At 44.7% G+C, this 139,634-nt stretch overlaps 15 protein-coding genes across 15 annotated transcripts; all 15 read left to right on the forward strand.

Annotated features, from left to right (window-relative positions):
- The first annotated feature begins 537 nt into the window (after window positions 1–537).
- On the forward strand, window positions 538–5,669 carry LOC140488950 (ferritin, middle subunit-like). Its single transcript, XM_072588176.1, has 4 exons — window positions 538–639; window positions 3,842–3,988; window positions 4,657–4,782; window positions 5,442–5,669. Exons 1-4 carry the CDS (start codon window positions 538–540, stop codon window positions 5,595–5,597), a joined length of 531 nt encoding a protein of 176 aa, XP_072444277.1. The 3' UTR covers window positions 5,598–5,669.
- A 3,836-nt stretch (window positions 5,670–9,505) lies between these two features.
- On the forward strand, window positions 9,506–13,015 carry LOC140489043 (ferritin, middle subunit-like). The gene is made up of 4 exons (XM_072588282.1): window positions 9,506–9,607; window positions 11,257–11,403; window positions 12,082–12,207; window positions 12,860–13,015. The coding sequence occupies exons 1-4, from the start codon at window positions 9,506–9,508 to the stop codon at window positions 13,013–13,015; spliced, it is 531 nt and encodes a 176-aa protein (XP_072444383.1).
- A 4,208-nt stretch (window positions 13,016–17,223) lies between these two features.
- On the forward strand, window positions 17,224–24,074 carry LOC140489044 (ferritin, middle subunit-like). The gene is made up of 4 exons (XM_072588283.1): window positions 17,224–17,328; window positions 22,316–22,462; window positions 23,133–23,258; window positions 23,919–24,074. Exons 1-4 carry the CDS (start codon window positions 17,224–17,226, stop codon window positions 24,072–24,074), a joined length of 534 nt encoding a protein of 177 aa, XP_072444384.1.
- Window positions 24,075–27,901: 3,827 nt separating this feature from the next.
- Window positions 27,902–33,374, forward strand: LOC140488951 (ferritin, middle subunit-like). Its single transcript, XM_072588177.1, has 4 exons — window positions 27,902–28,003; window positions 31,630–31,776; window positions 32,437–32,562; window positions 33,213–33,374. Exons 1-4 carry the CDS (start codon window positions 27,902–27,904, stop codon window positions 33,366–33,368), a joined length of 531 nt encoding a protein of 176 aa, XP_072444278.1. The 3' UTR covers window positions 33,369–33,374.
- A 3,943-nt stretch (window positions 33,375–37,317) lies between these two features.
- Window positions 37,318–42,742, forward strand: LOC140489045 (ferritin, middle subunit-like). The gene is made up of 4 exons (XM_072588284.1): window positions 37,318–37,419; window positions 40,973–41,119; window positions 41,792–41,917; window positions 42,587–42,742. The coding sequence occupies exons 1-4, from the start codon at window positions 37,318–37,320 to the stop codon at window positions 42,740–42,742; spliced, it is 531 nt and encodes a 176-aa protein (XP_072444385.1).
- Window positions 42,743–46,656: 3,914 nt separating this feature from the next.
- LOC140488952 (ferritin, middle subunit-like) lies at window positions 46,657–51,588 on the forward strand. Its single transcript, XM_072588178.1, has 4 exons — window positions 46,657–46,758; window positions 49,807–49,953; window positions 50,590–50,715; window positions 51,375–51,588. The coding sequence occupies exons 1-4, from the start codon at window positions 46,657–46,659 to the stop codon at window positions 51,528–51,530; spliced, it is 531 nt and encodes a 176-aa protein (XP_072444279.1). The 3' UTR covers window positions 51,531–51,588.
- Window positions 51,589–55,447: 3,859 nt separating this feature from the next.
- On the forward strand, window positions 55,448–59,349 carry LOC140488953 (ferritin, middle subunit-like). The gene is made up of 4 exons (XM_072588179.1): window positions 55,448–55,549; window positions 57,513–57,659; window positions 58,336–58,461; window positions 59,130–59,349. The coding sequence occupies exons 1-4, from the start codon at window positions 55,448–55,450 to the stop codon at window positions 59,283–59,285; spliced, it is 531 nt and encodes a 176-aa protein (XP_072444280.1). The 3' UTR covers window positions 59,286–59,349.
- Window positions 59,350–63,182: 3,833 nt separating this feature from the next.
- Window positions 63,183–68,126, forward strand: LOC140488954 (ferritin, middle subunit-like). Its single transcript, XM_072588181.1, has 4 exons — window positions 63,183–63,284; window positions 66,317–66,463; window positions 67,115–67,240; window positions 67,913–68,126. Exons 1-4 carry the CDS (start codon window positions 63,183–63,185, stop codon window positions 68,066–68,068), a joined length of 531 nt encoding a protein of 176 aa, XP_072444282.1. The 3' UTR covers window positions 68,069–68,126.
- A 3,999-nt stretch (window positions 68,127–72,125) lies between these two features.
- LOC140488955 (ferritin, middle subunit-like) lies at window positions 72,126–77,514 on the forward strand. The gene is made up of 4 exons (XM_072588182.1): window positions 72,126–72,227; window positions 75,726–75,872; window positions 76,517–76,642; window positions 77,301–77,514. Exons 1-4 carry the CDS (start codon window positions 72,126–72,128, stop codon window positions 77,454–77,456), a joined length of 531 nt encoding a protein of 176 aa, XP_072444283.1. The 3' UTR covers window positions 77,457–77,514.
- A 3,873-nt stretch (window positions 77,515–81,387) lies between these two features.
- On the forward strand, window positions 81,388–86,348 carry LOC140488956 (ferritin, middle subunit-like). The gene is made up of 4 exons (XM_072588183.1): window positions 81,388–81,489; window positions 84,545–84,691; window positions 85,337–85,462; window positions 86,114–86,348. The coding sequence occupies exons 1-4, from the start codon at window positions 81,388–81,390 to the stop codon at window positions 86,267–86,269; spliced, it is 531 nt and encodes a 176-aa protein (XP_072444284.1). The 3' UTR covers window positions 86,270–86,348.
- Window positions 86,349–89,761: 3,413 nt separating this feature from the next.
- LOC140489046 (ferritin, middle subunit-like) lies at window positions 89,762–94,958 on the forward strand. Its single transcript, XM_072588285.1, has 4 exons — window positions 89,762–89,863; window positions 93,234–93,380; window positions 94,023–94,148; window positions 94,803–94,958. Exons 1-4 carry the CDS (start codon window positions 89,762–89,764, stop codon window positions 94,956–94,958), a joined length of 531 nt encoding a protein of 176 aa, XP_072444386.1.
- Window positions 94,959–98,889: 3,931 nt separating this feature from the next.
- LOC140489047 (ferritin, middle subunit-like) lies at window positions 98,890–103,807 on the forward strand. The gene is made up of 4 exons (XM_072588287.1): window positions 98,890–98,991; window positions 102,065–102,211; window positions 102,854–102,979; window positions 103,652–103,807. The coding sequence occupies exons 1-4, from the start codon at window positions 98,890–98,892 to the stop codon at window positions 103,805–103,807; spliced, it is 531 nt and encodes a 176-aa protein (XP_072444388.1).
- Window positions 103,808–113,943: 10,136 nt separating this feature from the next.
- Window positions 113,944–118,916, forward strand: LOC140488957 (ferritin, middle subunit-like). Its single transcript, XM_072588184.1, has 4 exons — window positions 113,944–114,045; window positions 117,113–117,259; window positions 117,905–118,030; window positions 118,682–118,916. The coding sequence occupies exons 1-4, from the start codon at window positions 113,944–113,946 to the stop codon at window positions 118,835–118,837; spliced, it is 531 nt and encodes a 176-aa protein (XP_072444285.1). The 3' UTR covers window positions 118,838–118,916.
- A 3,631-nt stretch (window positions 118,917–122,547) lies between these two features.
- On the forward strand, window positions 122,548–127,554 carry LOC140489048 (ferritin, middle subunit-like). The gene is made up of 4 exons (XM_072588288.1): window positions 122,548–122,649; window positions 125,804–125,950; window positions 126,618–126,743; window positions 127,399–127,554. The coding sequence occupies exons 1-4, from the start codon at window positions 122,548–122,550 to the stop codon at window positions 127,552–127,554; spliced, it is 531 nt and encodes a 176-aa protein (XP_072444389.1).
- A 3,611-nt stretch (window positions 127,555–131,165) lies between these two features.
- LOC140489049 (ferritin, middle subunit-like) lies at window positions 131,166–136,159 on the forward strand. Its single transcript, XM_072588289.1, has 4 exons — window positions 131,166–131,267; window positions 134,409–134,555; window positions 135,223–135,348; window positions 136,004–136,159. The coding sequence occupies exons 1-4, from the start codon at window positions 131,166–131,168 to the stop codon at window positions 136,157–136,159; spliced, it is 531 nt and encodes a 176-aa protein (XP_072444390.1).
- The last annotated feature ends 3,475 nt before the right edge of the window (window positions 136,160–139,634 follow it).

A 139,634-nucleotide genomic window follows, 5' to 3' on the forward strand; every position in this document is an offset into this window, starting at 1 on the left:
TTCATTTCTGTCACTGTCAATCAATAGGCAAATATTTAATGTCAACAAAATCTAGCCATTTTTCAATGGACTCCCAACACTGTCATTCAAAAGCTCGGAAGACAAATCCCTCAGAGTAACAAATTAATAAAATTCTGCAAATCTGTTTTCAGCATGTCTTAATACACAAGCTCAAATACGATAGTGAAATTTCTGAGTATGTTTTAATCTCATTTTCAGGTAGATATATTTACAGAATTTGCACTTCTGTAAGAGGTCAAAGGTCATTCACCAATTTCATCATCCACCAGTTGTCAATTCTAATTGGCTTCTGGATCCAATTCCCATTCTGCGCTGAATGGACATGGCAGCTGATCGATTGATTGCAAAAGTGATTGGCCATCACTGATTATGTCATTTCCTGCTTAATAAAGTGAGGTGTGCTCCTGGAATATAAATAAAAGTCCAAAGGTTGTGGTGATTTATGTAGATATTCTAAGTTTGTGGTTGACCTGTGACTTGTTGTGGGTTGCCAAGTAGTACAATATTTGTCACAAAATGGCTTCCCAGATTTGTCAAAACTATCACCAGGATTGTGAAGCTGCTGTCAACAAGCAGATTAACCTGGAGCTCACTGCCTCCTATCTCTATCAGTCTTTGGTGAGTGTTGTCTCTATTTATAATTGCTTCTATTATTTGAAGTGAGCTCTTTATTTCTAATTACCTTGATACTCTTTTTGACTGGCTCTTGCCTATTTCATAATTCAAGATAAATGTGGTGTTACAGCAACAATGGAGTATGATACTGATGTGCAATAATGTATGTTCCTGTTTATGTTTGGTGATGTTTCTGGGGTGCAGTGTCCTTGGTTAGTGTACAATTCCCTGATATGGCTCACAGACAGTAACTCTCATTTCCCTAGAGTTGTCACAACAGGATATTTTACAGGAATAGCTTAACCATTTTGTAGGTGGCATGATGGCACAGTGGTTAGCACTGCTGCCTCACAGTACCAGAGACCTGGGTTCAATTCCCACCTCTGGCAACTGTCTGTGTGGAGTTTGCACATTCTCCCTACTTCTGTATGGGTTTCCTCTGGGTGCTCTGGTTTCTCCCACAGTCCAAAGAGCTGCAGGTTAGGTGAATTGAGTGTGCTAAATTAACTGTCTTAGGTGAAGAGGTAAGGTGGGTCTGGGTGGGTTGCTCTTCGGAGGGTCAGTGTGGACAGGTTGGGCTGAAACACTGTGGAAACAAGCCTAAGTGAGCTAACTTAGGTCCACCATATGGTGGAAAGGTGTATCCATTGACTAGTTGCTGTTTTGTGACTTTAATGCATTCTGGTATGCTTGCATTTTCTTCTAATGCTAAATAAGCATCATACTAGGTTTGATACTGTAAAAGGGAGTTTATGGCAGTGTTTATGAATGATACTTGGCTTATCTGAGCAGAGGTATTTAATGCCAGCCTGTGACTGGCCTCCACTTAAGTAGGCTCCAGTTGAGGCCTATTTAGCTTTCTGTATTATCCACTTGTGTGGGTGGTCAGGTAGCCACTGGTTGTCTATCCCTTCACCTGGAGGAAGAATTGACTTGCTTTAGTGTTGGTGTACCCACAAGATGGCTGGTATGGTCTGAAACTTGACCCAATGACTGAAGAAATGGAGACCATCAAATCAGGATGGTATGAGAATTAAAATGGCCCACTTTGTTCCAGTAATGATTTGCCCATGCCCTTCTGAAGTGTTAGAATGACCTACTTGGAAGGTGTTTAGTGAGTGCTGCAGGGTACCTGGTAGATAATGGACACTGAAGGGAGGTGGAGAATACGGTACCAATGGAGTGGGCTGTTTTATCCTGGATGGTATCTCTCTCACTCGAATGTTGCAGGTACACTCCTCCAGACATGTGGTGAATATTCATCACCCTCTCCAGGGCTCCTCTGTTTTAAAGGTCCCCTCTCATGGGATGAGGATGAAATCCCTAGAGCTCTGATGGAGGTGGGAACAGCTTTCATTGGTGAACCAGTTAGCTTTTAAAAAGGATGGATCACTCCCTTCCAGTCTGACCTGAGTTGTGCCCCTTCATAATCCTCAACCAACTGTTGGGGCCCAATCTGGATCTGTCAAAACCACGAAGGTTGCCCAGACCCTAACCTTTCCTCATCAGAAAGGCAGTTGTATCGTGTATACTCCAGGAGGAGATGCAGCTGGTCAAACCATTCTGCTTAATAAAAATGACTATCTACATTCTCTGATAAAAGCCCCAACAAAAGGAAACAGGAATTTGAGACAATCCAACTATTTGGAGCCCAATGGACTCAATTGCAACATAACAATGGAGCTGTTCCAATCCCCACAACAGCCCAAAAACACCCCCTTTAGCAAATGATAAATACAAACTCTGTTTCTTGCTGGCAGGAGAGTTTTCAGAGCATTCATGTAAGCAACATCTGTTGAAACATGGAGCCTAGTTTCAGAGTAATAGCTTCTCTGCTACTAGCAGTTTCTGCCTGTTAAAACAAACCAAGATTGGAGAATAACTGAACTGGCCACTCCACTGTTGTGTGTGTTTGTTTTTTTTTATTTTTTTGAAGCTATTTCCAGACATAGCAGCACCTCTGCCTTTATGACCCTCCTTGAGGGGGGACACAAACCAAGGATGAAACATCTTGCTTAAATGAGTAGCATTCACACTTCATTGAACCATCATGCTCAATGTTTGAGTCAAATATGGGTGTAAACCTAATGGTTTAAACTGCTCCAGTCCAACCAAGCATAGTGCTTTTCAGTTTACCTGCGGATGGTGTCACAAGCTTGATGTAATGGTTAATCAGAGTCACATGAGGTTTTCCCTGTCTCGGACTCTTCCTTGATCAAGTTACACTTTTCTAATCACTCAGTTGCTTGCTCACAATTCAAAGGCTCCTTCCACAGGCTTTCCTCAGCAAACCCCAGGTCCCCGTTCTCTCATTCCATTCCACTCATTCCCTTCCATACTCTGATATGAACCCATTTGTACTGATCCAATCTATGGTACAGACAATCCCAATGATCAACAAGTTGAACAAAACTCTCTCCTGACTAAATTAGTGCCAGCAGTGTCTAACATCCACTTTAGCCCCAAAGGAACAATGTAGTTTCTTGCAGCAGCCTCATGGTTACTTTCTCATTGAATGGCAGGACAGGCTTGAGGGGCTGAATGGCCTACAGTCCCTGTGTTCTGATATCAGTTTTGTATCCCAATGTCCTGGTGACTGGGTATTCCCCTCTGGTTAATGGTGACTCAAGTAGACTGCACTTAGTACTCCAGTGGCTTCCCTTGTCACCCAACTGAACCTTCACCTTGTTAAAGGTTACAACTTCAGTTGGTTTCATGCAGAATATTTGAAATCTACCATCCCAGGCCTGGTCTTCACAGAAACAGACCCTCTAAGCCACTCTTCCATGCCAGCTAGATATCCCGCATTAATCTAGTCCCATCTGGCACATACCACTCTCAATACCTCCTTCCCTTTATTGAAGACTTTGAGTCAATATCTAATATCTTCCAATTCTAATGGTGTTAATGAGCAGAAACATGAATTTAGTGTTTCTCTCCTCTGATGCTGTACCAGACCTGCTGAGCAACACACCAGCTGTTTAATCCAAATTAAAACATGGATGTTGCATGTCCTCAGGAGGAAGCTGGGGTGAAGAGCTGCTGGCTCACTGGACAACACTGGGATATTAAAATGGCTGAGAATGCAGTGCATTAATAACTGTTTGAATAGGCAGGCAGTCTGAGGGCTAAATTAGTCTCTACTTCTCCCAACTAGAATTGGGCCCAGTGATGTGTTAATGGGATGTAAATGGTTCTCTTTCAGATGTCGTACTTTGACCGGGATGATGTTGCCCTGCACCATTTCTCCCAGTTCTTCAAAGCTCAGTCCCAGGAGAAGCAGGAACATGCAGAGAAGCTGCTGAAATTCCAGAATCAGCGTGGAGGCAGAGTCCTCCTCCAGGATGTGAAGGTGGGAATGTTGGGGAGGGGAATGGCTGCTCTTGATGTGGCTTCAATCCATCGGTAACAGGGTTTGCTCATCCTGAAGGGAATTGAGGAGCTGTTGCTTGTCTTTCCCATATGATCTCTTCCATCTCTCACTCACTGCCCAGAAACAGGCCCTTTGGTCTACCATATCTATGCTGACCAAACTACACTAATCCCACCTACCTGCACTTAGTCCTTAACCCACTATACCCTAGTATTTGAAGTATTTCTCCAGATGTTGGTGCAATGTTACTGGACTAGCTGCCTCCCCCACACTCAGGTGCTACATTCCATATTTCTCAACTTCCTGACCTCCCACGAAAACCCTTCCTCATCAAATCCTCCTCTGGACTTGAGGATGGTACTGGCACTGTCTCAGTGCCAGGGACCCAGGTCCAATTCCAGCCTCTAGGATCTGCTCTGTTTGAACAGGGCACAAAGATGTGCTGGTCAGTTTGGTCATGCTAGGTTGCCCAGTTTCCAGGGATACACAGGCTACATGGTTCTCTTAAACAGGATTACGGGGATGGGTTGGGTCAGTGTGGGACCCTCTGGAGGGTTGATGTGGACAAATGGGCTAAATGACCTGCTTCACCCCACTGTCAGGATTCTGATTCTGATCCTTAACTGTCCTTTGTTTCCATGTTTCAGAAGCCAGAGAGGGATGAGTGGGGTAACGGTCTGCAGGCAATGCAGGTTGCCCTGGATCTGGAGAAGAATGTGAACCAGAGTTTGCTGGATCTACACCAACTCGCCACTGCCCAGACTGACCCTCATGTAAGCTTCACCACCTCCTCATTCTCCTCACTGTCAGACCCTCAGGGCAACACCTCACTGGTTGGTCTCTGTGGGTTTGAAATTCAATAATGCAACACGTGCCAAGATGTGATTTGGAGATGCCAGTGTCAGACTGGGGTGTACAAAGTTAAAACTAACACCACCAGGTTATAGTCCAACAGGCTTATTCAGAAGCTCTATCTTCCAAACTAATACTCTTTGACCACCTGAAGAAGCAGCACTCTGAAAGCCAGTGCTTCTGAATAAACCTGTTGGACAAAACCTGATGTTGTGATTTTTAACTTTGTCCAGATATCACATTGTAACCACCAGTGTGGATCTGGAATGATCAATCTTACAACTCTTCAGCAAGGAGATCAAGGAGGAACTTTGGTTGTAATCTGGTGGGAGTGTTGAAGTGATATTAGCCACTGAATCCTCATTCAGGACCATTGCAGTGGAATGATCACCATCCACCACAATACAACTCAGCTCCACTTAAATGGCAAGATGTGGCAGCTGAGAGGCTAATATATTCACTAGTACAAAATCTCTAGTTTGGATTTGAGTTGTCTAGAGCTATTATTGCCAAGTATGTTTTGCAGCAGAATTCTCCAAACTGTCTTGGATTGTGCTCATGTAATATTCCTGTGTTCCAGCTGTGTGACTTCCTGGAGACTCACTATTTGGATGAGGAGGTTGAGATCATCAAGCGACTTGGGGACTACATCACCAACCTGAAGCGTCTGGGAGCCCCTGAGAATGGGCTGGGAGAGTACCTGTTTGACAGGCTCTCACTGGAGGACAGCAGTTAGTGGGGCATGGGGTACTGTCTGCTTTTGTCTGAATGCATTACTGACTTCACTTGGACAATCTGGCTCCTCCCTAGGGAGAAGGAATATGTTGGCAAGAATGTAATGGCTGTACCACCTGAATGGAAATGGATAAAATCTTGTGTTGATCTTGCATTTAGTCCTTCAATCACACCACTGATCCTTCTCTCAAATTTGTTTTGATATCTCTCGGGTGGGGGGCTTGATGTCCGTAATCATCCTGCAATTTGGCTCTCATCACTAGACTAAAACACCTCTCCCAAAATGTCTGCCCTTCACTCTTCCACCTCAGCCAACACTCCACACCTCAGTGGGCAGGAATAACTAGATGGGGGGGTTGTTGTAACTAAAATTCAAGCTATCGTGCCCCACATGTGAGGTTGGGTGTTTTACACTCTGGAGTAGAAAACATTTTTAATGATTCTTTTTTCTTTGAATTGTACTTTTTTGGACTAATGCCTACACGTTTAGGCAAACAGTGGGCAGGGAAGTTTCCTTAAATCTCGAGACCAAACATCCACTTCCATAGACACCCTAAATCTTTGATTGCAAGTTCATTTTCAGATTTGCCCATCAAGTATTCACCTCTACATCAATACCTTCCTTCACTCTAGAAGGACTCCATAATTTGGAATCAAAAACTGCATGATTTGGGCGACCAGATCTGGTCACCTCTCATGGACCTCCCCCAAAGCCCATGAGGTTCTAGTTTCTACCTAGATAGTGGAACCAGCTAATGATATGATCTCAATTTGTCTGGTGTAGCTTCCCTATGGAACTCTAACATGATCAGGATATTCTAAATACTACTGTTTTCTTTTACCTCTGAGCCCAGTCTCAGGAGCCTCTTGGTGTTCAGTTGGCACAAGGGCCTGTGATTGTCAACCCTTCCCTTGTTACAGCCCTTAGCAGTAGGGTACAAAGAATGGCTCATTTTGCTGTAATCTGAATAAAACATGCAGCTCCTGATGGTCACCTTCATTAAATCCCCATTCGAGCACAACTCAGAGTCAATCCACACCAGGGGGAGATCTTCCCAGCAGTAGCAATGTTATCCGCCTGTATCTTCGCTCACTTTTGTGTACCTCCCTATCTGAAGACTCACTCCGAACACAACTCCTGCACTTTCAATAAACCTCAAGCCTGCCCACCCAGAGCTGGGATAATTCCCTGCAGAAACACATTCCTGGGAGTCAGCTGAAGAAATTCTCCTGAGCTGCATTGAATTAATACACATGCTCTCATCGTCTCCTACAGCTGAAATGAGCAGGCTGACTGTGATCTGGGAATAACACAGCAATGCTTGAGGTTAGATGCTTCCATCTGGTTTACTCTTGCTGCTAAGGTCAGCAGTTTGCAGTCCAAGCTGATCCCTGCTTCCTCCCAGCTTCCCATGTGCTGAAGGATTCTCCTGATGCAGTTTGTTTTGACCCAGTGATGTTGAAGGAGCAGTGATTTCTCTCCAAGTTGGGGAGTGCTGTCATCCTGAAAGGAAAACCTGGAGATGCTGACTCTCCTGTACAGCTGCTCCTTCATCTTTGGGGTTTCAGGGATCGTGGGTTAGGGAGGAGGCTCTCCTGGTGATTGTTGGAGTGAATTTTGTAATGAGCATACACTGCAACCTTCAGGGAGGGTTTGTGTTCTTAACATATTTATTCCACAACGTAAAACCTTTTATTGTAAACAATCAAGTCATGCCGACATAGTCTCTACAGTGCAGGCTGAGGCCATTCAGCCCATTGAGTCTGCACCAAATATCTGAACAGCACCCTGTTCAGACCCACTCAATCCTCTTAACCCTGCAATTCCCATGGCCGATTTAATGATCCTGCACATCTTTGGACTGTGGGAGGAAACTGGAGCACTCGTATGAAACCCACACAGACACAGGGAGAGCATGCACACGCTATACACCCACACACTCACCCGAGGCTGGAATCAAACCCAGGTCCCTGGTGCTGTGAGGCAGCAGTGCTAACCACTGAGCCACCACACCATCGTAAAGAAACATGTTGTTGCACACCAGTAGAGTCATAGAGTCATACATCACAGAAGCAGACCCTTCGGTCCAACCTGTCCGTGCTGACCAGATTTCCAAAACTGTACCAGATGCTTTTGCCTGCATTTGGCCCATGTCTCTCTAAAACCTTCCCATTCATGTATCCATCCAAATGTCTTTTAAATGTTATAATTGTACCCAACTCCACCACTTCCTCTGGCAGCTCATTCCATGTACACAGCACCCTCTCTCTGATAAGGTTGACCCTCATGTCCGTACTTTAATCTTTCCCCTCCCACTTTAAGCCTATGTCCCTGTAGGTTTGCACTCCCCCATCCCAGGGTGGTTTTTATTGGTCAATCTTCAGTGTGCCAATCAGAAGGCTGCGTTTCGTGCCCAGCCACAGTTACCCTTCAGGTGGTGGTGATGAGCTGGTTATTACAGCCCACCTGGTGTGGGAGAGACCAGAATGATGCTGCTGCTGCTGCTGCTGAGGGGGGGGGGGGGCTTCCGGGACTTGGATTCAGAAACAGTGATATTGTTCCAACTCAGGATGGCGAGAGATTTCCCTGGGGCTTCGTCAGTGTTGGGGCTGGATTCAGACAGAAAATTGGAAAGTATTCCATCACTTTTACTTGTAGATGGTGGACAGTGTTTGGAAAGTCAGGAGTTGAGAAATTCACAACAGAATTCCCAGCCTCTGACCTGCTCTCATTGCCATGAATATTTATCAGGGTTAACTCGGACCATGGTTCCATGTACAATATTCAAAGTTGTAACTCAATCTGACAAGTAATGACTAGACTGTAACCTGGTATTTGAATCAGATACTGGGTCAAAGTAACTTGCTTCCACCAATCCATCCGTCAAGGCTGTGATCATACCCTAACATTGAGTAGGCACCTTCAATCCCCAAACTCTCACAGCCCACCACTCCACTGGAGGCTGCTCAGTTCAACACAATCAACTTTATGTTGAGATACTCTCATGTCCATAAAGATGTGCGTATGGACCACATCGAGTTGGGAGGTCAGTTTCTGAGCTGTACGTTCGACAGATTACAATGTAAACAGGATCAGAATCAGAATCTTTCCACGTGGAAACATCCTTGAGTTGAGGGACTGGTCCTTCTTGAAACAATTAATAACTAAACATGGAGACAGAAAAGTTGATCATACAGTATGTTTCTAACAGCAATTTAGGAATGGAAGCCTGAGGCCTACTACATGGCTGACGCACTCAGCGCATTTACCGTTTTGGTTTGTAAACTGGGTTTCCTGAGACCTAAGGTCAAAAAGATCACAGCAGATTCAGAAAGGATCCACAAAGTACATCAGTTGCCTGCACTAGATGACCCAAAATCACTTCATTTCTGTCACTGTCAATCAATAGGCAAATGTTTAATGTCAACAAAATCTAGCCATTTTTCAATGGACTCCCAACACTGTCATTCAAAAGCGAGGAACACAAATCCCTCAGAGTAACAAGCTAACAAATTTCAGCAAATCTGTTTTCAGCATGTCTTAATACACAAGCTCAAATACAATAGTGATGTTTCAGAGTATGTTTAATTGTCATTTTCAGGTATATATATTTACAGAATTTGCACTTCTGTAAGAGGTCAAAGGTCAATCACCAATTTCATCATCCACCAGTTGTCAATTCTAATTGGCTTCTGGATCCAATTCCTATTCTGTGCTGAATGGACATGGCAGCTGATCGATTGATTAAAAGAGTGATTGGCCATCACTGATGATGTCATTTCCTGCTTAATAAAATGAGGGCTGCTCCTGGAGTATAAATAATAGTCCAAATGCTGTGGTGATTTAGGTAGAGTTGATGGTAATTTTAAGTTTGTGGTTGGCTTAAGTAGTACAATATTTGTCACAAAATGGCTTCCCAGGTTTGTCAAAACTATCACCAGGATTGTGAAGCTGCTGTCAACAAGCAGATTAACCTCGAGCTCACTGCCTCCTATCTCTATCAGTCTTTGGTGAGTGTTGTCTCTATTTATAATTGCTTCTATTATGGGAATTTATTTATTTATTTCTAATTAACTTGATGCTCTTTTCAACTGGCTCTTGTAGCTCTTGCCTATTTCATAATTCAAGATAAATGTGGTGTTACAACAACAATGGGGTATGATACTGATGTGCAATAATGTATGCTCCTATTCATGTTCAGTGATGTTTCTGGGGTGTAGTGTCCTTGGTTAGTGTACAATTCCCTGATATGGCTGTCACAGGCAGTAACTGTCATTTCCCTAGGGTTGTCAAAACAGGATATTTTACAGGAATAGCTTAACCATTTTGTCGGTGGCATTTCCCTGTTTGTGTTTTTTTGAAGCCATTTCCAGACACAGCAGCACCTCTGCCTTTATGACCCTTCTTGAAGGGGCACAAACCAAGGATGAAACATCCTGCTGAAAGGAGTAGCACTAACATAACATTCACTTGTGAGCATGATGGTTCAATGTTTGAGTCAAATATGGGCATAAATCTCATGGTTTGAACTGCTCCAGTCCAACCAAGCATAGTGCTTTTCAGTTTACCTGCGGATGGTGTCACCAGCTTGATGGAATAGTTAATCTGAGTCACATGAGGTTTTTCCTGTCTCGGACTCTTCCTTGATCAAGTTACACTTTTCTAATCACTCAGTTGCTTGCTCACAATTCAAAGGCTCCTTGCACAGGCTTTCCTCAGCAAACCCCAGGTCCCCTTTCTCTCATTCCATTCCACTCATTCCCTTCCATACTCTGATATGAACACACTTGTACTGATCCAATCTATGGTCCAGACAATCCCAATGATCTACAACTTCCACAAAACTCTCTCCTGATTTAAATTAGTGCCAGCAGTGTCCAACATCCATTTTTCTAGTTTAGCCCCAAAGGAATAATGTCTTTTTTTGCAGCAGCCTCATGGTTACTTTCTCATTGAATGGCAGGACTGGCTTGAGGGGCTGAATGGCCTACAGTCCCTGTGTTCTGATATCAGTTTTGTATGTACTTTCATTCAGAAAAATGTCCTGGTGACTGGGTATTCCCCTCTGGTTAATTGGTGACTGGAGTAGACTGCACTTAGTACTCCAGTGGCTTTCTGTGTCATCCAACTGAACCTTCACCTTGTTAAAGGTTACAATTTCAGTTGGTTCCATGTAGAATATTTGAAATCTACCATCCCAGACCTGGTCTGCACAGAAACAGACCCTCTAAGCCACTCTTCCATGCCAGCCAGATATCTCACATTATTCTAGTCCCATTTGCCACATGTCACTCTAAATACATCCTTCCTTTTATTGAAGAGTTTCAGTCAATGTCTAATATCTTCCAATTCTAATGGTGTTAATGAGCAGAAACATGAATTTCGTGTTTCTCTCCTCTGATGCTGTACCAGACCTGCTGAGGAACTCACCAGCTGTTTAATCCAAATTAAAACATGGATGTTGCATGTCCTCAGGAGGAAGCTGGGGTGAAGAGCTGCTGGCTCACTGGACAACACTGGGATATTAAAATGGTTGAGAATGCAGAGGATTAATACCTGCGTGAATAGGCAGGCAGTCTGAGGGCTAAATTAGTCTCTACTTCTCCCAACTAGAATTGGGCCCAGTGATGTGTTAATGGGAAGTGAATTCTTCTTTCAGATGTCGTACTTTGACCGGGATGATGTTGCCCTGCACCATTTCTCCCAGTTCTTCAAAGCTCAGTCCCAGGAGAAGCAGGAACATGCAGAGAAGCTGCTGAAATTCCAGAATCAGCGTGGAGGCAGAGTCCTCCTCCAGGATGTGAAGGTGGGAATGTTGGGGAGGGGAATGGCAGCTCTCATGATGTGGCTTCAATCCATCGGTAACAGGATGGATTGCCCATCCTGAAGGGAATTGAGGAGCTGTTGCTTGTCTTTCCCATATGATCTCTTCCATCTCCCCACTCACTGCAAAGAAACAGGCCTTTTGGTCTACCATATCTATGCTGACCAAACTACACTAATCCCACCTACCTGCACTTAGTCCTTCACCCACTATACCCTGGCATTTGAAGTATTTCTCCAGATGTTGCTGCAATGTTACTGGACTAGCTGTCTCCCCCACATTCAGGTGCTGCATTCCATATTTCTCAATTTCCTGAGATCCCACTAAAACCCTTCCTCCTCAAATCTTCCTCTGGACTTGAGGATGGTACTGGCACTGCACTGTCTCAGTGCCAGGGACCCAGGTCCAATTCCAGCCTCTAGGATCTGCTCAGTTTGAACAGGGCACAAAGATGTGCTGGTCAGTTTGGTCATGCTAGGTTGCCCAGTTTCCAAGGATACACAGGCTACATGGTTCTCTAAACAGGATTACAGGGATGGGTTGGGTCAATGTGGGACCCTCTGGTGGGTTGATGTGGACAAATGGGTTAAATGACTTGCTTCACCCTATTGTCAGGATTCTGATTCTGTTCCTTAACTGTCCTTTGTTTCCATGTTTCAGAAACCAGAGCGGGATGAGTGGGGTAACGGTCTGCAGGCAATGCAGGTTGCCCTGGATCTGGAGAAGAATGTGAACCAGAGTTTGCTGGATCTACACCAACTCTCCACTGCCCAGACTGACCCTCATGTAAGCTTCACCACCTCCTCATTCTCATCACTGCCAGACCCTCAGGGCAACACCTCACTGGTTGGTCTCTGTGGGTTTGAAATTAATAATGCAACATTTAGGGAGATGTGATTTTGGAGATGCCAGTGTCAAACTGGGTGTACAAAATTAAAGCTAACACCAGGTTATAGTCCAACAGGCTTATTCAGAAGCTCTAGCTTCCAAACTAATACTCTTTGACCACCTGAAGAAGCAGCACTCTGAAAGCCAGTGCTTCTGAATAAACCTGTTGGACAAAACCTGGTGTTGTGATTTTTAACTTTGTCCAGATGTAACATTGTAACCACCAGTGTGGATCTGGAATGATCAATGTTACAACTCTTCAGCAAGCAGGTCAAGGAGGAACTTGGATTGTAATCTGGTGGGAGTGCTGAAGTGATATTGGCCACTGAATCCTCATTCAGGACCATTGCAGTGGAATGATCACCATCCACCGCAATACAACTCAGCTCCACTTAAATGGCAAGATGTGCCAGCTGAGAGGCTAATAATCCACCAGTACAAAATCTCTAGTTTGGATTTGAGTTGTCTCGAGCTATCACTGCCCAGTCTGTTTTGCAGTAGAATTCTTAAATGTGGTCATGTAATGAGTTGTAATATTCCTGTGTTCCAGCTGTGTGACTTCCTGGAGACTCACTATTTGGATGAGGAGGTTGAGATCATCAAGCGACTTGGGGACTACATCACCAACCTGAAGCGTCTGGGAGCCCCTGAGAATGGGCTGGGAGAGTACCTGTTTGACAGGCTCTCACTGGAGGACAGCAGTTAGTGGGGCATGGGGTACTGTCTGCTTTTGTCTGAATGTATTACTGACTTCACTTGGACAATCTGGCTTCTCCCTAGGAAGAAGGAATATGTTGGCAAGAATGTAATGGCTGTACTACCTGAATGGAAATGGATAAAATATTCTCTTGATCTTGCTTTTTGTCCATCATTCAGACCACTGATCCTTCTCCCATTTGTTTGCTATCTCTGGGGGGGAGCTTGATGTCAGTAATCATCCTGCAAGCGGCACGGTGGCACGGTGGTTAGCACTGCTGCCTCACAGCACCAGAGACCCGGGTTCAATTCCCGCCTCAGGTGACTGACTGTGTGGAGTTTGCACGTTCTCCCCGTGTCTGCGTGGGTTTCCTCCGGGTGCTCCGGTTTCCTCCCACAGTTCAAAGATGTGCAGGTCAGGTGAATTGGCCATGCTAAATTGCCCGTAGTGTTAGGTATGGGGTAGATGTAGGGGTATGGGTGGGTTGCGCTTCGGCAGGGCGGTGTGGACTTGTTGGGCCGAAGGGCCTGTTTCCACACTGTACGTAATCTAATCTAATTTGGCTCACATCACTGGACTAAAACACCTCACCAAATGTCTCCTCTTCACTCTTCCACCTCAGCTGACACTCCACACCCCAGTGGACAGGAATAACTAGATGGGGTTGTTGTAACTAAAATTCAAGCAATTGTGCCCCACATGTGAGGTTGGGTGTTTTACACTCGAGTATAAAAACTTTTTTAATGATTCATTTGTCCAAGATTTATCCTCTTTTGCCTAAAACTGTAGGCATTAGTCCAAACATGGGCAGGGAAGTTCCATACCTCAAGCGCTCAGCTCCAGACATCCATTCCCCTCGACACCCCACATCTTTGATTCCAAGTTCATTTCCACATTTGCCCATAAAGTGTTCACCTCAGCATCAATCCCTTCCTTTACTTTGAAAGGACTCTGCAATTTGGAATCAAAAACTGCATGAGCTGGGTGACCAGATCTCCTCACCTCTCAAAGGCCTTTGTGTGAGATCCATCAGGTTCTGGTTTCTACCCAGATGGTGGAATGATATGATCTCAAATAGTCTGGTATAGGTTCCCTATGGAACTCTAACATGATCAGGATATTCTAAATGCTACTGTTTTCTTTTTCCTCTGTGCCTAGCCTTAGGGGCCCATTGGTGTTCAGACCAGCACAGGGGCCTGTGATCATCACCCCTTGCCTTGTTACAGCCCTTAGGGGTGGGGTACACAGAGTGGCTCATTTTGCTGTAGTCTGAATGCAACATGCAGCTCTTGATGAGCACCTTGATTGAATACCCACTTTACCACAACTAGGAGTCAATCCACAGTAAGGGGAGTTTTTCCCAGTAGCACTGTGTCTCCCTAATTTTCATGTACCTCACTATCTGAAGACTCACTCCCAATACTGCTCCTGCACTTGTGATAACCCCTGCACTTTCAATAAACCTCAAGCCTGCCCACCCACAGCTGGGATAATTCCCTGCAGACACACATTACTGGGAGTCCGCTGAAGAAATTCTCCTGAGCTGCATTGAATTAATACACATGCTGTCATTGTCTCCTACAGCTGAAATGCGCAGGATGACTGTGATCTGGGAATAAAACAGCAATGCTTGAGGTTAGATGCTTCCATCTGGTTTACTCTTGCTGCGAAAGTCAGCAGTTTGCAGTCCAAGCTGATCCTTCCTTCCTCCCACCTTCCCATGTGCTGAAGGATTCTCCTGATGCAGTTTGATTTGACCCAGTGATGTTGAAGGAGCAGTGATTTCTCTCCAAGTTGGGGAGTGCTGTCAATCTGAAAGGAAAACCTGGAGATGCTGACTCTCTTCTACAGCTGTTCCTTCATCTTTGGGGTTTCAGGGATCAGGGGTTAGGGAGGGGGCTCTCCTGGTGATTGTTGGAGTGAATGTTGTAATGAGCATACACTGCAGCCTTCAAGGAGGGTTTCGGTCCTTAACATATTTATTCCACAACGTAAAACCTTTTATTGTAAACAATCAAGTCATGCTGACATACCTCTCTACAGTGCAGGCTGAGGCCATTCAGCCCATTGAGTCTGCACCAATTATCTGAACAGCATCCTGTTCAGACCCACCCAATCCTCTTAACCTGACATTTCCCATGGCTGATTCACCGATCCTGCACATCTTTGGACTGTGGGAGGAAACTGGAGCACTCATAGGAAACCCACACAGATACAGGGAGAGCATGCACACTCTATACACACACTCACCCGCGGCTGGAATCAAACCCAGGTCCCTGGCGCTGTGAGGCAGCAGTGCTAACCACTGAGCCCACACACCATCCTAAAGAAACACATCGCTGCACACCAGTAGAGTCAAACATCACAGAAGCAGACCCTTCCGCCCAACCTGTCCAAGCCGACCAGATTTCCAAAACTGTACCAGTTGCCCTCGCCTGCATTTGGCCCATGTCTCTCTAAAACCTTCCCATTCATGTATCCGTCCAAATGTCTTTTAAATGGTATAATTGTACCCGCCTCCACCACTTCCTCTGGCAGCTCATTCCATGTACACAGCACACGTTCTGAAAAGGTTGATTCTCATATCCCTATTGTTAATCTTTCCCCTCCCACTTTAAGCCGATGTCCCTCTAGTTTTGCACTCCCCCATCACAGGGTGGTTTTTATTGGTCAATCTTCAGTGTGCCAATCAGAAGGCTACGTTTCGTGCCCAGCCACAGTGACCCTTCAGGTGGTGGTGATGAGCTGGTGATTATAGCCCACCTGGTGTGGGAGAGACCAGAATGATGCTGCTGAGGGGGAGGGGGAGGGGGGGGGGGGGGGGGGGCTTCCGGGACTTGGATTCAGAAACAGTGATATTGTTCCAACTCAGGATGGCGAGAGATTTCCCTGGGGCTTCGTCAGTGTTAGGGCTGTATTCAGCCAGAAAATTGGAAAGTATTCCACCACTTTTACTTGTAGATGGTGGACAGTTTTTGGAAAGTCAGGAGTTGAGAAATTCACAACAGAATTCCCAGCCTCTGAACTGCTCTCATCGCCATGAATATTTATCAGGGTTGACCTCGGACCATGGTTCCATGTACAATATTCAAAGTTGTAACTCCATCTGACAAGTAATGACTAGACTGTAACCTGGGATTTGAATCAGATACTGGGTCAAAGTAACTTGCTTCCACCAATCCATCCGTCAAGGCTGTGATCATACCCTAACATTGAGTAGGCACCTTCAATCCCCAAACTCTCACAGCCCACCACTCCACTGGAGGCTGCTCAGTTCAACACAATCAACTTTAGGTTGAGACACCCTCATGTCCATATCGCTGTGGGGATGGACCATGTTGAGCTGGGAGGCCAGTTTCTGAGCTGCACATTTTACAGATTGCAATGTAAACAGAACCAGAATCTTCCCATTTGGAAACATCCTTGAGTTGAGGGACTGGTCCTTCTTGAAACAATTAATAACTAAACATGGAGACAGAAAAGTTGATCATGCAGTATGTTTCTAACAGCAATTTAGGAATGGAAGCCTGAGGCCTACTACATGGCTGACGCACTCAGCGCATTTACCGTTTTGGTTTGTAAACTGGGTTTCCTGAGACCTAAGGTCGAAAAAAATCACAGCAGATTCCGAAAGGATCCACAAAGTACATCAGTTGCCTGCACTAGATGATCCAAAACAACTTCATTTCTGTCACTGTCAATCAATAGGCAAATGTTTAAGGTCAACAAAATCTAGCCATTTTTCAATGGACTCCCAACACTTTCATTCAAAAGGTAGAAAGACAAATCCCTCAGAGTAACAAACTAACAAAATTCTGCAAATCTGTTTTCAGCATGTCTTAATACACAACCCCAGGAACAATAGTGAAGTTTTAGAGTATGTTTTATTTTCATTTTCAGGTAGATATATTCACAGAATTTGCACTTGTGTAAGAGGTCAAAGGTCAATCGCCACTTTCATTATCCACCAGTTGTCAATTCTAATTGGCTTCTGGATTCAATTCCCATTCTGCGCTGAATGGACATGGCAGCTGATCGATTGATTAACAAGAGTGATTGGCCATCACTGATGATGTCATTTCCTGCTTAATAAAATGAGGTCTGCTCCTGGAGTATAAATAAAAGTCCAAAGGCTGTGGTGGTTTCGCTTGAGTTGTTTGTAATTCTAAGTTTGTGACTTGTCTTTGGTAGGCAAGTAGTACAATATTTGTCACAAAATGGCTTCCCACGTTTGTCAAAACTATCACCCGGATTGTGAAGCTGCTGTCAACAAGCAGATTAACCTGGAGCTCACTGCCTCCTATCTCTATCAGTCTTTGAGTGTTGTCTCTATTTATAATTGCTTCTATTATGGGAGGTAAAATTTTCCTTATTTCAAATCAACTTGATGCTCCTGTAGATTGACCTCTTTTGTAGCTCTTACCTGTTTCACAATTCAAGATAAGACCATAAGACATAGGAGTGGAAGTAAGGCCATTTGGCCCATCGAGTCCTCTCTGCTATTCAATCATGGTTGATGGGCATTTCAATTCCACCTACCTGCATTCTCTCCGTAGCCCTTAATTCCTTGTGACCTCAAGAATTTATTGATTTCTGCCTTAAAGGCCCCAACAGTGAACCCTGTGGGACACCGCTTGTCACCGGCTGCCATTCCGAAAAAGAACCTCTTATTCCCAACTCTAGTCTGTCAGACAGCCAATCCCCAATCCATACCAGTAGCTCACCTCAAACACCATGGGCCCTCACCTTGCTCAGCAGCCTCCCGTGTGGCACCTTATCAAGACCTTTTGGAAGTCTAGATAGGCCGTGTCGACTGGGTTTCCCTGGTCTAACCTACTTGTCACCTCTTCAAAGAACTCCAACAGGTTTGTCAGGCACGACCTCCCCTTACTAAATCCATATTGACTTGTTCTAATTTGACCCTTCTCTTCCAAGAATTTGGAAACCTCATCCTTAATGATGGATTCTAGAAATATACCAACAACAGAGGTTAGGCTAATTGGCCTATAATTTTCCATCTCTTGTCTTGATCCTTTCTTGAACAAGGGGGTTACAACAGTGATCTTCCAATCATCTGGGATTTTCCCTGACACCAGTGATTTTTGAAAGATCTCAACCAATGCATCCGCTATTTCCTCAGCCACCTCCCTCGAACTCCAGAATGTATCCCATCGGGGCCTGGAGATTTGTCAATTTTTAGACCTTTTAGCTTTTCTAGCACTTTCTGTTTTGTAATGGCAACCATACTCAACTCAGCCCCCTGACTCCCTTTAATTGTTGGGATATTACTCATGTCTTCCACTGTGAAGACTGATGCAAAGTACTTAGGTTCTCCTGCTATTTCCTTATCTCCCATCACGAGGCTTCCAGCATCAGTTTGAAGTGGCCTAATGTCTACTTTTGTCTGTCGTTTGTTATGTATTGAAATAAACTTTTACTATCACTTCTAATATTACTGGCTAGCCTTCCTTCCTATTTCATCCTCTCCTTCCTTATTTCTTTCTTTGTTATCATCTTTGTTTTTGTAGCCTTCCCAATCTTCTGATTTCCCAGTGCTCTTGGCCACTTCATAGGATCTCTTTCTTTGATAGATTTCCTGACTTCCTTTGTCAGCCATGGCTGTCTAATCCCTCCCTGGATAATCTTTCTCTTCTTGCTGATGAACCTCTGTACATTATCATCAATTTTACCCACTAACTCCTGCCATTTTTGCTCTACTGTCTTCCCTGCTAGGCTCTGCTTCCAGTCTACTTTCATCAGTTCCCCTCTCATGCCCTCATAATTATCTATCTTCAACTGTAACACGATTACATCCAATTTTGCCTTCTCTTTCAAACTGCAGACTGAACTCTACCATATTTTGATTGCTGCTTCCTAAGGGTTCCCTTACTTTAAGATCTTTTATAAATTCTGGTTCATTGCAAAGCACTAGGTCCAGAATAGCCTGCTCCCTTGTGGGCTCCATGACAAGCTGTTCCAAAAAGCCATCCTGTAAGCATTCCACGAATTCCCTTTCTTTGGATCCACTGGCAACATTATTTACCCAGTCCACCTGCATATTGAAGTCTCCCATGATCACCATGACCATGCCTTCTCTATTTCCCGGTACATGTTGTGCCCCTGGTCCTGACCACTGTTAGGTCTGTACGTAACTCCAACTATGGTTTTTTTTTTGACTTTGTGGTTCCTCAATTCCACCCACAGACTCCACATCATCCAACGCTGTGTCATGTCAGTGCCATAGATTTAATTTTGTTCTTAACAAGGCAACCCTGCCCCCTCTGCCCACCTCCCTGTCTTTTCAATAAGTTGAAAACCCTTGGATAATTAACTGCCAGTCCTGACCCCTGTAACCATGTATCTGTGAAGCCAACCACATCGTAATGCTGTGTTACAGCAACAATGGGGTGTGATATTGATGTGCAATCATGTATGCAAGGTGAAGTGTTCTTGGTTAGTGTACGATTCGCTGATATGGCTGTCATAGGCAGTAACTGTCACTTCCCTAGGATTGTCAAAACAGGATATTTTACAGGAATAGCTTAAACCATTTAGGTCAACCATATGGAGGTATCCATTGACCAGCTGCCTTTCTGCTGCTTTAATGTATTCTGGTATCTTTGATTTTATTTTCTGCTAATGCTAAATAAGCATCATACTAGATTTGATACTGTAAAAGGGAGTTATGGCAGTGTTTGAATGATACTTGGCTTCTCTGAGCAGAGGTATTTAATGTCAGTCTGTGACTGGCCTCCACTTAAGTAGGCTCCAGTTGAGGCCTATTTAGCTCTCTGTATTATCCATTTGTGTGGGTGGTCAGGTAGCCACTTGTCCTCCATCCCTTCACCTGGAGGAAGAGTCTATTTGCTGTAGTGTTGGTGTACCCACAAGGTGGCTGGATTAGTCTGAAATTTCCCTTTGACTGGAGAAATGGAGGCCATCAAATCAGGATGGTATGAGAATTAAAATGGCCCACTTTCCCCAGTAATGATTTGCCCATGCCCTTCTGAACTGTTAGAATGACCTAATTGGAAGGTGTTTAGTGAGTGCTGCAGGGTACCTGGTAGATAATGGACACTGAAGGGAGGTGGAGAATACGGTACCAATGGAGTGGGCTGTTTTATCCTGGATGGTGTCTCACTCTTGAATATTGCAGGAACACTCCTCCAGACATGTGGTGAATATTCATCACACTCTCTAGGGCTCCTCTGTTTTACAGGTCCCCTCTCAGATGAGAATGAAATCCCGAGAGCTTTATTTGGTGAACCAGTTAGCTTTTAATAAGGATGGATCACTCCCTTCCAGTCTGACCTGAGTTGTGCCCCTTCATAATCCTCCCCCAACTGTTGGGGCCCAGTCTGGATCTGTCAAAACCACTAAGGTTGCCCAGACCCTAACCTTTCCTCATCAGAAAGGCAGTTGTATCGTATATAGTCCAGGAGGTGATGCAGCTAGTCAAACCATTCTGCTTTATACAAACAACTATCGACATACTATGGTAGAAGCACCAACAAAAGGAAAGAAGAGTTTAAGACAATCCAACAACTTGGAACCTAATGTACTCAATTGCAACATAACAAAGGAACTGTTCCCATACCCACAACAGGCCAAAAACACCCCCTTCAGCAAATGGTAACTACAAACTCTGCTTCTTGCTGGCAAGAGTTTTCAGAGCATTCAAGTAAGCACCATCTGTTTGAAGCATGGAACCAAGTTTCAGAGTAACAGCTTCTCCACTACTAGCGGTTTCTGCATGTTAAAACAAAACAAGATTGGAGAATAACTGGGCTGGCCACTCCCCTGTCATTTTTTTTCCTCTTTCAAGAAGGTATTTCCAGACATAGCAGCACCTCTGCCTCTTTGACCCGTCTTGAAGGGGGCACAAACAAAGGATGAAACATCTTGCTTCAAGGAGTATCATTAACATAACATTCACTTGTGAGCATGATGGCTCAATGTTTGAGTCAAATATGGGTGCAAATCTAATGGTTTGAACTGCTCAAGTCAAACCAAGCATAGTGCTTTTCAGTTTAGCTGTGGATGGTGTCACCAGCTTGATGTAATGGTTAATCTGAGTCACATGAGGTTTCCCTGTCTCAGACTCTTCTTTGATCAAGTTACACTTGTCTAATCACTCAGTTGCTTGCTTACAATTCAAAGGCTCCTTGCACAGGCTTTCCTCAGCAAACCCCAGGTCCCTTCTCTCTCATTCCATTCCACTCATTCCCTTCCATACTCTGATATGAACACATTTGTACTGATCCAATCTATGGTACAGACAATCCCAATGATCTACAACTTGCACAAAACTCTCTCCTGACTAAATTAGTGCCAGCAGTGTCCAACATCCACTTTAGCCCCAAAGGAACAATGTAGTGCCTTGCAGCAGCCTCATAGTTACTTTCTCATTGAATGGCAGGACAGGTTAGAGGGGCTGAATGGCCTACAGTCCTTGTGTTCTGATGTTCTGTATCTCTAGTCCATTCAGAAAAATGTCCTGGTGACTGGGTATTCCCCTCTGGTTAATGGTGACTGGAGTAGACTGCACTGAGTACTCCAGTGGCTTTCCTTGTCACCCAACTGAACCCTCACTTCATTAAAGGTTACAACTTCAGTTGGTTCCATGTAGAATATTTGAAATCTACCATCCCAGACCTGGTCTGCACAGAAACAGACCCTTTAAGCCACTCTTCCATGCCAGCTAGATATCCCACATTAATCTAGTCCCATTTGCCACATATCACTCTAAATACCTCCCATTCATTTACCCATCCAGATGCCTTTGAAATGTGGTAAATGTCCCAGCCTCCTACTTCCTTTGGCAGCTCATTCCATACACCTTTTTTTTTTGGAAAAAGCTGCTGCCTGGGTCCACTTATGTCCATCCCTCATATTAACCCTGTGCTGTCTTGCTTTGGGCCCCCACCCCACCACAAATACATCCTGCACTCTCGTTTCCTTTTATTGAAGAGTTTCAGTCAATGTCTAATACCTTCCAATTCTAATGGTGTTAATGAGCAGAAACATGAATTTCGTGTTTCTCACCTCTGATGCTGTACCAGACCTGCTGAGCAACACCAGCTGTTTAATCCAAATTAAAACATGGATGTTGCATGTCCTCAGGAGGAAGCTGGGGTGAAGAGCTGCTGGCTCACTGGACAACACTGGGATATTAAAATGGCTGAGAATGCAGAGGATTAATAACTGCTTGAATAGGCAGGCAGTCTGAGGACTAAATTAGTCTCTACTTCTCCCAACTAGAATTGGGGCCAGTGATGTGCTAATGGGATGGAAATGGTTCTCTTTCAGATGTCGTACTTTGACCGGGATGATGTTGCCCTGCACCATTTCTCCCAGTTCTTCAAAGCTCAGTCCCAGGAGAAGCAGGAACATGCAGAGAAGCTGCTGAAATTCCAGAATCAGCGTGGAGGCAGAGTCCTCCTCCAGGATGTGAAGGTGGGAATGTTGGGGAGGGGATTGGCTGTTCTCGTGATGTGGCTTCAATCTGTTGGTAACAGGGTTTGTTCATCCTGAAGGGGGAAGTGAAGAGTAGCTTGTCTTCCCATATGATCTCTTCCATCTCCCACTCACTGCATAGAAACCGGCCCTTTGGTCTACCATATCTAGCTGACCAAACTACACTAATCCCACCTACCTGCACTTAGTCCTTCACACACTGTACCCTGGCATTTGAAGTATTTCTCCAGATGTTACTGCAATGTCACTGGACTAGCTGCCTCCCCCACTCAGGTGCTGCATTCCATATTTCTCAATTTCCTGAGATCTCACTAAAACCCTTCCTCCTCAAATCATCCTCTGGACTTGAGGATGGTACTGGCACTGCACAGTCTCAGTGCCAGGGACCCAGGTCCAATTCCAGCCTCTAGGATCTGCTCAGTTTGAACATGGCACAAAGATGTGCTGGTCAGTTTGGTCATGCTAGGTTGCCCAGTTTCCAGGGATACACAGGCTACATGTTTCTCTAAACAGGATTACAGGGATGGGTTGGGTCAGTGTGGGACCCTCTGGAGGGTTGATGTGGACAAATGGGTTAAATGACCTGGTTCACCCTATTGTCAGGATTCTGATTACTGATCCTTAACTGTCCTTTGTTTCCATGTTTCAGAAGCCAGAGAGGGATGAGTGGGGTAACGGTCTGCAGGCAATGCAGGTTGCCCTGGATCTGGAGAAGAATGTGAACCAGAGTTTGCTGGATCTACACCAACTCGCCACTGCCCAGACTGACCCTCATGTAAGCTTCACCACCTCCTCGTTCTCATCACTGCCAGACCCTCAGGGCAACACCTCACTGGTTGGTCTCTGTGGGTTTGAAATTCAATAATGTAACATATTTGGGGAGATGTGATTTGGTGATGCCAGTGTCAGACTAGGGTGTGCAAAGTTAAAACTAACACCACCAGGTTATAGTCCAACAGGCTTATTCAGAAGCTCTAGCTTCCAAACTAATACTCTTTGACTACCTGAAGAAGCCGCACTCTGAAAGGCAGTGCTTCTGAATAAACCTGTTGGACCAAACCTGATGTTGTGAATATTAACTGTGTCCAGATATAACATTGCAACCACCAGTGTGGATCTGGAATGATCAATGTTACAACTCTTCAGCAAGGAGGAACTTGGATTGTAATCTGGTGGGAGTGCTGAAGTGATATTGGCCACTGAATCCTTATTCAGGACCATTGCAGTGGAATGATCACCATCCACCACAATACAACTCAGTTCCACTTAAATGGCAAGATGTGCCAGCTGAGTGGCTAATATATTCGTTAGTACAAAATCTCTAGTTTGCTGGATTTTTCTGGGTTGTCTAGAGCTATTATTGCCAAGTCTGTTTTTGCAGCAGAATTCTCCAAACTGTCTTGGATTGTGCTCATGTAATATTCCTGTGTTCCAGCTGTGTGACTTCCTGGAGACTCACTATTTGGATGAGGAGGTTGAGATCATTAAGCGACTTGGGGACTACATCACCAACCTGAAGCGTCTGGGAGCCCCTGAGAATGGGCTGGGAGAGTACCTGTTTGACAGGCTCTCACTGGAGGACAGCAGTTAGTGGGGCATGGGGTACTGTCTGCTTTTGTCCGAATGCATTACTGACTTAACTTGGACAATCTGGCTCCTCCCTAGGGAGAGGGAATATGTTGGCAAGAATGTAATGGCTGTACTACCTGAATGGAAATGGATAAAATGTTCTCTTGATCTTGCTTTTTGTCCATCATTCAGAGCACTGATCCTTCTCTCAAATTTTTTTGCTATCTCTCAGGGGGGCTTGATGTCAGTAATCATCCTGCAATTTGGATCACATCACTGGACAAAAACACCTCACCAAATGTCTCCTCTTCACTCTTCCACCTCAGCTGACACTCCACACTCCAGTGGACAGGAATAACTAGATGGGGTTGTTGTAACTAAAATTCAAGCTATCGTGCCCCCACATGTGAAGTTGGGTGTTTTACACTCTGGAGTAGAAAACATTTTTAATGATTCTTTTGTCCAAGAATTTTTTTTTTTTTTTGCCTAAAGCTGTAGGCATTAATCCAAACAGTGAGCAGGGAAGTTCCATACCTCATCAAAATATCAGCTCCAGACATCCATTTCTTGAGACACCCTACATCTTTGATTCCAAGTTCACTTCCACATTTGCTCATCAAGTGTTCACCTCAGCATCAATACCTTCCTTCACTTGGAAAGGACTCTGCAATTTGGAATCAAAAACAGCATCATCTGGGTGACCTGATCTGTTCACCTCTCATAAGCTTTTGGGTGAGATCCATCAGGTTCTGGTTTCTACCCAGATGGTGGAATGGTATGACCTCAATTTGTCTGGTTTTAGCTTCCCCCTGGAACTCTAACATGACCAGGATATTCTAAATGCTACTGTTTTCTTTTGCCAGAGTATGGCTTAGGAGTCCATGGGTGTTCAGGCCAGCCTCGGGGCCTGTGATCGTCACTCCTTAGCAGTGGGGTACAAAGAGTGGTTCATTGCTCTGTAGTCTGAATAAAACGTGCAGCACCTGATGAGCACCTTGATTAAATACCCATTCTAGCACAACTAGGAGTCAACCTACAGCAAGGGAAGGTTTTTTTCCCCCACAGTAGCAATGTTATCCCACTGTGTCTATCCTCACTTTTGTTTACCCCCCTATCTGAAGACTCACTCCCAACACTGCTTCTGCACTTTCAATAAACCTCAAGCCTGCCCACCCAGAGCTGGGATAATTCCCTCCAGAAACACATTCCTGGGACTCAGCTGAAGAAATTCTCCTGAGCTGCATTGAATTAATACACATGCTCCCATCGTCTCCTACAGCTGAAATGAGCAGTCTGACTGTGATCTGGGAATAACACGGCAATGCTCAGGGTTAGATGCTTCCACCTGGTTTACTCTTGCTGCTAAAGTCAGCAGTTTGCAGTCCAAGCTGATCCCTCCTTTCTCCCAGCTTCCCATGTGCTGAAGGATTCTCCTGATGCAGTTTGATTTGACCCAGTGATGTTGAAGGAGCAGTGATTTCTCTCCAAGTTCGGGAGTGCTGTCATTCTGAAAGGAAAACCTGGAGATGCTGACTCTCCTGTACAGCTGCTCCTTCATCTTTGGGGTTTCAGGGATCAGGGGTTAGGGAGGGGCCTCTCCTGGGGATTGTTTGAGTGAATTTTGTAATGAGCATACACTACAGCCTTCAGAGAGGGTTTAGGTCCTTAACATATTTATTCCACAACGTAAAACCTTTTATTGTAAACAATCAAGTCATGCCAACATATCTCTCTACTGTGCAGGCTGAGGCCATTCAGCCCATTGAGTCTGCACCAATTATCTGAACAGCATCCTGTTCAGACCCACCCCCATCCTCTTAACCCTGCATTTCCCATGGCTGATTCACCGATCCTGCACATCTTTGGAGTGTGGGAGGAAATTGGAGCACTCATATGAAACCCACACAGGCACAAGGAGAGAATGCACACTCTATATATATATATACACACACACACACTCACCCGCGGCTGGAATCAAACCCAGGTCCCTGGTGCTGTGAGACAGCAGTGCTAATCACTGAGCCACCACACCATCCTAAAGAAACAAATCACTGCACACCAGTAGAGTCATAGAGTCATACAATACAGAAGCAGACCCTTCGGTCCAACCTGTCCACGCCGAACAGATTTCCAAATATGTACCAGTTGCCCTTGCCTGCATTTGGCCCACGTCCCTCTAAAACATTCCCATTCATGTATCCGTCCAAATGTCTTTTAAATGTTATAATTGTACCCGCCTCCACCACTTCGTCTCGCAGCTCGTTCCATGTACACAGCACCCTCTCTCTGATAAGGTTGACCCTCACATCCCTGTTTTTAATCTTTCCCCTCCCACTTTAAGCCTATGTCCCTCTAGTTTTGCACTCCCCCATCCCAGCGTGGTTTTTATTGGTCAATCTTCAGGGTGCCAATCACAAGGCTACGTTTCGTGCCCAGCCACAGTTACCCTTCAGGTGGTGGTGATGAGCTGGTTATTACAGCCCACCTGGTGTGGGAGAGACCAGAATGATGATGATGATGATGATGATGATGATGATGCTGCTGAGGGGGGGGGCTTCCGGGACTTGGATTCAGAAACAGTGATATTGTTCCAACTCAGGATGGCGAGAGATTTCCCTGGGGCTTCGTCAGTGTTGGGGCTGGATTCAGACAGAAGATTGGAAAATATTCCACCACTTTTACTTGTAGATGGTGGACAGTGTTTGGAAAGTCAGGAGTTGAGAAATTCACAACAGTATTCCCAGCCTCTGACCTGCTCTCATCGCCATGAATATTTATCAGGGTTGACCTCGGACCATGGTTCCATGTACAATATTCAAACTTGTAACTCAATCTGACAAGTAATGACTAGACTGTAACCTGGTATTTGAATCAGATACTGGGTCAAAGTAACTTGCTTCCGCCAATCCATCCGTCAAGGCTGTGATCATACCCTAACATTGAGTAGGCACCTTCAATCCCCAAACTCTCACAGCCCACCACTCCACTGGAGGCTGCTCAGTTCAACACAATCAACTTTAGGTTGAGACACCCTCATGTCCATATCGCTGTGGGGATGGACCATGTTGAGCTGGGAGGCCAGTTTCTGAGCTGCACATTTTACAGATTGCAATGTAAACAGAACCAGAATCTTCCCATTTGGAAACATCCTTGAGTTGAGGGACTGGTCCTTCTTGAAACAATTAATAATTAAACATGGAGACAGAAAAGTTGATCATACAGTATGTTTCTAACAGCAATTTAGGAATGGAAGCCTGAGGCCTACTTCATGGCTGACGCACTCATGGATGACCCAAAAGCACTTCATTTCTGTCACTGTCAATCAATAGGCAAATGTTTAATGTCAACAAAATCTAGCCATTTTTCAATGGACTCCCAACACTATCATTCAAAAGCTAGGAAGACAAATCCCTCAGAGTAACAAATTAATAAAATTCTGCAAATCTGTTTTCAGCATGTCTTAATACACAAGCTCAAATACAATAGTGGAATTTCAGAGTATGTTTTAATCTCATTTTCAGGTAGAGATATTTACAGAATTTGCACTTGTGTAAGAGGTCAAAGGTCAATCGCCAATTTCATCATCCACCAGTTGTCAATTCTGATTGGCTTCTGGATCCAATTCCCATTCTGCGCTGAATGGACATGGCAGCTGATCGATTGATTAACAAGAGTGATTGGCCATCACTGATGATGTCATTTCCTGCTTTATAAACTGAGGTCTGCTCCTGGAATATAAATAAAAGTCCAAAGGCTGTGGTGGTTTAGGTACAGTTGGTAGTAATTCTAAATTTATGGTTGGTCTGTGACTTCTCTTGGGTAGGTAAGTAGTATAATATTTGTCACAAAATGGCTTCCCAGATTTGTCAAAACTATCACCCGGATTGTGAAGCTGCTGTCAACAAGCAGATTAACCTGGAGCTCACTGCCTCCTATCTCTATCAGTCTTTGGTGAGTGTTGTCTCTTTGTAATTGCTTCTATTATGTGAAGTGAACTCTTTATTTCTAATTAACTTGATGTTCTTTTCAATTGGCTGTTGTAGCTCTTGCCTATTTCATAATTCAAGGTAAATGTGGTGTTACAACAACAATGGGGTATGACACTGATGTGTAATAATGTATGCTCCTGTTTATGTTCGGTGATGTTTCTGGGGTGCAGTGTCCTTGGTTAGTGTACAATTCCCTGATATGGCTGTCACAGGCAGTAACTGTCATTTCCCTAGGGTTGTCAAAACAGGATATTTTACAGGAATAGCTTAACCATTTTGTGGGTGGCATGATGGCACAGTGGTTAGCACTGCTGCCTCACAGTACCAGAGACCTGGGTTCAATTCCCACCTCTTGCAACTGTCTGTCTGTGTGGTGTTTTCACATTCTCCCTACTTCTGTGTGGGTTTCCTCTGGGTGTTCTGGTTTCTCTCACAGTCCAAAGACCTGCAGGTTAAGTGAATTGGCTGTGCTAAATTAATTGTCTTAGGTGAAGAGGTGAAATGTGTCTGGGTGTGTTGCTCTTCAGAGGGTCGGTGTGGATTTGTTGGGCTGAAAGGCCTGTTTTCCCCATTGTAAGTAAGCTAATTTAGGTCCTCCATATGGTGGAATGGAGGTATCTATTGACTAGTTGCCATTTTGCTACTTTAATGTATTCTTGATTTGGAGATGCCAGTGTTGGACTGGGGTTTACAAAGTTAAAAATCACACAACATCAGGTTATAGTCCAACCGGTTTAATTGGAAGCACACTAGCTTTCAGAGCAATGCTCCGAAAGCTAGTGTGCTTCCAATGTACTTCAGGAATCACCTGATGAAGGAGCATCGCTCTGAAATCTAGTGTGCTTCCAATTAAACCGGTTGGACTATAACCTGATGTTGTGTGATTTTTAACTTAATGATTAGATTACTTACAGTGTGGAAACAGGCCCTTCGGCCCAAGTCCACACCGCCCCGCCGAAGCGTAACCCACCCATACCCCTACATCTACATCTACATCTACCCCTTACCTAACACTACGGGCAATTTAGCATGGCCAATTCACCTAACCTGCACATCTTTGGACTGTGGGAGGAAACCGGAGCACCCGGAGGAAACCCACGCAGACACCCTCATCAGAAACCCACCCTCATCAGAAATGCATTCTGGTATGCTTGCATTTTCCTGCAAATACTAAATAAGCATCATACTAGATTTGATACTGTAAAAGGGAGTTATGGCAGTGTTTATCAATGATACTTGGCTCATCTGAGCAGAGGTATTTAATGTCAGCCTGTGACTGGCCTGCACTTAAATAGGCTCCAGTTGAGGCCTATTTAGCTTTCTGTATTATCCATTTGTGTGGGTGGTCAGGTAGCCACTGGTTGTCCATCCCTTCACCTGGAGGAAGAATTGACTTGCTGTAGTGTTGGTGTACCCACAAGGTGGCTGGAGTAGCCTGAAATTTGACCCAATGACTGAAGAAATGGAGACCATCAAATCAGGATGGTATGAGAATTAAAATGGCCCACTTTTCCCAGTAATGATTTGCCCATGCCCTTCTGAAGTGTTAGAATGACCTATTTGGAAGGTGTTTAGTGAGTGCTGCAGGGTACCTGGTAGATAATGGACATTGAAGGGAGGTGGAGAATGTAGTACCAATGGAGTGGGCTGTTTTTATCCTGGATGGTGTCTGCTTGAATGTTATAGGTACACTCGTACAAACATGTGGTGAATATTCATCACACTCTATGCTCTGTTTTAAAGGTGCCATCTCATGAGATGAGAATGGAGTCCCTAGAGCTCTGATGGAGGTGGGAACAGCTCTCATTGGTGAACCAGTTAGCTTTAAATAAGGATGGGTCACTCCCTTCCAGTCTGACCTGAGTTGTGCCCCTTCATAATCCTCAACCAACTGTTGGGGCCCAGTCTGGATCTGTCAAAACCACTAAGGTTGCCCAGACCCTAACCTTTCCTCATCAGAAAGGCAGTTGTATCGTGTATACTCGAGGAGGTCATGCAGCTGGTCAAACCATTCTGCTTTATACAAACAACTATTGACATACTATGGTAGAAGCACCAACAAAAGGAAACAGGAGTTTAAGACAATCCAACTATTTGGAACCCAATGGACTCAATTGCAACATAACAATGGAGCTGTTCCCATACCCACAACAGCCCAAAAACACCCCTTCAGCAAATGGGAAATACAAACTCTGCTTCTTGTTGGCCGGAGAGTTTTCAGAGCATTCAAGTAAGAAACATCTGTTTGAAGCATGGGACCGTGTTTGAGTAACAGCTTCTCTGCAACTAGCAGTTTCTGCCTGTTAAAACAAACCAAGATTGGAGAATAACTGGCCACTCCCCTGTTTTTCATATTTTTTTTAAGCTATTTCCAGACATAGCAGCACCTCTGCCTTTATGACCCTTCTAGAGGTGGGGGGCACAAACCAAAGATGAAACATCCTGCTTAAAGGAGTATCATTAACATAATATTCACTTGTGAGCATGATGGCTCAATGTTTGAGTCAAATATGGGTGTCCGTTTACCTGTGGATGATGTCACCAGCTTGATGTAATGGTTAATCCGGGGTCACATGAGGTTTTCCCTGTCTCAGACTCTTCCTTGATCAAGTTACACTTTTCTAATCACGCAGTTGCTTGCTCACAATTCAAAGGCTCCTTGCACAGGCTTTCCTCAGCAAACCCCAGGTCCCCTTTCTCTCATTCCATTACACTCATTCCCTTCCATACTCTGATATGAACACATTTGTACTGATCCAATCTATGGTACAGACAATCCCAATGATCTACAACTTGCACAAAACTCTCTCCTGATTTAAATTAGTGCCAGCAGTGTCCAACATCCACTTTAGCAACAAAGGAACAATTTCGTTCCTTGCAGCAGCCTCATGGTTACTTTCTCACTGAATGGCAGGACTGGCTTGAGGGGCTGAATGGCCTACAGTCCCTGTGTCCTGATATCAGTTTTGTATCCCAATGTCCTGGTGACTGGGTATTCCCCTCTGGTTAATGGTGACTGGGGTAGACTGCACGTAGTACTCCAGTGGCTTTCCTTGTCACCCAACTGAACCCTCACCTTGTTAAAGGTTACAACTTCAGTTGGTTTCATGCAGAATATTTGAAATCTACCATCCCAGACCTGGTCTGCACAGAAACAGACCCTCTAAGCCACTCTTCCATGCCAGCCAGATATCCCACATAATCTAGACCCATTTGGCACATATCACTCTAAATACCTTCTTTTATTGACTGGAACTCTTCAATGTCTATTATCCTCCAATTCTAATGGTGTTAATGAGCAGAAACATGAATTTCGTGTTTCTCTCCTCTGATGCTGTACCAGACCTGCTCAGCAACACACCAGCTGTTTAATCCAAATTAAAACATGGATGTTGCATGTCCTCAGGAGGAAGCTGGGGTGAAGAGCTGCTGGCTCACTGGACAACACTGGGATATTAAATCACTTGAGAATGCAGAGGATTAATATCTGCTTGAATAGTCAGTCTGAGGGCTAAATTAGTCTCTACTTCTCCCAACTAGAATTGGGGCCAGTGATGTGTTAATGGGATGGAAATGGTTCTCTTTCAGATGTCGTACTTTGACCGGGATGATGTTGCCCTGCACCATTTCTCCCAGTTCTTCAAAGCTCAGTCCCAGGAGAAGCAGGAACATGCAGAGAAGCTGCTGAAATTCCAGAATCAGCGTGGAGGCAGAGTCCTCCTCCAGGATGTGAAGGTGGGGATGTTGGGGAAGGGATTGGTTGATCTCGTGATGTGGCTTCAATCTGTTGGTAACAGGGTTTGCTCACCCTGAAGGGGGAAGTGAAGAGTAGCTTGTCTTCCCATATGATCTCTTCCATCTCCCTGTCACTGCATAGAAACAGGCCCTTTGGTCTACCATATCTATGCTGACCCAACTACACTAATCCCACCTACCTGCACTTAGTCCTTCACACACTGTACCCTGGCATTTGAAGTATTTCTCCAGATGTTGCTGCAATGTCACTGGACTAGCTGCCTCCCCCACTCAGGTGCTGCATTCCATATTTCTCAATTTCCTGAGATCCCACTAAAACCCTTCCTCCTCTGGACTTGAGGATGGTACTGGCACTGCACTGTCTCAGTGCCAGGGACCCAGATCCAATTCCAGCCTCTAGGATCTGCTCAGTTTGAACATGGCACAAAGATGTGCTGGTCAGTTTGGTCATGCTAGGTTGCCCAGTTTCCAGGGATACACAGGCTACATGTTTCTCTAAACAGGATTACAGGGATGGGTTGGGTCAGTGTGGGACCCTCTGGAGGGTTGATGTGGACAAATGGGTTAAATGACCTGCTTCACCCTATTGTCAGCATTCTGATTTCTGATCCTTAACTGTCCTTTGTTTCCATGTTTCAGAAGCCAGAGAGGGATGAGTGGGGTAACGGTCTGCAGGCAATGCAGGTTGCCCTGGATCTGGAGAAGAATGTGAACCAGAGTTTGCTGGATCTACACCAACTCTCCACTGCCCAGACTGACCCTCATGTAAGCTTCACCACCTCATTCTCCTCACTGTCAGACCCTCAGGGTAACACCTCACTGGTTGGTCTCTGTGGGTTTGAAACTCAATAATGCAACATTTGGGGAGATGTCATTTGGAGATGCCAGTGTCAGACTGGGGTGTACAAAGTTAAAGCTAACACCATCAGGTTATAGTCCAACAGGTGTATTCAGAAGCTCGAGCTTCCAAACTAATACTCTTCGACCACCTGAAGAAGCAGCACTCTGAAAGCCAGTGCTTCTGAATAAACCTGGTGTTGTGATTTTTAACTTTGTCCAGATATCACATTGTAACCACCAGTGTGGATCTGGAATGATCAATCTTACAACTCTTCAGCAAGAAGGTCAAGGAGGAACTTGGATTGTAATCTGGTGGGAGTGCTGAAGTGATATTGGCCACTGAATCCTCATTCAGGACCATTGCAGTGGAATGATCACCATCCACCACAATACAACTCTGCTCAACTTAAATGGCAAGATGTGGCAGCTGAGAGGCTAATATATTCACTAGTACAAAATCTCTAGTTTGCTGGATTTTTCTGGGTTGTCTAGAGCTAGTACTGCCCAGTCTGTTTAGCTGTGGGAATTCTCCAAACTGTCTTGGATTGTGCTCATGTAATATTCCTGTGTTCCAGCTGTGTGACTTCCTGGAGACTCACTATTTGGATGAGGAGGTTGAGATCATCAAGCGACTTGGGGACTACATTACCAACCTGAAGCGTCTGGGAGCCCCTGAGAATGGGCTGGGAGAGTACCTGTTTGACAGGCTCTCACTGGAGGACAGCAGTTAGTGGGGCAGGGGGTACTGTCTGCTTTTGTCTGAATGCATTACTGACTTCACTTGGACAATCTGGCTCCTCCCTAGGGAGAAGGAATATGTTGGCAAGAATGTAATGGCTGTACCACCTGAATGGAAATGAATAAAATGTTCTCTTGATCTTGCTTTTTGTCTTTCATTTGGACCACTGATCCTGCTCTCAAATTTGCTACCTCTGTCGGGGGTGGGGGGGGCTTGATGTCAGTAATCATCCTGCAATTTGGCTCTCATCACTGGCCTAAAACACCTCACCAAATGTCTCCTCTTCACTCTTCCACCTCAGCTGACACTCCACACCCCAGTGGACAGGAATAACTAGATGGGGTTGTTGTAACTAAAATTCAAGCTATCGTGCCCCACTTGTGAGGTTGGGTGTTTTACACTCTGGAGTAGAAAACATTTTTTTAATTATTCTTTTTGTCCAAGAATTATACTCTTTTGGACTAATGCCGACACTTTTAGGCCAACAGTGGGCAGGGAAGTTTCCTTAACTCTCGAGACCAAACATCCATTTCCCTAGACACCCTAAACCTTTGATTCCAAGTTCATTTCCAGATTTGCCCCTCAAGTATTCACCTCAGCATCAATGCCTTTGTTCACTCTAGAAGGACTCCACAATTTGGAATCAAACTGCATCATTTGGGTGACCAGATCTGATCACCTCTCTCTTGTGGAACTCACCCCAAGCCCATGAGGTTCTGGTTTCTACCTAGATTGTGGAACGGCTAATGATATGATCTCAATTTGTCTGGTATAGCTTTCCTATGGAACTCTAACATGATCAGGATATTCTAAATGCTCCTGTTTTCTTTTACATCTGAGCCCAGCCTTAGGAGCCTCTTCTTGTTCAGACAAGCACAGGGGCCTGTGATTGTCACTCCTTCCCTTGTTACAGTCCTTAACAGTGGCGTACAAAGAGTGGCTCATTTTGCTGTAGTCTGAATAAAACATGCAGCACCTGATGGTCACCTTGACTGAATACACATTCTACCATCACTAGGAGTCAATCCACAGCAGGGGGCAGTTTTTCCCAGCAGTAGCACTGTTATCCCACTGTGTCTCCCTCACTTTCCTGTACATCCCTATCTGAAGACTCACTCCTAACACCACTCCTGCACTTTCAATAAATCTCAAGCCTGCCCACCCGAGCTGGCATAATTCCCTGCAGGCACACATTCCTGGGAGTCAGCTGAAGAAATTCTCCTGAGCTGCATTGAATTAATACACATGCTCTCATCATCACCTACAGCTGAAATGAGCAGGCTGACTGTGATCTGGGAATAACACAGCTATCCGTGAGGTTAGATACTTCCACCTGGTTTACATTTGCTGCTGAAGTCAGCAGTTTGCAGTCCAAGCTGATCCCTACTTCCTCCCAGCTTCCCATGTGCTGAAGGATTCTCCTGATGCAGTTTGATTTGACCCAGTGATGTTGCAGGAGCAGTGATTTCTCTTCAAGTTGGGAAGTGCTGTCATCCTGAAAGGAAAACCTGGTGATGCTGACTCCTGTACAGCTGCTCCTTCATCTTTGGGGTTTCAGGGATCGGGGGTTAGGGAGGGGGCTCTCCTGCTGATTGTTTGTTTGAGTGAATTTTGTAGTGAGCATACACTGCAGCCTTCAGGGAGGGTTTAGGTCCTTAACATATTTATTCCACAACGTAAAACCTTTTATTGTAAACAATCAAGTCAGGCCGACACACCTCTCTACAGTGCAGGCTGAGGCCATTCAGCCCATTGAGTCTGCACCAATTATCTGAATAGTACCCTGTTCAGACCCACTCAATCCTCTTAACCCTGCATTTCCCATGGCCAATTCATCGATCCTGCACATCTTTGGACTGTGGGAGGAAACTGGAGCACTCATATGAAACCCACACAGACACAGGGGGAGCATGCACACTCTATATATATATATATATATATATATGCACACACACACACACACACTCACCTGAGGCTGGAATCAAACCCAGGTCCCTGGCGCTGTGAGGCAGCAGTGCTAACCACTGAGCCACCACACCATCCTAAAGGAACATGTTGTTGCACAGCAATAGAGTCATACATCACAGAAGCAGACCCTTCGGCCCAACCTGTCCATGCTGACCAGATTTCCAAAATTGTACCAGTTGCCCTTGCCTGCATTTGACCCATGTCTCTCTAAAACCTTCCCATTCATGTATCCGTCCAAATGTCTTTTAAATGTTATAATTGTACCCGCCTCCACTACTTCCTCTGGCAGCTCGTTCCATGTACACAGCACACTCTCTCTGAATAGGTTGCCCCTCATGTCCCTATTTTAATCTTTCCCCTCTCACCTTTAGCCTCTGCCCCTGTAGTGTTGTACTCCCACTCCCCCATCCCAGGGTGGTTTTTATTGGTCAATCTTCAGTGTGCCAATCAGAAGGCTGCGTTTCATGCCCAGCCACAGTTACCCTTCAGGTGGTGGTGATGAGCTGGTTATTACAGCCCACCTGGTGTGGGAGAGACCAGAATGATGCTGCTGCTGCTGCTGAGGGGGGGGGGCTTCCGGGACTTGGATTCAGAAACAGTGATATTGTTCCAACTCAGGATGGCGAGAGATTTCCCTGGGGCTTCGTCACTGTTGGGGCTGGATTCAGACAGAAAATTGGAAAGTATTCTATCACTTTTACTTGTAGATGGTGGACAGTGTTTGGAAAGTCAGGAGTTGAGAAATTCACAACAGAATTCCCAGCCTCTGACCTGCTCTCATCGCCATGAATATTTATCAGGGTTGACCTCTGACCATGGTTCCATGTACAATATTCAAAGTTGTAACTTAATCTGACAAGTAATGACTAGACTGTAACCTGGTATTTGAATCAGATACTGGGTCAAAGTAACTTGCTTCCACCAATCCATCCGTCAAGGCTGTGATCATACCCTAACATTGAGTAGGCACCTTCAATCCCCAAACTCTCTCAGCCCACCACTCCACTGGAGGCTGCTCAGTTCAACACAATCAACTTTAGGTTGAGACACCCTCATGTCCATATCACTGTGGGTATGGACCATGTTGAGCTGGGAGGCCAGTTTCTGAGCTGCACATTTTACCGATTGCAATGTAAACAGAACCAGAATCTTCCCATTTGGAAACATCCTTGAGTTGAGGGACTGGTCCTTCTTGAAACAATTAATAACTAAGCATGGAGACAGAAAAGTTGATCATACAGTATGTTTCCAACAGCAATTTAGGAATGGAAGCCTGGGGCCTACTATGTGGCTGACGCACTCAGCGCATTTACCGTTTTAGTTTGTAAACTGGGTTTCCTGAGACCTAAGGTCGAAAAAATCACAGCAGATTCAGAAAGGATCCACAAAGTACATCAGTTGCCTGCACTAGATGACCCAAACGCACTTCATTTCTGTCACTGTCAATCAATAGACAAATGTTTAATGTCACCAAAATCTAGCCATTTTTCAATGGACTCCCAGCACTGTCATTCAAAAGCTAGGAAGACAAATCCCTCAGAGTAACATATTAATAAAATTCTGCAAATCTGTTTTCAGCATGTCTTAATACACAAGCTCAAATACAATAGTGAAATTTCAGAGTATGTTTTAATCTCATTTTCAGGTAGAGATATTTACAGAATTTGCACTTGTGTAAGAGGTCAAAGGTCAATCGCCACTTTCATCATCCACCAGTTGTCAATTCTAATTGGCTTCTGGATCCAATTCCCATTCTGCGCTGAATGGACATGGCAGCTGATCGATTGATTAACAAGAGTGATTGGACATCACTGATGATGTCATTTCCTGCTTAATAAAATGAGGTCTGCTCCTGGAATATAAATAAAAGTCCAAAGGCTGTGGTGCTTTAGGTAGAGTTGTTTGTAATTCTAAGTTTGTGGTTGGCCTGTGACTTGCCTTGGGTAGGTAAGTAGTATAATATTGGTCACACAATGGCTTCCCAGATTTGTCAAAACTATCACCAGGATTGTGAAGCTGCTGTCAACAAGCAGGTTAACCTCGAGCTCACTGCCTCCTATCTCTATCAGTCTTTGGTGAGTGTTGTATATATTTATAATTGTTTCTATTATGTGAAGTGAACTCTTTATTTCTAATTAACTTGATGCTCTTTTCAACTGGCTCTTGTAGCTCTTGCCTATTTCATAATTCAAGATAAATGTGGTGTTACAGCAACAATGGGATATGATACTGATGTGCAATAATGTATGTTCCTGTTTATGTTTGGTGATGTTTCTGGGGTGCAGTGTCCTTGGTTAATGTACAATTCCCTGATATGGCTGTCACAGGCAGTAACTGTCATTTCCCTAGGGTTGTCAAAACAGGATATTTTACAGGAATAGCTTAACCATTTTGTGGGTGGCATGATGGCAGTGGTTAGCACTGCTGCCTCACAGTACCAGAGACCTGGGTTCAATTCTGACCTCTGGCAACTGTCTGTGTGGAGTTTGCACATTCTCCACAGTTCTGTGTGGGTTTCCTCTGGGTGCTCTGGTTTTGCCCACAGTCTAAAGAGCTGCAGGTTAGGTGAATTAGCTGTGCTAAATTAACTGTCTTAGGTGAACAGGTAAAATGGGTCTGGGTGGGTTGCTCTTCAGAGGGTTGGCGTGCACCTGTTGGGCTGAAGGGCCTGTTTCCACACTGAAAGTCACCTAACTAGTTGCTGTTTTTGCTACTTTAATGTATTCTTGACTTGGAGATGCTAGTGTTGGACTGGGGTGTACAAAGTTTAAAGAGCTCTCAACACCAGGTTAAAGCCCAACAGGTTTAATTGGAAGCACACTAGCTTTCAGAGCAATGTACTTCAGGAATCATCTGATGGAGCATTGCTCCAAAAGCTAGTGTTTCCAATTAAACCTGTTGGACTATAACCTGGTGTTCTGAGTTTAAACTGAATGCATTCTGGTATGCTTGTATTTTTCTGCTTATGCTAAATAAGCATCAATTAGATTTGATACTGTAAAAGGGAGTTATAGCAGTGTTTATCAATGATACCTCTGCTCAGATAAGCCAAGTATTTAATGTCAGCCTGTGACTGGCCTCCACTTAAATAGCCTCCAGTTGAGGCCTACTTAGCTTTCTGTATTATCCATTTGTGTAGGTGGTCAGGTAGCCACTGGTTGTCCATCCCTTCACCTGGAGGAAGAATTGACTTGCTGTAGTGTTTGGTGTACCCACAAGGTGGCTGGAGTAGCCTGAGATTCTTCTTTGACAGAAGAAATGGAGACCATCAAATCAGGATGGTATGAGAATTAAAATGGCCCACTTTTCCAAGTAATGATTTGCCCATGCCCTTCTGAAGTGTTAGAATGACCTATTTGGAAGGTGTTTAGTGAGTGCTGCAGGGTACCTGGTAGATAATGGACATTGAAGGGAGGTGGAGAATGCAGTACCAATGGAGTGGGCTGTTTTATCCTGGATGGTGTCTGCTTGAATGTTGTAGGTACACTGGTACAAACATGTGGTGAATATTCATCACAATCTGGGCTCTGTTTTAAAGGTCCTCTCATGAGATGAGAATGAAATCCCTAGAGCTCTGATGGAGGTGGGAACAGCTTTCATTGGTGAACCAGTTAGCTTTAAATAAGGATGGGTCACTCCCTTCCAGTCTGACCTGAGTTGTGCCCCTTCATAATCCTCAACCAACTGTTGGGGCCCAGTCTGGATCTGTCAAAACCACTAAGGTTGCCCAGACCCTAACCTTTCCTCATCAGAAAGGCAGTTGTATCGTGTATACTCGAGGAGGTGATGCCGCTGGTCAAACCATTCTGCTTTATAAAAACTAGCTACATACTATGGTAGCACCAACAAAAGGAAACAGGGGTTTAGGACCATTCAACTATTTGGAACCCAATGGACTCTATTGCAACATAACGTTAGAGCTGTTCCAATACCCACAACAGTCCAAAAACGCCCCCTTTAGCAAATGGTAAATACAAACTCTGCTTCTCTCCTGCCAGCAAGTTTTCAGAGCATTCAAGTAAGAAACATCTGTTTGAAGCATGGAACGTAGTTTCAGAAACAGCTGCTCTGCTACTAGCAGTTTCTGCCTGTTAAAACAAAGATTGGAGAACAACTGAACTGGCCGCTCCCATGCCATTGTTTGACGAAGCTATTGCCAGACAGAGCAGCACCTCTGCCTTTATGACCCGTGTTGAGGGGGGACACAAACAAAGGATGAAACATCCTGCTTAAAGGGGTAGCATTAACATAACATTCACTTGTGAGCATGATGGTTCAATGTCTGAGTCAAATATGAGTGTAAATCTAATGGTTTGAACTGATCAAGTCAAACCAAGCATAATGCTTTTCAGTTTACCTGCAGATGGTGTCACCAGCTTGATGTAATGGTTAATCGGGGTCACATGAGGTTTTCCCTGTCTCAGACTCTTCCTTGATCAAGTTACACTTTTCTAATCACTCAGTTGCTTGCTCACAATTCAAAGGGTCCTTGCACAGGCTTTCCTCAGCAAACCCTACATCCCCTTTCTCTCGTTCCATTCCACTCATTCCCTTCCATATTCTGATATGAACACATTTGTACCGATCCAATCTATGGTACAGACAATCCCAATGACTCTCTCTCTCTCTCTCCCCCCTCCCCAGAAGCGTCCACCGTGTCCAACATCCACCTCGGCCCCAAAGGAACAATGTAGCCCCTAGCGACAGCCTCATGGCTACATTCCCATTGAATGGCAGGACAGGCTTGAGGGGCTGAATAGCCTACAGTCCCTGTGTTCTGGTACCAGCTTTGTATCTAGTTCAGTCAGAGAAACGTCCTGGTGACCGGGTATTACTCTCTAGTTAATGGTGACTGGAGTAGACTGCACGTAGTACTCCAGTGGCTTTCCTTGTCATCCAACTGAACCCTCACCTTGTTAAAGGTTACAACTTCAGTTGGTTTCATGTAGAATATTTGAAATCTACCATCCTAGACCTGGTCTGCACAGAAACAGACCCTCTAAGCCACTCTTCCATGCCAGCTAGATATCCCACATTAATCTAGTTCCAATTGGCACATATCACTCTAAATACCTCCCATACATTTACCCATCCAGATGCCTTTGAAATGTGGTAATTGTACCAGCCTGCTACTTCCTTTGGCAGCTCATTCCATACACCACCTTCTGGAAAAAGCTGCTGCTTGGATCCATTTATGTCCATCCCTCATGTTAACCCTGTGCTGTCTAGCTTTGGACCCCCACCCCACCACAAATACATCCTGCACTCTCGTTTCTTTTATTGAAAGACTTTCAGTCAATGTCTAATATCTTCCCATTCTAATGGTGTTAATGAGCAGAAACATGAATTTAGTGTTTCTCTCCTCTGATGCTGTACCAGACCTGCTGAGCAACACACCAGCTGTTTAATCCAAATTAAAACATGGATGTTGCATGTCCTCAGGAGGAAGCTGGGGTGAAGAGCTGCTGGCTTACTGGACAACACTGGGATATTAAAATGGTTGACCATGCGGAGAATTAATAACTGCTTGAATAGGCAGGCAGTCTGAGGGCTAAATTAGTCTCTACCTTTCCCAACTAGAATTGGGGCCAGTGATGTGTTAATGGGATATAAATGGTTCTCTTTCAGATGTCGTACTTTGACTGGGATGATGTAGCCCTGCACCATTTCTCCCAGTTCTTCAAAGCTCAGTCCCAGGAGAAGCAGGAACATGCAGAGAAGCTGCTGAAATTCCAGAATCAGCGTGGAGGCAGAGTCCTCCTCCAGGATGTGAAGGTGGGAATGTTGGGGAGGGGAATGGCTGCTCTTGATGTGGCTTCAATCCATCGGTAACAGGGTTTGCCCATCCTGAAGGGAATTGAGGAGCTGTTGCTTGTCTTTCCCATATGATCTCTTCCATCTCCCACTCACTGCCTAGAAACAGGCCCTTTGGTCTACCATATCTATGCTGGCCAAACTACACTAATCCCACCTACCTGCACTTAGTCCTTCGCCCACTATACTCTGGCATTTGAATTATTTCTCCAGATGTTGCTGCAATGTTACTGGACTAGCTGCCTCCCCCACACTCAGGGGCTGCATTCCATATTTCTCAACTTCCTGACCTCCCACAAAAACCCTTCCTCCTCAAATCTTCCTCTGGACTTGAGGATGGTACTGGCACTGCACTGTCTCAGTGCCAGGGGCCCAGGTCCAATTCCAGCCTCTAGGATCTGCTCTGTTTGAACAGGGCACAAAGATGTGCTGGTCAGTTTGGTCATGCTAGGTTGCCCAGTTTCCAGGGATACACAGGCTACATGGTTCTCTAAACAGGATTACAGGGATAGGTTGGGTCAGTGTGGGACCCTCTGGAGGGTTGATGTGGACAAATGGGTTAAATGACCTGGTTCACCCCACTGTCAGGATTCTGATTCTGTTCCTTAACTGTCCTTTGTTTCCATGTTTCAGAAGCCAGAGAGGGATGAGTGGGGTAACGGTCTGCAGGCAATGCAGGTTGCCCTGGATCTGGAGAAGAATGTGAACCAGAGTTTGCTGGATCTACACCAACTCGCCACTGCCCAGACTGACCCTCATGTAAGCTTCACCACCTCCTCGTTCTCATCACTGCCAGACCCTCAGGGCAACACCTCACTGGTTGGTCTCTGTGGGTTTGAAATTCAATAATGCAACACGTGCCAAGATGTGATTTGGAGATGCCAGTGTCAGACTGGGGTGTACAAAGTTAAAACTAACATCACCAGGTTATAGTCCAACAGGCTTATTCAGAAGCTCTAGCTTCCAAACTAATACTCTTTGACCACCTGAAGAAGCAGCACTCTGAAAACCAGTGCTTCTGAATAAACCTGTTGGACAAAACCTGATGTTGTGATTTTTAACTTTGTCCAGATATCACATTGTAACCACCAGTGTGGATCTGGAATGATCAATCTTACAACTCTTCAGCACGAAGGTCAAGGAGGAACTTTGGTTGTAATCTGGTGGGAGTGTTGAAGTGATATTAGCCACTGAATCCTTATTCAGGACCATTGCAGTGGAATGATGACCATCCACCACAATACAACTCAGCTCCACTTAACTGGCAAGATGTGCCAGCTGAGAGGCTAATATATTCACTAGTACAAAATCTCTAGTTTGGATTTGAGTTGTCTAGAGCTATTATTGCCAAGTATGTTTTGCAGCAGAATTCTCCAAACTGTCGTGGATTGTGCTCATGTAATGAGTTGTAATATTCCTGTGTTCCAGCTGTGTGACTTCCTGGAGACTCACTATTTGGATGAGGAGGTTGAGATCATCAAGCGACTTGGGGACTACATCCCCAACCTGAAGCGTCTGGGAGCCCCTGAGAATGGGCTGGGAGAGTACCTGTTTGACAGGCTCTCACTGGAGGACAGCAGTTAGTGGGGCATGGGGTACTGTCTGCTTTTGTCTGAATGCATTACTGACTTCACTTGGACAATCTGGCTCCTCCCTAGGGAGAAGGAATATGTTGGCAAGAATGTAATGGCTGTACCACCTGAATGGAAATGGATTAAAAAAATGTTCTACTGATTTTAGCTTTTTGTCCATCATTTGGACCACTGATCTTTTTTATTTTGTTATGTGAGGTGCTTGATGTCAGTAATCATCCTGCAATTTGGCACACATCACTGGACTAAATGTCTCCTCTTCACTCTTCCACTTCAGCCAACACTCCACACTCCACTGGACAGGAATAACTCGATGGGGTTGTTGTAACTAATATTCAAGCTATCGTGCCCCCATGTGAGGTTGGGTGTTTTACACTCTGGAGTATAAGACCTTGTTTTTTTTTTCAATGATTTTTGTCCAAGAATTATACTTTTTTGGACGAATGCCTTCAGTTTTAGGCAAACAGTGGGCAGGGAGGTTTCCATACCTCATCAAAAGATCAGGTCTGGACATCCATTTCCCTCAACACCCCACATCTTTGATTCCAAGTTCATTTCCACATTTGCCCATCAAGTGTTCACCTCCGCATCAATGCCTTGCTTTCCTTTGAAAGGACTCTGCAATTTGGAATCAAAAACTGCATGATTTGGGTGACCAGATCTGTTCACCTCTCATAGATCTCACCCAAAAGCCTATCACGTTATGGTTTCTAACCAGTTGGTGGAATGGTATGATCTCAATTTGTCTGGTTATAGCGTTCCAGGGGGAGCTAACATGACCAGGATCTTCTAAATGCTAATGTTTTTTTCCTGAATATGCCTTAGGAGCCCATTGGTGTTCAGACCAGCACAGGGGCCTGTGATCTTCACCCCTTCCCTTGTTACAGCCCTTAGCAGTGGGGTACAAAGAGTGGTTCATTTCTCTGTAGTCTGAATAAAACATGCAGTACCTGATGAGTACCTTGATTAAATATCCATTCTAGCACAACTAGGAGTCAACCCACACCAGGGGAAATTCTTCCCCCACTGTAGCAATGTTATCCCACTGTATCTTCCCTCACTCTTGTGTACCTCCCTATCCGAAGACTCACTCCCAACACTACTCCTGCACTTTCAATAAACCTCAAGCCTGCCCACCCAGAGCTGAGATAATTCCCTGCAGAAACACATTCCTGGGAGTCAGCTGAAGAAATTCTCCTGAGCTGCATTGAATTAATACTCATGCTCTCATCGTCTCCTACAGCTGAAATGAGCAGGCTGACTGTGATCTGGGAATAACACAGCAATGCTTGAGGTTAGATGCTTCCACCTGGTTTACTCTTGCTGCTAAAGTCAGCAGTTTGCAGTCCACACTGATCCTAGCTTCCTCCCAGCTTCCCAGGTGCTGAAGGATTCTCCTGATGCAGTTTGATTTCCCCCAGTGATGTTGAAGGAGCAGTGATTTCTCTCCACGTTGGGGAGTGCTGTCATCCTGAAAGGAAAACCTCTTGTACAGCTGCTCCTTCATCTTTGGGGTTTCAAGGATCATGGGTTAGGGAGGGGGCTCTCCTGGTGATTGTTTGAGTGAATTTTGTAATGAGCATACACTGCAACCTTCAGGGAGGGTTTAGGTCCTTAACATATTTTACTCCACAATGTAAAACCTTTTATCGTAAATAATCAAGTCATGCTGACATACTCTCTACAGTGCAGGCTGAGGCCATTCAGCCCATTGAGTCTGCACTAATTATCTGAACAGCATTCTGTTCACATCCATCCCATCCTCTTAACCCTGCATTTCCCATGGCCAATTCATCGATCCTGCACATCTTTGGACTGTGGGAGGAAACTGGAGCATTCATGCGAAACCCACACAGATACAGGGAGAGAATGCACACTATCTCTATACATATATATATATATATATATACACATACACGCACACTCATTTGAGGCTGAAATCAAACCCAGGTCCCTAGTGCTGTGAGGCAGCAGTGCTAACCACTGAGCCACCACACCATCCTAAGGAAACACCGCTGCACACCAGTAGAGTCATGGAGTCATACATCACAGAAGCAGACCCTTCAGTCCAACCTGTCCATGCTGACCAGATTTCCAAAACTGTACCAGTTGCCCTTGCCTGCATTTGGCCCATGTCTCTCTAAAACCTTCCCGTTCATGTATCCGTCCAAATGTCTTTTAAATGTTATAATTGTACCCGCCTCCACCACTTCCTCTGGCAGCTCATTCCATGTACACAGCACACTCTCTCTGAAAAGGTTGCCCCTCACATCCCTGTTTTTAATTTTTCCCCTCCCACTTTAAGCCTATGTCCCTCTAGTTTTGCACTCCCTCATCACAGGGTGGTTTTTATTGGTCAATCTTCAGTGTACCAATCAGAAGGCTACGTTTCATGCCCAGCCACAGTTACCCTTCAGGTGGTGGTGATGAGCTGGTTATTACAGCCCACCTGGTGTGGGAGAGACCAGAATGATGCTGCTGCTGCTGCTGCTGAGGGGGGGGGGGGCTTCCGGGACTTGGATTCAGAAACAGTGATATTGTTCCAACTCAGGATGGCGAGAGATTTCCCTGGGGCTTCGTCAGTGTTGGGGCTGTACTCAGCCAGAAAATTGGAAAGTATTCCACCACTTTTACTTGTAGATGGTGGACAGTGTTTGGAAAGTCAGGAGTTGAGAAATTCCCAACAGAATTCCCAGCCTCTGACCTGCTCACATCGCCATGATTATTTATCAGGGTTGACCTCGGACCATGGTTCCATGTACAATATTCAAAGTTGTAACTCAATCTGACAAGGAGTGACTAGACTGTAACCTGGTATTTGAATCAGATACTGGGTCAAAGTAACTCGCTTCCATCAATCCATCCGTCAAGGCTGTGATCATACCCTAACATTGAGTAGGCACCTTCAATCCCCAAACTCACACAGCCCACCACTCCACTGGAGGCTGCTCAGTTGAACACAATCAACTTTAGATTCAGACACCCTCATGTCCATATCGCTGTGGGGATGGACCATGTTGAGCTGGGAGGCCAGTTTCTGAGCTGCACATTTTACAGATTGCAATGTAAACAGAACCAGAATCTTCCCATTTGGAAACATCCTTGAGTTGAGGGACTGGTCGTTCTTGAAACAATTAATAACTAAGCATGGAGACAGAAAAGTTGATCATACACTATGTTTCTAACAGCAATTTAGGAATGGAAGCCTGAGGCCTACTACATGGCTGAGGCACTCAGCACATTTACCATTTTGGTTTGTAAACTGGACTTCCTGAGACCTAAGGTCAAAAAGATAACAGCAGATTCAGAATGGATCCACAAAGTACATCAGTTGCCTGCACTAGATGACCCAAAAGCACTTCATTTCTGTCACTGTCAATCAATAGACAAATGTTTAAGGTCAACAAAATCTAGCCATTTTTCAATGGACTCCCAACACTGTCATTCAAAACTTAGGAAGACAAATCCCTCAGAGTAACAAATTAATAAAATTCTGCAAATCTGTTTTCAGCATGTCTTAATACACAAGCTCAAATAGGATAGTGAAATTTCAGAGTCTGTTTAAATCTCATTTTCAGGTAGATATATTTACAGAATTTGCACTTGTGTAAGTGGTCAAAGGTCAATCGCCACTTTCATCATCCACCAGTTGTCAATTCTAATTGGCTTCTGGATCCAATTCCCATTCTGTGCTGAATGGACATGGCAGCTGATCGATTGATTAACAAGAGTGATTGGCCATCACTGATGATGTCATTTCCTGCTTTTTAAACTGAGGTCTGCTCCTGGAATATAAATAAAAGTCCAAAGGCTGTGGTGATTTAGCTACAGTTGGTAGTAATTCTAAGTTTGTGGTTGGCTTGTGACTTGTCTTGGGTAGGCAAGTAGTACAATATTTGTCACAAAATGGCTTCCCAGATTTGTCAAAACTATCACCAGGATTGTGAAGCTACTGTCAACAAGCAGATTAACCTGGAGCTCACTGCTTCCTATCTCTATCAGTCTTTGGTGAGTGTTGTATCTATTTATAATTGCTTCTATTATGTGAAGTAAACTTTTCCTTATTTCAATTTAACTTGATGCTCCTATAGATTGACTTTAGTAGCTCTTACCTGCTTCACATTTCAAGATAAATGTGGTGTTACAGCAACAATGGGGTGTGAGACTGATGTGCAATAATGTATGCAAGGTGAAGTGTTCTTGGTTAGTGTACGATTCCCTGATATGGCTGTCATAGGCAGTAACTGTTGTTTCCCTAGGATTGTCAAAACAGGATATTTTACAGGAATAGTTTAGAAACCATTTTAGGCCAACCATATGGAGGTATCCATTGATCAGCTGCCTTTCTGCTGCTTTAATGTATTCTGGTATGTTTGGTTTATTTTCTGCTAATACTAAATAAGCATCATACTAGACTTGATACTGTAAAAGGGGGTTTATGGCAGTGTTTATCAATGATACTTGTCTTATCTGAGCAGAGGTATTTAATGTCAGCCTGTGACTGGCCTCCACTTAAATAGGCTCCAGTTGAGGCCTACTTAGCTTTCTGTATTGTCCACTTGTGTGGGTGGTCAGGTAGCCACTGGTTGTCCATCCCTTCACCTGGAGGAAGAGTCAATTTGCTGTAGTATTGGTGTACCCACAAGGTGGCTGGAGTAGTCTGAAGCTTCACCCATTGGCTGAAGAAATGGAGACCATCAAATCAGGATGGTATGAGAATTCAAATGGCCCACTTTGTTCCAGTAATTTGCCCATGCCCTTCTGAAGTGTTAGAATGACCTATTTGGAAGGTGTTTAGTGAGTGCCGTAGGGTACCTGGTAGATAATGGACACTGAAGGGAGGTGGAGAATGCAGTACCAATGGAGTGGGCTGTTATATCTTGGATGGTGTCTCACTCTTGAATGTTGCAGGTACACACATCCAGACATGTGGTGAATATTCATCACACTCTGGGCTCCTCTGTTTTACAGGTCCCCTCTCATGAGATGAGAATGAAGTCCCTAGAGCTCTGGAGATGGGACAGCTTCCATTGGTGAACCAGTTAGCTTTTAAGGATGGATCACTCCCTTCCACTCTGACCGGAGCTGTGCAGTTGTGCCCCTTCATAATCTTCAACCAACTGTTGGGGCCCAGTCTGGATCTATCAAAACCACTAAGGTTGCCCAGACCCTAACCTTTCCTCATCAGAAAGGCAATTGTGTAGTGTATATGCCAGGAGGTGATGCAGCTGGTCAAACAATTCTGCTTTATAAAAACAACTATCTACATTCTCTGATAGAAGCACCAACAAAAGGAAACAGGGGTTTAAGACAATTCAACTATTTGGAACGCAATGGACTCCATTGCAACATAACAAAGGAGCTGTTCCAATCCCCACAACAGCCCAAAAACACCACCTTGAGCAAATGGTAAATATAAACTCTGCTTCTTGCTGACAGGTGAGTTTTCAGAGCATTCAAGTAAGAAACAACTGTTTGAAGCATGGAACCTAGTTTGAGTAACAGCTTCTCTGCTACTAGCTGTTTCTGCCTGTTAAAACAAACCAAGATTGGAGAATAACTGAACTGGCCACTCCTCTGTCATTGTTTGAAGAAGCTATTGCCAGACATGGCAGCCCCTCTGCCTTTATGACCCCTCTTGAGGGGGGCACAAGCCACAGAGACAACAAGCTGCTTAAAGGAGTAGCATTAATACAACATTCACTTGTGAGCATGATGGTTCAATGTCTGAGTCAAATATGGGTGTATATCTAATGGTTTGAACTGCTCAAGTCAAACCAAGCATAGTGCTTTTCAGTTTACCTGCGGATGGTGTCACCAGCTTGATGTAATGGTTAATTTGAGTCACATGAGGTTTTCCCTGTCTCGGACTCTTCCTTGATCAAGTTACACTTTTCTAATCACTCAGTTGCTTGCTCACAATTCAAAGGCTCCTTGCACAGGCTTTCCTCAGCAAACCCCCGGTCCCCTTTCTCTCATTCCATTCCAATCATTCCCTTCCATACTCTGATATGAACATATTTGTACTGATCCAATCTATGGTACAGACAATCCGAATGATGTGCAGGTTGCACAAAACTCTCTCCTGACTAAATTAGTGCCAGCAGTGTCCAACATCCACTTTAGCCCCAAAGGAACAATGTAGTTCCTTGCAGCAGCCTCATGGTTATTTTTTAATTGAATGGCAGGACAGGCTTGAGGGGCTGAATGGCCTACTGTCCCTGTCCTGATATCAGTTTTGTATCTCAATGTCCTGGTGACTGGGTATTCCCCTCTGGTTAATGGTGACTGGAGTAGACTGCACTTAGTACTCCAGTGGCTTTCTGTGTCATCCAACTGAACCCTCACCTTGTTAAAGGTTACAATTTCAGTTGGTTCCATGTAGAATATTTGAAATCTACCATCCTAGACCTGGTCTGCACAGAAACAGACCCTCTAAGCCACTCTTCCATGCCAGTTAGATATCCCACATTAATCTAGTTCCAATTGGCACATATCACTCTAAATACGTCCCATACATATTTCAAAGGCTTCTAGATGGGTATGTGGTAACTGTACCAGCCTCCTACTTCCTTTGGCAGCTCATTCCATCCACCACCTTCTGGGGAAAAAGCTGCTGCCTGGATCCATTTATGTCCATCCCTCATGTTAACCCTGTGCTGTCTAGCTTTGGAACCCCACCCCACCACGAATACATCCTGCACTCTCTAGTTTCCTTTTATTGAAGAGTTTCAGTCAATGTCTATTATCCTCCAATTCTAATGGTGTTAATAAGCAGAAACATGAATTTAGTGTTTCTCCCCTCTGATGCTGTACCAGACCTGCTGAGGAACTCACCAGCTGTTTAATCCAAATTAAAACATGGATGTTGCATGTCCTCAGGAGGAAGCTGGGGTGAAGAGCTGCTGGCTCACTGGACAACACTGGGATATTAAAATGGCTGAGAATGCAGAGGATTAATAACTGCTTGAATAGGCAGGCAGTCTGAGGGCTAAATTAGTCTCTACTTCTCCCAACTAGAATTGTGCTAATGGGATGGAAATGGTTCTCTTTCAGATGTCGTACTTTGACCGGGATGATGTTGCCCTGCACCATTTCTCCCAGTTCTTCAAAGCTCAGTCCCAGGAGAAGCAGGAACATGCAGAGAAGCTGCTGAAATTCCAGAATCAGCGTGGAGGCAGAGTCCTCCTCCAGGATGTGAAGGTGGGAATGTTGGGGAGGGGAATGGCTGATCTCGTGATGTGGCTTCAATCCGTCGGTAACAGGGTTTGTTCATCCTGAAGGGGGAAGTGAAGAGTAGCTTGTCTTCCCATATGATCTCTTCCATCTCCCTGTCACTGCATAGAAACAGGCCCTTTCAGCTACCATATCTAGCTGACCAAACTACACTAATCCCACCTACCTGCACTTAGTCCTTCACACACTGTACCCTGGCATTTGCAGGATTTGTCCAGATGTTACTGCAATGTCACTGGACTAGCTGCATCCCCACACACCTCAGGTGGTGCATTCCATATTTAACAAGCTTCCTGAGATCCCACTAAATCCCTTCCTCCTCAAATCATATTCTGCACTTGAGGATGGTACTGGCACTGCAGTATCTGTGCCAGCAACCCAGGTCCAATTCCAGCCTCTGGGAACTAATCAAAGATGTGTCAGTCAATTTGGTGCCGATCGCCGTGCGCGCACGAGGCTCCCAAGCACTGAGGATGTCACCTACACAGGGGACGAAATGTTTGCAAGACAAATTCCCAGCTCGGCGAACAAAACCACAACAATGAGCACCCGAGCTACAAATCTTCTCCCAAACTTTAACTGTCCTTTGTTTCCATGTTTCAGAAGCCAGAGAGGGATGAGTGGCGTAATGGTCTGCAGGCAATGCAGGTTGCCCTGGATCTGGAGAAGAATGTGAACCAGAGTTTGCTGGATCTACACCAACTTGCCACTGCCCAGACTGACCCTCATGTAAGCTTCACCACCTCATTCTCATCACTGCCAGACCCTCAGGGCAACACCTCACTGGTTGGTCTCTGGGTTTGAAATGCAATAATGCAACACGTGCCAAGATGTGATTTGGTGATGCCAGTGTCAGACTGGGGTGTGCAAAGTTAAAACTAACACCACCAGGTTATAGTCCAACAGGCTTATTCAGAAGCTCTAGTTTCCAAACTAATACTCTTCGACCACCTGAAGAAGCGGCACTCTCAAAGCCTGTGCTTCTGAATAAACCTGTAGGACAAAACCTGATGTTGTGATTATTAACTTTGTTCAGATGTAACATTGTAACCACCAGTGTGGATCTGGAATGATCAATCTACAACTCTTCAGCAAGAAGGTCAAGGAGGAACTTGGATTGTAATCTGGTGGGAGTGCTGAAGTGAGATTGGCCACTGAATCCTCATTCAGGACCATTGCAGTGGAATGATCACCATCCGCCACAATACAACTCAGCTCCACTTAAATGGCAAGATGTGCCAACTGAGGCTAATATATTCACCAGTACAAAATCTCTAGTTTGCTGGATTTTTCAGGGTTGTCTAGAGCTAGTCCTGCCCAGTCTGTTTTGCAGTGGGAATTCTCCAAACTGTCTTGGATTGTGCTCATGTAATATTCCTGTGTTCCAGCTGTGTGACTTCCTGGAGACTCACTATTTGGATGAGGAGGTTGAGATCATCAAGCGACTTGGGGACTACATCACCAACCTGAAGCGTCTGGGAGCCCCTGAGAATGGGCTGGGAGAGTACCTGTTTGACAGGCTCTCACTGGAGGACAGCAGTTAGTGGGGCATGGGGTACTGTCTGCTTTTGTCTGAATGCATTACTGACTTCACTTGGACAATCTGGCTCCTCCACAGGGAGAAGGAATATGTTGGCAAGAATGTAATGGCTGTACGACCTGAATGGAAATGGATAAAATGTTCTCTTGATTTTTGCTTTTTGTCCTTCATTCAGAGCACTGATCCTTCTCTCCAATTTGTTTTGCTATCTCTTGGGGGGGGCTTGATGTCAGTAATCATCCTGCAATTTGGCTCTCATCACTAGACTAAAACACCTCACCAAATGTCTCCTCTTCACTCTTCCACCTCAGCTGACACTCCACACCCCAGTGGACAGGAATAACTAGATGGGGTTGTTGTAACTAAAATTCAAGCTATCGTGCCCCACATGTGAGGTTGGGTGTTTTACACTCTGGAGTAGAAAACATTTTTAATGATTTCTTTTTCTTTGAATTATACTTTTTTGGACTAATGCCTACACGTTTAGGCAAACAGTGGGCAGGGAAGTTTCCTTAAATCTCGAGACCAAACATCCACTTCCATAGACACCCTAAATCTTTGATTCCAAGTTCATTTTCAGATTTGCCCATCAAGTATTCACCTCTACATCAATACCTTCCTTCACTCTAGAAGGACTCCATAATTTGGAATCATAAACTGCATGATTTGGGCAACCAGATCTGGTCATCTCTCATGGACATCCCCCAAAGCCCATGAGGTTCTGGTTTCTACCTAGATAGTGGAACCAGCTAATGATATGACCTCAATTTGTCTGGTGTAGCTTCCCTTTGGAACTCTAACATGATCAGGATATTCTAAATACTACTGTTCTCTTTTACCTCTGAGCCCAGTCTCAGGAGCCTCTTGGTGTTCAGATGGGCACAGGGGCCTGTGATTGTCAACCCTTCCCTTGTTACAGCCCTTAGCAGTAGGGTAAAAAGAACGGCTCATTTTGCTGTAATCTGAATAAAACATGCAGCTCCTGATGGTCACCTTCATTAAATACCCATTCGAGCACAACTCAGTCAATCCACACCGGGGGGAGATCTTCCCAGCAGTAGCAATGTTATCCGCCTGTATCTTCGCTCACTTTTGTGTACCTCCCTATCTGAAGACTCACTCCGAACACAACTCCTGCACTTTCAATAAACCTCAAGCCTGCCCACCTAGAGCTGGGGTAATTCCCTGCAGAAACACATTCCTGGGAGTCAGCTGAAGAAATTCTCCTGCGCTGCATTGAATTAATACACATGCTCTCATCATCACCTACAGCTGAAATGAGCAGGCTGACTGTGATCTGGGAATAACACAGCAATGCTTGAGGTTAGATGCTTCCATCTGGTTTGCTCTTGCTGCTAAAGTCAGCAGTTTGCAGTCCAAGCTGATCCCTGCTTCCTCCCAGCTTCCCATGTGCTGAAGGATTCTCCTGATGCAGTTTGTTTTGACCCAGTGATGTTGAAGGAGCAGTGATTTCTCTCCAAGTTGGGGAGTGCTGTCATCCTGAAAGGAAAACCTGGAGATGCTGACTCTCCTGTACAGCTGCTCTTTCATCTTTGGGGTTTCAGGGATCGGGGGTTAGGGGGGGGGCTCTCCTGGTGATTGTTTGAGTGAATGTTGTAATGAGCATACACTGCAACCTTCAGGGAGGGTTTGTGTTCTTAACATATTTATTCCGCAACGTAAAACCTTTTATTGTAAACAATCAAGTCATGCCGACATAGTCTCTACAGTGCAGGCTGAGGCCATTCAGCCCATTGAGTCTGCACCAATTATCTGAACAGCACTCTGTTCAGACCCACTCAATCCTCTTAACCCTGCAATTCCCATGGCCGATTTAATGATCCTGCACATCTTTGGACTGTGGGAGGAAACTGGAGCACTCGTATGAAACCCACACAGACACAGGGAGAGCATGCACACGCTATATACCCACACACACTCACCCGAGGCTGGAATCAAACCCAGGTGCCTGGTGCTGTGAGGCAGCAGTGCTTACCACTGAGCCACCACACCATCGTAAAGAAACATGTTGTTGCACACCAGTAAAGTCATAGAGTCATACATCACAGAAGCAGACCCTTCGGTCCAACCTGTCCGTGCTGACCAGATTTCCAAAACTGTACCAGATGCTTTTGCCTGCATTTGGTCCATGTCTCTCTAAAACCTTCCCGTTCATGTATCCATCCAAATGTCTTTTAAATGTTATAATTGTACCCAACTCCACCACTTCCTCTGGCAGCTCATTCCATGTACACAGCACCCTCTCTCTGATAAGGTTGACCCTCACGTCCGTACTTTAATCTTTCCCCTCCCACTTTAAGCCTATGTCCCTGTAGGTTTGCACTCCCCCATCCCACGGTGGTTTTTATTAGTCAATCTTCAGTGTGCCAATCACAAGGCTACGTTTCATGCCCAGCCGCAGTTACCCTTCAGGTGGTGGTGATGAGCTGGTTATTACAGCCCACCTGGTGTGGGAGAGACCAGAATGATGCTGCTGCTGCTGCTGAGGGGGGGGGGCTTCCGGGACTTGGATTCAGAAACAGTGATATTGTTCCAACTCAGGATGGCGAGAGATTTCCCTGGGGCTTCGTCACTGTTGGGGCTGTATTCAGCCAGAAAATTGGAAAGTATTCCATCACTTTTACTTGTAGATGGTGGATAATGTTTGGATAGTCAGGAGTTGAGAAATTCACAACAGAATTCCCAGCCTCTGACCTGCTCTCATCGCCATGAATATTTATCAGGGTTAACTCGGACCATGGTTCCATGTACAATATTCAAAGTTGTAACTCAATCTGACAAGTAACGGCTCAACTGTAACCTGGTATTTGAATCAGATACTGGGTCAAAGTAACTTGCTTCCACCAATCCATCCGTCAAGGCTGTGATCATACCCTAACATTGAGTGGGCACCTTCAATCCCCAAACTCTCACAGCACAACCACTCCACTGGAGGCTGCTCAGTTGAACACAATCAACTTTAGGTTGAGAGACCCTCATGTCCATAAAGATGTGCGTATGGACCACATCGAGTTGGGAGGCCAGTTTCTGAGCTGTACGTTCGACAGAATACAATGTAAACAGGATCAGAATCAGAATCAGAATCTTTCCACGTGGAAACATCCTTGAGTTGAGGGACTGGTCCTTCTTGAAACAATTAATAACTAAACATGGAGACAGAAAAGTTGATCATACAGTATGTTTCTAACAGCAATTTAGGAATGGAAGCCTGAGGCCTACTACATGGCTGACGCACTCAGCGCATTTACCGTTTTGGTTTGTAAACTGGGTTTCCTGAGACCTAAGGTCAAAAAGATCACAGCAGATTCAGAAAGGATCCACAAAGTACATCAGTTGCCTGCACTAGATGACCCAAAATCACTTCATTTCTGTCACTGTCAATCAATAGGCAAATGTTTAATGTCAACAAAATCTAGCCATTTTTCAATGGACTCCCAACACTGTCATTCAAAAGCTAGGAACACAAATCCCTCAGAGTAACAAGCTAACAAATTTCAGCAAATCTGTTTTCAGCATGTCTTAATACACAAGCTCAAATACAATAGTGATGTTTCAGAGTATGTTTAATTGTCATTTTCAGGTATATATATTTACAGAATTTGCACTTCTGTAAGAGGTCAAAGGTCAATCACCAATTTCATCATCCACCAGTTGTCAATTCTAATTGGCTTCTGTATTCAATTCCTATTCTGTGCTGAATGGACATGGCAACTGATCGATTGATTAAAAGAGTGATTGGCCATCACTGATGATGTCATTTCCTGCTTAATAAAATGAGGGCTGCTCCTGGAGTATAAATAATAGTCCAAATGCTGTGGTGATTTAGGTAGAGTTGATGGTAATTTTAAGTTTGTGGTTGGCTTGCCTTAAGTAGGCAAGTAGTACAATATTTGTCACAAAATGGCTTCCCAGGTTTGTCAAAACTATCACCCGGATTGTGAAGCTGCTGTCAACAAGCAGATTAACCTGGAGCTCACTGTCTCCTATCTCTATCAGTCTTTGGTGAGTGTTGTCTCTATTTGTAATTGCTTCTATTATGGGTATTTATTTATTTATTTCTTTATTTCTAATTAACTTGATGCTCTTTTCAACTGGCTCTTGTAGCTCTTGCCTATTTCATAATTCAAGATAAATGTGGTGTTACAACAACAATGGGGTATGATACTGATGTGCAATAATGTATGCTCCTGTTTATGTTCAGTGATGTTTCTGGGGTGTAGTGTCCCTGGTTAGTGTACAATTCCCTGATATGGCTGTCACAGGCAGTAACTGTCATTTCCCTAGGGTTGTCAAAACAGGATATTTTACAGGAATAGCTTAACCATTTTGTAGGTGGCATGATGGCACAGTGGTTAGCACTGCTGCCTCATAGTACCAGAGACCTGGGTTCAATCCCCACCTCTGGCAACTGTTAAAATGAACCAAGATCAGAAAATAACATAACTGGCCATTTCCCTGTTTGTGTTTTTTGAAGCCATTTCCAGACACAGCAGCACCTCTGCCTTTATGACCCTTCTTGAAGGGGCACAAACCAAGGATGAAACATCCTGCTGAAAGGAGTAGCACTAACATAACATTCACTTGTGAGCATGATGGTTCAATGTTTGAGTCAAATATGGGCATAAATCTAATGGTTTGAACTGCTCCAGTCCAACCAAGCATAGTGCTTTTCAGTTTACCTGCGGATGGTGTCACCAGCTTGATGTAATGGTTAATCTGAGTCACATGAGGTTTTCCCTGTCTCGGACTCTTCCTTGATCAAGTTACACTTTTCTAATCACTCAGTTGCTTGCTCACAATTCCAAGGCTCCTTGCACAGGCTTTCCTCAGCAAACCCCAGGTCCCCGTTCTCTCATTCCATTCCACTCATTCCCTTCCATACTCTGATATGAACCCATTTGTACTGATCCAATCTATGGTACAGACAATCCCAATGATCTACAACTTCCACAAAACTCTCTCCTGATTTAAATTAGTGCCAGCAGTGTCCAACATCCATTTTTCTAGTTTAGCCCCAAAGGAATAATGTCTTTTTTTGCAGCAGCCTCATGGTTACTTTCTCATTGAATGGCAGGACTGGCTTGAGGGGCTGAATGGCCTACAGTCCCTGTGTTCTGATATCAGTTTTGTATCCCAATGTCCTGGTGACTGGGTATTCCCCTCTGGTTAATGGTGACTGGAGTAGACTGCACTTAGTACTCCAGTGGCTTTCTGTGTCATCCAACTGAAACTTCACCTTGTTAAAGGTTACAATTTCAGTTGGTTCCATGTAGAATATTTGAAATCTACCATCCCAGACCTGGTCTGCACAGAAACAGACCCTCTCAGCCACTCTTCCATGCCAGCCAGACATCCCACATTAATCTAGTCCCATTTGCCACATATCACTCTAAATACCTCCCATTCATTTACCCATCCAGATGCCTTTGAAATGTGGGAACTGTACCGGCCTCCTACTTCCTTTGGCAGCTCATTCCATCCACCACCTTCTGGAAAAAGCTGCTGCTTGGATCCATTTATGTCCATCCCTCATGTTAACCCTGTGCTGTCTAGCTTTGGGACTCCACCCCCCTCCACCCCCCTCCACCCCCTCCATCCTGCACTCTTGTTTCCTTTTATTGACGAGCTTCAGTCCATGTCTAATATCTTCCAATTCTAATGGTGTTAATGAGCAGAAACATGAATTTAGTGTTTCTCTCCTCTGATGCTGTACCAGACCTGCTGAGGAACTCACCAGCTGTTTAATCCAAATTAAAACATGGATGTTGCATGTCCTCAGGAGGAAGCTGGGGCGAAGAGCTGCTGGCTCACTGGACAACACTGGGATATTAAAATGGCTGAGAATTCAGTGCATTAATAACTGTTTGAATAGGCAGGCAGTCTGAGGGCTAAATTAGTCTCTACTTCTCCCAACTAGAATTGGGGCCAGTGATGTGCTAATGGGATGGAAATGGTTCTCTTTCAGATGTCGTACTTTGACAGGGATGATGTTGCCCTGCACCATTTCTCCCAGTTCTTCAAAGCTCAGTCCCAGGAGAAGCAGGAACATGCAGAGAAGCTGCTGAAATTCCAGAATCAGCGTGGAGGCAGAGTCCTCCTCCAGGATGTGAAGGTGGGAATGGTGGGGAGGGGATTGGCTGATCTCGTGATGTGGCTCCAATCCACCAGTAACAGGGTTAGTTCACCCTGAAGGGGGAAGTGAAGAACTGTTGCTTGTCTTTCCCATATGATCTCTTCCATCTCCCACTCACTGCCTAGAAACAGGCCCTTTGGTCTACCATATCTGTGCTGACCAAACTACACTAATCCCACCTACCTGCACTTAACCATTAGCCCACTATACCCTGACATTTGAAGTATTTCTCCAGATGTTGCTGCAATGTTACTGGACTAGCTGCCTCCCCCACACTCAGGTGCTGCATTCCATATTTCTCAATTTCCTGAGATCCCACTAAAACCCTTCCTCCTCAAATCATCCTCTGGACTTGAGGATGGTACTGGCACTGCACTGTCTCAGTGCCAGGGACCCAGGTCCAATTCCAGCCTCTGGGAACTGCTCAGTTTGAACATGGCACAAAGATGTGCTAGTCAGTTTGGTCATGCTAGGTTGCCCAGTTTCCAGGGATACACAGGCTACATGGTTCTCTAAACAGGATTACAGGGATGGGTTGGGTCAGTGTGGGACCCTCTGGAGGGTTGATGTGGACAAATGGGTTAAATGACCTGCTTCATTCCTCTGTCAGGATTCTGATTCTGATCCTTAACTGTCCTTTGCTTCCATGTTTCAGAAGCCAGAGAGGGATGAGTGGGGTAACGGTCTGCAGGCAATGCAGGTTGCCCTGGATCTGGAGAAGAATGTGAACCAGAGTTTGCTGGATCTACACCAACTTGCCACTGCCCAGACTGACCCTCATGTAAGCTTCACCACCTCATTCTCATCACTGTCAGACCCCAAGGGCAACACTTCATTGGTTGGTCTCTGGGTTTGAAATTCAATAATGCAACATTTGGGGAGATGTGATTTGGTGATGCCAGTGTCCAACTGGGGTGTACAAAGTTAAAGCTAACACCAGGTTATAGTCCAACAGGCTTATTCAAAGCTCTAGCTTCCAAACTAATACTCTTTGACTACCTGAAGAAGCCGCACTCTGAAAGCCAGTGCTTCTGAATAAACCTGTTGGACAAATTCTGTTGTTGTGATTTTTAACTTTGTCCAGATATCACATTGTAACCACCAGTACAGATCTGGAATGATCAATCTTATAACTCTTCAGCAAGAAGGTCAAGGAGGAACTTTGATTGTAATCTGGTGGGAGTGCTGAAGTGATATTGACCACTGAATCCTTATTCAGGACCATTGCAGTGGAATGATGACCATCCACCACAATACAACTCAGCTCCACTTAACTGGCAAGATGTGCCAGCTGAGAGGCTAATATATTCACCAGTACAAAATCTCTAGTTTGCTGGATTTTTCTGGGTTGTCTAGAGCTAGTACTGCCCAGTCTGTTTTGCAGTGGGAATTCTCCAAACTGTCTTGGATTGTTCTAATGTAATGAGTTGTAATATTCCTGTGTTCCAGCTGTGTGACTTCCTGGAGACTCACTATTTGGATGAGGAGGTTGAGATCATCAAGCGACTTGGGGACTACATCACCAACCTGAAGCGTCTGGGAGCCCCTGAGAATGGGCTGGGAGAGTACCTGTTTGACAGGCTCTCACTGGAGGACAGCAGTTAGTGGGGCATGGGGTACTGTCTGCTTTTGTCTGAATGCATTACTGACTTCACTTGGACAATCTGGCTCCTCCCTAGGGAGAGGGAATATGTTGTCAAGAATGTAATGGCTGTACCACCTGAATGGAAATGGATAAAATGTTCTCTTGATCTTGCTTTTTGTCTTTCATTCAGAGCAGTGATCCTTCTCTCAAATTTGTTTGCTATCTCTGGTGGGGCTTGATGTCAGTAATCATCCTGCAATTTGGCTCACATCACTGGACTAAAACACCTCACCAAATGTCTCCTCTTTACTCTTCCACCTCAGCTGACACTCCACACCCCAGTGGACAGGAATAACTTGATGGGGTTGTTGTAACTAAAATACAAGCTATCCTGCCCCACGTGTGAGGTTGGGTGTTTTACACAGGTATAAAACATTTTTAATGATTCTTTTGTCCAAGAATTCTACTTTTATGGACTAATATCTACAGTTTTAGGCAAACAGTGGGCGGGGAAGTTTTCATACCTCTCAAGATCAAACATCCATTTCCCTAGACACCCTAAATCTTTGATTCCACGTTCATTTCCAGATTTGCTCATCAAGTGTTCACCTCCGCATCAATGTCTTCCTTCACTCTAGAGGTGCTCCACAATTTGGAATCAAAAACTCCATGAGTTGGGTGGCCAGATCTGTTCACCTCTTCCTTATGGGCTTTGGGTGAGGTCCATGAGGTTCTGGTTTCGAACTAATGATCTCAATTCGTCAGGTTATATCTCCCAATGGAACTCTAACATGACCAGGATATTCTAAATGCAACTGTTTTCTTTTACCTCTGTGCCCAGCCTTTGGAGCCCATTGGTGTTCAGACTAGCACAGGGGCCTGTGATTATCACCCCTTCCCTTGTTACAGCCCTTAACAGTGGGGCACAAAGAGTGGCTCATTTCTCTGTAGTCTGAATAAAACATGCAGCTCCTGATGAGCACCTTGATTAAATACCCATCCTAGCACACCTAGGAGCCAATCCACAGCAGGGGGGGATTCTCTCCCCACAGTAGCAATGTTATCCCACTGTATCTTCCCTCCCTTTTGTGTACCTCCCTATCTGAAGACTCACTCCGAACACAACTCCTGCACTTTCAATAAACCTCAAGCCTGCCCACCCAGAGCTGGGATAATTCCCTGCAGAAACACATTCCTCGGAGTCAGCTGAAGAAATTCTCCTGAGCTGCATTGAATTAATACACATGCTCCCATCGTCACCTACAGCTGAAATGAGCAGGCTGACTGTGATCTGGGAATAACACAGCAATGCTTGAGGTTAGATGCTTCCATCTGGTTTACTCTTGCTGCTAAAGTCAGCAGTTTGCAGTCCAAGCTGATCCTTGCTTCCTCCCAGCTTCCCATGTGCTGAAGGATTCTCCTGATGCAGTTTGATTTGACCCCAGTGATGTTGAAGGAGCAGTGATTTCTCTCCAAGTTGGGGAGTGCTATCATTCTGAAAGGAAAACCTGGAGATGCTGACTCTCCTGTACAGCTGCTCCTTCATCTTTGGGGTTTCAGGGATTGTGGGTTAGGGAGGGAGCTCTCCTGATTGTTTGAGTGAATTTTGTAATGAGCATACACTGCAAACTTCAGGGAGGGTTTAGGTCCTTAACATATTTATTCCACAACATAAAACCTTTTACTGCAAACAATCAAGTCATGCTGACATACTCTCTACAGCACAGGCTGAGGCCATTCGGCCCATTGAGTCTGCACCAATTATCTGAACAGCATCCTTTTCAGACCCACCCAATCCTCTTAACCCTGCATTTCCCATGGCCGATTTACCGATCTTTCACATCTTTGGACTGTGGGAGGAAACTGGAGCACTCATATGAAACCCACACAGACCCAGGGAGAGCATGCACACTCTATATATACACACACACTCACCCGCGGCTGGAATCAAACCCAGGTCCCTGGTGCTGTGAGGCAGCAGTGCTAACCACTGAGCCACCACACCATCCTAAAGAAACATGTTGTTGCACAGCAGTAGAGCCATTGAGTCATACATCACAGAAGCAGACCCTTCGGCCAAACCTATCTATGCCAACCAGATTTCCAAAACTGTACCAGTTGCCCTTGCCTGCATTTGGCCCATGTCTCTCTAAAACCTTCCCGTTCATGTATCCGTCCAAATGTCTTTTAAATGTTATACTTGTACCCGCCTCCACCACTTCCTCTGGCAGCTCGTTCCATGTACACAGCACACGTTCTGAAAAGGTTGACCCTCACATCCCTATTTTTAATCTTTCCCCTCCCACTTTAAGCCTATGTCCCTCTAGTTTTGCACTCCCCCATCCCAGGGTGGTTTTTATTGGTCAATCTTCAGTGTGCCAATCAGAAGGTTACGTTTTGTGCCCAGCCACAGTTACCCTTCAGGTGGTGGTGATGAGCTGGTTATTACAGCCCACCTGGTGTGGGAGAGACCAGAATGATGCTGCTGCTGCTGCTGAGGGGGGGCTTCCGGGACTTGGATTCAGAAACAGTGATATTGTTCCAACTCAGGATGGCGAGAGATTTCCCTGGGGCTTCGTCAGTGTTGGGGCTGTATTCAGCCAGAAAATTGGAAAGTATTCCACCACTTTTCATAACTTTGGTCTTGTAGATGGTGGAGAGGCTTTGGAAATTCAGGAGTTGAGAAATTCGCAACAGAATTCCCAGCCTCTGACCTGCTCTCATTGCCATGAATATTTATCAGGGTTGACCTCTGACCATGGTTCCATGTACAATATCAAAGTTGTAACTCAATCTGACAAGGAATGACCAGACTGTAACCTGGGATTTGAATCAGATACTGGGTCAAAGAAACTTGCTTCCACCAATCCATCCGTCAAGGCTGTGATCATACCCTAACATTGAGTAGGCACCTTCAATCCCCAAACTCTCTCAGCACAACCACTCCACTGGAGGCTGCTCAGTTCAACACATTCAACTTTATGTTGAGATACTGTCATGTCCATAAAGATGTGCGTATGGACCACATTGAGTTGGGAGGCCAGTTTCTGAGCTGTACGTTCGATAAAATACAATGTTAATAGGATCAGAATCAGAATCAGAATCTCTCCACTTGGAAACATCCTTGAGTTGAGGCTAGTTCATCTTGAAACAATTAAAAACTGAACGTGAAGTTGAAAAGTTGATCATGCAGTATGTTTCTAACAACAATTTAAACATTGAGGCCTGAGGCCGACGACCTGGCTGACACACTCAGCACATTAACCGTTTTGGTTTTAAATTGGGCTTCCTGAGACCTAAGGTCAAAGAGATAACAGCAGATTCAGAATGGATCCACAAAGTACATCAGTTCCCTGCACTAAATGACCCAAAAACACTTCATTTCTGTCACTGTCAATCAATAGACAAATGTTTAAGGTCAACAAAATCTAGCCATTTTTCAATGGACTCCCAACATTGTCATTCAAAAGCTAGGAAGACAAATCCCTCAGAGTAACAAACTAACAAAATTCTGCAAATCTGTTTTCAGCATGTCTTAATACACAAACTCAAATACAATAGTGAAATTTCAGAGTATATTTTAATCTCATTTTCAGGTAGATATACTTCGAGTATTTACATTTGTATAAGAGGTCAATCACCAATTTAATCATCGACCAGTTGTCAATTCTAATTGGGTTCTGGATCCACTTCCCATTCTGCGCTGAATGGACATGGCAGCTGATCGATTGATTAACAAGACTGATTGGCCATCACTGATGATATCATTTCCTGCTTAATAAAATGAGGACTGCTCCTGGGATATAAGTAAAAGTCCAAAGGCTGTGTTGTTTTAGGTAGAGTTGGTGGTAATTATAAGTTTGTGGTTGGCCTGTTAATTGTCTTGGGTAGGCAAGTAGTACAGTATTTGTTGCAAAATGGCTTCCCAGATTTGTCAAAACTATCACCAGGATTGTGAAGCTGCTGTCAACAAGCAGATTAACCTGGAGCTCACTGCCTCCTATCTGTATCAGTCTTTGGTGAGTGTTGTCTCTATTTATAATTGCTTCTATTATTTGAAGTGAAGTTTTCCTTATTTCAAATAAACTTGATGCTCCTGTAGATTGACTTTAGTAGCTCTAACCTGTTTCACAATTCAAGATGAATGTGGTGTTACAGCAACAATGCAGTATGATACTGATGTGCAATCATGTATGCTAGGTGAAGTGTTCTTGGTTAGTGTACAATTCCCTGATATGGCTGTCATAGGTAGTAACTGTCACTTCCCTAGGATTGTCAAAACAGGATATTGTACAGCAATAGCTTAAAAACCATTTAGGTCAACCATATGGAGGTATCCATTGACCAGCTGTCTTTCTGCTGCTTTAATCTATTCTAGTATGTTTGGTTTATTTTCTGCTAATGCTAAAGAAGCATCATACTAGACTTGATACTGTAAAAGGGAGTTATGGCAGTGTTTATCAATGATACTTGGCTAATCTGAGCAGAGGTATTTAATGTCAGCCTGTGACTGGCCTCCACTTAAATAGGCTCCAGTTGAGGCCTATTTACCTTTTTGTATTATCCATTTGTGTGGGTGGTCAGGTAGCCACTTGTTGTCCATCCCTTCACCTGGAGGAAGAGTCAATTTGCTGTAGTGTTGGTGTACCCACAAGGTGGCTGGAGTAGTCTGAGATTCTTCTTTGACAGAAGAAATGGAGACCATCAAATCAGGATGGTATGAATATTAAAATGGCCCACTTTCCCCAGTAATGATTTGTCAATGACCTAATTTGAAGGTGTTCAGTGAGTGCTGCAGGGTACCTGGTAGATAATGGACACTGAAGGGAGGTGGAGAATACGGTACCAGTGGAGTGGGCTGTTTTATCCTGGATGGGGTCTCACTCTTGAATGTTACAAGGACACTCCTCCAGACATGTGGTGAATATTCATCACACTCTGGGGCTCCTGTTTTACAGGTCCCCTCTCAGATGAGAATGAAGTCCCTAGAGCTCTGATGGAGGTGGGAACAGCTTTTATTGGTGAACCAGTTAGCTTTTAAGGATGGATCACTCCCTTCCAGTCTGACCTGAGTTGTGCCCCTTCATAATCCTCAACCAACTGTTGGGGCCCAGTCTGGATCTGTCAAAACCACTAAGGTTGCCCAGACCCTAACCTTTCCTCATCAGAAAGGCAGTTGTATCGTGTATACTCCAGGAGGTGATGCAGCTGGTCAAACCATTCTGCTTTATAAAAACCACCATCTACATTCACTGGTAGAAGCACCAACAAAAGGAAACAGGAATTTGAGACAATCCAACTATTTGGAACCCAATGGACTCAATTGCAACATAACAATGGAGCTGTTCCAATCCCCACAACAGCCCAAAATCATCCCCTTTAGCAAATGGTAAATATAAACTCTGCTTCTTGCTGGCAGGAAAGTTTTCAGAGCATTCAAGTAAGAAACATCTGTTGAAGCATGGAACTTAGTTTCAGAGTAACCGCTTCTCTGCTATGAGCAGTTTCTGCCTGTTAAAACAAACCAAGATTGGAGAACAACCGAACTGGTCGCTCCCCTGCCATTGTTTGAAGAAGCTATTGCCAGACATGGCAGCCCCTCTGCCTTTATGACCCTTCTTGAGGGGGACACAAGCCACGGATGACAAGCTGCTTAAAGGAGTAGCATGAACATAACATTCACTTGTGAGCATGATGGTTCAATGTTTGAGTCAAATATGGGTGCAAATCTAATGGTTTAAACTGCTCAAGTCAAATCAAGCATAGTGCTTTTAAGTTTACCTGCGGATGGTGTCACCAGCTTGATGTAATGGTTAATCTGAGTCACATGAGGTTTTCCCTGTCTCAGACTCTTCCTTGATCAAGTTACACTTTTCTAATCACTCAGTTGCTTGCTCACAATTCAAAGGCTCCTTGCACAGGCTTTCCTCAGCAAACCCCAGGTCCCATTTCTCTCGTTCCATTCCCTTCCATACTCTGATATGAACCCATTTGTACTGATCCAATCTATGGTACAGACAATCCCAATGATCTACAAGTTGCACAAAACTCTCTCTCCTGACTAAATTAGTGCCAGCAGTGTCCAACATCCACTTTAGCCCCAAAGGAACAATGTAGTTCCTTGCAGCAGCCTCATGGTTACTTTCTCATTGAATGGCAGGACAGGCTTGAGGGGCTGAATGGCCTACAGTCCCGGGGTTCTGATATCAATTTTGTATCTTTTGCATTCAGAAAAATGTCCTGGTGACTGGGTATTCCCCTCTGGTTAATGGTGACTGGAGTAGACGCCACTTAGTACTCCAGTGGCTTTCCTTGTCACCCAACTGAACCCTCACCTTGTTAAAGGTTACAACTTCAGTTGGTTCCATGTAGAATATTTGAAATCTACCATCCTAGACCTGGTCTGCACAGAAACAGATCCTCTAAGCCACTCTTCCATGCCAGCTAGATATCCCACATTAATCTCGTTCCAATTGGCACATATCACTCTAAATACCTCTGATACATTTACCCATCCAGATGCCTTTGAAATGTGGTAATTGTACCAGCCTCCTACTTCCTTTGGCAGCTCGTTCCATACACCACCTTCTGGAAAAAGCTGCTGCTTGGATCCATTTATGTCCATCCCTCATGTTAACCCTGTGCTGTCTAGCTTTGGACCCCCACCCCACCACGAATACATCCTGCACTCTCGTTTCCTTGTATTGAAGAGTTTCAGTCCATGTCTAATATCTTCCAATTCTAATGGTGTTAATGAGCAGAAACATGAATTTAGTGTTTCTCCCCTCTGATGCTGTACCAGACCTGCTGAGCTACACACCAGCTGTCTAATCCAAATTAAATCATGGATATTGCATGTCCTCAAGAGGAAGATGGGGTGAAGAGCTGCTGGCTCAATGTACAACACTAGTACATTAAATCATTTGAGAATGCAGAGAATTAATAACTGTTTGAATAGGCAGGCAGACTGAGGGCTAAATTAGTCTCTACTTCTCCCAACTAGAATTGGGGCCAGTGATGTGTTAATGGGATTGAAATGGTTCTCTTTCAGATGTCGTACTTTGACCGGGATGATGTTGCCCTGCACCATTTCTCCCAGTTCTTCAAAGCTCAGTCCCAGGAGAAGCAGGAACATGCAGAGAAGCTGCTGAAATTCCAGAATCAGCGTGGAGGCAGAGTCCTCCTCCAGGATGTGAAGGTGGGAATGTTGGGGAGGGGATTGGCTGATCTCGTGATGTGGCTTCAATCTGTTGGTAACAGGGTTTGTTCATCCTGAAGGGGGAAGTGAAGAGTAGCTTGTCTTCCCATATGATCTCTTCCATCTCCCTGTCACTGCATAGAAACAGGCCCTTTCAGCTACCATATCTAGCTGACCAAACTACACTAATCCCACCTACCTGCACTTAGTCCTTCACACACTGTACCCTGGCATTTGCAGTATTTGTCCAGATGTTACTGCAATGTCACTGGACAAGCTGCGTCCTCACACACCTCAGGTGGTGCATTCCATATTTATCAAGCTTCCTGAGATCCCACTAAATCCCTTCCTCCTCAAATCATCCTCTAGACTTGAGGATGGTCCTGGCACTGCAGTATCTCAGTGCCAGCAACCCTGGTCAAATTCCAGCCTCTTTGAACTAATCAAAGATGTGCCAGTCAATTTGGTGCCGATCGCTGTGCACGCACAATTGCCGTGCGCGCACGAGGCTCCCAAGCACTGAGGATGTCACCTACACAGGGGACGAAACGTTTGCTAGACAAATTCTCAGCTCGGCAAACAAAACCACAATGAGCACCCGAGCTACAAATCTTCTCCAAACTTTAACTGTCGTTTGTTTCCATGTTTCAGAAGCCAGAGAGGGATGAGTGGGGTAACGGTCTGCAGGCAATGCAGGTTGCCCTGGATCTGGAGAAGAATGTGAACCAGAGTTTGCTGGATCTACACCAACTCGCCACTGCCCAGACTGATCCTCATGTAAGCTTCACCACCTCCTCATTCTCCTCACTGCCAGACCCTCAGGGCAACACCTCACTGGTTGGTCTCTGTGGGTTTGAAATTCAATAATGCAACATTTGGGGAGATGTGATTTGGTGATGCCAGTGTCAGACTGGGGTGTGCAAAGTTAAAACTAACACCACCAGGTTATAGTCCAACAGGCTTATTCAGAAGCTCGAGCTTCCAAACTAATACTCTTCGACCACCTGAAGAAGCAGCACTCTGAAAGCCAGTGCTTCTGAATAAACCTGTTGGACAAATTCTGTTGTTGTGATTATTAACTTTGTCCAGATATCACATTGTAACCACCAGTACAGATCTGGAATGATCAATCTTACAACTGCTCAGCAATAAGGTCGGAGGAACTTGGATTGTAATCTGGTGGGAGTGCTGAAGTGATATTGGCCACTGAATCCTCATTCAGGACTATTGCAGTGGAATGATCACCATACACCACAATACAACTCCGCTCCACGTAAATGGCAAGATGTGCCAGTTGAGGCTAATATATTCACCAGTACAAAATCTCTAGTTTGCTGGATTTTCAGGGTTGTCTAGAGCTAGTACTGCATAGTCTGTTTTGCAGTGGGAATTCTCCAAACTGTCTTGGATTGTGCTCATGTAATGAGTTGTAATATTCCTGTGTTCCAGCTGTGTGACTTCCTGGAGACTCACTATTTGGATGAGGAGGTTGAGATCATCAAGCGACTTGGGGACTACATCACCAACCTGAAGCGTCTGGGAGCCCCTGAGAATGGGCTGGGAGAGTACCTGTTTGACAGGCTCTCACTGGAGGACAGCAGTTAGTGGGGCATGGGGTACTGTCTGCTTTTGTCTGAATGCATTACTGACTTCACTTGGACAATCTGGCTCCTCCACAGAGAGAAGGAATATGTTGGCAAGAATGTAATGGCTGTACTACCTGAATGGAAATGGATAAAATGTTCTACTGATCTTGCTTTTTGTCCTTCATTCAGAGCACTGATCCTTCTCTCAAATTTGTTTGCTATCTCTGGGGGGGCTTGATGTCAGTAATCATCCTGCAATTTGGCTCACATCACTGGACTAAATGTCTCCTCTTCACTCTTCCACCTCAGCTGACACTCCACACCCCAGTGGACAGGAATAACTAGATGGGGTTGTTGTGACTAAAATTCGAGCTATCCTGCCCCACATGTGAGGTTGGGTGTTTTACACTCTGGAGTAGGAAACCTCTTTTTTTAATGGTTCTTTTGTCTTAGAATTATAATCTTTTGGAGTAATGCCTACCATTTTAGGCAAACAGTGGGCAGGGAAGTTTCCTTAACTCTCGAGACCAAACATCCATTTCCCTAGACACCCTAAATCTTTGATTCCAAGTTCATTTCCAGATTTGCCCATCAAGTATTCACCTCAGCATCAATACCTTCCCTCACTCTAGAAGGACTCCACAATTTGGAATCAAAAACTTCATGATCTGGGTGACCAGATCTGCTTACTTCACTGTAGGCTTTTAGATGAGATCCATCAGGTTTTGGTTTCCACCCAGATGGTGGAATGGTATGAATTCAATTTGTCTGGTATAGCTTCCCTATGGTACTCTAACGTGATCAGAATATTCTTAAATGCTACTGTTTTCTTTTTCCTGCGTCTGCCTCCGGCGCCCCTTGGTGTTCAGACCAGCACAGGGGCCTGTGATCGTCAGCCTTTACTAGTGGGGTATAAAGAGTGGCCCATTTCTCTGTAGTCTGAACCAAACATGCAGCTCCTGATGAGCACCTTGATTTCTAAATACCCATTCTACCACAAATAGGAGTCAATCCACACCAGGGGGAGTTTTTGCCAGCAGTGGCACTGTTATCCCACTGTGTATCCCTCACTTTCCTGTACCTCCCTATCTGAAGACTCACTCCTAACACCGCTCCTGCACTTTCAATAAACCTCAAGCCTGCCCACACAGAGCTGGGATAATTTCCTGCAGAAATACATTCCTGGGAGTCAGCTGAAGAAATTCTCCTGAGCTGCATTGAATTAATACACATGCTCCCATCGTCACCTACAGCTGAAATGAGCAGGCTGACTGTGATCTGGGAATAACACAGCAATGCTTGAGGTTAGATACTTCCATCTGGTTTACTCTTGCTGCTAAAGTCAGCAGTTTGCAGTCCAAGCTGATCCCTGCTTCCTCCCAGCTTCCCATGTGCTGAAGGATTCTCCTGATGCAGTTTGATTTGACCCAGTGCTGTTGAAGGAGCAGTGATTTCTCTCCAAGTTGGGGAGTGCTGTCATCCTGAAAGGAAAACCTGGAGATGCTGACTCTCCTGTACAGCTGCTCCTTCATCTTTGGGGTTTCAGGGACCAGGGGTTAGGGAGGGGGCTCTCCTGGTGATAGTTTGAGTGAATTTTATAGTGAGCATACACTGCAGCCTTCAGGGAGGGTTTAGGTCCTTAACATATTTATTCCACAACATAAAACCTTTTATTGTAAACAATCCTGCACATCTTTGGACTGTGGGAGGAAACTGGAGCGCTCATAGGAAACCCACACAGACACAGGGAGAGCATGCACACTCTCTCTCTATATATACACACACACTCACCCACGGCTGGAATCAAACCCAGGTCCCTGGTGCTGTGAGGCAGCAGTGCTAACCACTGAGCCACCACACCATCCGAAAGAAACATGCTGTCGCACACCAGTAAAGTCATAGAATCATACATCACAGAAGCAGACCCTTCGGCCCAACCTGTCCATGCTGACCAGATTTCCAAAACTGTACCAGTTGCCCTTGCCTGCATTTGGCCCATGTCTCTCTAAAACCTTCCCATTCATGTATCCGTCCAAATGTCTTTTAAATGGTATAATTGTACCCAACTCCACCACTTTCTCTGGCAGCTCGTTCCATGTACACAGCATTCTCTCTCTGAAAAGGTTGCCCCTCACATCCCTATTTTTAATCTTTCCCCTCCCACTTTAAGCCTATGTGCCTCTAGTTTTGCACTCCCCCATCCCAGGGTGGTTTTTATTCGGTCAATCTTCAGTGTACCAATCAGAAGGCTGCATTTCGTGCCCAGCCACAGTTACCCTTCAGGTGGTGGTGATGAGCTGGTTATTACAGCCCACCTGGTGTGGGAGAGACCAGAATGATGCTGCTGCTGCTGCTGCTGAGGGGGGGGGGGCTTCCGGGACTTGGATTCAGAAACAGTGATATTGTTCCAACTCAGGATGGCGAGAGATTTCCCTGGGGCTTCGTCAGTGTTGGGGCTGGATTCAGCTCGAAAATTGGAAAGTATTCCACCACTTTTACTTGTAGATGGTGGACAGTGTTTGGAAAGTCAGGAGTTGAGGAATTCCCAGCCTCTGAACTGCTCTCATCACCATGAATATTTATCAGGGTTGACCTCGGACCATGATTCCATGTACAATATTCAAAGTTGTAACTCAATCTGACAAGTAATGACTAGACTGTAACCTGGTATTTGAATCAGATACTGGGTCAAAGTAACTTGCTTCCACCAATCCATCCGTCAATGCTGTGATCATACCCTAACATTGAGTAGGCACCTTCAATCCCCAAACTCTCACAGCCCACCACTCCACTGGAGGCTGCTCAGTTCAACACAATCAACTTTAGGTTGAGACACCCTCATGTCCATATCACTGTGGGGATGGACCATGTTGAGCTGGGAGGCCAGTTTCTGAGCTGCACATTTTACAGAAAGCAATGTAAACAGAACCAGAATCTTCCCATTTGGAAACATCCTTGAGTTGAGGGACTGGTCCTTCTTGAAACAATTAATAACTAAACATGGAGAGAGAAAAATTGATCATACAGTATGTTTCTAACAACAATTTAGGAATGGAAGCCTGAGGCCTACTACATAGCTGACGCACTCAGCACATTTACCGTTTTGGTTTTAAACTGGGTTTCCTGAGACCTAAGGTCAAAAAGATCACAGCAGATTCAGAAAGGATCCACAAAGTACATTAGTTGCCTGCACTAGATGACCCAAAAGCACTTCATTTCTGTCACTGTCAATCAATAGGCAAATGTTTAAGGTCAACAAAATCTAGCCATTTTTCAATAGACTCACAACACTGTCATTCAAAAGCTAGGAAGACAAGTCCCTCAGAGTAACAAATTAATAAAATTCTGCAAATCTGTTTTCAGCATGTCTTAATACACAAGCACAAATACGATAGTAAAGTTTCAGAGTATGTTTTAATCTCATTTTCAGCGAGATATATTTACAGAATTTGCACTTGTGTAAGAGGTCAAAGGTCAATCACCAATTTCATCATCCACCAGTTGTGAATTCTAATTGGCTTAGAACATAGAACATAGAAGAATACAGCGTAGTACAGGCCCTTCGGCCCTCGATGTTGCGCCGATCAAAGCCCACCTAACCTACACTAACCCACTATCCTCCATATACCTATCCAATGCCCGCTTAAATACCCATAAAGAGGGAGAGTCCACCACTGCTACTGGCAGGGCATTCCATGAACTTACGACTCGCTGAGTGAAGAACCTACCCCTAACATCAGTCCTATATCTACCCCCTCTTAATTTAAAGCTATGCCCCCTTGTAATAGCTGACTCCATACGTGGAAAAAGGTTCTCACTGTCATAGCTGACTCCATACGTGGAATCCAATTCCCATTCTGCGCTGAATGGACATGGCAGCTGATCGATTGATTAACAAGAGTGATTGGCCATCACTGATGATGTCATTTCCTGCTTAATAAAATAAGGTCTGCACCTGGAATATAAATACAAGTCTGAGGGGTGTGGTGATTTAGGTTCAGTTGGTAGTAATTCTAAGTTTGTGGTTAGTCTGTGACTTGTCTTGGGTAGGCAAGTAGTACAATATTTGTCACAAAATGGCTTCCCAGATTTGTCAAAACTATCACCAGGATTGTGAAGCTGCTGTCAACAAGCAGGTTAACCTCGAGCTCACTGCCTCCTATCTCTATCAGTCTTTGGTGAGTGTTGTCTCTATTTATAATTGCTTCTATTATGTGAAGTGAACTCTTTATTTCTAATTAACTTGATACTCTTTTTGACTGGCTCTTGTAGCTCTTGCCTATTTCATAATTCAAGATAAATGTGGTGTTACAACAACAATGGGGTATGATACTGATGTGTAATAATGTATGCTCCTGTTTATGTTCAGTGATGTTTCTGGGGTGCAGTGTCCTTGGTTAGTGTACAGTTCCCTGATATGGTTGTCACAGGCAGTAACTGTCATTTCCCTAGAGTTTTCAAAACAGGATATTTTACAGGAATAGCTTAACCATTTTGTGGGTGGTATGATGGCACGGTGGTTAGCACTGCTGCCTCACAGTACCAGAGACCTGGGTTCAATTCCCACCTCTGACAATTGTCTGTTCTCTTCACATGATCTCTTCCATCTCCCACTCACTGTGTAGAAACAGGCCCATTGGTCTACCATATCTATGCTGACCAAACTACACTAATCCCACCTACCTGCACTTAGTCCTTCACCCACTATACCCTGGCATTCTCTCCACTTCTGTGTGGGTTTGCTCTGGTTTCTCCCACAGTCCAAAGACCTGCAGGTTAGGTAAATTGGCTGTGCTAAATTAACTGTCTTAGGTGAAGAGGTAAAGTGGGTCTGGGTGGGTTGCTCTTCAGAGGGTTGGTGTGGACATGTTGGGCTGAAGGGCCTGTTTCCACACTGTAAGTATGTGAATTTAGGTCCATCACATGGTGGAAATGGAGGTATCCATTGACTAGTTGCTGTTTTGCTATTTTAATGCACTCTGGTATGCTTGCACTTTCTGCTAATGCCAAATAAGCATCATACTTTTTTGATACTGTAAAACGGTGTTATGGCAGTGTTTATCAATGATACTTGGCTTACCTGAGCAGAGGTATTTAATGTCAGCCTGTTACTGGCCTCCACTTAAGTAGGCTCCAGTTGAGGCCTATTTAGCTTTCTGTATTATTCATTTGTGTGGGTGGTCAGGTAGCCACTGGTTGTCCATCCCTTCACCTGGAGGAAGAATTGACTTGCTGTAGTGTTTGGTGTACCCACAAGGTGGTTGGAGTGGTCTGAAATTTGACCCAATGACTGAAGAAACGGAGACCATCAAATCAGGATGGTCTGAGAATTAAAATGGCCCACTTTGTTCTAGTAATGATTTGCCCATGCCCTTCTGAAGTGTTAGAATGACCTATTTGGAAGGTGTTTAGTGAGTGCTGCAGGGTACCTGGTAGATAATGGACACTGAAGGGAGGTGGAGAATGCAGTACCAATGGAGTGGGCTGTTTTATCCTGGATGGTGTCTCACTCTTGAATGTTGCAGGTACACTCCTCCAGACATGTGGTGAATATTCATCACACTCTGGGCTCCTCTGTTCTCTCTCATGAGATGAGCAGGAAATCCCTAGAGCTCTGTTTGGAGGTAGGAACAGCTTTCATTGGTGAACCAGTTAGCTTTTAATAAGGATGGATCACTCCCTTCCAGTCTGACCTGAGTTGTGCCCCTTCATAATCCTCAACCAACTGTTGGGGCCCAGTCTGGATCTGTCAAAACCACTAAGGTTGCCCAGACCCTAACCTTTCCTCATCAGAAAGGCAGTTGTATAGTGTATACTCCAGGAGGTGATGCAGCTGGTCAAACCATTCTGCTTTATACAAACAACTATCTACATACTATGGTAGCACCAACAAAAGGAAACAGGAATTTAAGACAATCCAACTATTTGGAACCCAATGGACTCAATTGCAACATAACAAAGGAGCTGTTTCAATCCCCACAACAGCCCAAAAACACCCCCTTTAGCAAATGATAAATACAATCTCTGCTTCTTGCTGGCAGGTGTTTTCAGAGCATTCAAGTAAGCAACATCTGTTGCAGCATGGAACTTAGTTTCTGAGTAACAGCTTCTCTGCTACTAGCAGTTTCTGCCTCTTAAAACAAAGATTGGAGAATAATTGGCCACTCCTGTCTTTTTTGGAAGCTATTTCCAGACATAGCAGCACCTCTGCCTTTATGACCCTTCTTGAGGGGGGGCACCATCCAAGGATGAAACATCCTGCTTAAAGGAGTAGCATTAACACTTCACTTGTGAGCATGATGGTTCAATGTCTGAGTCAATTATGGGTGTAAATCTAATGGTTTGAACTGCACAAGTCCAACCAAGCATAGTGCTTTTCAGTTTACCTGCAGATGGTGTCACCAGCTTGATGTAATGGTTAATCTGAGTTGCATGAGGTTTTCCCTGTCTCAAACTCTTCCTTGATCAAGTTACACTTTTCTAATCACTCAGTTGCTTGCTCACAATTCCAAGGCTCCTTGCGCAGGCTTTCCTCAGCAAACCCCAGGTCCCCTTTCTCTCGTTCCATTCCACTCATTCCCTTCCATACTCTGATATGAACACATTTGTACTGATCCAATCTATGGTACAGACAATCCCAATGATCTACAAGTTGCACAAAACTCTCTCCTGATTTAAATTAGTGCCCGCAGTGTCCAACATCCACTTTAGCCCCAAAGGAATAATGTAGTTCCTTGCAGCAGCCTCATGGTTACTTTCTCATTGAATGGCAGGACAGGCTTGAGGGGCTGAATGGCCTACAGTCCCGGTGTTCTGATATCAGTTTTGTCTAGTTCAGTCAGAAAAATGTCCTGGTGACTGGGTATTCCCCTCTGGTTAATGGTGACTGGAGTAGACTGCACTTAGTACTCCAGTGGCTTTCCTTGTCACCCAACTGAACCCTCACCTTGTTAAGGTTACAACTTCAGTTGGTTTCATGCAGAATATTTGAAATCTACCATCCCAGACCTGGTCTGCACAGAAACAGACCCTCTAAGCCACTCTTCCATGCCAGCTAGATATCCCACATTAATCTAGTTCCATTTGCCACATATCACTCTAAATACCTCCCATTCATCTACCCATCCAGATACCTTTGAAATGTGGAAATTGTACCAGCCTCCTACTTCCTTTTGGCAGCTCATTCCATACACCACCTTCTGAAAAAAGCTGCTGCTTGGATCCATTTATGTCCATCCCTCATGTTAACCCTGTGCTGTCTAGCTTTGGGACCCCACCCCACCCCACCCCACCCCACCCCACCCCACCCACATCCTGCACGCTAGTTTCCTTTTATTGAAGAGTTTCAGTCAATGTCTAATATCTTCCAATTCTAATGGTGTTAATGAGCAGAAACATGAATTTAGTGTTTCTCTCCTCTGATGCTGTACCAGACCTGCTGAGGAACTCACCAGCTGTTTAATCCAAATTAAAACATGGATGTTGCATGTCCTCAGGAGGAAGCTGGGGTGAAGAGCTGCTGGCTCACTGGACAACACTGGGATATTAAAATGGCTGAGAATGCAGAGGATTAATAACCGCTTGAATAGGCAGCCTGTGGGCTAAATTAGTCTCTACTTCTCCCAACTAGAATTGGGCCCAGTGATGTGTTAATGGGATGGGAATTCTTCTTTCAGATGTCGTACTTTGACCGGGATGATGTTGCCCTGCACCATTTCTCCCAGTTCTTCAAAGCTCAGTCCCAGGAGAAGCAGGAACATGCAGAGAAGCTGCTGAAATTCCAGAATCAGCGTGGAGGCAGAGTCCTCCTCCAGGATGTGAAGGTGGGAATGTTGGGGAGGGGAATGGCTGCTCTCATGATGTGGCTTCAATCTGTTGGTAACAGGGTTTGTTCACCCTGAAGGGGGAAGTGAAGAGTAGCTTGTCTTCCCATATGATCTCTTCCATCTCCCTGTCACTGCATAGAAACAGGCCCTTTCAGCTACCATATCTAGCTGACCAAACTACACTAATCCCACCTACCTGCACTTAGTCCTTCACACACTGTACCCTGGCATTTGCAGGATTTCTCCAGATGTTACTGCAATGTCACTGGACTCGCTGCCTCCCCCCACAATCCTCAGGTGGTGCATTCCATATTTCTCAAGCTTCCTGAGATCCCACTAAATCCCTTCCTCCTCAAATCATCTTCTGGACTCTAGGATGGTACTGGCACTGCAGTATCTCAGTGCCAGCAACCCAGGTCCAATTCCAGCCTCTGGGAACTGATCAAAGATGTGCCGGTCAGTTTGGTCATGCTAGGCATTCCAGTTTCCAGGGATACACAGGCTACATTCATCCCGAAACAGGATTACAGGGTTAGGTTTGTCAGTGTGGGACCCTCTGGAGGGTTGATGTGGACAAATGACTGACTTCACCTCACTGTAGGGATTCTGATCCTTAACTGTCCTTTGTTTCCATGTTTCAGAAGCCAGAGAGGGATGAGTGGGGTAACGGTCTGCAGGCAATGCAGGTTGCCCTGGATCTGGAGAAGAATGTGAACCAGAGTTTGCTGGATCTACACCAACTCGCCACTGCCCAGACTGACCCTCATGTAAGCTTCACCACCTCCTCATTCTCCTCACTGCCAGACCCTCAGGGCAACACCTCACTGGTTGGTCTCTGTGAGTTTGAAATTCAATAATGCAACATGTGCAAAGATGTGACTTGGTGATGCCAGTGTCAGACTGGGGTGTACAAAGGTAAAACTAACACCACCAGGTTATAGTCCAACAGGCTTATTCAGAAGCTCTGGCTTCCAAGCTAATACTCTTTGACCACGTGAAGAAGCAGCACTCTGAAAGCCAGTGCTTCTGAATAAACCTGTTGGACAAAACCTGGTGTTGTGATTTTTAACTTTATCCAGATATAACATTGTAACCACCAGTGTGGATCTGGAATGATCAATCTTACAACTCTTCAGCAAGAAGGTCAAGGAGGAACTTGGATTGTAATCTGGTGGGAGTGCTGAAGAGACATCAGCCACTGAATCCTCATTCAGGTCCGTTAGTGGAATGATCACCATCCACCACAATACAACTTGGCTCCACCTAAATGGCAAGATGTGCCAGCTGAGAGGGTTGTATATTCATCAGTACAAAATCTCTAGTCTGGATTTGAGTTGTCTTGAGCTATTACTGTCCAGTCTATTTTGCAGTGGGAATTCTCCAAACCGTCTTGGATTGTGCTCATGTAATATTCCTGTGTTCCAGCTGTGTGACTTCCTGGAGACTCACTATTTGGATGAGGAGGTTGAGATCATCAAGCGACTTGGGGACTACATCACCAACCTGAAGCGTCTGGGAGCCCCTGAGAATGGGCTGGGAGAGTACCTGTTTGACAGGCTCTCACTGGAGGACAGCAGTTAGTGGGGCATGGGGTACTGTCTGCTTTTGTCTGAATGCATTACTGACTTCACTTGGACAATCTGGCTCCTCCATAGGGAGAAGGAATATGTTGGCAAGAATGTAATGGCTGTACTACTTGAATAGAAATGAATAAAATGTTCTATTGATCTTGCATTTAGTCCTTCATTCAGACCACTGATCCTTCTCTCAAACTTGTGTGCTATCTCTTGGGGGGGGGTGGGGTGGCTTGATCCTGCAATTTAGCTCACATCACTGGACTAAAACACCTCACCAAATGTCTCCTCTACACTCTTCCAACTCAGCGGACACTCCACACCCCGCTGCACAGGAATAACTAGATGGGGTTGTTGTTACTAAAATTCAAGCTATCCTGCCCTACATGTGAGGTTGGGTGTTTTACACTCTGGAGTAGAAAACATTTTTAATGATTCTTTTGTCCAACAATTATTTTTTTTTGCCTAAAGCTGTAGGCATTAATCCAAATCGTGGGCAGGGAAGTTCCATACCTCATCAAAATATCAGCTCCAGATGTCCATTTCCTGAGACACCCTACATCTTTGATTCCAAGTTCATTTCCAGATTTGTCCATCAGGTGTTCACCTCAGCATCAATACCTTCCTTCACTTTGAAAGGACTCTGCAATTTAGAATCAAAAACAGCATCATCTGGGTGACCAGATCTGCTCACCTCTCATAAGCTTTTGGGTGAGATCCATCAGGTTCTGGTTTCTACCCAGATGGTGGAATGGTATGATCCCAATTTGTCTGGTTTTAGCTTCCCCCTGGAACTCTAACATGACCAGGATATTCTAAATGCTCCTGTTTTCTTTTTCCTGAGTATGGCTTAGGAGTCCATTGGTGTTCAGACCAGTACAGGGGCCTGTGATCGTCACCTATTCCCTTGTTACAGCCCTGAGCAGTGGGGTACAAAGAGTGGCTCATTGCTCTAGAGTCTGAATAAAACGTGCAGTACCTTGATTAAATACCCATTCTAGCACAACTAGGAGTCAACCCACAGGAGGGGATGTTTTTTTTCCCCCACAGTAGCAATGTTATCCCACTGTATCTTCGCTCACTTTCCTGTACATCCCTATCTGAAGACTCACTCCTAACACCACTCCTGCACTTTCAATAAACCTCAAGCCTGCCCACCCAGAGCTGGGATAATTCCCTGCAGAAACACATTCCTGGGAGTCAGCTGAAGAAATTCTCCTGAGCTGCATTGAATTAATACACATGCTCCCATCGTCACCTACAGCTGAAATGAGCAGGCTGACTGTGATCTGGGAATAACACAACAATGCTTGAGGTTAGATGCTTCCACCTGGTTTACTCTTGCTGCTGAAGTCAGCAGTTTGCAGTCCAAGCTGATCCTTGCTTCCTCCCAGCTTCCCATGTGCTGAAGGATTCTCCTGATGCAGTTTGATTTGACCCAGTGATGTTGAAGGAGCAGTGATTTCTCTCCAAGTTGGGGAGTGCTGTCATTCTGAAAGGAAAACCTGGAGATGCTGACTCTCCTGTACAGCTGCTCCTTCATCTTTGGGGTTTCAGGGATCGTGGGTTAGGGAGGGGGCTCTCCTGGTGATTGTTTGAGTGAATTTTGTAATGAGCATACACTGCAGCCTTCAGGGACGGTTTAGGTCCTTAACATATTTATCCCACAACGTAAAACCTTTTACTGCAAATAATCAAGTCATGCTGACATACTCTCTACAGTGCAGGCTGAGGCCATTCAGCCCATCGATTCTGCACCAATTATCTAAACAGCATCCTGTTCAGATCCATCCAATTCTCTTAACCCTGCATTTCCCATGGCCAATTCACCGATCCTGCACATCTTTGGACTGTGGTTGGAAACTGGAGCACTCATATGAAACCCACACAGACCCAGGGAGAGCATGCACACTCTATACACACACACACTGGAATCAAACCCAGGTCCCTGGCGCTGTGAGGCAGCAGTGCTACCAACTGAGCCACCACACCATCCTAAAGAAACATCTTGTTGCACACCATTGAAGTCATAGAGTCATACATCACAGAATCAGACCCTTCGGCCCAACCTGTCCAGGCCGACCAGATTTCCAAAACTGTACCAGTTGCCCTTGCCTGCATTTGGCCCATGTCTCTCTCAAACCTTCCCATTCATGTATCCATCCAAATGTGTTTTAAATGTTATAATTGTACCCGCCTCCACCACTTCCTCTGGCAGCTCGTTCCACGTACACAGCACACTCTCTCTGAAAAGGTTGACCCTCATGCCCCTATTTTCATCTTTCCCCTCCCACTTTAAGCCTCTGCCCCTCTCGTGTAGTACTCCCACTCCCCCATCATAGGGTGGTTTTTATTGGTCAATCTTCAGTGTGCCAATCAGAAGGCTACGTTTCGTACCCAGCCACAGTTACCCTTCAGGTGGTGGTGATGAGCTGGTTATTACAGCCCACCTGGTGTGGGAGAGACCAGAATGATGATGATGATGATGATGATGATGATGCTGCTGCTGCTGAGGGGGGGGGGCTTCCGGGACTTGGATTCAGAAACAGTGATATTGCTCCAACTCAGGATGGCGAGAGATTTCCCTGGGGCTTCGTCAGTTTTGGGGCTGGATTCAGACAGAAAATTGGAAAGTATTCCACCACTTTTCATAACTTTGGTCTTGTAGATGGTGGAGAGGCTTTGGAAATTCACGAGTTGAGAAATTCGCAACAGAATTCCCAGCCTCTGACTTGCTCTCATCGTCATGAATATTTATCAGGGTTGACTCTGACCATGGTTCCATGTATAATACTCAAACTTGTAACTCAATCTGACAAGTAATGGCTCGACTGTAACATGGTATTTGAGAAAGTTATTGGGTCAAAGTAATTTGCTTCCACCAATCCATCCATCAAGGCTGTGATCATACCCTAACATTGAGTGGGCACATTCAATCCCTAAACTCTCACAGCACAACCAGTCCACTGGAGGCTGCTCAGTTCAACACATTCAACTTTATGTTGAGATATTCTCATGTCCATAAAGATGTGCGTATGGACCACATCGAGTTGGGAGGTCAGTTTCTGAGCTGTACGTTCGACAGATTACAATGTAAACAGGATCAGAATCAGAATCAGAATCTCTCCACTTGGAAACATCCTTGAGTTGAGGGCTAGTTTATCTTGAAACAATTAAAAACTGAACATGGAGACAGAAAAGTTGATCGTGCAATATATTTCCAGCAGCAGTTTAGACATGAAGCCCTGAGGCCTACTACATGGCTGAGGCACTCAGCACATTTAATGTTTTGGTTTGTTAACTGGGCTTCCTGAGACCTAAGATCCAAAAGATCACAGCAGATTCAGAAAGGATCCACAAAGTACATCAGTTGCCTGCACTAGATGACCCAAAAGCACTTCATTTCTGTCACTGTCAATCAATAGGCAAATGTTTAAGGTCAACAAAATCTAGCCATTTTTCAATGGACTCCCAACACTGTCATTCAAAAGCTAGGAAGACAAATCGTTCAGAGTAACAAACTAACAAAGTTCTGCAAATCTGTTTTCAGCATGTCTTAATACACAAGCTCAAATACAATAGTGATGTTTCAGAGTATGTTTTAATCTCATTTTCAGGTAGATATATTTACAGAATTTGCACTTGTGTAAGAGGTCAATCGCCAATTTCATCATCGACCAGTTGTCAATTCTAATTGGCTTCTGGATCCAATTCCCATTCTGCGCTGAATGGACATGGCAGCTGATCGATTGATTGACAAGAGTGATTGGCCATCACTGATGATGTCATTTCCTGCTTAATAAAATGAGGTCTGCTCCTGGAATGTAAATAGAAGTCCAAAGGGTGTGGTGATTTAGGTAGAGTTGGTGGTAATTCTAAGTTTGTGATTAGCTTGTGACTTGTCTTGGGTAGGCCAGTAGTACAATATTTGTCACAAAATGGCTTCCCAGATTTGTCAAAACTATCACCAGGATTGTGAAGCTGCTGTCAACAAGCAGATTAACCTGGAGCTCACTGCCTCCTATCTCTATCAGTCTTTGGTGAGTGTTGTATCTATTTATAATTGCTTCTATTATGTGAAGTAAAGTTTTCCTTTTTCCTTTATCAGATTAACTTGATGCTCCTGGAGATTGACTTTAGTAGCTCTTACCTGTTTCACAATTCAAGATAACTGTGGTGTTACAGCAACAATGCAGTATGATACTGATGTGCAATAATGTATGCAAGGTGAAGTGTTCTTGGTTAGTGTACAACTCCCTGATATGGCTGTCACATGCAGTAACTGTTGTTTCCCTAGGATTGTCAAAACAGGATATTTTACAGGAATAGCTTAAAAACCATTTAGGTCAACCATATGGAGGTATCCATTGACCAGCTGCCTTTCTGCTGCTTTAATGTATTCTGGTATGTTTGGTTTATTTTCTGCTAATGCTAAATAAGCATCATACTAGATTTGATACTGTAAAAGGGAGTTATGGCAGTGTTTATCAATGATACTTGGCTTATCTGAGCAGAGGTATTTAATGTCAGCCTGTGAATGGCCTCCACTTAAATAGGCTCCAGTTGAGGCCTATTTACCTTTCTGTATTATCCATTTGTGTGGATGGTCAGGCTGCCACTGGTTGTCCATCCCTTCACCTGGAGGAAGAGTCAATTTGCTGTAGTGTTGGTGTACCCACAAGGTGGCTGGAGTAGTCTAAAATTTGACTGACTGAAGAAATGGAGACCATCAAATCAGGATGGTATGGGAATTAAAAAGGCCCATTTTTTTCCCAGTAATGATTTGTCCACTCCCTTCTGAAGTGTTAGAATGACCTATTTGGAAGGTGTTTAGTGAGTGCTGCAGGGTACCTGGTAGATAATGGACACTGAAGGGAGGTGGAGAATACGGTACCAGTGGAGTGGGCTGTTTTATCCTGGATGGTGTCTCACTCTTGAATGTTGCAGGTAAACACATCCAGACATGTGGTGAATATTCATCACACTCTGGGCTCCTCTGTTCTCTCTCATGAGATGAGAATGAAGTCCCTAGAGCTCTGATGGAGGTGGGAACAGCTTTCATTGGTGAACCAGTTAGCTTTTAATAAGGATGGATCACTCCCTTCCAGTCTGACCTGAGTTGTGCCCCTTCATAATCCTCAACCAACTGTTGGGGCCCAATCTGGATCTATCAAAACCACTAAAGTTGCCCAGACCCTAACCTTTCCTTATCAGAAAGGCAGTTGTATAGTATACTCCAGGAGGTGATGCAGCTGGTCAAACCATTCTGCTTTCTACAAACAACTATCTACATACTATAGTAGAAGCACCGACAAAAGGAAACAGGAGTTTAAGACAATCCAACAACTTGGAACCTAATGGACTCAATTGCAACATAACAAAGGAACTGTTCCCATACCCACAACAGGCCAAAAACACCCCCTTTAGGAAATGGTAACTACAAACTCTGCTTCTTGCTGGCAGGAGAGTTTTCAGAGCATTCAAGTAAGAAACATCTGTTTGAAGCATGGAACCTAGTATCAGAGTAACAGCATCGCCGCTACTAGCGGTTTCTGCCTGTTAAAACAGAACCAAGATTGGAGAATAACTGAACTGGCCACTCCCCTGTCATTTTTTCCTCTGAAGAAGCTATTTCCAAACATAGCAGCACCTCTTCCTTTTATGACCTGTCTTGAAGGGGGCACAAACCAAGGATGAAACATCCTGCTTAAAGGAGTAGCATTAACATAACATTCACTTGTGAGCATGATGGTTCAATGTCTGAGTCAAATATGGGTGTAAATCTAATGGTTTGAACTGCTCAAGTCCAACCAAGCATAGTGCTTTTCAGTTTAACTGTGGATGGTGTCACCAGCTTGATGTAATGGTTCATCTGAGGTGCATGAGGTTTTCCCTGTCTCAAACTCTTCCTTGATCAAGTTACACTTTTCTAATGACTCAGTTGCTTGCTCACAATTCAAAGGCTCCTTGCACAGGCTTTCCTCAGCAAATCCCAGGTCCCCTTTCTGTCATTCCCTTCCATACTCTGATATGAACCCATTTGTACTGATCCAATCTATGGTACAGACAATCCCAATGATCTACAACTTGGACAAAACCCTCTCTTGATTTAAATTAGTGCCAGCAGTGTCCAACATCCACTTTAGCCCCAAAGGAACAATGTAGTTCCTTGCAGCAGCCTCATGGTTACTTTCTCATTGAATGGCAGGACAGGCTTGAGGGGCTGAATGGCCTACAGTCCCTGTGTTCTGATGTTCTGTATCTCTAGTCCATTCAGAAAAATGTCCTGGTGACTGGGTATTCCCCTCTGGTTAATGGTGACTGGAGTAGACTGCACTTCGTACTCCAGTGGCTTTCCTTGTCACACAACTGAACCCTCACCTTGTTAAAGGTTACAACTACAGTTGGTTTCATGCAGTATACTTGATATACCATCCTAGACCTGGTCTGCACAGAAACAGACCCACTAAGCCACTCTTCCATGCCAGCCAGATATCCCACATTAATCTAGTCCCATTTGGCACATATCACTCTAAATACCTCCCATTCATATACCCATCCAGATACCTTTGAAATGTGGTAATTGTACCAGCCTCCTACTTCCTTTGGCAGCTCATTCCATACACCACCTTCTAGAAAAAGCTGCTGCTTGGATCCACTTATGTCCATCCCTCATGTTAACCCTGTGCTGTCTAGCTTTGGACCCCCACCCCACCACAAATACATCCTGCACTCTCGTTTCCTTTTATTGAAGAGTTTCAGTCAATGTCTAATATCTTCCAATTCTAATGGTGTTAATGAGCAGAAACATGAATTTCGTGTTTCTCTCCTCTGATGCTGTACCAGACCTGCTGAGGAACTCACCAGCTGTTTAATCCAAATTAAAACATGGATGTTGCATGTCCTCAGGAGGAAGCTGGGGTGAAGAGCTGCTGGCTCACTGGACAACACTGGGATATTAAAATGGCTGAGAATGCAGAGGATTAATAACTGCTTGAATAGGCAGGCAGTCTGAGGGCTAAATTAGTCTCTACTTCTCCCAACTAGAATTGGGCCCAGTGATGTGCTAATGGGATGGAAATGGTTCTCTTTCAGATGTCGTACTTTGACCGGGATGATGTTGCCCTGCACCATTTCTCCCAGTTCTTCAAAGCTCAGTCCCAGGAGAAGCAGGAACATGCAGAGAAGCTGCTGAAATTCCAGAATCAGCGTGGAGGCAGAGTCCTCCTCCAGGATGTGAAGGTGGGAATGTTGGGGGTGGGGGAAAATGACTCATCTCGTGATGTGGCTTCAATCTGTTAGTAACAGGTTTTGCTCACCCTGATGGGGGAAGTGAAGAGTAGCTTGTCTTCCCATATGATCTCTTTCATCTCCCTGTCACTGCATAGAAACAGGCCCTTTCAGCTACCATACCTAGCTGACCAAACTACACTAATCCCACCTACCTGCACTTAGTCCTTCACACACTATACCCTGGCATTTGCAGGATTTGTCCAGATGTTACTGCAATGTCACTGGACTAGCTGTCTCCCCCCACAATCCTCAGGTGGTGTATTCCATATTTATGAAGTTTCCTGAGATCCCACTAAATCCCTTCCTCCAATTATCTTCTGGACTCTAGGATGGTCCTGGCACTGCAGTATCTCAGTGCCAGCAACCCAGGTCCAATTCCAGCCTCTGGGAACTGATCAAAGATGTGCCAGTCAGTTTGGTCATGCTCAGCATTCCAGTTTCCAGGAATACACAGGCTACATTTGTCCCTAAACAGCATTACAGGGTTGGGTAGGTCAGTGTGGGACCCTCTGGAGGGTTGATGTGGACAAATGACTGACTTCACCTCACTGTAGGGATTCTGATCCTTAACTGTCCTTTGTTTCCATGTTTCAGAAGCCAGAGAGGGATGAGTGGGGTAACGGTCTGCAGGCAATGCAGGTTGCCCTGGATCTGGAGAAGAATGTGAACCAGAGTTTGCTGGATCTACACCAACTCGCCACTGCCCAGACTGACCCTCATGTAAGCTTCACCTTCTCATTCTCATCACTGCCAGACCCTCAGGGCAACACCTCACTGGTTGGTCTCTGGGTTTGAAATTCAATAATGCAACACGTGCCAAGATGTGATTTGGTGATGCCAGTGTCAGACTGGGGTGTACAAAGTTAAAACTAACACCACCAGGTTATAGTCCAACAGGCTTATTCAGAAGCTTGAGCTTCCAAACTAATATTCTTCGACCACCTAAAGAAGCAGCACTCTGAAAGCCAGTGCTTCTGAATAAACCTGTTGGACAAAACCTGATGTTGTGATTTTTAACTTTGTCCAGATATCACGTTGTAACCACCAGTGTGGATCTGGAATGATCAATCTTACAACTCTTCAGCAAGGAGGTCAAGGAGGAACTTGGATTGTAATCTGGGAGTGCTGAAGTGAGATTGGTCACTGAATCCTCATTCAGGACCATTGCAGTGGAATGATCACCATCCACCACAATACAACTCAGCTCCACTTAACTGGCAAGATGTGGCAGCTGAGAGGCTAATATATTCAGCAGTACAAAATCTCTAGTTTGGATTTGAGTTGTCTAGAGCTATTACTGCCAAGTATGTTTTGCAGCAGAATTCTCCAACCTGTCTTGGATTGTGCTCATGTAATATTCCTGTGTTCCAGCTGTGTGACTTCCTGGAGACTCACTATTTGGATGAGGAGGTTGAGATCATCAAGCGACTTGGGGACTACATCACCAACCTGAAGCGTCTGGGAGCCCCTGAGAATGGGCTGGGAGAGTACCTGTTTGACAGGCTCTCACTGGAGGACAGCAGTTAGTGGGGCATGGGGTACTGTCTGCTTTTGTCTGAATGCATTACTGACTTCACTTGGACAATCTGGCTCCTCCCTAGGGAGAAGGAATATGTTGGCAAGAATGTAATGGCTGTACCACCTGAATGGAAATGGATAAAATGTTCTGCTGACTTTTGCTTTTTGTCCATCATTTGGACCACTGATCTTTTTTATTTTGCTATGTGAGGTGCTTGATGTCAGTAATCATCCTGCAATTTGGCTCATCACTTGTCTAAATGTCTCCTCTTCACTCTTCCACCTCAGCTGACACTCCACACCCCAGTGGACAGGAATAACTAGATGGGGTTGTTGTAACTAAAATTCAAGCTATTGTGCCCCCATGTGAGGTTGGTATCTTACAATGTGGAGTATAAGACCTTGTTTGTTTTTTAAATGATTCTTTTCTTTTGTCCAAGAATTATACTTTTTCTTTGGACTAATGCCCATCAAGTGTTAACCTCAGCATCAATGCCTTCCTTCAGTTTTGAAAGGACTCTGCAATTTGGAATCAAAAACTGCATGATTTGGGTGACCAGAACTGTTCACTTCTCATAGGCTTTGGGGTGAGATCCATCAGGTTCTGGTTTCTACCCAGTTGGTGGAATGGCATGATTTCAATTTGTCTGGTTATAGAGTTCCAGGGGGAGCAAACATGACCAGGATATTCTAAATGCTACTGTTTTTTTTCCTGAGTATACCTTAGGAGCCCATTGGTGTTCAGACCAGTACAGGGGCCTGTAAACTTCACCCCTTCCCTTGTTACAGCCCTTAGCAGTGGGGTACAAAGAGTGGCTCATTGCTCTGTCGTCTGAATCAACCATGCAGTACCTGATGGTCACCTTGATTAAATACCCATTCTAGCACAATGAGGAGTCAACCCACACCAGGGGAAATTCTTTCCCACCGTAGCAATGTTATCCCACTGTATCTTCCCTCACTTTCCTGTACCTCCCTATCTGAAGACTCACTCCCAACACCACTCCTGCACTTTCAATAAACCTCAAGCCTGCCCACCCAGAGCTGGGATAATTCCCTGCAGAAACACATTCCTGGGAGTCAGCTGAAGAAATTCTCCTGAGCTGCATTGAATTAATACACATGCTCCCATCGTCACCTCCAGCTGAAATGAGCAGGCTGACTGTGATCTGGGAATAACACAGCAATGCTCAGGTTTAGATGCTTCCATCTGGTTTACTCTTGCTGCTAAAGTCAGCAGTTTGCAGTCCACGCTGATCCTTGCTTCCTCCCAGCTTCCCATGTGCTGAAGGATTCTCCTGATGCAGTTTGATTTGACCCAGTGATGTTGAAGGAGCAGTGATTTCTCTCCAAGTTGGGGAGTGCTGTCATTCTGAAAGGAAAACCTGGAGATGCTGACTCTCCTGTACAGCTGCTCCTTCATCTTTGGGGTTTCAGGGATCGGGGGTTAGGGAGGGGGCTCTCCTGGTGATTGTTTGAGTGAATTTTGTAATGAGCATACACTGCAGCCTTCAGGGAGGGTTTAGGTCCTTAACATATTTATTCCACAACGTAAAACCTTTTATTGTAAACAATCAAGTCATGCCGACATACTCTCTACACTGCAGGCTGAGGCCATTCAGCCCATTGAGTCTGCACCAATTATCTGAACAGCATCCTGTTCACACCCAACCAATCCTCTTAACCCTGCATTTCCCATGGCCAATTCACTGATCCTGCACATCTTTGGACTGTGGGAGGAAACTGGAGCACTCATCGGAAACCCACACAGGGAGAGCATGCACACTCTATAGACACACACAATCATTTGAGGCTGAAATCAAACCCAGGTCCCTGGCGCTGTGAGGCAGCAGTGCTAACCACTGAGCCACCGCACCATCCTAAAGAAACATGCTGTCGCACACCAGTAAAGTCATACATCACAGAAGCAAACCCTTCAGTCCAACCTGTCCATGCTGACCAGATTTCCAAAACTGTACCAGTTGCCCTTGCCTGCATTTGGCCCACGTCACTCTAAAAGCTTCCTATTCATGTATCCGTCCAAATGTCTTTTAAATGTTATAAATGTACCCACCTCCACTACTTCCTCTGGCAGCTCATTCCATGTACACACCACCCTCTCTCTGAATAGGCCTTCCGGGACTTGGATTCAGAAAGTGATATTGTTCCAACTCAGGATGGCGAGAGATTTCCCTGGGGCTTCGTCAGTGTTGGGGCTGTATTCAACCAGAAAATTGGAAAGTATTCCACCACTTTTACTTGGAGATGGTGGACAGTGTTTGGAAAGTCAGCAGTTGAGAAATTCCCAACAGAATTCCCAGCCTCTGAACTGCTTTCATTGCCATGAATATTTATCAGGGTTGAACTCAGACCATGATTCCATGTACAATATTCAAAGTTGTAACTCAATCTGACAAGTAATGGCTAGACTGTAACCTGGTATTTGAATCAGACACTGGGTCAAAGTAACTTGCTTCCACCAATCCATCTATCAAGGCTGTGATCATACCCTAACATTGAGTGGGGACTTTCAATCGCCAAAATCTCACAGCACAACCAGTCCACTGGAGGCTGCTCAGTTGAACACAATCAACTTTAGATTGATACACCCTCATGTCCATATCGCTGTGGGGATGGACCATGTTGAGCTGGGAGGCCAGTTTCTGAGCTGCACATTTTACAGAAAGAAATGTAAACAGAACCAGAATCTTCCCATTTGGAAACATCCTTGAGTTGAGGGACTGGTCCTTCTTGAAACAATTAATAACTAAGCATGGAGACAGAAAAGCTGACCATGCAGTATGTTTCTAACAGCAATTTAGGAATGGAAGCCTGAGGCCTACTACATGGCTGACGCACTCAGCGCATTTACCGTTTTGGTTTGTAAACTGGGTTTCCTGAGACCTAAGGTCAAAAAGATCACAGCAGATTCAGAAAGGATCCACAAAGTACATCAGTTGCCTGCACTAGATGACCCAAAATCACTTCATTTCTGTCACTCTCAATCAAGAGACAAATATTTAATGTCAACAAAATCTAGCCATTTTTCAATGGACTCCCAACACTGTCATTTAACAGCTTGGAAGACAAATCCTTCAGAGTAACAAATTAATAAAATTCTGCAAATCTGTTTTCAGCATGTCTTAATACACAAGCTCAAATACAATAGTGAAATTTCAGAGTATGTTTTAATCTCATTTTCAGGTAGATATATTTACAGAATTTGCACTTGTGTAAGAGGTCAAAGGTCATTCACCAATTTCATCATCGACCAGTTGTCAATTCTAATTGGCTTCTGGATCCAATTCCCATTCTGCGCTGAATGGACATGGCAGCTGATCGATTGATTAACAAGAGTGATTGGCCATCACTGATGATGTCATTTCCTGCTTAATAAAGTGAGGTCTGCTCCTGGAATATAAATAAAAATCCAAAGGCTGTGGTGATTTTGGTAGATATTCTAAGTTTGTGGTTGGTAAGTAGTACAATATTTGTCACAAAATGGCTTCCCAGGTTTGTCAAAACTATCACCAGGATTGTGAAGCTGCTGTCAACAAGCAGATTAACCTGGAGCTCACTGCCTCCTATCTCTATCAGTCTTTGGTGAGTGTTGTCTCTATTTATAACTGCTTCTATTATGTGAAGTGAAGTCTTTATTTCTAATTAACTTGATACTCTTTTTGACTGGCTCTTGTAGCTCTTGCCTATTTCATAATTCAAGATAAATGTGGTGTTACAACAACAATGGGGTATGATACTGATGCTCCTGTTTATGTTCGGTGATGTTTTTGGGGTGCAGTGTTCTTGGTTAATGTACAATTCCCTGATATGGCTGTCACAGGCAGTAACTGTCATTTCCCTAGGGTTGTCAAAATAGGATATTTTACAGGAATAGCTTAACCATTTTGTGGGTGGCATGATGGCACGGTGGTTAGCACTGCTGCCTCACAGTACCAGAGACCTGGGTTCAATTCCCACCTCTGGCAACTGTCTGTGTGGAGTTTTCACATTCTCCCTATTTCTGTGTGGGTTTCCTCTGGTTTCTCCCACAGTCTAAAGAGCTGCAGGTTAGGTGAATTAGCTGTGCTAAATTAACTGTCTTAGGTGAAGAAGTAAAGTGGGTCTGGGTGGGTTGCTCTTCAGAGGGTCGTTGGGCTGAAGGGCCTGTTTCCACAGTGTAAATAAGTTAATTTAGGTCCACCATATGGTGGAAATGGAGGTATCCATTGACTAGTTGCTGTTTTGCTACTTTAATGCATTCTGGTATGCTTGCATTTTCTTCTAATGCTAAATAAGCATCATACTAGATTTGATACTGTAAAAGGGAGTTATGGCAGTGTTTGAATGATACTTGGCTTATCTGAGCGGAGGTATTTAATGTCAGCCTGTGACTGGCCTCCACTTAAGTAGGCTCCAGTTGAGGCCTACTTAGCTTTCTGTATTATCCATTTGTGTGGATGGTCAGGTAGCCACTGGTTGTCCATCCCTTCACCTGGAGGAAGAATTGACTTGCTGTAGTGTTGGTGTACCCACAAGGTGGCTGGAGTGGTCTGAAACTTGACCCAATGACTGAAGAAATGGAGACCATCAAATCAGGATGGTATGAGAATTAAAATGGCCCACTTTGTTCGAGTAATGATTTGCCCATGCCCTTCTGAAGTGTTAGAATGACCTATTTGGAAGGTGTTTAGTGAGTGCTGCAGGATACCTGGTAGATAATGGACACTGAAGGGAGGTGGAGAATGCAGTACCAATGGAGTGGGCTGTTTTATCCTGGATGGTGTCTCACTCTTGAATGTTGCAGGTACACTCCTCCAGACATGTGGTGAATATTCATCACACTCTGGGTTCCTCTGTTTTACAGGTCCCCTCTCATGAGATGAGGATGAAATCCCTAGAGCTCTGTTTGGAGGTGGGAACAGCTTTCATTGGTGAACCAGTTAGCTTTTAATAAGGATGGATCACTCCCTTCCAGTCTGACCTGAGTTGTGCCCCTTCATAATCCTCAACCAACTGTTGGGGCCCAGTCTGGATCTGTCAAAACCACTAAGGTTGCCCAGACCCTAACCTTTCCTCATCAGAAAGGCAGTTGTATCGTGTATACTCCAGGAGGTGATGCAGCTGGTCAAACCATTCTGCTTTCTACAAACAACTATCTACATACTATGGTAGAAGCACCAACAAAGGGAAACAGGAGTTTAGGACAATCCAACTACTTGGAACCCAATGGACTCCATTGCAACATAACAAAGCTGTTCCAATCCCCACAACAGCCCAAAAACACCCCCTTTAGCAAATGGTAAATATAAACTGCTTCTTGCTGGCAGGAGAGTTTTCAGAGCATTCAAGTAAGCAACATCTCTTTGAAGCATGGAACTTAGTTTCAGAAGAACAGCTTCTCTGCCACTTGCAGTTTCTGCCAGTTAAAACAAAACAAGATTGGAGAATAACTGACCACAACCCTTTTTTTTCTCTTTGAAGCTAGTTCCAGACATAGCAGCACCTCTGCCTTTATGACCTGTCTTGAGGGGTCGCACAAACCAAGGATGAAACCTCCTGCTTAAAGGAGTAGCATTAATATAACATTCACTTGTGAGCATGATGGTTCAATGTCTGAGTCAAATATGGGTGTAAATCTAATGGTTTGAACTGCTCAAGTCAAACCAAGCATAGTGCTATTCAGTTTACCTGCGGATGGTGTCACCAGCTTGATGTAATCGTTAATCGGGGTCACATGAGGTTTTCCCTGTCTCAGACTCTTCCTTGATCAAGTTACACTTTTCTAATCACTCAGTTGCTTGCTCACAATTCAAAGGCTCCTTGCACAGGCTTTCCTCAGCAAACCCCAGGTCCCCTTTCTCTCGTTCCATTCCACTCATTCCCTTCCATACTCTGATATGAACCCATTTGTACTGATCCAATCTATGGTACAGACAATCCCAATGATCTACAAGTTGCACAAAACTCTCTCCTGATTTAAATTAGTGCTCGCAGTGTCCAACATCCACTTTAGCCCCAAAGGAATAATGTAGTTCCTTGCAGCAGCCTCATGGTTACTTTCTCATTGAATGGCAGGACAGGCTTGAGGGGCTGAATGGCCTACAGTCCCAGTGTTCTGATATCAGTTTTGTCTAGTTCAGTCAGAAAAATGTCCTGGTGACTGGGTATTCCCCTCTAGTTAATGGTGACTGGAGTAGACTGCACTTAGTACTCCAGTGGCTTTCCTTGTCACCCAACTGAACCCTCACCTTGTTAAGGTTACAACTTCAGTTGGTTTCATGCAGAATATTTGAAATCTACCATCCCAGACCTGGTCTGCACAGAAACAGACCCTCTAAGCCACTCTTCCATGCCAGCTAGATATCCCACATTAATCTAGTCCCATTTGCCACATATCACTCTAAATACCTCCCATTCATATACCCATCCAGATGCCTTTGAAATGTGGTAATTGTACCGGCCTCCTACTTCCTTTTGGCAGCTCATTCCATACACCACCTTCTGGAAAAAGCTGCTGCTTGGATCCATTTATGTCCATCCCTCATGTTAACCATGTGCTGTCTAGCTTTGGGACCCCACCCCACCCCACCCCACCCCACCCCCCCCCCATCCTGCACGTTAGTTTCCTTTTATTGAAGAGTTTCAGTCAATGTCTAATATCTTCCAATTCTAATGGTGTTAATGAGCAGAAACATGAATTTAGTGTTTCTCCCCTCTGATGCTGTACCAGACCTGCTCAGCAACACACCAGCTGTTTAATCCAAATTAAAACATGGATGTTGCATGTCCTCAGGAAGAAGCTGGGGTGAAGAGCTGCTGGCTCACTGGACAACACTGGGATATTAAAATGGCTGAGAATGCAGAGGATTAATAACTGCTTGAATAGGCAGCCTGTGGGCTAAATTAGTCTCTACTTCTCCCAACTAGAATTGGGCCCAGTGATGTGTTAATGGGATGGGAATTCTTCTTTCAGATGTCGTACTTTGACCGGGATGATGTTGCCCTGCACCATTTCTCCCAGTTCTTCAAAGCTCAGTCCCAGGAGAAGCAGGAACATGCAGAGAAGCTGCTGAAATTCCAGAATCAGCGTGGAGGCAGAGTCCTCCTCCAGGATGTGAAGGTGGGAATGGTGGGGAGGGGATTGGCTGATCTCGTGATGTGGCTTCAATCTGTTGGTAACAGGGTTTGTTCACCCTGAAGGGGGAAGTGAAGAGTAGCTTGTCTTCCCATATGATCTCTTCCATCTCCCTGTCACTGCATAGAAACAGGCCCTTTCAGCTACCATATCTATGCTGACCAAACTACACTAATCCCACCTACCTGCACTTAGTCCTTCACACACTGTACCCTGGCATTTGCAGTATTTCTCCAGATGTTACTGCAATGTCACTGGACTAGCTGCCTCCCCCCACAATCCTCAGGTGGTGTATTCCATATTTATCAAGCTTCCTGAGATCCAACTAAATCCCTTCCTCCTCAAATCATTTTTACTTGAGGATGGTCCTGGCACTGCAGTATCTCAGTGCCAGCAACCCAGGTCCAATTCCAGCCTCTGGGAACTGATCAAAGATGTGCCAGTCAGTTTGGTCGTGCTAGGTATCCCAGTTGCCAGGGATACACAGGCTACATTTATCCCTAAACAGGATTACAGGGTTGGGTGGGACAGTGTGGGACCCTCTGGAGGGTTGATGTGGACAAATGACTGACTTCACCTCACTGTAGGGATTCTGATCCTTAACTGTCCTTTGTTTCCATGTTTCAGAAGCCAGAGAGGGATGAGTGGGGTAACGGTCTGCAGGCAATGCAGGTTGCCCTGGATCTGGAGAAGAATGTGAACCAGAGTTTGCTAGATCTACACCAACTTGCCACTGCCCAGACTGACCCTCATGTAAGCTTCACCACCTCATTCTCATCACTGCCAGACCCTCAGGGCAACACTTCACTGGTTGGTCTCTGGGTTTGAAATTCAATAATGCAACATTTGGGGAGATGTGATTTGAAGATGCCAGTGTCAGAATAGGGTGTGCAAAGTTAAAACTAACACCACCAGGTTATAGTCCAACAGGCTTATTCAGAAGCTCGAGCTTCCAAACTAATACTCTTCGACCACCTGAAGAAGCAGCACTCTGAAAGCCAGTGCTTCTGAATAAACCTGTTGGACAAAACCTGATGTTGTGATTTTTGTCCAGATATTACATTGTAACCACCAGTGTGGAGCTGGAATGATCAATCTTACAACTCTTCAGCAAGAAGGTCAAGGAGGAACTTGGATTGTAATCTGGTGGGAGTGCTGAAGTGATATTGGCCACTGAATCCTCATTTGGGACCATTGCAGTGGAATGATGACCATACACCACAATACAACTCAGCGCCACTTAATTGGCAAGATGTCCCAGCTAAAAGAATAATATATTTGCCAGTACAAAACTAGAGCTTTTGTATTTTTCAGGGTTGTCTAGAGCTAGTACTGCCCAGTCTGTTTTGCAGTGGGAATTCTCCCAACTGTCTTGGATTGTGCTCATGTAATATTCCTGTGTTCCAGCTGTGTGACTTCCTGGAGACTCACTATTTGGATGAGGAGGTTGAGATCATCAAGCGACTTGGGGACTACATCACCAACCTGAAGCGTCTGGGAGCCCCTGAGAATGGGCTGGGAGAGTACCTGTTTGACAGGCTCTCACTGGAGGATAGCAGTTAGTGGGGCATGGGGTACTGTCTGCTTTTGTCTGAATGCATTACTGACTTCACTTGGACAATCTGGCTTTCTTTTCCACCCCCCCCCCCCCCCCCCCAATACCACATGAATGGAAACAAATAAAATATTTTATTTGATCTTGCTTTTTGTCCTTCATTCAGACCACTGATCCTTCTCTCGAATTTGTTTGCTATCTCTAGGGGGGCTTGATGTCAGTAATCATCCTGCAATTTGGCTCACATCACTGGACTAAAACACCTCACCAAATGTCTCATCTTCACTTTTACACCTCAGCCAACACTCCACACCCCAGTGGACAGGAATAACTAGATGGGGTTGTTGTAACTACAATTCAAGCTATTGTGCCCCACATGTGAGGTTGGTATCTTACAATGTGGAGTATAAGACCTTGTTTGTTTTTAATGATTCTTTTCTTTTGTCCAAGAATTATACTTTTCTTTGGACTAATACCTACACTTTCAGGCAAACAATGGGCAGGGAAGTTTTCATACCTCACAAGACCAAACATCCATTTCCCTAGCCACCCTAAATCCTTGATTCCACATTCATTTCCAGATTTGCTCATCAAGTGTTCACCTCCACATCAATGTCTTCCTTCACTGTAGAGGTGCTCCACAATTTGGAATCAAAAACTGCATGATTGGGATGACCAGATCTGTTCACCTCTTCCTTATGGGCTTTGGGTGAGGTCCATGAGGTTCTGGTTTCTAACCCGATGGTGGAACCAGCTAATGATATGATCTCAATTTGGCTGGTTATAGCTCCCCATGGAACTCTAACGTGACCAGGATATTCTAAGTGCTACTGTTTTTTTTTACCTCTGTGCCCAGCCTTAAGAGCCCAGTGGTGTTCAGACCAGTACAGGGGCCTGTGATCTTCGCCCCTTCCCTTGTTACTGCTCTTAACAGTGGGGTATAAAGAGTGGCTCATTGCTCTGTCATCTGAATCAACCAGGCAGCACGTGATGAGCACCTTGATTAAATACCCATTCTAGCACAACTAGGAGCCAATCCACAGCAGGGGGGAGTTCTTTCCCCACAGTAGTAATATTATCCCACTGTATCTTCCCTCACTTTTGTGTACCTCCCTATCTGAAGCTTCACTCCTAACACCGCTCCTGCACTTTCAATAAACCTCAAGCCTGCCCACACAGAGCTGGGATAATTCCCTGCAGACACATGTTCCTGGGAGTCAGCTGAAGAAATTCTCCTGAGCTGCATTGAATTAATACACATGCTCTCATCGTCACCTACAGCTGAAATGAGCAGGCTGACTGTGATCTGGGAATAACACAGCAATGCTTGAGGTTAGATGCTTCCACCTGGATTACTCTTGCTGCTAAAGTCAGCAGTTTGCAGTCCAAGCTGATCCTTGCTTCCTCCCAGCTTCCCATGTGCTGAAGGATTCTCCTGATGCAGTTTGATTTGACCCAGTGATGTTGAAGGAGCAGTGATTTCTCTCCAAGTTGGGGAGTGCTGTCATTCTGAAAGGAAAACCTGGAGATGCTGACTCTCCTGTACAGCTGCTCCTTCATCTTTGGGGTTTCAGGGATCGTGGGTTAGGGAGGGGGCTCTCCTGGTGATTGTTTGAGTGAATTTTGTAATGAGCATACACTGCAGCCTTCAGGGCGGGTTTAGGTCCTTAACATATTTATTCCACAACGTAAAACCTTTTACTGTAAACAATCAAGTCATACTCTCTACAGTGCAGGCTGAGGCCATTCAGCCAATTGAGTCTGCACCAATTATCTGAACAGCATCCTTTTCAGACCCACCCAATCCTCTTAACCCTGCATTTCCCATGGGCGATTCACCGATCCTGCCCATCTTTGGACTGTGGTTGGAAACTGGAGCACTCATATGAAACCCACACAGACCCAGGGAGAGCATTCACACTCTATACACACACACTCACCCGAGGCTGGGATCAAACCCAGGTCCCTGGTGCTGTGAGGCAGCAGTGCTAACCACTGAGCCATGACATCATCCTAAAGAAAAATGTTGTTGCACACCAGTAAAGTCATAGAGTCATACATCACAGAAGCAGACCCTTCGGCCCAACCTGTCCATGCTGACTAGATTTCCAAAACTGTACCAGTTGCCCTTGCCTGCATTTGGTCCATGTCTCTCTAAAACCTTCCCATTCATGTATCCGTCCAAATGTCTTTTAAATGTTATAATTGTACCCATCTCCACCACTTCCTCTGGCAACTCATTCCATGTACACAGCACCCTCTCTCTGAAAAGGTTGCCCCTCACGTCCCTATTTTAATCTTTCCCCTCTCACCTTTAGCCTCTGCCCCTGTAGTGTTGTACTCCCACAATCCATCACAGAGTGGTTTTTATTGGTCAATCTTCAGTGTGCCAATCACAAGGCTACGTTTCGTGCCCAGCTGCAGTTACCCTTCAGGTGGTGGTGATGAGCTGGTTATTACAGCCCACCTGGTGTGGGAGAGACCAGAATGATGATGATGATGATGCTGAGGGGGGGGGGCTTCCAGGACTTGGATTCAGAAACAGTGATATTGTTCCAACTCAGGATGGCGAGAGATTTCCCTGGGACTTTGTCAGTGTTCTTGGGGGCTGCACTCATCCAGAGCATTGCAAAATATTCCACCACTTTTCATAACTTTGGTCTTGTAGATGGTGGACAGTGTTTGGAAATTCAGGACTTGAGAAATTCGCAACAGAATTCCCAGCCTCTGACTTGCTCTCATCGCCATGAATATTTATCAGGGTTGACTCGGACCATCGTTCCATGTATAATACTCAAACTTGTAACTCAATCTGACAAGTAATGGCTAGACTGTAACCTGATATTTGAATCAGATACTGGGTGAAAGTAACTTGCTTCCACCAATCCATCCGTCAAGGCTGTGATCATACCCTAACATTGAGTGGAGACCTTCAATCCCCAAAACTCTCACAGCACAACCAGTCCACTTGAGGCTGCTCAGTTCAACACATTCAACTTTATGTTGAGATACTCTCATGTCCATAAAGATGTACGTATGGACCATATCATGTTGGGAGGCCAGTTTCTGAGCTGTACATTTGACAGATTACAATGTAAACAGGATCAGAATCAGAATCAGAATCTTTCCACTTGGAAACATCCTTGAGTTGAGGGCAAGTTTATCGAGAAACAATTAAAAACTGAACATGGAGACAGAAAAGTTGATCGTGCAATATGTTTCCAGCAGCAGCTTAGACATGGAGGCCTGAGGCCTACTACATGGCTGAGGCACTCAGCACATTTAATGTTTTGGTTTGTTAACTGGGCTTCCTGAGTCCTAAGGTCAAAGAGATCACAGCAGATTCAGAAAGGATCCACAAAGAACATCAGTTGCCTGCACTAGATGACCCTAAATCACTTCATTTCTGTCACTGTCAATCAATAGGCAAATGTTTAAGGTCAACAAAATCTAGCCATTTTTCAATGGACTCCCAACACTGTCATTCAAAAGCTAGGAAGACAAATCCTTCAGAGTAACAAACTAACAAAGTTCTGCAAATCTGTTTTCAGCATGTCTTAATACACAAGCTCAAATACAATAGTGATGTTTCAGAGTATGTTTTAATCTCATTTTCAGGTAGATATATTTACAGAATTTGCACTTGTGTAAGAGGTCAATCGCCAATTTCATCATCGACCAGTTGTCAATTCTAATTGGCTTCTGGATCCACTTCCCATTCTGCGCTGAATGGACATGGCAGCTGATCGATTGATTAACAAGAGTGATTGGCCATCACTGATGATGTCATTTCCTGCTTAATAAAATGAGGTCTGCTCCTGGAATATAAATAGAAGTCCAAAGGGTGTGGTGATTTAGGTAGAGTTGGTGGTAATTCTAAGTTTGTGATTAGCCTGTGACTTGTCTTGGGTAGGCCAGTAGTACAATATTTGTCACAAAATGGCTTCCCAGATTTGTCAAAACTATCACCAGGATTGTGAAGCTGCTGTCAACAAGCAGATTAACCTGGAGCTCACTGCCTCCTATCTCTATCAGTCTTTGGTGAGTGTTGTCTCTATTTATAATTGCTTCTATTATGTGAAGTAAAGTTTTCCTTTTTCCTTTATCAAATTAACTTGATACTCCTGTAGATTGACTTTAGTTCTTACCTGTTTCACACTTCAAGATAAATGTGGTGTTACAGCAACAATGCAGTATGATACTGATGTGCAATAATGTATGCAAGGTGAAGTGTTCTTGGTTAGTGTACAATTCCCTGATATGGCTGTCACATGCAGTAACTGTTGTTTCCCTAGGATTGTCAAAACAGGATATTTTACAGGAATAGCTTAGAAACCATTTAGGTCAACCATATGGAGGTATCCATTGACCAGCTGCCTTTCTGCTGCTTGAATGTATTCTGGTATGTTTGGTTTTATTTTCTGCTAATGCTAAATAAGCATCATACTAGATTTGATACTGTAAAAGGGAGTTATGGCAGTGTTTATCAATGATACTTGGCTTATCTGAGCAGAGGTATTTAATGTCAGCCTGTGACTGGCCTCCACTTAAGTAGGCTCCAGCTGAGGCCTACTTAGCTTTCTGTATTATCCATTTGTGTGGGTGGTCAGGTAACCACTTGTCCTCCATCCCTTCACCTGGAGGAAGAGTCAATTTGCTGTAGTGTTGGTGTACACACAAGGTGGCTGGAGTAGTCTGACATTTCCCTTTGACTGGAGAAATGGAGGCCATCAAATCAGGATGGTATGAGAATTAAAATGGCCCATTTTTTTTCCCAGTAATGATTTGCCCACGCCCTTCTGAAGTGTGAGAATCACCTAATTAGGTGTTTAGTGAGTGCTGCAGGGTACCTGGTAGATAATGGACACTGAAGGGAGGTGGAGAATGCAGTACCAATGGAGTGGGCTGTTTTATCCTGGATGGTGTCTCACTCTTGAATGTTGCAGGTACACACATCCAGACATGTGGTGAATATTCATCACACTCTGGGGCTCCTCTGTTTTACAGGTTCCCCTCTCAGATGAGAATGAAGTCCCTAGAGCTCTGATAGAGGTGGGAACAGCTTTCATTGGTGAACCAGTTAGCTTTTAATAAGGATGGATCACTCCCTTCCACTCTGACCTGAGTTGTGCCCCTTCCTAATCCTCCCCCAACTGTTGGGGCCCAGTCTGGATCTGTCAAAACCACGAAGGTTGCCCAGACCCTAACCTTTCCTCATCAGAAAGGCAGTTGTATAGTGTATACTCCAGGAGGTGATGCAGCTGGTCAAACCATTCTGCTTTATAACCAACTATCGACATTCTCTGATAGAAGCACCAACAAAAGGAAACAGGAGTTTAAGACAATCCAACAACTTGGAACCTAATGGACTCAATTGCAACATAACAAAGGAACTGTTCCCATACCCACAACAGGCCAAAAACACCCCCTTTAGGAAATGGTAACTACAAACTCTGCTTCTTGCTGGCAGGAGAGTTTTCAGAGCATTCAAGTAAGAAACATCTATTTGAAGCATGGAACCTAGTTTCAGAGTAACAGCATCTCTGCTACTAGCGGTTTCTGCCTGTTAAACCAAGATTGGACAATAACTGGGCTGGCCACTCCCGTCACTTTATTTCCTCTTTGAAGAAGCTATTTCCAGACATAGCAGCACCTCTGCCTTTATGACCTGTCTTGAAGGGGGCACAAACCAAGGATGAAACATCCTGTTTAAAGGAGTAGCATTAACATAACATTCACTTGTGAGCATGATGGTTCAATGTCTGAGTCAAATATGGGTGTAAATCTAATGGTTTGAACTGCTCAAGTCAAACCAAGCATAGTGCTTTTCAGTTTACCTGCGGATGGTGTCACCAGCTTGATGTAATGGTTAATCTGAGTCACATGAGGTTTCCCTGTCTCAGACTCTTCCTTGATCAAGTTACACTTTTCTAATCACTCAGTTGCTTGCTCACAATTCAAAGGCTCCTTGCACAGGCTTTCCTCAGCAAACCCTGGGTCCCTTCTCTCTCATTCCATTCCACTCATTCCCTTCCATACTCTGATATGAACACACTTGTACTGATCCAATCTATGGTCCAGACAATCCCAATGATCTACAACTTGCACAAAACTCTCTCCTGACTAAATTAGTGCCAGCAGTGTCCAACATCCACTTTAGCCCCAAAGGAACAATGTCGTTCCTTGCAGCAGCCTCATGGTTACTTTCTCATTGAATGGCAGGACAGGCTTGAGGGGCTGAATGGACTACAGTCCCTGTGTTCTGATGTTTTGTATGTACTTTTCATTCAGAAAAATGTCCTGGTGACTGGGTATTCCCCTCTGGTTAATGTTGAATGGAGTAGACTGCACTTAGTACTCCAGTGGCTTTCCTTGTCACCCAACTGAACCCTCACCTTGTTAAAGGTTATAACTTCAGTTGGTTCCATGTAGAATATTTGAAATCTACCATCCCAGACCTGGTCTGCACTGAAACAGACCCTCTAAGCCACTCTTCCATGCCAGCTAGATATCCCACATTAATCTAGTCCCATTTGCCACATATCACTCTAAATACCTCCCATTCATATACCCATCCAGATGCCTTTGAAATGTGGTAACTGTACCGGCCTCCGCTACTTCCTTTGGCAGCTCATTCCATACACCACCTTCTGGAAACAGCTGCTGCCTGGGTCCATTTACGTCCATCCCTCATGTTAACCCTGTGCTGTCTAGCTTTGGGACCCCACCCCACCACAAATACATCCTGAACGCTAGTTTCCTTTTTATTGAAGAGTTTCAGTCCATGTCTAATATCTTCCCATTCTAATGGTGTTAATGAGCAGAAACATGAATTTAGTGTTTCTCTCCTCTGATGCTGTACCAGACCTGCTGAGGAACTCACCAGCTGTTTAATCCAAATTAAAACATGGATGTTGCATGTCCTCAGGAGGAAGCTGGGGTGAAGAGCTGCTGGCTCACTGGACAACACTGGGATATTAAAATGGCTGAGAATGCAGAGGATTAATAACTGCTTGAATAGACAGATAGTCTGAGGGCTAAATTAGTCTTCCGTTCTGATAACTGGAATTGGGGCCAGTGATGTGTTCATGGGATATAAATGGTTCTCTTTCAGATGTCGTACTTTGACCAGGATGATGTTGCCCTGCACCATTTCTCCCAGTTCTTCAAAGCTCAGTCCCAGGAGAAGCAGGAACATGCAGAGAAGCTGCTGAAATTCCAGAATCAGCGTGGAGGCAGAGTCCTCCTCCAGAATGTGAAGGTGGGAATGTTGGGGAAAGGATTGGTTGATCTCTTGATGTGGCTTCAATCCACCAGTAACAGGGTTTGCTCACCCTGAAGGGGGAAGTGAAGAGTAGCTTGTCTTCCCATATAATCTCTTTCATTTCCAATTCACTGCATAGAAACAGGCCCTTTCAGCTACCATATCTAGCTGACCAAACTACACCCATCCCACCTACTTGCACTTAGTCCTTCACACACTGTACCCTGGCATTTGCAGTATTTGTCCAGATGTTACTGCAATGTCACTGGACTAGCTGCCTCCCAACACACCTCAGGTGGTGCATTCCATATTTATGAAGTTTCCTGAGATCCCACTAAATCCCTTCCTCCTCAAATTATCTTCTGGACTCGAGGATGGTCCTGGCACTACAGTATCTCAGTGCCAGCAACCCAGGTCCAATTCCAGCCTCTGGGAACTGATCAAAGATGTGCCAGTCAGTTTGGTCATGCTAGGCATTCCAGTTTCCAGGGATACACAGGCTACATTTATCCCTAAACAGGATTACAGGGTTAGGTTTGTCAGTGTGGGACCCTCTGGAGGGTTGATGTGGACAAATGACTGACTTCACCTCACTGTAGGGATTCTGATCCTTAACTGTCCTTTGTTTCCATGTTTCAGAAGCCAGAGAGGGATGAGTGGGGTAACGGTCTGCAGGCAATGCAGGTTGCCCTGGATCTGGAGAAGAATGTGAACCAGAGTTTGCTGGATCTACACCAACTTGCCACTGCCCAGACTGACCCTCATGTAAGCTTCACCTCATTCTCATTCTCATCACTGCCAGACCCTCAGGGTAACACTTCACTGGTTGGTCTCTGTGGGTTTGAAATTCAATAATGTAACATATTTGGGGAGATGTGATTTGGTGATGCCAGTGTCAGACTAGGGTGTGCAAAGTTAAAACTAACACAACCAAGTTATAGTCCAACAGGCTTACTCAGAAGCTCTAGCTTCCAAACTAATACTCTTTGACCACGTGAAGAAGCAGCATTCTGAAAGCCAGTGCTTCTGAATAAACCTGTTGGACAAAACCTGATGTTGTGATTTTTAACTTTGTCCAGATATAACATTGTAACCACCAGTGTGGATCTGGAATGATCCATCTTGCAACTCTTCAACAAGAAGGTCAAGGAGGAACTTGGATTGTAATCTGGTGGGAGTGCTGAAGTGATATTGGCCACTGAATCCTTATTCAGGACCATTGCAGTGGAATGATCACCATCCACCACAATACAACTTGGCTTCACCTAAATGGCAAGATGTGCCAGCTGAAAGGCTAATATATCCACCAGTACAAAATCTCTAGTTTGGATTTGAGTTGTCTAGAGCTAGTCCTGCCCAGTCTGTTTTACAGTGGGAATTCTCCAAACTGTCTTGGATTGTGCTCATGTAATGAGTTGTAATATTCCTGTGTTCCAGCTGTGTGACTTCCTGGAGACTCACTATTTGGATGAGGAGGTTGAGATCATCAAGCGACTTGGGGACTACATCACCAACCTGAAGCGTCTGGGAGCCCCTGAGAATGGGCTGGGAGAGTACATGTTTGACAGGCTCTCACTGGAGGACAGCAGTTAGTGGGGCATGGGGTACTGTCTGCTTTTGTCTGAATGCATTACTGACTTCACTTGGACAATCTGGCTCTCTTTTTTTTTATTCCTTCCCCCCCCCCCCATACCACCTGAATGGAAACACAAAGTATTGTATTTGATCTTGCTTTTTGTCCTTCATTCAGACCACTGATCCTTCTCTCCAATTTGTTTGCTATCTCTGGGGGGGCTTGATTCAGTAATCATCCTGCAATTTGGCTCACATCACTGGACTAAAACACCTCACCAAATGTCTCCCCTTCACTTTTACACCTCCGCCAACACTCTGCACCCCAGTGGACAGGCATAACTAGATGGGGTTGTTGTAACTACAATTCAAGCTATTGTGCTCCCATGTGAGGTTGGGTGTTTTACACTCTGGAGTAGAAAACCTTTTTTTTTAAAATGATTCTTTTCTTTTGTCCAAGAATTATACTTTTCTTTGGACTAATACCTACACTTTCAGGCAAACAGTGGGCAGGGAAGTTTTCATACCTCACAAGACCAAACATCCAATTCCCTAGCCACCCTAAATCTTTGATTCCACGTTCATTTCCAGATTTGCTCATCAAGTGTTCACCTCCGCATCAATGTCTTCCTTCACTGTAGAGGTGCTCCACAATTTGGAATCAAAAACTGCATGATTGGGATGACCAGATCTGTTCACCTCTTCCTTATGGGCTTTGGGTGAGGTCCATGAGGTTCTGGTTTCTAACCCGATGGTGGAACCAGCTAATGATATGATCTCAATTTGGCTGGTTATAGCTTCCCATGGAACTCTAACGTGACCAGGATATTCTAAGTGCTACTGTTTTCTTTTACCTTTGTGCCCAGCCTTAAGAGCCCAGTGGTGTTCAGACCAGCACAGGGGCCTGTGATCTTCACCCCTTCCCTTGTTACAGCCCTTATCAGTGGGGTATAAAGAGTGGCTCATTGCTCTGTCATCTGAATAAAACATGCAGCACCTGATGAGCACCTTGATTAAATACCCATTTGAGCACAACTAGGAGTCAATCCACAGCAGGGGAGTTCTTCCCCACAGTAGCACTGTTATCCCACTGTATCTTCCCTCATTTTTGTGTACCTCCCTATCTGAAGACCCACTCCTAACACTGCCTCTGCACTTTCAATAAACCTCAAGCCTGCCCACCCAGAATTGGGGTAATTCCCTACAGAAACACATTCCTGGGTGTCAGCTGAAGAAATTCTCCTGAGCTGCATTGAATTAATACACATGCTCCCATCGTCTCCTACAGCTGAAATGAGCAGGCTGACTGTGATCTGGGAATAACACAGCAATGCTTGAGGTTAGATGCTTCCATCTGGTTTACTCTTGCTGCTAAAGTCAGCAGTTTGCAGTCCAAGCTGATCCCTGCTTCCTCCCAGCTTCCCATGTGCTGAAGGATTCTCCTGATGCAGTTTGATTTGACCCAGTGATGTTGAAGGAGCAGTGATTTCTCTCCAAGTTGGGGAGTGCTGTCATCCTGAAAGGAAAACCTGGAGATGCTGACTCTCCTGTACAGCTGCTCCTTCATCTTTGGGGTTTCAGGGGTTAGGGAGGGGGCTCTGCTGGTGATTGTTTGAGTGAATATTGTAATGAGCATACACTGCAGCCTTCAAGGAGGGTTTAGGTCCTTAACATATTTCATTCCACAACGTAAAACCTTTTATTGTAAACAATCAAGTCATGCCGACATACTCTCTACAGTGCAGGCTGAGGCCATTCAGCCCATTGAGTCTGCACCAATTATCTGACCAGCATCCTGGTCCGACCCATCCAATCTTCTTAACCCTGCATTTCCCATGGCCGATTCACCAATCCTGCGCATCTTTGGACTGTGGGAGGAAACTGGAGCAGTCGTTTGAAACCCACACAGACCCAGGGAGAGCATGCACACTCTATACACAAACACACTCACCCGAGGCTGGAATCAAACCCAGGTCCCTGGCGCTGTGAGGCAGCAGTGCGAACCACTGAGCCACTACACCATCCTCAGGAAACACATCGCTGCACACCAGTAGAGTCATAGAGTCATACATCACAGAAGCATACCCTTTCGTCCAACCTGTCCACGCCAACCAGATTTCCAAAACTGTACCAGTTGCCCTTGCCTGCATTTGGCCCATGTCTCTCTAAAACCTTCCCATTCATGTATCCGTCCAAATGTGTTTTAAATGTTATAATTGTACCTGCCTCCACCACTGCCTCTGGCAGCTTGTTCCATGTACACAGCACCCTCTGTCTGAAAGGATTGTCCCTCACGTCCCTATTTTAATCTTTCCCCTCTCACCTTTAGCCTATGCCCCTCTAGTGTTGTACTCCCACTCCCCCATCCCAGGGTGGTTTTTATTGGTCAATCTTCAGTGTACCAATCAGAAGGCTGCGTTTCGTGCCCAGCCACAGTTACCCTTCAGGTGGTGGTGATGAGCTGGTTATTACAGCCCACCTGGTGTGGGAGAGACCAGAATGATGCTGCTGCTGCTGCTGAGGCGGGGGGGGCTTCCGGGACTTGGATTCAGAAACAGTGATATTGTTCCAACTCCGGATGGCGAGAGATTTCCCTGGGGCTTCGTCAGTTTTGGGGCTGGATTCAGCCAGAAATTGGAAAGTATTCCATCACTTTTACTTGTAGATGGTGGACAGTGTTTGGAAAGTCATGGGTTGAGAAATTCCCAACAGAATTCCTAGCTTCAGACCTGCTCTCATCGCCATGAATATTTATCAGGGTTGACCTCGGACCATGGTTCCATGAACAATATTCAAAGTTGTAACTCAATCTGACAAGTAATGGCTAGACTGTAACCTGGGATTTGAATCAGATACTGGGTCAAAGTAACTTGCTTCCACCAATCCATCCGTCAAGGCTGTGATCATACCCTAACATTGAGTAGGCACCTTCAATCCCCAAACTCTCACAGCGCACCACTCAACTGGAGGCTGCTCAGTTCAACACAATCAACTTTAGGTTGAGATACTCTCATATCCATAAAGATGTGCGTATGAACCACATCGAGTTGAGAGGCCAGTTTCTGAGCTGCATATTTTACAGATTGCAATGTAAACAGAACCAGAATCTTCCCATTTGGAAACATCCTTGAGTTGAGGGACTGGTCCTTCTTGAAACAATTAATAACTAAACATGGAGACAGAAAAATTGATCATGCAGTATATTTCTAACAGCAATTTAGGAATGGAAGCCTGAGGCCTACTACATAGCTGACGCACTCAGCGCATTCACCATTTTGGTTTGTAAACTGGGTTTCCTGAGACCTAAGGTCAAAAAGATCACAGCAGATTCAGAATGGATCCACAAAGTACATCAGTTCCCTCCACTAGATGACCCAAAAGCACTTCATTTCTGTCACTGTCAATCAATAGGCAAATGTTTGATGTCAACAAAATCTAGCCATTTTTCAATGGACTCCCAACACTGTCATTCAAAAGGTAGGAAGACAAATGCCTCAGATTAACAAACTAACAAATTTCAGCAAATCTGTTTTCAGCATGTCTTAATTCACAACCCCAGGAACAATAGTGAAATTTTAGAGTATGTTTTAATCTCATTTTCAGGTAGATATTTTTACAGAATTTGCACTTGTGTAAGAGGTCAAAGGTCAATTACCAATTTCATCATCCACTGGTTGTCAATTCTAATTGGCTTCTGGATCCAATTCCCATTCTGCGCTGAATGGATATGGCAGCTGATCGATTGATTAACAAGAGTGATTGGCCATCACTGATGATGTCATTTCCTGCTTAATAAAATGAGGTCTGCTTGGAAGTATAAATAAAAGTCCAAAGGCTGTGGTGATTTAGGTAGAGTTGGTGGTAATTCTAAGTTTGTGGTTGGCTTGTGACTTGTCTTTGGTAGGCAAGTAGTACAATATTTGTCACAAAATGGCTTCCCAGGTTTGTCAAAACTATCACCAGGATTGTGAAGCTGCTGTCAACAAGCAGATTAACCTGGAACTCACTGCCTCCTATCTCTATCAGTCTTTGGTGTGCGTTGTCTCTATTTATAATTGCTTCTATTATGGGAGGTAAAGTTTTCCTTATTTCAAATCAACTTGATGGTCCTGTAGATTGACCTTTTTTGTAGCTCTTACCTGTTTCACAATTCAAGATAAGACCATAAGACATAGGAGTGGAAGTAAGGCCATTTGGCCCATCGAGTCCACTCTGCCATTCAATCATGGCTGATGGGCATTTCAACTCCACTTACCTACATTCTCTCCGTAGCCCTTAATTCCTTGTGACATCAAGAATTTATTGATTTCTGCCTTGAAGGCATTTAGTGTCCCAGCTTCCACTGCACTCTGCGGCAATGAATTCAACAGGCCCACCACTGTCTGGCTGAAGAAATGTCTCTGCATTTCTGTTCTGAATTTACCACCTCTAATTCTAAGGTTGTGTCCATGGGTCGTAGTCTCCTTGCCAAATGGAAACAATTTCCTACTGTCCACCCTCTCCAAGCCATGTATTATCTTCTAAGTTTCTATTAGATCTCCCCTTAATCTTAACTCCAATGAATACATATGAGGAACTCAGCTGTTCCTCATGTTACACCTACCATTCCAGGGATCGTCCATGTGAATCTCTACTGGACACGCTCCAGTGCCAGTATGTCCTTCCTGAGGTGTGGGGACCAAAACTGGACACGTAAACCAAATGGGGCCTAACCAAAGCTTTATAAAGTCTCAGTAGCACAATGGTGCTTTTATATTCCAACCCTCTTGAGATAAGTGACAACATTGCATTCGCTTTCTTAATCACAGACTCAACCTGCATGTTGACCTTTAGAGAATCCTCAACTAGCACTCCCAGATCCTTCTGTACTTTGGCTTTATGAATTTTCTCACCGTTTAGAAAGTAGTCCATGCTTTTATTCTTTTTTCTAAAGAGCAAGACCTTGCATTTGCTCACATTGAATTCCATCAGTCATTTCCTGGACCACTCTCCCAAACTGTCTAGATCCTTCTGTAGCCTCCCCACTTCCTCAGTACTACCTGCCTGTCCACCTAACTTTGTATCATTGGCAAACTCTGCTAGACATTCCCCAGTCCCTTCATCCAGGTCATTAATACGTAATGTGAACAGCTGCAGCCCCAACACTGAACTCTGCGGGACACCGCTTGTCACCGGCTGCCATTCCGAAAAAGAACCTCTTGTTCCCAACTCTCTTCTGTCAGACAGCAAATCCCCAATCCATACCAGTAGCTCACCTCTAACACCATGGGCCCTCACCTTGCTCAGCAGCCTCCCGTGTGGCACCTTATCAAAGGCCTTTTGGAAGTCTAGAGAGACCACGTCGACTGGGTTTCCCTGGTCTAACCTACTTGTCACCTCTTCAAAGAACTCCAACAGGTTTGTCAGGCACGACCTCCCCTTACTAAATCCATATTGACTTGTTCTAATCTGACCCTGCTCTTCCAAGAATTTGGAAACCTCATCCTTAATGATGGATTCTAGAATTTTACCAACAACAGAGGTTAGGCTAATTGGCCTATAATTTTCCATCTCTTGTCTTGCTCCTTTCTTGAACAAGGGGGTTACAACAGTGATCTTCCAATCATCCGGGACTTTCCCTGACTCTAGTGACTTTTGAAAGATCTCAACCAACGCCTCCACTATTTCCTCAGCCACCTCCCTCGAACTCCAGGATGTATCCCATCGGGGCCTGGAGATTTGTCAATTTTAAGACCTTTTTAACTTTTCTGGCACTTTCTCTTCTGTAATGGCAACCATACTCAACTCAACCCCCTGCGTCCCTTTAATTGTTGGGATATTACTCATGTCTTCCACTGTGAAGACTGATGCAAAGTACTTAGGTTCTCCTGCTATTTCCTTATCTCCTATCACGAGGCTTCCAGCATCAGTTTGAAGTGGCCCAATGTCTACTTTTGTCTGTCGTTTGTTATGTATTGAAAGAAACTTTTACTATCAGTTCTAATATTACTGGCTAGCCTTCCTTCATATTTGATCCTCTTCTTCCTTATTTCTTTCTTTGTTATCATCTTTGTTTTTGTAGCCTTCCCAATCTTCTGATTTCCCAGTGATCTTGGCCACTTCATAGGATCTCCTTTCTTTGATAGATTTCCTCACTTCCTTTATCAGCCATGGCTGTCTAATTCCTCCCTGGATAATCTTTCTCTTCTTGGGGATGAACCTCTGTACAGTGTCGTCAATTTTACCCACCATCTCCTGCCATTTTTGCTCTACTGTCTTCCCTGCTAGGCTCTGCTTCCAGTCTACTTTCATCAGTTCGCCTCTCATGCCCTCATAATTATCTTTCTTCAACTGTAACACCATTACATCCGATTTTGCCTTCTCTTTCAAACTGCAGACTGAACTCTACCATATTATGATCGCTGCTTCCTAAGGGTTCCCTTACTTTAAGATCTTTTGTAAAGTCTGGTTCATTGCAAAGCACTAGGTCCAGAATAGCCTACTCCCTTGTGGGCTCCATGACAAGCTGTTCCAAAAAGCCATCCTGTAAGCATTCCGTCAAATCAGGATGGTATGAGAATTAAAATGAGGTTGGGTGTTTTCCACTCTGGAGTAGAAAACCTCTCTTTTAAATGATTCTTTTGTCCAACAATTATACTTTTTTGCCTAAAGCTGTAGGCATTAATCCAAATAGTGGGCAGGGAAGTTCCATACCTCATCAAAATATCAGCTCCAGACATCCATTTCCCGAGACATCCTACAACTTTGATTCCAAGTTCATTTCCACATTTGCCCATAAAGTGTTCACCTCAGCATCAATACCTTCCTTCACTTTGAAAGGACTCTGCAATTTGGAATCAAAAACTGCATCATCTGGGTGACCAGATCTGCTTGCCTCTCTTAGGCTTTTGGGTGAGATCCATCAGGTTCTGGTTTCTACCCAGATGGTGGAATGGTATGATCTCAATTTGTCTGGTATAGCTTCCCTATGGAATTCCACCATGACCAGGATATTCTAAATGCTACTGTTTTCTTTTTCCTCTGAGCCGAGCTTTAGGAGCCCAGTGGTGTTCAGACCAGCACAGGGGCCTGTGAATTTCGCCCTTTCCCTTGTTACAGCCCTTAGCAGTGGGGTACAAAGAGTGGCTCATTGCTCTGTAGTCTGAATCCAACATGCAGCTCCTGATGAGCACCTTGATTGAATACCCACTTTACCTCAACTAGGAGTCGATGCACAGCAGGGGGGAGTTTTTCCCAGCAGTAGCACTAATATCCCACTGTGTCTCCCTCACTTTTGTGTACCTCCCTATCTGAAGACTCACTCCTAACACCGCTCCTGCACGTTCAATAAACCTCAAGCCTGCCCACCCAGAGCTGGGATAATTCCCTGCAGACACACATTCCTGGGAGTCAGCTGAAGAAATTCTCCTGAGCTGCATTGAATTAATACACATGCTCTCATCGTCACCTACAGCTGAAATGAGCAGGCTGACTGTGATCTGGGAATAACACAGCAATGCTTGAGGTTAGATGCTTCCATCTGGTTTACTCTTGCTGCTAAAGTCAGCAGTTTGCAGTCCAAGCTGATCCTTGCTTCCTCCCAGCTTCCCATGTGCTGAAGGATTCTCCTGATGCAGTTTGATTTGACCCAGTGATGTTGAAGGAGCAGCGATTTCTCTCCAAGTTGGGAGTGCTGTCATTCTGAAAGGAAAACCTGGAGATGCTGACTCTCCTGTACAGCTGCTCCTTCATCTTTGGGGTTTCAGGGATCGTGGGTTAGGGAGGGGGCTCTCCTGGTGATTGTTTGAGTGAATTTTGTAATGAGCAGACACTGCAGCCTTCAGGGACGGTTTAGGTCCTTAACATATTTATCCCACAACGTAAAACCTTTTACTGCAAATAATCAAGTCATGCTGACATACTCTCTACAGTGCAGGCTGAGGCCATTCAGCCCATCGATTCTGCACCAATTATCTGAACAGCATCCTGTTCAGATCCATCCAATCCTCTTAACCCTGCATTTCCCATGGCCAATTCACCGATCCTGCACATCTTTGGACTGTGGTTCGAAACTGGAGCACTCATATGAAACCCACACAGACCCAGGGAGAGCATGCACACTCTATACACACACACACTGGAATCAAACCCAGGTCCCTGGTGCTGTGAGGCAGCAGTGCTACCAACTGAGCCACCACACCATCCTAAAGAAACATCTTGTTGCACACCAGTGAAGTCATAGAGTCATACATCACAGAATCAGACCCTTCGGCCCAACCTGTCCATGCCGACCAGATTTTCAAAACTGTACCAGTTGCCCTTGCCTGCATTTGGCCCATGTCTCTCTCAAACCTTCCCATTCATGTATCCGTCCAAATGTGTTTTAAATGTTATAATTGTACCCGCCTCCACCACTTCCTCTGGCAGCTCGTTCCATGTACACAGCACACTCTCTCTGAAAAGGTTGACCCTCATGCCCCTATTTTCATCTTTCCCCTCCCACTTTAAGCCTCTGCCCCTCTAGTGTTGTACTCCCACTCCCCCATCACAGCGTGGTTTCTATTGGTCAATCTTCAGTGTGCCAATCAGAAGGCTACGTTTCGTACCCAGCCACAGTTACCCTTCAGGTGGTGGTGATGAGCTGGTTATTACAGCCCACCTGGTGTGGGAGAGACCAGAATGATGCTGCTGCTGCTGAGGGGGGGGGGAGTGGGGGTGGGGGGGGTGGGGGGGGTGGGGGGGGTGGGGGGGGTGGGGGGAGGCTTCCGGGACTTGGATTCAGAAACAGTGATATTGTTCCAACTCCGGATGGCGAGAGATTTCCCTGGGGCTTCGTCAGTGTTGGGGCTGGATTCAGACAGAAAATTGGAAAGTATTCCACCACTTTTCATAACTTTGGTCTTGTAGATGGTGGAGAGGCTTTGGAAATTCACGAGTTGAGAAATTCGCAACAGAATTCCCAGCCTCTGACTTGCTCTCATCGTCATGAATATTTATCAGGGTTGACTCTGACCATGGTTCCATGTATAATACTCAAACTTGTAACTCAATCTGACAAGTAATGGCTAGTTCTGTAATCTGGTATTTGAATCAGATACTGGGTCAAAGTAACTTGCTTCCACCAATCCATCCATCAAGGCTGTGATCATACCCGAACATTGAGTGGGCACCTTCAATCCCTAAACTCTCACAGCACAACCAGTCCACTGGAGGCTGCTCAGTTCAACACATTCAACTTTAGGTTGAGATATTCTCATGTCCATAAAGATGTGCGTATGGACCACATCGAGTTGGGAGGCCAGTTTCTGAGCTGTACGTTCGACAGATTACAATGTAAACAGGATCAGAATCAGAATCAGAATCTCTCCACTTGGAAACATCCTTGAGTTGAGGGCTAGTTTATCTTGAAACAATTAAAAACTGAACATGGAGACAGAAAAGTTGATCGTGCAATATATTTCCAGCAGCAGTTTAGACATGGAGGCCTGAGGCCTACTACATGGCTGAGGCACTCAGCACATTTAATGTTTTGGTTTGTAAACTGGGCTTCCTGAGACCTAAGATCCAAAAGATCACAGCAGATTCAGAAAGGATCCACAAAGTACATCAGTTGCCTGCACTAGATGACCCAAAAGCACTTCATTTCTGTCACTGTCAATCAATAGGCAAATGTTTAAGGTCAACAAAATCTAGCCATTTTTCAATGGACTCCCAACACTGTCATTCAAAAGCTAGGAAGACAAATCGTTCAGAGTAACAAACTAACAAAGTTCTGCAAATCTGTTTTCAGCATGTCTTAATACACAAGCTCAAATACAATAGTGATGTTTCAGAGTATGTTTTAATCTCATTTTCAGGTAGATATATTTACAGAATTTGCACTTGTGTAAGAGGTCAATCGCCAATTTCATCATCGACCAGTTGTCAATTCTAATTGGCTTCTGGATCCACTTCCCATTCTGCGCTGAATGGACATGGCAGCTGATCGATTGATTAACAAGAGTGATTGGCCATCACTGATTATGTCATTTCCTGCTTAATAAAATGAGAGCTGCTCCTGGAATGTAAATAAAAGTCCAAAGGGTGTGGTGATTTAGGTAGAGTTGGTGGTAATTCTAAGTTTGTGATTAGCCTGTGACTTGTCTTGGGTAGGCCAGTAGTACAATATTTGTCACAAAATGGCTTCCCAGATTTGTCAAAACTATCACCAGGATTGTGAAGCTGCTGTCAACAAGCAGATTAACCTGGAGCTCACTGCCTCCTATCTCTATCAGTCTTTGGTGAGTGTTGTATCTATTTATAATTGCTTCTATTATGTGAAGTAAAGTTTTCCTTTTTCCTTTATCAGATTAACTTGATGCTCCTGGAGATTGACTTTAGTAGCTCTTACCTGTTTCACAATTCAAGATAACTGTGGTGTTACAGCAACAATGCAGTATGATACTGATGTGCAATAATGTATGCAAGGTGAAGTGTTCTTGGTTAGTGTACAACTCCCTGATATGGCTGTCACATGCAGTAACTGTTGTTTCCCTAGGATTGTCAAAACAGGATATTTTACAGGAATAGCTTAAAAACCATTTAGGTCAACCATATGGAGGTATCCATTGACCAGCTGCCTTTCTGCTGCTTTAATGTATTCTGGTATGTTTGGTTTATTTTCTGCTAATGCTAAATAAGCATCATACTAGATTTGATACTGTAAAAGGGAGTTATGGCAGTGTTTATCAATGATACTTGGCTTATCTGAGCAGAGGTATTTAATGTCAGCCTGTGAATGGCCTCCACTTAAATAGGCTCCAGTTGAGGCCTATTTACCTTTCTGTATTATCCATTTGTGTGGATGGTCAGGCTGCCACTGGTTGTCCATCCCTTCACCTGGAGGAAGAGTCAATTTGCTGTAGTGTTGGTGTAGCCACAAGGTGGCTGGAGTAGTCTAAAATTTGACTGACTGAAGAAATGGAGACCATCAAATCAGGATGGTATGAGAATTAAAAAGGCCCATTTTTTTTCCCAGTAATGATTTGCCCACGCCCTTCTGAAGTGTTAGAATGACCCATTTGGAAGGTGTTTAGTGAGTGCTGCAGGGTACCTGGTAGATAATGGACACTGAAGGGAGGTGGAGAATGCAGTACCAATGGAGTGGGCTGTTTTATCCTGGATGGTGTCTCACTCCTGAATGTTGCAGGTACACACATCCAGACATGTGGTGAATATTCATCACACTCTGGGCTCCTCTGTTCTCTCTGAGATGAGAATGAAGTCCCTAGAGCTCTGATGGAGGTGGGAACAGCTTTCATTGGTGAACCAGTTAGCTTTTAATAAGGATGGATCACTCCCTTCCACTCTGACCTGAGTTGTGCCCTTTCATAATCCTCCACCAACTGTTGGGGCCCAATCTGGATCTATCAAAACCACTAAAGTTGCCCAGACCCTAACCTTTCCTCATCAGAAAGGCAGTTGTATAGTATACTCCAGGAGGTGATGCAGCTGGTCAAACCATTCTGCTTTATACAAACAACTATCGACATACTATGGTAGAAGCACCAACAAAAGGAAACAGGTGTTTAAGACAATCCAACAACTTGGAACCTAATGGACTCAATTGCAACATAACAAAGGAACTGTTCCCATACCCACAACAGGCCAAAAACACCCCCTTTAGGAAATGGTAACTACAAACTCTGCTTCTTGCTGGCAGGAGAGTTTTCAGAGCATTCAAGTAAGAAACATCTGTTTGAAGCATGGAACCTAGTATCGGAGTAACAGCATCGCCGCTACTAGCGGTTTCTGCCTGTTAAAACAAAACCAAGATTGGAGAATAACTGAACTGGCCACTCCCCTGTCATTTTTTCCTCTGAAGTAGCTATTTCCAAACATAGCAGCACCTCTTCCTTTTATGACCTGTCTTGAAGGGGGCACAAACCAAGGATGAAACATCCTGCTTAAAGGAGTAGCATTAACATAACATTCACTTGTGAGCATGATGGTTCAATGTCTGAGTCAAATATGGGTGTAAATCTAATGGTTTGAACTGCTCAAGTCCAACCAAGCATAGTGCTTTTCAGTTTAACTGTGGATGGTGTCACCAGCTTGATGTAATGGTTAATCTGAGGTGCATGAGGTTTTCCCTGTCTCGAACTCTTCCTTGATCAAGTTACACTTTTCTAAGCACTCAGTTGCTTGCTCACAATTCAAAGGCTCCTTGCACAGGCTTTCCTCAGCAAATCCCAGGTCCCCTTTCTGTCATTCCATTCCACTCATTCCCTTCCATACTCTGATATGAACCCATTTGTACTGATCCAATCTATGGTACAGACAATCCCAATGATCTACAACTTGGACAAAACCCTCTCTTGATTTAAATTAGTGCCAGCAGTGTCCAACATCCACTTTAGCCCCAAAGGAACAATGTAGTTCCTTGCAGCAGCCTCATGGTTACTTTCTCATTGAATGGCAGGACAGGCTTGAGGGGCTGAATGGCCTACAGTCCCTGTGTTCTGATGTTCTGTATCTCTAGTCCATTCAGAAAAATGTCCTGGTGACTGGGTATTCCCCTCTGGTTAATGGTGACTGGAGTAGACTGCACTTCGTACTCCAGTGGCTTTCCTTGTCACACAACTGAACCCTCACCTTGTTAAAGGTTACAACTTCAGTTGGTTTCATGCAGAATACTTGATATACCATCCTAGACCTGGTCTGCACAGAAACAGACCCTCTAAGCCACTCATCCATGCCAGCTAGATATCCCACATTAATCTAGTCCCATTTGGCACATATCACTCTAAATACCTCCCATTCATATACCCATCCAGATGCCTTTGAAATGTGGTAATTGTACCAGCCTCCTACTTCCTTTGGCAGCTCATTCCATACACCACCTTCTGGAAAAAGCTGCTGCTTGGATCCACTTATGTCCATCCCTCATGTTAACCCTGTGTTGTCTAGCTTTGGACCCCCACCCCACCACAAATACATCCTGCACTCTCGTTTCCTTGTATTGAAGAGTTTCAGTCCATGTCTAATATCTTCCAATTCTAATGGTGTTAATGAGCAGAAACATGAATTTCGTGTTTCTCTCCTCTGATGCTGTACCAGACCTGCTGAGGAACTCACCAGCTGTTTAATCCAAATTAAAACATGGATGTTGCATGTCCTCAGGAGGAAGCTGGGGTGAAGAGCTGCTGGCTCACTGGACAACACTGGGATATTAAAATGGCTGAGAATGCAGAGAATGAAGAACTGCTTGAATAGGCAGGCAGTCTGAGGGCTAAATTAGTCTCTACTTCTCCCAACTAGAATTGGGCCCAGTGATGTGCTAATGGGATGGAAATGGTTCTCTTTCAGATGTCGTACTTTGACCGGGATGATGTTGCCCTGCACCATTTCTCCCAGTTCTTCAAAGCTCAATCCCAGGAGAAGCAGGAACATGCAGAGAAGCTGCTGAAATTCCAGAATCAGCGTGGAGGCAGAGTCCTCCTCCAGGATGTGAAGGTGGGAATGTTGGGGGTGGGGGAAAATGACTCATCTCGTGATGTGGCTTCAATCTGTTAGTAACAGGTTTTGCTCACCCTGATGGGGGAAGTGAAGAGCAGCTTGTCTTCCCATATGATCTCTTTCATCTCCCTGTCACTGCATAGAAACAGGCCCTTTCAGCTACCATACCTAGCTGACCAAACTACACTAATCCCACCTACCTGCACTTAGTCCTTCACACACTATACCCTGGCATTTGCAGGATTTGTCCAGATGTTACTGCAATGTCATTGGACTAGCTGTCTCCCCCCACAATCCTCAGGTGGTGTATTCCATATTTATGAAGTTTCCTCAGATCCCACTAAATCCCTTCCTCCAATTATCTTCTGGACTTGAGGATGGTACTGGCACTGCAGTATCTCAGTGCCAGCAACCCAGGTCCAATTCCAGCCTCTGGGAACTGATCAAAGATGTGCCAGTCAGTTTGGTCATGCTCAGCATTCCAGTTTCCAGGAATACACAGGCTACATTTTTCCCTAAACAGCATTACAGGGTTGGGTAGGTCAGTGTGGGACCCTCTGGAGGGTTGATGTGGACAAATGACTGACTTCACCTCACTGTAGGGATTCTGATCCTTAACTGTCCTTTGTTTCCATGTTTCAGAAGCCAGAGAGGGATGAGTGGGGTAACGGTCTGCAGGCAATGCAGGTTGCCCTGGATCTGGAGAAGAATGTGAACCAGAGTTTGCTGGATCTACACCAACTCGCCACTGCCCAGACTGACCCTCATGTAAGCTTCACCTTCTCATTCTCATCACTGCCAGACCCTCAGGGCAACACCTCACTGGTTGGTCTTTGGGTTTGAAATTCAATAATGCAACACGTGCCAAGATGTGATTTGGTGATGCCAGTGTCAGACTGGGGTGTACAAAGTTAAAACTAACACCACCAGGTTATAGTCCAACAGGCTTATTCAGAAGCTTGAGCTTCCAAACTAATATTCTTTGACCACCTAAAGAAGCAGCACTCTGAAAGCCAGTGCTTCTGAATAAACCTGTTGGACAAAACCTGATGTTGTGACTTTTAACTTTGTCCAGATATCACGTTGTAACCACCAGTGTGGATCTGGAATGATCAATCTTACAACTCTTCAGCAAGGAGGTCAAGGAGGAACTTGGATTGTAATCTGGGAGTGCTGAAGTGAGATTGGTCACTGAATCCTCATTCAGGACCATTGCAGTGGAATGATCACCATCCACCACAATACAACTCAGCTCCACTTAACTGGCAAGATGTGGCAGCTGAGAGGCTAATATATTCAGCAGTACAAAATCTCTAGTTTGGATTTGAGTTGTCTAGAGCTATTACTGCCAAGTATGTTTTGCAGCAGAATTCTCCAACCTGTCTTGGATTGTGCTCATGTAATATTCCTGTGTTCCAGCTGTGTGACTTCCTGGAGACTCACTATTTGGATGAGGAGGTTGAGATCATCAAGCGACTTGGGGACTACATCACCAACCTGAAGCGTCTGGGAGCCCCTGAGAATGGGCTGGGAGAGTACCTGTTTGACAGGCTCTCACTGGAGGACAGCAGTTAGTGGGGCATGGGGTACTGTCTGCTTTTGTCTGAATGCATTACTGACTTCACTTGGACAATCTGGCTCCTCCCTAGGGAGAAGGAATATGTTGGCAAGAATGTAATGGCTGTACCACCTGAATGGAAATGGATAAAATGTTCTGCTGACTTTTGCTTTTTGTCCATCATTTGGACCACTGATCTTTTTTATTTTGCTATGTGAGGTGCTTGATGTCAGTAATCATCCTGCAATTTGGCTCATCACTTGTCTAAATGTCTCCTCTTCACTCTTCCACCTCAGCTGACACTCCACACCCCAGTGGACAGGAATAACTAGATGGGGTTGTTGTAACTAAAATTCAAGCTATCGTGCCCCCATGTGAGGTTGGTATCTTACAATGTGGAGTATAAGACCTTGTTTGTTTTTTAAATGATTCTTTTCTTTTGTCCAAGAATTATACTTTTTCTTTGGACTAATGCCCATCAAGTGTTAACCTCAGCATCAATGCCTTCCTTCAGTTTTGAAAGGACTCTGCAATTTGGAATCAAAAACTGCATGATTTGGGTGACCAGAACTGTTCACTTCTCATAGGCTTTGGGGTGAGATCCATCAGGTTCTGGTTTCTACCCAGTTGGTGGAATGGCATGATTTCAATTTGTCTGGTTATAGAGTTCCAGGGGGAGCAAACATGACCAGGATATTCTAAATGCTACTGTTTTTTTTCCTGAGTATACCTTAGGAGCCCATTGGTGTTCAGACCAGTACAGGGGCCTGTAAACTTCACCCCTTCCCTTGTTACAGCCCTTAGCAGTGGGGTACAAAGAGTGGCTCATTGCTCTGTCGTCTGAATCAACCATGCAGTACCTGATGGTCACCTTGATTAAATACCCATTCTAGCACAATGAGGAGTCAACCCACACCAGGGGAAATTCTTTCCCACCGTAGCAATGTTATCCCACTATATCTTCCCTCACTTTTGTGTACCTCCCTATCTGAAGACTCACTCCCAACACCACTCCTGCACTTTCAATAAACCTCAAGCCTGCCCACCCAGAGCTGGGATAATTCCCTGCAGAAACACATTCCTGGGAGTCAGCTGAAGAAATTCTCCTGAGCTGCATTGAATTAATACACATGCTCTCATCGTCACCTACAGCTGAAATGAGCAGGCTGACTGTGATCTGGGAATAACACAGCAATGCTTGAGGTTAGATGCTTCCATCTGGTTTACTCTTGCTGCTAAAGTCAGCAGTTTGCAGTCCAAGCTGATCCCTGCTTCCTCCCAGCTTCCCATGTGCTGAAGGATTCTCCTGATGCAGTTTGATTTGACCCAGTGATGTTGAAGGAGCAGTGATTTCTCTCCAAGCTGGGGAGTGCTATCATTATGAAAGGAAAACCTGGAGATGCTGACTCTCCTGTACAGCTGCTCCCTCATCTTTGGGGTTTCAGGGATTGTGGTTTAGGGAGGGGGCTCTCCTGGGGATTGTTTGAGTGAATGTTGTAATGAGCATACACTGCAGCCTTCAGGGAGGGTTTAGGTCCTTAACATATTTCATTCCACAACGTAAAACCTTTTATTGTAAACAATCAAGTCATGCTGACATACTCTCTACAGTGCAGGCTGAGGCCATTCAGCCCATTGAGTCTGCACCAATTATCTGGTGAGCATTCCGTTCACACCCATCCCATCCTCTTAACCCTGCATTTCCCATGGCCATTTCACCAATGCTGCACATCTTTGGACTGTGGGAGGAAACTGGAGCACTCTTCGGAAGCCCACACAGGGAGAGCATGCACATTCTATAGACACGCATACACTCACCTGAGGCTGGAATCAAACCCAGGTCCCTGGTGCTGTTAGGCAGCAGTGCTAACCACTGAGCCACCACACCATCCTAAAGAAACATGTTGTACACCAGTAAAGTCATACATCACAGAAGCAGACCCTTCGGCCCAACCTGTCCAGGCCGACCAGATTTCCAAAACAGTACCAGTTGCCCTCGCCTGCATTTGGCCCATGTCTCTCTCAAACCTTCCCATTCATGTATCCGTCCAAATGTGTTTTAAATGTTATAATTGTACCCGCCTCCACCACTTCCTCTGGCAGCTCATTCCATGTACACAGCACACGTTCTGAAAAGGTTGATTCTCATATCCCTATTGTTAATCTTTCCCCTCCCACTTTAAGCCTATGTCCCTCTAGTTTTGCACTCCCCCATCACAGCGTGGTTTCTATTGGTCAATCTTCAGTGTGCCAATCAGAAGGCTACGTTTCGTGCCCAGCCACAGTTACCCTTCAGGTGGTGGTGATGAGCTGGTTATTACAGCCCACCTGGTGTGGGAGAGACCAGAATGATGATGATGATGATGATGCTGCTGAGGGGGGGGGGGGCTTCCGGGACTTGGATTCAGAAACAGTGATATTGTTCCAACTCCGGATGGCGAGAGATTTCCCTGGGGCTTCGTCAGTGTTGGGGCTGGATTCAGCCAGAAAATTGGAAAGTATTCCACCACTTTTACTTGTAGATGGTGGACAGTGTTTGAAAAGTCAGGAGTTGAGAAATTCCCAACAGAATTCCCAGCCTCTGACCTGCTCTCATCGCCATGAATATTTATCAGGGTTGACCTCGGACCATGGTTCCATGTACAATATTCAAAGTTGTAACTCAATCTGACAAGTAATGGCTAGACTGTAACCTGGGATTTGAATCAGATACTGGGTCAAAGTAACTTGCTTCCACCAATCCATCCGTCAAGGCTGTGATCATACCCTAACATTGAGTAGGGACCTTCAATCCCCAAACTCTCACAGCGCACCACTCCACTGGAGGCTGCTCAGTTCAACACAATCAACTTTAGGTTGAGACACCCTCATGTCCATATCACTGTGGGTATGGACCATGTTGAGCTGGGAGGCCAGTTTCTGAGCTGCACATTTTACAGATTGCAATGTAAACCGAACCAGAATCTTCCCATTTGGAAACACCCTTGAGTTGAGGGACTGGTCCTTCTTGAAACAATTAATAACTAAACATGGAGACAGAAAAGCTGACCATGCAGTATGTTTCTAACAGCAATTTAGGAATGGAAGCCTGAGGCCTACTACATGGCTGACGCACTCAGCGCATTTACCGTTTTGGTTTGTAAACTGGGTTTCCTGAGACCTCAGGTCAAAAAGATCACAGCAGATTCAGAAAGGATCCACAAAGTACATCAGTTGCCTGCACTCGATGACCCAAAATCACTTCATTTCTGTCACTCTCAATCAATAGGCAAATATTTAATGTCAACAAAATCTAGCCATTTTTCAATGGACTCCCAACACTGACATTTAACAGCTTGGAAGACAAATCCTTCAGAGTAACAAATTAATAAAATTCTGCAAATCTGTTTTCAGCATGTCTTAATACACAAGCTCAAATACAATAGTGAAATTTCAGAGTCTGTTTTAATCTCATTTTCAGGTAGATATATTTCCAGAATTTGCACTTGTGTAAGAGGTCAAAGGTCAATCACCAATTTCATAATCCACCAGTTGTCAATTCTAATTGGCTTCTGGATCCAATTCCCATTCTGCGCTGAATGGACATGGCAGCTGATCGATTGATTGACAAGAGTGATTGGCCATCACTGATGATGTCATTTCCTGCTTAATAAAGTGAGGTCTGCTCCTGGAATATAAATAAAAATCCAAAGTTTGTGGTTGGTAGTAGTACAATATTTGTCACAAAATGGCTTCCCAGGTTTGTCAAAACTATCACCAGGATTGTGAAGCTGCTGTCAACAAGCAGATTAACCTGGAGCTCACTGCCTCCTATCTCTATCAGTCTTTGGTGAGTGTTGTCTCTCTTTATAATTGCTTCTATTATGTGAAGTGAACTCTTTATTTCTACTTAACTTGATACTCTTTTTGACTGGCTCTTGTAGCTCTTGCCTATTTCATAATTCAAGATAAATGTGGTGTTATAGCAACAATGGGGTATGATACTGATGTGCAATAATGTATGCTCCTGTTTATGTTCAGTGATGTTTCTGGGGTGCAGTGTCCTTGGTTAATGTACAATTCCCTGATATGGCTGTCACAGGCAGTAACTGTCACTTCCCTAGGGTTGTCAAAACAGGATATTTTACAGGAATAGCTTAACCATTTTGTAGGTGGCATGATGGCACAGTGGTTAGCACTGCTGCCTCACAGTACCAGAGACCTGGGTTCAATTCCCACCTCTGGCAACTGTCTGTGTGGAGTTTTCACATTCTCCCTACTTCTGTGTGGGTTTCCTCTGGTTTCTCCCACAGTCCAAAGACCTGCAGGTTAGGTGAATTCACTGTGCTAAATTAACTGTCTTAGGTGAAGAAGTAAAGTGGGTCTGGGTGGGTTGCTCTTCAGAGGGTCGTTGGGCTGAAGGGCCTGTTTCCACAGTGTAAATAAGTTAATTTAGGTCCACCATATGGTGGAAATGGAGGTATCCATTGACTAGTTGCTGTTTTGCTACTTTAATGCATTCTGGTATGCTTGCATTTTCTTCTAATGCTAAATAAGCATCATACTAGATTTGATACTGTAAAAGGGAGTTATGGCAGTGTTTGAATGATACTTGGCTTATCTGAGCGGAGGTATTTAATGTCAGCCTGTGACTGGCCTCCACTTAAGTAGGCTCCAGTTGAGGCCTGTTTAGATTTCTGTATTATCCATTTGTGTGGATGGTCAGGTAGCCACTGGTTGTCCATCCCTTCACCTGGAGGAAGAATTGACTTGCTGTAGTGTTGGTGTACCCACAAGGTGGCTGGAGTGGTCTGAAACTTGACCCAATGACTGAAGAAATGGAGACCATCAAATCAGGATGGTATGAGAATTAAAATGGCCCACTTTTCCCAGTAATGATTTGCCCATGCCCTTCTGAAGTGTTAGAATGACCTATTTGGAAGGTGTTTAGTGAGTGCTGCAGGGTACCTGGTAGTCAATGGACACTGAAGGGAGGTGGGGAATGCAGTATCAATGGAGTGGGCTGTTTTATCCTGGATGGTGTCTTACTCTTGAATGTTGCAGGTACACTCCTCCAGACATGTGGTGAATATTCATCACACTCTGGGGCTCCTCTGTTTTAAAGGTCCCCTCATGAGATGAGTATGAAATCCCTTGGGCTCTGTTTGGAGGTGGGAACAGCTTTCATTGGTGAACCAGTTAGCTTTTAATAAGGATGGATCACTCCCTTCCAGTCTGACCGGAGTTGTGCCCCTTCATAATCCTCAACCAACTGTTGGGACCCAGTCTGGATCTGTCAAAACCACTAAGATTGCCCAGACCCTAACCTTTCCTCATCAGAAAGGCAGTTGTATCGTGTATACTCCAGGAGGTGATGCAGCTGGTCAAACCATTCTGCTTTATACAAACAACTATCGACATTGTCTGATAAAAGCACCAACAAAAGGAAACAAAAATTTAAGACAATCCAATGGACTCAATTGCAACGTAACAAAGGAGCTGTTCCAATCACCACAACAGCCCAAAAATATCCCCTTTAGCAAATGGGAAATACAAACTCTGCTTCTTGCTGGCAGGAGAATTTTCAGAGCATTCAAGTAAGCAACATCTGTTGAAGCGTGGAACTTAGTTTCAGAGTAACAGCTTCTCTGCTACTAGCAGTTTCTGCCTGTTAAAACAAACCAAGATTGGAGAATAACTGAACTGGCCACTCCCCTGTCATTGTTTGAAGAAGCTATTGCCAGAAATGGCAGCCCCTCTGCCTTTATGACCCTTCTTGAGGGGGACACAAACCAAAGATGAAACATCCTGTTTAAAGGAGTAGCATTGAACCATCATGCTCACAATGAAGTGTTAATTTTTGAGTCAAATATGGGTGTAAATCTAATGGTTTGAACTGCTCAAGTCAAACCAAGCCTAGTGCTTTTCAGTTTACCTGTGGATGGTGTCACCAGCTTGATGTAATGGTTAATCTGAGTCACATGAGGTTTCCCTGTCTCAGACTCTTCCTTGATCAAGTTACACTTTTCTAATCACTCAGTTACTTGCTCACAATGCAAAGGCTCCTTGCGCAGGCTTTCCTCAGCAAACCCCGGGTCACCTTTCTCTCATTCCATTCCATTCATTCCCTTCCATACTCTGATATGAACACATTTGTACTGATCCAATCTATGGTACAGACAATCCTAATGATCTACAACTTGCACAAAATCCTCTCCTGATTAAATTAGTGCCAGCAGTGTCCAACATCCACTTTAGCCCCAAAGGAACAATGTAGTTCCTTGCAGCAGCCTCATGATTACTTTCTCATTGAATGGCAGGATAGGCTTGAGGGGCTGAATGGCCTCCAGTCCCTGTGTTCTGACATCAGTTTTGTATCCCAATGTCCTGGTGCCTGGGTATTCCTCTCTGGTTAATGGTGACTGGGGTAGACTGAGCTTAGTACTCCAGTGGCTTTCCTTGTCACCCAACTGAACCCTCACATTGTTAAAGGTTACAACTTCAGTTGGTTCCATGCAGAATATTTGAAACCTACCATCCCAGACCTGGTCTGCACAGAAACAGACCCCCTCAGCCACTCTTCCATGGCAGCTAGATATCCCACATTTAACCTAGTCCCATCGGGCACATATCACTCTAAATACCTCCTTCCTTTTATTGAAGAGTTTCAGTCCATGTCTAATATCTTCCAATTCTAATGGTGTTAATGAGCAGAAACATGAATTTCGTGTTTCTCTCCTCTGATGCTGTACCAGACCTGCTGAGCAACTCCCCAGCTGTTTAATCCAAATTAAAACATGGATGTTGCATGTCCTCAGGAGGAAGCTGGGGTGAAGAGCTGCTGGCTCACTGGACAACACTGGGATATTAAAATGGCTGAGAATGCAGAGGATTAATAACTGCGTGAATAGGCAGGCAGTCTGAGGGCTAAATTAGTCTCTACTTCTCCCAACTAGAAATGGGGCCAGTGATGTGCTAATGGGATGTAAATGGTTCTCTTTCAGATGTCGTACTTTGACCGGGATGATGTTGCCCTGCACCATTTCTCCCAGTTCTTCAAAGCTCAGTCCCAGGAGAAGCAGGAACATGCAGAGAAGCTGCTGAAATTCCAGAATCAGCGTGGAGGCAGAGTCCTCCTCCAGGATGTGAAGGTGGGGATGTTGGGGAAGGGATTGGTTGATCTCGTGATGTGGCTTCAATCCACCAGTAACAGTGTTTGCTCACCCTGAAGGAGATTGAGGAGCTGTTGCTTGTCTTTCCATTATGATCTCTTCCATCTCCCACTCACAGCATAGAAACAGGCCCTTTGGTCTACCATATCTATGCTGACCCAACTACACTAATCCCACCTACCTGCACTTAGTCCTTCACCCACTATACCCTGGCATTTGCAGTATTTCTCCAGATGTTGCTGCAATGTTACTGGACTAGCTGCCTCCCCCACACTCAGGTGCTACATTCCATATTTCTCAATTTCCTGAGATCCCACTAAAACCCTTCCTCCTCAAATCATCCTCTGGACTTGAGGATGATACTGGCACACTCAGTGCCAGGGGCCCAGGTCCAATTCCAGCCTCTAGGATCTGCTCAGTTTGAACAGGCCACAAAGATGTGCTGGTCAGTTTGGTCATGCTAGGTTGCCCAGTTTCCAGGGATACACAGGCTACGTTTTTCTCTAAACAGGATTACAGGGTTGGGTTGGGTCAGTGTGGGACCCTCTGGTGGATTGATGTGGACAAATGGGCTAAATGACCTGCTTCACCCCACTGTCAGGATTCTGATTCTGTTCCTTAACTGTCCTTTGTTTCCATGTTTCAGAAGCCAGAGAGGGATGAGTGGGGTAACGGTATGCAGGCAATGCAGGTTGCCCTGGATCTGGAGAAGAATGTGAACCAGAGTTTGCTGGATCTACACCAACTCGCCACTGCCCAGACTGACCCTCATGTAAGCTTCACCACCTCATTCTCCTCACTGCCAGACCCTCAGGGCAACACCTCACTGGTTGGTCTCTGTGGGTTTGAAATTCAATAATGCAACATATTTGGGGAGATGTGATTTGGTGATGCCAGTGTCAGACTGGGGTGTACAAAGTTAAAACTAACACCACCAGGTTATAGTCCAACAGGCTTATTCAGAAGCTCTAGCTTCCAAACTAATACTCTTCGACCACCTGAAGAAGCAGCACTCTGAAATCCAGTGCTTCTGAGTAAACCTGTTGGACAAAACCTGATGTTGATTTTTAACTCTGTCCAGATATCACATTGTAACCACCAGTGTGGATCTGGAATGATCCATCTTACAACTCTTGAGAAAGGAGGAACTTGGATTGTAATCTGGTGGGAGTGCTGAAGTGATATTGGCCACTGAATCCTCATTCAGGACCATTGCAGTGGAATGATCACCATCCACCACAATACAACTCAGTTCCACTTAAATGGCAAGATGTGCCAGCTGAGAGGCTAATATATCCACCAGTACAAAATCTCTAGTTTGCTAGATTTTTCAGGGTTGTCTAGAGCCAGTACTGCCCAGTCTGTTTTGCAGTGGGAATTCTCCAAACTGTCTTGGATTGTGCTCATGTAATATTCCTGTGTTCCAGCTGTGTGACTTCCTGGAGACTCACTATTTGGATGAGGAGGTTGAGATCATCAAGCGACTTGGGGACTACATCACCAACCTGAAGCGTCTGGGAGCCCCTGAGAATGGGCTGGGAGAGTACCTGTTTGACAGGCTCTCACTGGAGGACAGCAGTTAGTGGGACATGGGGTACTGTCTGCTTTTGTCTGAATGTATTACTGACTTCACTTGGACAATCTGGCTCCTCCCTAGGGAGAAGGAATATGTTGTCAAGAATGTAATGGCTGTACTACCTGAATGGAAATGGATAAAATCTTGTTGATCTTGCATTTAGTCCTTCATTCAGACCACTGATCCTTCTCTCAAACTTGTGTGCTATCTCTTGGGGGGGGTGGGGTGGCTTGATCCTGCAATTTAGCTCACATCACTGGACTAAAACACCTCACCAAATGTCTCCTCTACACTCTTCGAACTCAGCGGACACTCCACACCCCGCTGCACAGGAATAACTAGATGGGGTTGTTGTAACTAAAATTCAAGCTATCCTGCCCCACATGTGAGGTTGGGTGTTTTACACTCTGGAGTAGAAAACATTTTTAATGATTCTTTTGTCCAACAATTATTTTTTTTTTTTTGCTAAACCTGTAGGCATTAATCCAAATCGTGGGCAGGGAAGTTCCATACCTCATCAAAATATCAGCTCCAGATGTCCATTTCCTGAGACACCCTACATCTTTGATTCCAAGTTCACTTCCACATTTGCCCATCAGGTGTTCACTTCAGCATCAATACCTTCCTTCACTTTGAAAGAACTCTGCAATTTAGAATCAAAAACAGCATCATCTGGGTGACCAGATCTGCTCACCTCTCATAAGCTTTTGGGTGAGATCCATCAGGTTCTGGTTTCTACCCAGATGGTGGAATGGTATGATCCCAATTTGTCTGGTTTTAGCTTCCCCCTGGAACTCTAACATGACCAGGATATTCTAAATGCTCCTGTTTTCTTTTTCCTGAGTATGGCTTAGGAGTCCATTGGTGTTCAGACCAGTACAGGGGCCTGTGATCGTCACCTATTCCCTTGTTACAGCCCTGAGCAGTGGGGTACAAAGAGTGGCTCATTGCTCTGGAGTCTGAATAAAACGTGCAGTACCTTGATTAAATACCCATTCTAGCACAACTAGGAGTCAACCCACAGGAGGGGATGTTTTTTTCCCCCACAGTAGCAATGTTATCCCACTATCTTCCCTCACTTTCCTGTACCTCCCTATCTGAAGACTCACTCCTAACACCACTCCTGCACGTTCAATAAACCTCAAGCCTGCCCACCCAGAGCTGGGATAATTCCCTGCAGAAACACATTCCTGGGAGTCAGCTGAAGAAATTCTCCTGAGCTGCATTGAATTAATACACATGCTCCCATCGTCACCTCCAGCTGAAATGAGCAGGCTGACTGTGATCTGGGAATAACACAGCAATGCTCAGGTTTAGATGCTTCCATCTGGTTTACTCTTGCTGCTAAAGTCAGCAGTTTGCAGTCCACGCTGATCCTTGCTTCCTCCCAGCTTCCCATGTGCTGAAGGATTCTCCTGATGCAGTTTGATTTGACCCAGTGATGTTGAAGGAGCAGTGATTTCTCTCCAAGTTGGGGAGTGCTGTCATTCTGAAAGGAAAACCTGGAGATGCTGACTCTCCTGTACAGCTGCTCCTTCATCTTTGGGGTTTCAGGGATCGGGGGTTAGGGAGGGGGCTCTCCTGGTGATTGTTTGAGTGAATTTTGTAATGAGCATACACTGCAGCCTTCAGGGAGGGTTTAGGTCCTTAACATATTTATTCCACAACGTAAAACCTTTTATTGTAAACAATCAAGTCATGCCGACATACTCTCTACACTGCAGGCTGAGGCCATTCAGCCCATTGAGTCTGCACCAATTATCTGAACAGCATCCTGTTCACACCCAACCAATCCTCTTAACCCTGCATTTCCCATGGCCAATTCACTGATCCTGCACATCTTTGGACTGTGGGAGGAAACTGGAGCACTCATCGGAAACCCACACAGGGAGAGCATGCACACTCTATAGACACACACAATCATTTGAGGCTGAAATCAAACCCAGGTCCCTGGCGCTGTGAGGCAGCAGTGCTAACCACTGAGCCACCGCACCATCCTAAAGAAACATGCTGTCGCACACCAGTAAAGTCATACATCACAGAAGCAAACCCTTCAGTCCAACCTGTCCATGCTGACCAGATTTCCAAAACTGTACCAGTTGCCCTTGCCTGCATTTGGCCCACGTCACTCTAAAAGCTTCCTATTCATGTATCCGTCCAAATGTCTTTTAAATGTTATAAATGTACCCACCTCCACTACTTCCTCTGGCAGCTCATTCCATGTACACACCACCCTCTCTCTGAATAGGCCTTCCGGGACTTGGATTCAGAAAGTGATATTGTTCCAACTCAGGATGGCGAGAGATTTCCCTGGGGCTTCGTCAGTGTTGGGGCTGTATTCAACCAGAAAATTGGAAAGTATTCCACCACTTTTACTTGGAGATGGTGGACAGTGTTTGGAAAGTCAGCAGTTGAGAAATTCCCAACAGAATTCCCAGCCTCTGAACTGCTTTCATTGCCATGAATATTTATCAGGGTTGAACTCAGACCATGATTCCATGTACAATATTCAAAGTTGTAACTCAATCTGACAAGTAATGGCTAGACTGTAACCTGGTATTTGAATCAGACACTGGGTCAAAGTAACTTGCTTCCACCAATCCATCTATCAAGGCTGTGATCATACCCTAACATTGAGTGGGGACTTTCAATCGCCAAAATCTCACAGCACAACCAGTCCACTGGAGGCTGCTCAGTTGAACACAATCAACTTTAGATTGATACACCCTCATGTCCATATCGCTGTGGGGATGGACCATGTTGAGCTGGGAGGCCAGTTTCTGAGCTGCACATTTTACAGAAAGAAATGTAAACAGAACCAGAATCTTCCCATTTGGAAACATCCTTGAGTTGAGGGACTGGTCCTTCTTGAAACAATTAATAACTAAGCATGGAGACAGAAAAGCTGACCATGCAGTATGTTTCTAACAGCAATTTAGGAATGGAAGCCTGAGGCCTACTACATGGCTGACGCACTCAGCGCATTTACCGTTTTGGTTTGTAAACTGGGTTTCCTGAGACCTAAGGTCAAAAAGATCACAGCAGATTCAGAAAGGATCCACAAAGTACATCAGTTGCCTGCACTAGATGACCCAAAATCACTTCATTTCTGTCACTCTCAATCAAGAGACAAATATTTAATGTCAACAAAATCTAGCCATTTTTCAATGGACTCCCAACACTGTCATTTAACAGCTTGGAAGACAAATCCTTCAGAGTAACAAATTAATAAAATTCTGCAAATCTGTTTTCAGCATGTCTTAATACACAAGCTCAAATACAATAGTGAAATTTCAGAGTATGTTTTAATCTCATTTTCAGGTAGATATATTTACAGAATTTGCACTTGTGTAAGAGGTCAAAGGTCATTCACCAATTTCATCATCGACCAGTTGTCAATTCTAATTGGCTTCTGGATCCAATTCCCATTCTGCGCTGAATGGACATGGCAGCTGATCGATTGATTAACAAGAGTGATTGGCCATCACTGATGATGTCATTTCCTGCTTAATAAAGTGAGGTCTGCTCCTGGAATATAAATAAAAATCCAAAGGCTGTGGTGATTTTGGTAGATATTCTAAGTTTGTGGTTGGTAAGTAGTACAATATTTGTCACAAAATGGCTTCCCAGGTTTGTCAAAACTATCACCAGGATTGTGAAGCTGCTGTCAACAAGCAGATTAACCTGGAGCTCACTGCCTCCTATCTCTATCAGTCTTTGGTGAGTGTTGTCTCTATTTATAACTGCTTCTATTATGTGAAGTGAAGTCTTTATTTCTAATTAACTTGATACTCTTTTTGACTGGCTCTTGTAGCTCTTGCCTATTTCATAATTCAAGATAAATGTGGTGTTACAACAACAATGGGGTATGATACTGATGCTCCTGTTTATGTTCGGTGATGTTTTTGGGGTGCAGTGTTCTTGGTTAATGTACAATTCCCTGATATGGCTGTCACAGGCAGTAACTGTCATTTCCCTAGGGTTGTCAAAATAGGATATTTTACAGGAATAGCTTAACCATTTTGTGGGTGGCATGATGGCACGGTGGTTAGCACTGCTGCCTCACAGTACCAGAGACCTGGGTTCAATTCCCACCTCTGGCAACTGTCTGTGTGGAGTTTTCACATTCTCCCTATTTCTGTGTGGGTTTCCTCTGGTTTCTCCCACAGTCTAAAGAGCTGCAGGTTAGGTGAATTAGCTGTGCTAAATTAACTGTCTTAGGTGAAGAAGTAAAGTGGGTCTGGGTGGGTTGCTCTTCAGAGGGTCGTTGGGCTGAAGGGCCTGTTTCCACAGTGTAAATAAGTTAATTTAGGTCCACCATATGGTGGAAATGGAGGTATCCATTGACTAGTTGCTGTTTTGCTACTTTAATGCATTCTGGTATGCTTGCATTTTCTTCTAATGCTAAATAAGCATCATACTAGATTTGATACTGTAAAAGGGAGTTATGGCAGTGTTTGAATGATACTTGGCTTATCTGAGCGGAGGTATTTAATGTCAGCCTGTGACTGGCCTCCACTTAAGTAGGCTCCAGTTGAGGCCTGTTTAGATTTCTGTATTATCCATTTGTGTGGATGGTCAGGTAGCCACTGGTTGTCCATCCCTTCACCTGGAGGAAGAATTGACTTGCTGTAGTGTTGGTGTACCCACAAGGTGGCTGGAGTGGTCTGAAACTTGACCCAATGACTGAAGAAATGGAGACCATCAAATCAGGATGGTATGAGAATTAAAATGGCCCACTTTGTTCGAGTAATGATTTGCCCATGCCCTTCTGAAGTGTTAGAATGACCTATTTGGAAGGTGTTTAGTGAGTGCTGCAGGGTACCTGGTAGTCAATGGACACTGAAGGGAGGTGGAGAATGCAGTATCAATGGAGTGGGCTGTTTTATCCTGGATGGTGTCTTACTCTTGAATGTTGCAGGTACACTCCTCCAGACATGTGGTGAATATTCATCACACTCTGGGGCTCCTCTGTTTTAAAGGTCCCCTCATGAGATGAGTATGAAATCCCTTGGGCTCTGTTTGGAGGTGGGAACAGCTTTCATTGGTGAACCAGTTAGCTTTTAATAAGGATGGATCACTCCCTTCCAGTCTGACCGGAGTTGTGCCCCTTCATAATCCTCAACCAACTGTTGGGACCCAGTCTGGATCTGTCAAAACCACTAAGATTGCCCAGACCCTAACCTTTCCTCATCAGAAAGGCAGTTGTATCGTGTATACTCCAGGAGGTGATGCAGCTGGTCAAACCATTCTGCTTTATACAAACAACTATCGACATTGTCTGATAAAAGCACCAACAAAAGGAAACAAAAATTTAAGACAATCCAATGGACTCAATTGCAACGTAACAAAGGAGCTGTTCCAATCACCACAACAGCCCAAAAATATCCCCTTTAGCAAATGGGAAATACAAACTCTGCTTCTTGCTGGCAGGAGAATTTTCAGAGCATTCAAGTAAGCAACATCTGTTGAAGCGTGGAACTTAGTTTCAGAGTAACAGCTTCTCTGCTACTAGCAGTTTCTGCCTGTTAAAACAAACCAAGATTGGAGAATAACTGAACTGGCCACTCCCCTGTCATTGTTTGAAGAAGCTATTGCCAGAAATGGCAGCCCCTCTGCCTTTATGACCCTTCTTGAGGGGGACACAAACCAAAGATGAAACATCCTGTTTAAAGGAGTAGCATTGAACCATCATGCTCACAATGAAGTGTTAATTTTTGAGTCAAATATGGGTGTAAATCTAATGGTTTGAACTGCTCAAGTCAAACCAAGCCTAGTGCTTTTCAGTTTACCTGTGGATGGTGTCACCAGCTTGATGTAATGGTTAATCTGAGTCACATGAGGTTTCCCTGTCTCAGACTCTTCCTTGATCAAGTTACACTTTTCTAATCACTCAGTTACTTGCTCACAATGCAAAGGCTCCTTGCGCAGGCTTTCCTCAGCAAACCCCGGGTCACCTTTCTCTCATTCCATTCCATTCATTCCCTTCCATACTCTGATATGAACACATTTGTACTGATCCAATCTATGGTACAGACAATCCTAATGATCTACAACTTGCACAAAATCCTCTCCTGATTAAATTAGTGCCAGCAGTGTCCAACATCCACTTTAGCCCCAAAGGAACAATGTAGTTCCTTGCAGCAGCCTCATGATTACTTTCTCATTGAATGGCAGGATAGGCTTGAGGGGCTGAATGGCCTCCAGTCCCTGTGTTCTGACATCAGTTTTGTATCCCAATGTCCTGGTGCCTGGGTATTCCTCTCTGGTTAATGGTGACTGGGGTAGACTGAGCTTAGTACTCCAGTGGCTTTCCTTGTCACCCAACTGAACCCTCACATTGTTAAAGGTTACAACTTCAGTTGGTTCCATGCAGAATATTTGAAACCTACCATCCCAGACCTGGTCTGCACAGAAACAGACCCCCTCAGCCACTCTTCCATGGCAGCTAGATATCCCACATTTAACCTAGTCCCATCGGGCACATATCACTCTAAATACCTCCTTCCTTTTATTGAAGAGTTTCAGTCCATGTCTAATATCTTCCAATTCTAATGGTGTTAATGAGCAGAAACATGAATTTCGTGTTTCTCTCCTCTGATGCTGTACCAGACCTGCTGAGCAACTCCCCAGCTGTTTAATCCAAATTAAAACATGGATGTTGCATGTCCTCAGGAGGAAGCTGGGGTGAAGAGCTGCTGGCTCACTGGACAACACTGGGATATTAAAATGGCTGAGAATGCAGAGGATTAATAACTGCGTGAATAGGCAGGCAGTCTGAGGGCTAAATTAGTCTCTACTTCTCCCAACTAGAAATGGGGCCAGTGATGTGCTAATGGGATGTAAATGGTTCTCTTTCAGATGTCGTACTTTGACCGGGATGATGTTGCCCTGCACCATTTCTCCCAGTTCTTCAAAGCTCAGTCCCAGGAGAAGCAGGAACATGCAGAGAAGCTGCTGAAATTCCAGAATCAGCGTGGAGGCAGAGTCCTCCTCCAGGATGTGAAGGTGGGGATGTTGGGGAAGGGATTGGTTGATCTCGTGATGTGGCTTCAATCCACCAGTAACAGTGTTTGCTCACCCTGAAGGAGATTGAGGAGCTGTTGCTTGTCTTTCCATTATGATCTCTTCCATCTCCCACTCACAGCATAGAAACAGGCCCTTTGGTCTACCATATCTATGCTGACCCAACTACACTAATCCCACCTACCTGCACTTAGTCCTTCACCCACTATACCCTGGCATTTGCAGTATTTCTCCAGATGTTGCTGCAATGTTACTGGACTAGCTGCCTCCCCCACACTCAGGTGCTACATTCCATATTTCTCAATTTCCTGAGATCCCACTAAAACCCTTCCTCCTCAAATCATCCTCTGGACTTGAGGATGATACTGGCACACTCAGTGCCAGGGGCCCAGGTCCAATTCCAGCCTCTAGGATCTGCTCAGTTTGAACAGGCCACAAAGATGTGCTGGTCAGTTTGGTCATGCTAGGTTGCCCAGTTTCCAGGGATACACAGGCTACGTTTTTCTCTAAACAGGATTACAGGGTTGGGTTGGGTCAGTGTGGGACCCTCTGGTGGATTGATGTGGACAAATGGGCTAAATGACCTGCTTCACCCCACTGTCAGGATTCTGATTCTGTTCCTTAACTGTCCTTTGTTTCCATGTTTCAGAAGCCAGAGAGGGATGAGTGGGGTAACGGTATGCAGGCAATGCAGGTTGCCCTGGATCTGGAGAAGAATGTGAACCAGAGTTTGCTGGATCTACACCAACTCGCCACTGCCCAGACTGACCCTCATGTAAGCTTCACCACCTCATTCTCCTCACTGCCAGACCCTCAGGGCAACACCTCACTGGTTGGTCTCTGTGGGTTTGAAATTCAATAATGCAACATATTTGGGGAGATGTGATTTGGTGATGCCAGTGTCAGACTGGGGTGTACAAAGTTAAAACTAACACCACCAGGTTATAGTCCAACAGGCTTATTCAGAAGCTCTAGCTTCCAAACTAATACTCTTCGACCACCTGAAGAAGCAGCACTCTGAAATCCAGTGCTTCTGAGTAAACCTGTTGGACAAAACCTGATGTTGATTTTTAACTCTGTCCAGATATCACATTGTAACCACCAGTGTGGATCTGGAATGATCCATCTTACAACTCTTGAGAAAGGAGGAACTTGGATTGTAATCTGGTGGGAGTGCTGAAGTGATATTGGCCACTGAATCCTCATTCAGGACCATTGCAGTGGAATGATCACCATCCACCACAATACAACTCAGTTCCACTTAAATGGCAAGATGTGCCAGCTGAGAGGCTAATATATCCACCAGTACAAAATCTCTAGTTTGCTAGATTTTTCAGGGTTGTCTAGAGCCAGTACTGCCCAGTCTGTTTTGCAGTGGGAATTCTCCAAACTGTCTTGGATTGTGCTCATGTAATATTCCTGTGTTCCAGCTGTGTGACTTCCTGGAGACTCACTATTTGGATGAGGAGGTTGAGATCATCAAGCGACTTGGGGACTACATCACCAACCTGAAGCGTCTGGGAGCCCCTGAGAATGGGCTGGGAGAGTACCTGTTTGACAGGCTCTCACTGGAGGACAGCAGTTAGTGGGACATGGGGTACTGTCTGCTTTTGTCTGAATGTATTACTGACTTCACTTGGACAATCTGGCTCCTCCCTAGGGAGAAGGAATATGTTGTCAAGAATGTAATGGCTGTACTACCTGAATGGAAATGGATAAAATCTTGTTGATCTTGCATTTAGTCCTTCATTCAGACCACTGATCCTTCTCTCAAACTTGTGTGCTATCTCTTGGGGGGGTGGGGTGGCTTGATCCTGCAATTTAGCTCACATCACTGGACTAAAACACCTCACCAAATGTCTCCTCTACACTCTTCGAACTCAGCGGACACTCCACACCCCGCTGCACAGGAATAACTAGATGGGGTTGTTGTTACTAAAATTCAAGCTATCCTGCCCCACATGTGAGGTTGGGTGTTTTACACTCTGGAGTAGAAAACATTTTTAATGATTCTTTTGTCCAACAATTTTTTTTTTTTTTTTTTGCTAAACCTGTAGGCATTAATCCAAATCGTGGGCAGGGAAGTTCCATACCTCATCAAAATATCAGCTCCAGATGTCCATTTCCTGAGACACCCTACATCTTTGATTCCAAGTTCACTTCCACATTTGCCCATCAGGTGTTCACCTCAGCATCAATACCTTCCTTCACTTTGAAAGAACTCTGCAATTTAGAATCAAAAACAGCATCATCTGGGTGACCAGATCTGCTCACCTCTCATAAGCTTTTGGGTGAGATCCATCAGGTTCTGGTTTCTACCCAGATGGTGGAATGGTATGATCCCAATTTGTCTGGTTTTAGCTTCCCCCTGGAACTCTAACATGACCAGGATATTCTAAATGCTCCTGTTTTCTTTTTCCTGAGTATGGCTTAGGAGTCCATTGGTGTTCAGACCAGTACAGGGGCCTGTGATCGTCACCTATTCCCTTGTTACAGCCCTGAGCAGTGGGGTACAAAGAGTGGCTCATTGCTCTGGAGTCTGAATAAAACGTGCAGTACCTTGATTAAATACCCATTCTAGCACAACTAGGAGTCAACCCACAGGAGGGGATGTTTTTTTCCCCCACAGTAGCAATGTTATCCCACTATCTTCCCTCACTTTCCTGTACCTCCCTATCTGAAGACTCACTCCCAACACCACTCCTGCACGTTCAATAAACCTCAAGCCTGCCCACCCAGAGCTGGGATAATTCCCTGCAGAAACACATTCCTGGGAGTCAGCTGAAGAAATTCTCCTGAGCTGCATTGAATTAATACACATGCTCCCATCGTCACCTCCAGCTGAAATGAGCAGGCTGACTGTGATCTGGGAATAACACAGCAATGCTCAGGTTTAGATGCTTCCATCTGGTTTACTCTTGCTGCTAAAGTCAGCAGTTTGCAGTCCACGCTGATCCCTGCTTCCTCCCAGCTTCCCATGTGCTGAAGGATTCTCCTGATGCAGTTTGATTTGACCCAGTGATGTTGAAGGAGCAGTGATTTCTCTCCAAGTTGGGGAGTGCTGTCATTCTGAAAGGAAAACCTGGAGATGCTGACTCTCCTGTACAGCTGCTCCTTCATCTTTGGGGTTTCAGGGATCGGGGGTTAGGGAGGGGGCTCTCCTGGTGATTGTTTGAGTGAATTTTGTAATGAGCATACACTGCAGCCTTCAGGGAGGGTTTAGGTCCTTAACATATTTATTCCACAACGTAAAACCTTTTATTGTAAACAATCAAGTCATGCCGACATACTCTCTACAGTGCAGGCTGAGGCCATTCAGCCCATTGAGTCTGCACCAATTATCTGAACAGCATCCTGTTCACACCCAACCAATCCTCTTAACCCTGCATTTCCCATGGCCAATTCACTGATCCTGCACATCTTTGGACTGTGGGAGGAAACTGGAGCACTCATCGGAAACCCACACAGGGAGAGCATGCACACTCTATAGACACACACAATCATTTGAGGCTGAAATCAAACCCAGGTCCCTGGCGCTGTGAGGCAGCAGTGCTAACCACTGAGCCACCGCACCATCCTAAAGAAACATGCTGTCGCACACCAGTAAAGTCATACATCACAGAAGCAAACCCTTCAGTCCAACCTGTCCATGCTGACCAGATTTCCAAAACTGTACCAGTTGCCCTTGCCTGCATTTGGCCCACGTCACTCTAAAAGCTTCCTATTCATGTATCCGTCCAAATGTCTTTTAAATGTTATAAATGTACCCACCTCCACTACTTCCTCTGGCAGCTCATTCCATGTACACACCACCCTCTCTCTGAACAGGCCTTCCGGGACTTGGATTCAGAAAGTGATATTGTTCCAACTCAGGATGGCGAGAGATTTCCCTGGGGCTTCGTCAGTGTTGGGGCTGTATTCAACCAGAAAATTGGAAAGTATTCCACGACTTTTTCTTGGAGATGGTGGACAGTGTTTGGAAAGTCAGCAGTTGAGAAATTCCCAACAGAATTCCCAGCCTCTGAACTGCTTTCATTGCCATGAATATTTATCAGGGTTGAACTCAGACCATGATTCCATGTACAATATTCAAAGTTGTAACTCAATCTGACAAGTAATGGCTAGACTGTAACCTGGTATTTGAATCAGACACTGGGTCAAAGTAACTTGCTTCCACCAATCCATCTATCAAGGCTGTGATCATACCCTAACATTGAGTGGGGACTTTCAATCGCCAAAATCTCACAGCACAACCAGTCCACTGGAGGCTGCTCAGTTGAACACAATCAACTTTAGATTGATACACCCTCATGTCCATATCGCTGTGGGGATGGACCATGTTGAGCTGGGAGGCCAGTTTCTGAGCTGCACATTTTACAGAAAGAAATGTAAACAGAACCAGAATCTTCCCATTTGGAAACATCCTTGAGTTGAGGGACTGGTCCTTCTTGAAACAATTAATAACTAAGCATGGAGACAGAAAAGCTGACCATGCAGTATGTTTCTAACAGCAATTTAGGAATGGAAGCCTGAGGCCTACTACATGGCTGACGCACTCAGCGCATTTACCGTTTTGGTTTGTAAACTGGGTTTCCTGAGACCTAAGGTCAAAAAGATCACAGCAGATTCAGAAAGGATCCACAAAGTACATCAGTTGCCTGCACTAGATGACCCAAAATCACTTCATTTCTGTCACTCTCAATCAAGAGGCAAATATTTAATGTCAACAAAATCTAGCCATTTTTCAATGGACTCCCAACACTGTCATTTAACAGCTTGGAAGACAAATCCTTCAGAGTAACAAATTAATAAAATTCTGCAAATCTGTTTTCAGCATGTCTTAATACACAAGCTCAAATACAATAGTGAAATTTCAGAGTATGTTTTAATCTCATTTTCAGGTAGATATATTTACAGAATTTGCACTTGTGTAAGAGGTCAAAGGTCATTCACCAATTTCATCATCGACCAGTTGTCAATTCTAATTGGCTTCTGGATCCAATTCCCATTCTGCGCTGAATGGACATGGCAGCTGATCGATTGATTAACAAGAGTGATTGG

The sequence above is a fragment of the Chiloscyllium punctatum genome, chromosome 18 (assembly GCF_047496795.1).
Source record: "Chiloscyllium punctatum isolate Juve2018m chromosome 18, sChiPun1.3, whole genome shotgun sequence".
Classification (NCBI taxonomy): domain Eukaryota; kingdom Metazoa; phylum Chordata; class Chondrichthyes; order Orectolobiformes; family Hemiscylliidae; genus Chiloscyllium; species Chiloscyllium punctatum.

Bases quoted from the DNA above. Each gene is read 5' to 3' on its own strand.
- LOC140488950 (XM_072588176.1), top strand. From the start codon at position 538: ATGGCTTCCCAGATTTGTCAAAACTATCACCAGGATTGTGAAGCTGCT. The intron at 640-3,841 runs GTGAGTGTTGTC...GTTCTCTTTCAG, and splicing joins CCTATCTCTATCAGTCTTTG to ATGTCGTACTTTGACCGGGA. The intron at 4,783-5,441 runs GTAAGCTTCACC...CCTGTGTTCCAG, and splicing joins CTGCCCAGACTGACCCTCAT to CTGTGTGACTTCCTGGAGAC.
- LOC140488951 (XM_072588177.1), top strand. From the start codon at position 27,902: ATGGCTTCCCAGATTTGTCAAAACTATCACCCGGATTGTGAAGCTGCT. The intron at 31,777-32,436 runs GTGGGGATGTTG...TCCATGTTTCAG, and splicing joins TCCTCCTCCAGGATGTGAAG to AAGCCAGAGAGGGATGAGTG. The intron at 32,563-33,212 runs GTAAGCTTCACC...CCTGTGTTCCAG, and splicing joins CTGCCCAGACTGACCCTCAT to CTGTGTGACTTCCTGGAGAC.
- LOC140489045 (XM_072588284.1), top strand. From the start codon at position 37,318: ATGGCTTCCCAGATTTGTCAAAACTATCACCAGGATTGTGAAGCTGCT. The intron at 41,120-41,791 runs GTGGGAATGTTG...TCCATGTTTCAG, and splicing joins TCCTCCTCCAGGATGTGAAG to AAGCCAGAGAGGGATGAGTG. The intron at 41,918-42,586 runs GTAAGCTTCACC...CCTGTGTTCCAG, and splicing joins CTGCCCAGACTGACCCTCAT to CTGTGTGACTTCCTGGAGAC.
- LOC140489049 (XM_072588289.1), top strand. From the start codon at position 131,166: ATGGCTTCCCAGGTTTGTCAAAACTATCACCAGGATTGTGAAGCTGCT. The intron at 134,556-135,222 runs GTGGGGATGTTG...TCCATGTTTCAG, and splicing joins TCCTCCTCCAGGATGTGAAG to AAGCCAGAGAGGGATGAGTG. The intron at 135,349-136,003 runs GTAAGCTTCACC...CCTGTGTTCCAG, and splicing joins CTGCCCAGACTGACCCTCAT to CTGTGTGACTTCCTGGAGAC.
- LOC140488953 (XM_072588179.1), top strand. From the start codon at position 55,448: ATGGCTTCCCAGGTTTGTCAAAACTATCACCCGGATTGTGAAGCTGCT. The intron at 57,660-58,335 runs GTGGGAATGGTG...TCCATGTTTCAG, and splicing joins TCCTCCTCCAGGATGTGAAG to AAGCCAGAGAGGGATGAGTG. The intron at 58,462-59,129 runs GTAAGCTTCACC...CCTGTGTTCCAG, and splicing joins CTGCCCAGACTGACCCTCAT to CTGTGTGACTTCCTGGAGAC.
- LOC140489043 (XM_072588282.1), top strand. From the start codon at position 9,506: ATGGCTTCCCAGGTTTGTCAAAACTATCACCAGGATTGTGAAGCTGCT. The intron at 11,404-12,081 runs GTGGGAATGTTG...TCCATGTTTCAG, and splicing joins TCCTCCTCCAGGATGTGAAG to AAACCAGAGCGGGATGAGTG. The intron at 12,208-12,859 runs GTAAGCTTCACC...CCTGTGTTCCAG, and splicing joins CTGCCCAGACTGACCCTCAT to CTGTGTGACTTCCTGGAGAC.
- LOC140489046 (XM_072588285.1), top strand. From the start codon at position 89,762: ATGGCTTCCCAGGTTTGTCAAAACTATCACCAGGATTGTGAAGCTGCT. The intron at 93,381-94,022 runs GTGGGAATGGTG...TCCATGTTTCAG, and splicing joins TCCTCCTCCAGGATGTGAAG to AAGCCAGAGAGGGATGAGTG. The intron at 94,149-94,802 runs GTAAGCTTCACC...CCTGTGTTCCAG, and splicing joins CTGCCCAGACTGACCCTCAT to CTGTGTGACTTCCTGGAGAC.
- LOC140489044 (XM_072588283.1), top strand. From the start codon at position 17,224: ATGGCTTCCCACGTTTGTCAAAACTATCACCCGGATTGTGAAGCTGCT. The intron at 17,329-22,315 runs GTTGTCTCTATT...GTTCTCTTTCAG, and splicing joins ATCTCTATCAGTCTTTGAGT to ATGTCGTACTTTGACCGGGA. The intron at 23,259-23,918 runs GTAAGCTTCACC...CCTGTGTTCCAG, and splicing joins CTGCCCAGACTGACCCTCAT to CTGTGTGACTTCCTGGAGAC.
- LOC140489047 (XM_072588287.1), top strand. From the start codon at position 98,890: ATGGCTTCCCAGATTTGTCAAAACTATCACCAGGATTGTGAAGCTGCT. The intron at 102,212-102,853 runs GTGGGAATGTTG...TCCATGTTTCAG, and splicing joins TCCTCCTCCAGAATGTGAAG to AAGCCAGAGAGGGATGAGTG. The intron at 102,980-103,651 runs GTAAGCTTCACC...CCTGTGTTCCAG, and splicing joins CTGCCCAGACTGACCCTCAT to CTGTGTGACTTCCTGGAGAC.
- LOC140489048 (XM_072588288.1), top strand. From the start codon at position 122,548: ATGGCTTCCCAGGTTTGTCAAAACTATCACCAGGATTGTGAAGCTGCT. The intron at 122,650-125,803 runs GTGAGTGTTGTC...GTTCTCTTTCAG, and splicing joins CCTATCTCTATCAGTCTTTG to ATGTCGTACTTTGACCGGGA. The intron at 125,951-126,617 runs GTGGGGATGTTG...TCCATGTTTCAG, and splicing joins TCCTCCTCCAGGATGTGAAG to AAGCCAGAGAGGGATGAGTG.
- LOC140488956 (XM_072588183.1), top strand. From the start codon at position 81,388: ATGGCTTCCCAGATTTGTCAAAACTATCACCAGGATTGTGAAGCTGCT. The intron at 84,692-85,336 runs GTGGGAATGTTG...TCCATGTTTCAG, and splicing joins TCCTCCTCCAGGATGTGAAG to AAGCCAGAGAGGGATGAGTG. The intron at 85,463-86,113 runs GTAAGCTTCACC...CCTGTGTTCCAG, and splicing joins CTGCCCAGACTGACCCTCAT to CTGTGTGACTTCCTGGAGAC.
- LOC140488954 (XM_072588181.1), top strand. From the start codon at position 63,183: ATGGCTTCCCAGATTTGTCAAAACTATCACCAGGATTGTGAAGCTGCT. The intron at 63,285-66,316 runs GTGAGTGTTGTC...GTTCTCTTTCAG, and splicing joins CCTATCTGTATCAGTCTTTG to ATGTCGTACTTTGACCGGGA. The intron at 66,464-67,114 runs GTGGGAATGTTG...TCCATGTTTCAG, and splicing joins TCCTCCTCCAGGATGTGAAG to AAGCCAGAGAGGGATGAGTG.
- LOC140488955 (XM_072588182.1), top strand. From the start codon at position 72,126: ATGGCTTCCCAGATTTGTCAAAACTATCACCAGGATTGTGAAGCTGCT. The intron at 75,873-76,516 runs GTGGGAATGTTG...TCCATGTTTCAG, and splicing joins TCCTCCTCCAGGATGTGAAG to AAGCCAGAGAGGGATGAGTG. The intron at 76,643-77,300 runs GTAAGCTTCACC...CCTGTGTTCCAG, and splicing joins CTGCCCAGACTGACCCTCAT to CTGTGTGACTTCCTGGAGAC.
- LOC140488952 (XM_072588178.1), top strand. From the start codon at position 46,657: ATGGCTTCCCAGATTTGTCAAAACTATCACCAGGATTGTGAAGCTACT. The intron at 46,759-49,806 runs GTGAGTGTTGTA...GTTCTCTTTCAG, and splicing joins CCTATCTCTATCAGTCTTTG to ATGTCGTACTTTGACCGGGA. The intron at 50,716-51,374 runs GTAAGCTTCACC...CCTGTGTTCCAG, and splicing joins CTGCCCAGACTGACCCTCAT to CTGTGTGACTTCCTGGAGAC.
- LOC140488957 (XM_072588184.1), top strand. From the start codon at position 113,944: ATGGCTTCCCAGATTTGTCAAAACTATCACCAGGATTGTGAAGCTGCT. The intron at 114,046-117,112 runs GTGAGTGTTGTA...GTTCTCTTTCAG, and splicing joins CCTATCTCTATCAGTCTTTG to ATGTCGTACTTTGACCGGGA. The intron at 118,031-118,681 runs GTAAGCTTCACC...CCTGTGTTCCAG, and splicing joins CTGCCCAGACTGACCCTCAT to CTGTGTGACTTCCTGGAGAC.